Here is a 144,179-nt window from a genome sequence, read left to right as displayed (position 1 = left end):
TTTATGCTGATGGCATCATCAACTAATTTAAAATGCCAATTTATCTATTTAAAAAGGTGGCTGAAGACTAACGAGCATCCAATTCCGGTGACCTTTTAGAACTGCAGGTATCTTCAGCCTGCTGAAAAATAAGTTCATGCTTTTAAAATCCAGACCTTTTGTCTTCACGCAGAACAAAAAATCAGAAGAGCGTGAAAAGTCCAACCCCATAGTCTTTGTCTTATTCTGTGGGAGTTATTCTCGAACACACAAGACCCCACACATTATTCCTGTGGGTGCTTACATCTGACAGTCTCCTTTGTAATATATCTGGTGTTACCATTTTTCTCTTTTTAATAATGACCTGCTATTATTCAGAAATATTTTGGCTACAATGGCCACCCGATTTTTGATTAACAAAGGCTGTGCTTTTTAAAGGTGCACTGTGTGAGTGCTTTTTCAAATCCTTTTTCTTTATTAAAAAATCTGATGTTCTCTAGAGCTTTAAATCGTACATTTCCTATAACAAGCTATAAGCAGGTGATGTGTTGCTTTTATTTAAAATAAAATGTTTTCCAAATAAATAGCAAAATTTCCCACTGGTGCTGGGGTCTCAGAAGTAATGCTGAACCTGTGGCTTGTCTCTGTAGACCCCGCCATGTGGTATCAAAAATACTTGGTTCAGTGCTCTGCCTGTCTCTCAAATATATTCAAAACATCAGCTTTTCACAGAGAACATTTGGTAAAATCTTTCTTCACCGCTTTAGGCCAATTCCCATGTGGATATTTCTTCTTCAGATAGATGTGAAATTATTCAGATTAGAAAAAAAGCGAGATTGTTAACATTTGTGTACAAAATGAAATACTGCTTTGTAATTGCAATACCATGTAATACATTTTAATTCTAATGTTTTTCACGTTTCTGTCTTTAATAGAATATTCTCTTATCCAGAAGACCCATTTTTCTAAGAAAATTATTTATGTCACTGAATCCAATCAACAGTTCTCTCTTACCTAAGCAGAGAAATGTCTGTCATGTTAAATGCAAAACAGCAAATAGAACGAAGGTCTTAATTGTTGTCACCATTTCAACAGCTTTATACCAATGGGGTTTAGTAAAGAAAACAAGGATGCACTAAATAAAAATTGATGTGCATGTAGTGTAAAGAACAGACTGAACCAAACAAATTGTCTTTTTGTAGACATGTAGCTACTTATTGTATGAAGTCATAATGACGTTTCAATTAATTCGTTATTACAAGGAAATATGTTCTGACATATAAAATATACACTGTGACTTGCTTGAATGTGTGTATACAACTGTGCAGTGTCTTACACTGTGGCTAAATTTCTCTTTTTTTTATATATTTGTATGTCATGGCTCTCTAACTTTTGATTGCTCTTTTAGACCTCATTTAATTAAGGAAAAATCATGCTTAACAATAACCTGAGCTTCTTTAGAAACTTTGGGGCTCTGTTCCATCTCATCCAACCAGACTGTAACGCATATTGAAGAAGCTCTATGAAAATTCCCATTGTCTTAGACTCACGGGTTCTAGTTGGGGTCACTGTTACAGAAATACCATTTTCTCACCGTGAAGGCTACCAGGTTACTGATTATAAGGTCAAATTGTTATCTGGGGGGGAGGGAGGGGGAATGGGGTTGCAAATAAAACAACAGCTATCGTTTTTTCTGATGTTTGCAAGTTTATTTGTGAAACAAGGTGAAAGCTTTTTCATGGCCACTTTCCTCAAACACCTTGGGCAGATCAGTTCAGTATTTCAGGAGATGTCCGCTCTTCCCAAGAGATAAGAGACCTTTCTTCGTACATCATTCTGCCATTGAATGAAGTACAACTGATGTGTTACTGGAGTTGGGAGGGTTTCTGAGATAAACTTTTAGATCTTTAGCTCCTTCTAGGATGCAGAACTCTTCTGTCATCTTGCTACTTCCCTGCTATGCTGTGTCATTTGTTATGATTTGTATTAGCAGCGGATAGCTAATGGTGACCCACCAAATATTATCATTAATCCAAGGTATGATTGGGTTTTTTTGCAGTATCAGACTAATTGCACAAAAAGGCACACATACCTTATAGCAACTGACACTGACCTGGTTAACAGATGCCAGTGATGTCTTGTTTAATCCGTAGTTGAAACGAAACTCGTCATTTTACATGCATTTTAGATGCATTTTGCGTGTATTCTGTAATTGTATAGTTCATTTTAGATATAATTTATTTCTGGCAATGTGATCTTTCAAAATCTTCGGAAAGACTCACTGAATTACAAAATCTCTGCAGCTGCGTTGTCTTCTGATTCAATCACACAGAAATATGTGACCCATTGCTCTTATCCGTGTCAATTTTATTACATTATATGTATGCCATGAACGTGGTTTGTGGTTGAAAAGGGAATTGTACAGCCACAATATGATAGTGAAAAAGCATAATTAAGAGATGAATCATGAACATCTTTTATTATGGTCTAACAGCCATGCTAATAGTCTTGCTTTACATTTATGTGTATGAGCTACTTTAAGAGGCAATGCCTTATGAAAGAGAATTTGATTTTGACGTCAGGATGCTGTTATAACTTACACAACCTGTGGAAGCGACAGGGCCTGATCGACAGGCCTGGAAACAGTATAGCTGACCCATGGAGGACTCGTATTGCATTGCTTTGTGTACCGTTTAAACAGTAACTTCTCACACAGCTATTATCAGTTGAACTCTGCTGTCCTGTTCTTGGTGCAGAGAGTGTGGAAAAGTGTAACCTAGTTGTATTATTAGTAGAATTGGGCTGTGCCAGGAGTGGGGATGGGCAATGAGCAGCTCAGACTAGAGATCCTGCATTCACAGAATGATATTTGTCAATTCAACAATATAAAAGCCAGGGTCTTTTGAAATGACCTTTGGAGATCCCACCGGGGAGTGGATGCACTGTGTGGGGTCCCTAGTTGTAAAGGACAACCTCTTCAAATCATTACTGCAAAAGGGGCTCCAACAGCAGCTGCCTATCAGGGTGATGGTAATAGGACAATTGGTGATATATCTTTCTTAATTACTATACTTATTCTCTTGTTGTAATGATTAGGCACATTGTTAACTTGTTGTTAATTGCTACTAATCATTTGTTACCTTTCTTTTTGTAATAAGTTAAGTAAAGCTTGATTTCACAGAGTGATTGAGAGTTTGGGCTTTTATGCCAATCACACTTTGCTGTTAGCACTGTGGGGTAGAACACCTGTAACTGATATAAAATGGTTCTCTGCCATATACCTCAGCTTAGAGACACAAACTGCAAGAACCTTGGCTGGAGGGAAGCATCGAGAACCATTGCTCATAGTGTTGGGGTAAGCTTTTGTACCTGGCTAAACAATATCTTTTCATTTAAAAAGCTTTTCACCTTTGCAGTGGGGGTATTACTGCTCATATAAACAGTGACGAGATTTTCATCTAGACACACATGTCTGGATTAAAAAAAGAAGTCTAGGAAAAAAAACTTACATATTAAGCTCCATTATTTCCATCTCTTGGAAATATGACCCAGGATAAGGGAAAGAACTGGTGTAGATATGAACCCTACACTTGCATTTTTAAAAGCTAAGCTTTTACCTGTCTTTCGACCCATCTGTTCATCACCGAAGGAATTCTGAAAGCTTTTATTGCTCTGTTTCCAGTGCCTATGGAAACAGGAGAACTTAAGAATGATGAACAACTTCTGCATGAAATTTTCTTTCAGAGAATTAACTGCAAATTGCAGCGGTTATTAATACTAGTAATTCAAGTCTAATCAAGGGAAAGTAAGAACAAACATTTACTTTACATCCTGCAATCTGTGTTGGGTCTAGAAAACAAGAGCTGTTTTTCTTTTTTGGCACTTGTTTTCTTTTCCTTTACTTTCTTGTTTGTGTAAAGAAAATAATATAAATAAGGAAACCATCTCAGTAAAGAGAAAAACTTGATTTTTGCTTGGGATATGGAGAACCAAAGGTGAAGACCAGGATAAAAATTGGATGGAGAAAGGGATGGGTGCCTCTACAAGAGGATGCATGTGGTGTAGGCTGTTACTTCTTCCACTGTTTAGCTAGGAGTGTGAATATAAATTTACTCATGAGTGCTGGTGATTCTGGAAGTTCGGTCTCAAATTGGTCAGTATAATCAATGTCCTACATTAATATATATCTTCAAGGCCAGGTTGGATTTGAACAACCTAATCCAGTGGAAAATTATCCTTGCCCATGACGAGAACATTGGAAATGGATGGTCTTTAAGGTCCCTGCCAGCCCAAACCATTCTATGATTCTATATGATTCTAAAATTCTCTTTGCTTAAATCATGCATTGTGTGCCGTTTGATTGTAAAAGTCAGGGAAAATGAATAAAAAGTTTTGAAGTTATCCTATTTCTCACATGCAAAATATTTTGGGGCAACTGGGTTGAATGCTTTCATTTCAAGCAGCAGTTGTATTTTACCAATGAAAAATAAAATAGAGAAAGTATAATTTCCAGTAGGTTTCTGCTGGACATAACGTGCATGAGAAGACAAATTGTGATAATTTTATTACTCCACACCATAAGATGTTATTTAATGCAAGCAATAGCCTAAATATTCTGGTCTGGCACTGGTTGATGTATTCTGTTTGAAAGTGACGTGGAGAAAATCTCCTTACTGATCCAGTCATGAAATAGTTAAAGATCTTGTAATAGGCAATAAATTGCTTCTGTTGTATTCTGTGGAGTAGATATATATTTCAAATAGCATTCATCTTTATGTTGTATTTTGCAAATTTTTGTATTTCTATGTTTTATATACCATTCCTATTCACTTTCCAAGATTGCCAGCACAGATATTTAGGAAGCTTCCCTTCCAACACTGTTTTATTTAGGCATTTTTACTTTCTACACAGTTGATCTGCAGTTTTGATAAGCTGCATCAAGGGCTCGTTATGACAGATCCTTTCTTTGTAACATATTTGTAACTAGTGCACTCCAAAAACAATAGTGAGGAGTTACAAATGCTATCCAAGAAGACAGTGTAACATGCAGCTATCTAAACAGACTGTCTGTATTAATACAAGGAGTAATAACGTTTATTAAATTTGAAGAAAACTAGAAGCTGACTACCTCTTTATATATAATTTTTATATTATTTTGATAGAAAAGCTTTGACAGGCTCCTCAGATGGTTTAAACTGAATCGTTACACGCATATCCGACTCTGTTACTGTTAAGAGACTCAGTTGATTTATTAGTACAGTATTGCCTTACACTTGGTTTATTCTTTGGACATGTTTCCAGAGGGTTTAGTTTCACAGTCTCTTGGGCATTGCATTTTGTTGACTAGCCATCATCTAAACTTTGCCAAGAGCAATCAGATGAGCTTTCCACCCAAGCTCTATAAGCTACATCTGTTCTCAATAATTGACAACACAGTAATCCTCCCTCAAAACTCCTCCTTGGGGCACGTTATATCCTCACTTGCCCTGCAAATTCATCACTTACTTAGTCGGCCGTGCAGATCAGTCACCTGCCTTGAACATTATTTCAGCAAAACTTCCAAATCTATGGAAGAGAAGATGTGGTTGGAGAGAAAGATGGGGCATTGTGAACAACAGGAAAAACAAGACGATGAAAACCAGGGAGCATTTAGCAGTACTAAGAAGATGCATCTCGGATAGCACAGGCCTATAGCAGTTGCCCTGTTTTCCCTGTGAAAGTCGAAGCGTTTGGATTACAACTGGCTGCATCGTCTGCACAGCGTTTGTTCCATAGTAGAGCTCATGTCCCTAAAGGAGGCGTTAGGTTGAACTGCAGAGATTCAGTCATATTTTCCATTTTCTACTGCCTTTAAACGTAATGAAAGGAGAAGAGAATGGGTCGCGTGTAACCAAAGCTTTGTTACTGCCATCTTATCTGTAAGTCAAATTTCAATAAAGAAGAATCTGATGGGGAAAGAGAAGGTAGGCTCGGCTCATATGCTCAGCCTAACAGAAGGTTACATTTTTTAAACATTAAATTAAATAATAATATCAATTAATAATAATAACAACAATAATAATAGCATGGAATGATAGCAAGGGGTTTTGTTTTTCTTCCTATAAAGCCAGACTACTGTGTCTTCTCTGAAGATTAGATAAGGTAAAATTATTTTACTAAGGTAACTTCACCGTTCTCCATTTTCTAATCATTTTGTGCAAGTTTGTCTTTTATCTAAGGTGTTTACATTGTCTCTTTCAACGTTTGTTAATGGATTTCTCTGTGAGCGTGTGATGGCTGAAAAGCAACTTGATGCAGTGGCTACATAAATTTGGAAATCTCTTCTTGAAATCTGTGGTACAACCCGTGTACTACTGTGTGTCCAAACGGATTTAGTGTATCATAATGCTCCTAGAAAAACAAAAGGACAAAGAAGATGGGATTGCTAAGGGAGATATTAGATTTCATTTCACACTGGTAATAGTTTAGAGAGGTGTGCTGAGCAAAATGGGATTCAATTCTGCAGCACTCCTCTTTTTTATTGCTGTTAAGTGATTTCAATATCCAGTCTAAAGTGATATTGAGAGTGTTTGATAGAATGGGGGTGAAATCAGGGAACGCTGGAGGCTCAGAGGAGGCCACAAATCTCAGGTTGATTTGACGAAGCCTTTCGGAGCCATCGCACCTGACCTTAACCCGTCTTATTTAACCTGGAGGCTGCTGGTAAGCACCTTGTGATGTAAGATATTGTTTTGTATTAAAGGGAACTGCGCAGGTAAATTGCATTTTGGACATCAATTGATGTTACCGTAGTTATGGCTGTGGCCATGAACTTATCGCTTTCAGAAACATTTATGGGTAAAATTTTATTGCGCAGCTGTTGCTGCCTGGTAGACATATCATAATTGGGAAATGGTTTCAACCCTGTAACCTTTCAATTTATGACTGTTGAAAGCAGATGAAGTTTGCTGTACAAACAAGGTGGCTTAGCTGTGGTTCACAAGACAGTAGGAACAAATATTATACTTGGGTGCCATTTCTCAAAACACAGAAACTCCTTTCTGCCATGATGTGCGTTCTGTTTCTGGTAAACATGCAGCTGAAAAAGGTTAATTTTGTCATATGTTTTACATGATTAACAACATAAGTAAGCAGAATAGTTTCTCAGTTTCTCAAATGTTAACTCAACTGCCAATAATTGGTGTTGTTTAATAGCATACAGTTTAGAATCCTAAATCAAATTCTGGTGTTAGGAACCTGAGGGGCACCAGTGGAGCTGTTGAGAATCTCTCCTTTGTTTTCTGCAGGTTTTATACAAGCACTGAGGAGGAGTGAAAAAGGACAACGTGTAAGACAAAGGCAGTTGCTCTGAAGGTACATATATTAGTGAGAGTTTCACAGTTCTGTTTCTGTCTTCAATGTCACAGGGTTTCTGCAAAAAATGCTCAGGAGTTACACTGACTGTCCTCACTATGCTTTCACAATCATTGAGGTGTCTAGACTAACCACCTCATTTTCTCTAATAAAATACTGAGATTTTAGTGAAATTTACCATGAAATTTAAAGAACAAAACAAAAACAGTGAACATTTGAGAGGATTTTAAATTCACGTCTCAGTTAAACAACACTGGTGTTTTTTTTCTGGAACTAAATGGCTACTGACTTATGGCACAAAATGTTTTGTACTGTTTCTGTGAGATTCTGTGAAAGAAAACTTCTGCTTTTTGGTCTTCTCCTGTATCTAGCTGTCTAATTTTTTGCTAAAAAATAGACTAAATAATCCACAAAACCAACCGTGATTTGTTAAAGCCTTCATATGGTCTTACTTAGTACTTGTTCTCCGTTTCCATTTGAATGCGTAAATTGTGTTGTCACTTGACTTGATACACAAGGGTGTATAAAAAAGAAAAGTGAGCTCTCAGCGCTTCCTCCACTAAAAACGCCTTCAGCAGCACATTTTGGCTAGACAGCCATTTAGCTTTCATTTGCTGGTCAACAAGTTTGCTTTTAAAGTCTTTGACAGGAGAGTCAGGGAGGCACTGGTGTCCGTTCATGGCACTCTTCCGAAAGATGCCTCCCGAGCTGGCAGGGTAGGAGGGCAGAGAGCCGGGCGTTGCTGCTTCTCCTGTCTTCCCAAACAAACGTGACTGCAGGGTACACAGGAGCTGTACCCATTAATATTGGTTTCCCCACTCGGCGTTTATGTAAACTGACAGCTCTGGCAGCAGGCATGACTTCTGCATAGTCATCAATGATTCCTTCTAAAATGTCATTAAAGTGGAGAACACACCGACAGCGGCGTGTGCAGATTTGAAGTGGCATGGTTTCATTTTTTCACATGTGAGGAGATAATCTGTTTTGTGCTGCGATACTTTGCATATGGCCTTTGTAATAATTTATCGGGCTTCTATGGCATCCAAACACCTTATTTTTTTTAAGAAGTAGAATGCATTTTAAAAATATGTCTCGCTAATAGTATTATTTTTAATTTGCTTTTGGCAACTGAATTTTCTTCTCTGCTGCAAAGAATAATGAAACAAGATGGATTTGCTGGGTTCTAGTTTACTTAAGAAAAGAAAATCGCAATGGCAATTTACACATTTCACCTTTACATCAAGATTTTGAATATTTACCATAACTGGATTAGATTCTAGTTATGTGCAGAACTGACTGGAAAATAAACTGGCATCCCGATTTACATTCATTCTGCATCGGTGGTTTCCCTGTCAAATTTGTTCAGCGTGGAAGATGTGGCCAAGAGCTGAGTTTGTGTATTACCTGTTACTGCAGGCAAAAGCCTGAAGTGTGTGTTGGCCCAAATCCCTGATGTTATAAGAAAAGACATATTGCCATACAGAGTACACAAATATTGGCATTATAATATACTTAGTGTTCGGTCAGGAAGAGGGCTGAGGGGGATGGTTTGCACCTAGATAGTCAGGAGCACTCATTTATAGGGTGAAAATAGCTGATGAATGGAAGGTGACCTCAGTGTGTTGTTTCCAGGTAGCTTCCTTAGAATATTCCTGCACTGTGAGGCAGAGATGTTGTGTTTGGGGAATGTGAAAAGCGTGTGCTTTGTGGCTGTGCTGATGCTTATCAGGCACCAAACCAGCTTGCTATTAGCAGTGTGCAGGAAAGCGAAAATCTTCCCTTCCAGTTGAAGATGTGTGACTTGGAGGGACAAAAAGTTTGATTTGTCTTTCTTTCTCTTAATACTTTTTCCTCCCCATGGGTTTGTTTATACTTATAGCAAACTATGGGCAGCAGTACTCGGTGAAAGTTAAAAAACAAGTGATTCTGTGCGCTTGTAAAATACACATTATTACTAAGTGCTCTATGATAAGAAAAGACTTCCTGTACTTATTTTCCATCCTTAATATTTTCCATCCTTAATATTTATTTTCCATCCTTAATATTTATTTTCCATCCTTAATATTTATTTTCCATCCTTAATATTTATTTTCCATCCTTAATATTTATTTTCCATCCTTAATAAATATTTTCCATCCTTATTTTCCCAGTTCATGCAAACCCTCTTTCCTTCCTCAGGTCTAATGCCAGACTACCAGTCCAGGGTGCCTTTTATTCTTTATTGGCTCAGATACGTCTCACTCCTGGACAGAACCTAGTGCTGTTCAATACGGTAGAGAAGTCTTTCTCATGTATTACAATACATAGTATTTTGAGAACATCTGCTCAGGAGTTAAGTATTTGTTTCACCAGTACTTTTTCACCCTAACATCAGGCAAATTTTTAGTAGAGAAGTTTGTCATCCTCTGCTCTTCACTGTTTCCATCACCGAGTTGTCCCATACAAAGCTCACATCCTTACGTATAGACCAACATTATAATCTCACCAACGGATTTGTGTTGGTATTATTGCAGATTTATATTTATAATCTGTAATTATTCCTCTCTCTATCTAATAGAGAGCGGAAGGGCCACAAAGGTAGATTTAGTATAAACATATCAGCTTGTGCTGGGTAGATTTTTTAAAAGGTAGAACTAATGAATTTGGGTATAAAGCTATGTTAATACAATTATAAAGTTTTATAGGCCTCTACTAGAGCAGCTGCTTCACCTTTTGCAGAATTGTGCCTCGTGGGTGTGTATTAACATTCCTAAAGCTTGATCTCTATGGACTGAAACAGTGACATTTGGGAAGGCTGTCACTGACATATTCGCGTGTCCAGAATCCCGATTGTCTCCTGGTGCTGCCCACTCATTGGCAGAGAGTTGTGTCATCAGTGAAACCATGTTTTGATGAGACCTCTTAGTAAAATCCATGAGATGTCGAGCAATGCAAGTTGGACTGTGCCCTCCTTCACAGGGAAGAGAAGCCCTGAACTGTCTGTGGTTACCTGCACTTTTATGTCAACAATAAGCAGACGCATCTACTGTCCACATCCTCTAAGTCTCCTTCACAGAATTGTGAGAATAAGGTAAATATAAAAGCAACGTAATCTGGGCTGAGATGAAGTAGCTGGAACTGGAGTTTTTGTTTCCACACAGACTTATAACACAAGATAACACAGCCCTCAAAATAGCAGCAGCAAAGGGAGCTAGATGTTTAGGCAGGATTTGAGTGTCCCTCATGTCTTCAGAGGGAAGAGAAGCACTTCACTTGTGTTCCAAACTATAAATAAACTTGCCAATTGTATTGCTTCTCTGACTGCTGACTTTAAAGGCTGCAACGGTAACCCGTGCCAGCAAGTGGGTGCTCTTCATCACCTTGTCTGCTGGCTTTAGGAATGCCAGGGCTGATGCGTCCTTCTGTGTCGGCCACAAGGCATTTCTCCTAGGGTCTCTAATGTGTTTTGGAGGGCTGAAATCTGAGCAAACTTATAAGTGGCAGGAGCATAAGCATGTAACCAGCGTGGTGACCTGTGCACAGCTTTGTATTGTGATTCCCAGGGAAGTCTTCAACTGACTTATTAAAAATTATCTTTACTTTTGCATTATTCTCTCATTAGAGTTGCTTTGCAAGTGACATCAGAGACCAAGGGAAGAAAAAGTGCGTGAGAAGTTCACAGTATTTACATCACAGTGTTTGTGAGGGAAATATATGATAGAATTGAGTGATCTCTATGTAAGAAAAAGGGCTAAAAGTGGAAAAGTTGAGAAATAGTGGAAAGGGAGTAAAGAGGAAAACAAAAAGGGAGATGTGAAACAAGGCTGTCTGGAATGACAGCATGCTGATCTGTGAATTAACAGTCAAATTTTTCAGCCTATCTCATATCAAAGGTCCAGCACCCCATATTCCTTTCGACCAGTTAAAAGCTTCCGAGACGTCATGCCAAGGTAATGCTGTCGTGTGTCCATGCGTGGTCTGCCAAAACACGGCAGGTCTGTTTTCATCAGCGCGTTGGTTTGTGGTGGAAAAATAATGCTTTTGTGTACTCAGTTGTAGATTTGATATAAAAACACATCATCTACCATCCACAAGTTTTGTCAGAATAGAAATGAAATTAGGAAATGGGAGAATGAGATTGCTTCATTCTAGTATTTGACCAGCTTGTCTGTGGTGAACTGGGTGTTGACCATTCTGTTTGAATTACGTCTACGTAGGACAACTAGAAATAATTTACCCCTACGAAAAGCTGCTTCTGGACCCCAGGGGGTGAGCGCTTGTCATTCCAACTAATGAAAAAAATTACCTTTATTTATCTAGAGCCTTCAGGGAATCTGAGCAATGGCAATGGGCAAGGTGCGCTGGCCTGGATCCAGTTACTGCTAAGAATTAAACTGAGTTTTAAATGTCTTCTGGACAGTAACCAGAGAGGGCACTGAGTCTGTAGGTGTTTAACTTAGTTGTGCAGTGTCCGTTTTGGATTCAGTGCAAAAGGGAACAAAGATGGGGGAGAACGCGAGAAGACAGACAGCTAAAAGCATGTGAGAATAAACAAAGGGATTGTCTTAGAGGAGAGAAGTGCCAAGTGAGAAAGAGGGAGAGAGGAAGAAAAGCATTAGTTTATGAACACAGAGGAAGCAGAAAGTAAACAAATGTACACCATAGAACATTGTAATATTTACTTTGGATTCCCTCATCACATTCATGTCTTCTGTGAAATCCTTACCTTAAAAAAACAAAAACAAACCCCACTTTTTTATTTAAGCCTGCCTCCTCTAATTCCCGCATGAAAACTGGTGAAGTTTCAGCAGATAGATGAGGGATACAATGACCAGCTAAGAGCTTTTCTTCCTTACAAGGTGTGGGTGTTTGGATTTTTTTTTTTATTGGATTATTTTTCTCTATTATTATTTTTTCTCAATGACCTGTTTCAAAACAGTATCGGTTACTGCTAACAGAGCAGATGGATCAAAAGTAATAGGTAGGTTTCTTTGACAGCAGTCTCCTAATGTGTTTGAGTAATCCTTCCAGTGCCCAATTTTGTTCCTTTGAAATAATACAGGGGATTTATAAAGAGGGAGTGATTTCTTGATAAGGAAATTGCGCTTTTAGAAAGTGACTGTAATCAAGGGAGCTTTATAGTGGCAACTGTCCCTGCTGTTAGCTGAGAAAAATAATGACAGCAGCACTGGTGGGGATGAAGAAGGAAACTTCTTCCCCGAGTCCTATTCCTGCATCCTTTTATGCATACATTACAGGGTGCTCTGAGAGATAGGGCACAACAGTAGTGGGAACTCGGGGAGGATTCAAAACAGTAATTTATCTCCATCCCTAACAGAGCTTTCTGAGGCATTAGGGAGATAGAAATACCTGTTAAACTCTAGACGTTAAATTCAAGATTCTGCTGCTCATATACATTTTGAAAAAAAATTTTTAATTAGTCATTCAGGATGGTCATTCATCAAGAAGTAAAAAAGAAAGCGAAATGTACAAAAATATTTGTGAAACTATTAAAGTTTAATGCCATTTTCAATACGCTATGATTAAAGCTGTATAGTTTTTATCTATTTTTCCTCTGTTAAGGTAATCATGAATAATTAGCATCGTTATTCTTTTATCCTAAATTTACAATAGCGAATTTCATAACGTTTATGTTCAAAGCGTGCTCAGTCAGATTTCCCAGTTGTGTCCAGCTTTCTGAAATTTATTTTCAAAGTCAGGTGATTCAGTTACTAAGAAGCTGCAAATGAACTATTGTTTGAATACAGCCAGTGAGCAGTTGCATTTTTAACGTGTTGTTTAATAATAGCTTGTATAGGGTCTCTGAGTCAACTCCATGCAGACAACAAAAATGGTATCTGCATGTGGCCTTATAATTAAAAATATAGATAATCCATAAGCAACTTATGATATCATTATACCGAATATAACGAACATGTTATATTAATAAAGGTCTGGAAGACTCAGGAGTTAAACAAATTAGTAAAAGCTAAAAAATTACTATGGCAAATGGTACGGTAATGATGTTTTGGTATTCTCTGGTGGCCAAGTGACCACTTTAAGAGAACATGAAGATCTTCTGAGTTCCTAATTGACAAAAACTGATTGATACTAATAAAATAAGTGTGATACCAATGGAAAATGAATTGACGGGGATGCGCAAAATCTGTGACATGCAGAAGGACAACAGGAAGGGATGATTTAAGTAGTCGGACACTTCAGTGAGTTGAAAAAAATACGTGTCATTGTTCTTATTCTGCTCTTTGGGTTTGGTGGTGTTTTTTCTAAAAAAAAAAATATGGCAATTATTTTAGCTTTTCTATGTTGTATTTAATTTCACAATATCAGTGTTCCAGCTGGGTTAAAACAAGAATGTTCCTCTGTCCTGTGTCAGAGAGAAAATATTATAATTTTTCTAAGACTTTTCTGTTATAAAATTTGCCATTAAATACCTGGCATGTGCAGATAACCCGTGCACAGATTAGTCTGGTATCAGGGCTTTTTTGTTGCTATTGCTTTTATCTAATATGCCTTGCATGAGCAAAATTTTTCTTAGTCATGCTGATCCTCTTAATGTCCCTGGTACAGCAGAATATCGCAAAGAAACTTAAAATCACTGATTTCTTTAGACTGTCCGTTTACTTGAGGCTAAGTACTAGAATATAATCTTCCTGACTGACCCTGTGTCATTGCCGAGAGGTAACTGGTGTATAAGGTGTCAAATAAAAGCTATTGTAAAGGTTTTCTAATGGTCTAGAAGTCAGGTCAAATTTTCTGTAGACACAACATAATGGCATATTGTTTTAATTACATTTCAGTCACATGTTTAAAATCATTCTTTCAAACTTGAAATGACTGCTGCTTTGGATTCATCACGTAGTGGCATATTTTAATTCTCTGGTAAGGTTAATAACTTCATGAAGCCATTGTTTAAGTAATTCCTTAAATCCTGAACGCTTACATGAGCAACTTTACTGGCTTATATTTCCTTTTATTGAAATATATTACAGGAAATACCTTAGAGCCTACTTTGTTAAGTTTCAGTGTAAAAAGCTATGTGCCACAGAAAGAAAGAATACTAATCTGTAATACCTGTTTTAAAGGAAGACCTTAATTTTTTTTCTTGAAAATTGCAGTCGGTGTCTCTCAACTTCATTAAAAACACCAACAGGTTCACACGTTCTGCTGCTGCTGAAGTCAGGGAAAAGAGATTTCTCTTCCTCGAGGATCAGTGTAATACCAGGATTAAAATAAAACTAATTAAGAAAACGTCGATTCATCAGTATTTCCATTTCCAGTCGAGATAATGTGGAAAGTTGGATGTTTGCTATGAAATTATATACTTAGAAACATTTTCAAACCAGAGCATCCTCCAGATCTACTGTTGCAAGAATCTGCAGCATCTCCGACTGGTAATGCAACTTTGAGGATGTTTTTAGGATAATCAAGCACCCACAGGGCCACTTATAGTCTGGGTAAAGTAAAAAATGCTTTGAATTTCTGAGAATTAAGTGGGGTTTTTAAAATTATTTTGAGTACACAAAGATGGAACTGCATAAAGACAGACCTGAGATTCAAACTGGACTCTGTGGAGTCCCATAGCTGCTTGTGAAATGCTACATCGTTTAAAGTAATCCTGTGGATTCTTAGTGAACAGAATTGCTGTCAGCGTTTGTAGTTAGGTTTAATTCTTTTGCTATAGTTGGCTTAGTAAAATTCTTTCACTGATGATGCTGAACGATCTACCTCAGTGAAAATGTATTATTTTTCTGAAAAGTCCATTTTAGGAAATGTTTTTACATGTTTGCTTATAATTCCTTTGCTGTTACCTATAAGCTACAGCTCATCCTGCTGACATAGCTTAAAGAGCTACATAAAGCTGTGAAATGGTTCAAAGGAGCTCTTTCAGAGAGCACCAGAAAATAATCGAAGGAAAGAGAGAATTAAGGTTTTTTTTTATAGAAAGCTAAATTCTTTGGGATTTATGTCAGCTTGTTGCCTACACACCAATGACACTTTATCTATGTCTTGTTGGTTTCATATTTAGAGGCTTACTTCATTAAATTATTGAGCTCAATAGGTCAGGCGGTGCATATGTAGGAGGTTTAAAGATATATTCACAGCTAAAAAAAAAAAAAAGCCAAGAAATTACAGCTTAACGTCTGTTTTAAAACTGCTAAACCTGTAGAAATTCCTAAAGCAGCATATGAAAAAACATCACTACTTGCTATGCTTGGTCTGCACCTATAATAAAAGGAACTTTGTGATAGATGTAGTTAGATCTTAGCAGGGCTCCTCCCAAAACACTAATTCAAAAAAGCCTGGGAGCTGTACGGGAAATGCTACTTGCACTGGAGTTAATTTTCTTCCTGAGAAGCTTTTACTAGCCCGCAGAAGAAAATAAACATGGGGATTTCTAAAATGCAGGTTATCTTGTAAAGGCACACTGGCAATGCTCCTGTTTTCCAGTAGGGAAAGGAACGAAAATAGGTTTCTTCTCCATCTCTTTATTCTGTGAAAGGTTTCTCCTCCACCTCTTTATTCTGTGGGTGATGTTTTCAGCTAAAATGGGTTGGAGGAGTGGACTTTCCTGCCTGCAGGTGATTTTGGGTCAGAAAACTGCTAGAAATGGTAAAGGCTACTATGATAAAAGGTTTGGGGAGTTCTGTGGAAAAGGCTGCAAGATCCGCTGCACTTCTATTCCTTATCATGGCTGAAATGTTGAGGTTTTTTCCTAGTCTGCCACAGAAAGCCATAAACCTCTCTATTTGAACAGGGAATTAGGTTCATGAGCAGAAGCACCCAGTATCCTGTGAGGACAGCCTGCGGAGAAGGAAAACAGGAGTAGACCTCAAAAGCAATAACAGGAAGCACAGGTGACTGTATTGGAGAAACGCAGCCTCGGTTTCTCACCAGATCCAGAGTTATACTGAGCCTGAAGGCTTTGGGCTTTGGAGAGAAAGCCTGAAAACTAGCAAGGATACTGAATACTGCACACTTCCACATGGCAGAGGGAAATAACGAGTTATCTCTATGAAAGAGACACTTTTAGCAGGATTAGGGCATGTGGATGAGACACACTCTCATTCTTTCCAGAAGACACGAGAAATGGGAGCTTAGGGATGGTGCATGAGGCAGATCCATGAGGCGGGATGTGATGGCATCAGCCGGTGCCGTACACAAAGGACTCATGGCCCCCAGAAAGGTTGCTATATTCATATAATTATTTTTCAGTAGTCTCGAATTATGTTTTCACAATCCTGGTGCCAAGAATACTTTGGTATTTTTCCTGTCAGTCTAGGAATGATGTTGAAAATACTCCGGTGTTTGGGTAGTTAGGTCTGAACGAAATGTCTGGGTATGACCTCTGTAGCTTTACAGCAGTGATTTAACATCTCCTAGGCTTACATTTCTATAAATAGTATTGATTGTGAATTTTCTGTAAATAGGTTTTCAGTTTGCTTTGCTTTTTTTTCAGAGGGAAAATGTGTTTCCTCTCAACTTCAAATCTTCACAGTGGATAATATAATTTTGAAGTGCTATTTCTATTGCTGTTAAAACCTCTTTGTGAAAATATGTTACTTAAATTCAATATTAACACCTATCTGGCTTGAGCATCCAGCATGTGCTAGCACAGTCAAAAACTGATATCCCCCCAAAAAAGAGAGGCCACGTAGGTATCCAGCACTGCATTTCTTGTACAGTTATCTTGTTTCAGAACACAGAGGAAGTTCAGATAGTTGTATTCCCCATTTCAGACAAAAGCAAATGAGGAAAGACCAAATTTTCTGTATTACAAACGTCCTTTATGTACAATTACCTCCTTTACTGAATCTGTCTGACTCAATGCAATTGCTACACTACTGGAACAAGTTTTGTGAGGCGTACTTAGGGTTTTTTTGGGGAAGGGAAGGAGGATGATGCTAATAATTGTCATGAAGGAATCTCTTTGGACAGCCACATGTGTGAGCCAAGTACCTGCATGTGATATTTAGTTTCTCCTGCAAAAAATAGTGGACTTAGTCAAAGGTGAAATAATTATTTCTGCCTCTGTGTTTAATTTTCAGTTTTAGTACTTTTGACAGAGAATATGCTTAGCTTGGAGAGGTTTCTGAAAGTTTTTCTGTTGAAAGAATCATTTAGTTTAAGAGCATTGGTGCTTCTGTTTTTTTATCGCAGACTTTCATGTATATTGGTTTCAGGGTACACTAATATTTATGACAGGTTCTTACCTGTGTAAATATGTAGGCAGTGAGAACTATTCAATAATTCTCATTTGTTTAACATTTAAGTATTTATATTTAAATGTGGAGTTTTCTTCTGAACGAGGGAGTGGGAAGAGTCACGTCTGACAGAGAACATCGCTCACAACACATCAGCTTTCAGCAAGGGAAAAAAAAATCAGCTTATGCTTAGTTTCAGGTATTGGTCTGGTTCCTTGAGTTTCTGTAGGATTCACTGGCTGCATGCCTTAAAATATATCAGTTACTTTTCTTTATTTTGTCTGTATTGTATAATGCAGTGTAGGAGTAAATCATCTCCTTGAAGATCGGGGGGAACTCTGGAAACAGGAGAAATAATTGAGTCAGAATAAGCACTTTACCAGTCCTGTTATATTAGTCTAGATTATTTTGGGACCACTCTTGAAGAATATTCATCAGGATGTTAAATTACATGTAAGCAGAAATTAAAATCTGTTCTTAACGAAGAGATTTCTTAAAATAAATCCTCTAATAAGCCTCTACTCCCGGATGTTTTTTTTCTTAAGATTTTAATTCTTAAGCTTTTAAGACTCAAGGTTCAATGGTTTAAGTGAAGAGGCTGATTAATGCACTTAATGCTGTCTGTGGAATAGAAGAATGGGAGTTTTGTGGTTTATTGCTTTTTATTTATTAATAAAATGTATTAAAACTATTTGAAGTCCAACTTAACAACGCATTGTGTTTATTTAAAGTATCGTATCCCAGAAACAGTGCATATGCACAAAGATATGCCAACATTTAAAACAGCACATCAGGAAGGAACCCTGCAGAACCTGAGGGGAATGTTCAGAGATGCAACATTTTCAGGTAAGAAATGGATGTTGGTATGAAAGTGCCTGTATGTCTTTTCCCTGATGAAATCCAGCACAAAAGCGCTCCCCGGCACCTGTTTTAGGGAATCCTCTGCATGTGAGGGTTTGCTAGACTTCATCTTTTCAAAGAACAGTGGTTTTTCCTTCTACTTCTACTTCTACCTTAGGTGCTCTTTGCCTCTCGTATATTACTAGTATGTTGCATTTCTCCCAGCAGACAACAAAAAGGATTTTTCTCATTAATTTAAGGCAGTTGTATTTTGCTAGTTACCAGTTTACAGTGATGTAAAGATAAGTAATGGCTTATGAATGCTGGAGAGTAGTTAATTCAATAACTACATTAATGACAGAGACCTGGCATAAATAGTCTGACTACTAATCATTCCTCTTCACTGTGGATAATTTAATAAAACATATGTTAAATGTAAATAAACATTTGAATTCATGCACGTGGTGTACCTTTAACAACTATGTTTTCTTTCAAATGAAAAAACAAGCTTTCTCGCTTCATCAGCCTAGTCCAGCATTATACAGTATTGCTAATGGATGCAGACTTCTTCCAGAAAATGTTTAACCTCGCAGTTTGTAGTGAATTTAGCTTTTGTTATTTGCCTGTTCTGACAAAAAAATTACAGTTGTTTCTCTCAGAAAAGGAAGAAAAAAATTAAGCGTGTCTTTCTGAGCTGCATGTGGAGAGGTACCCATTTTAGCAGTTATAATTTCAGACATTTGGCCTCTGTGCTCTGCAAAATATATCAGCAGCTGCGTGCATTTTAATCAATAAAAAAATTGCAAAGAAATGTCTGTAATATGATCATATATATGACCATCAAATTATTCTTATCCTTTGAAAAGGCTGGGCTGGTATGTGTTCATGGTGTTTCCATAAGCAAATTTCCTCTTAGTTGGCAAACAGTATTATTATTATCATTATTGTGGCAATTACTGCGATTATTTTATTTGCTTGGTAAGTAATATGCTGGGTGGGAGTGTTTGCTTGGACTTTAAAGAAACCCCAGTGGGTTTGCTTTGCAGTTGTACTTAGGGCTGTGAATAAGTCTTACACACAAGCTTTTGAAAATCAAAGCTTCTAAATCTTCACATCAGTAAATCCTGATTTATGGTGACAAGAGGGCAGGATTTTGGTTCTGTCTCTATTGTTGATAATGTTACAAGATTGTTGCAAAGGAGGACTTGGGCATAAGAGCTCATCAACCTAGCAGGGAACAGGACAGTCCACTGTACAAGGAACAGACAGCAAGGGACTTCCCTGGAAGCGAGATTAATAAAAAAAAAACAACTGCATCAAAAAACAAAGGGAATTTTCCAGCATCGAGCGGAATATCATGGGCAGAGAGCACATGTGTGGGGTTGAGCGCGCCGCTGCCCTCTCATGCACACTTCAGACATCACCTGAGTGACTTCAGGGCAGCGGATCAAAACTTTGTAGATCCCATGAAAGGGCAAAAGCGATAGCAATATTATTCTAAATGCAGTTTTGATAAGCAATTCAAGTGTGTAATGCAGGGAATATGCCTTATACAAGGTGTTTGGCAAGTCCGCCCGCTGGGCTGCTTGCTTAACTAGCGTGTGTTTTTCCTTTGACTCCAATGGAAATGGGGCAATATAAGCAAAGCATAGTTTGTCTCTGAAATTGTCTGAGCAGAGGACAACGCAAAGAATAGCAATCATGTTTACTGTATAAAAGATTAAAGCAATTACGAATGCACACCGCGCTTAATGAATATTTTAATGTAAATAACTACCATTGATTCTCCCAGACAGGGGCAATCAGAAGCACCCCAAAACTGCATGGTGTGCAGTAAGTACCTCTTTTTTTTGTGAAGTTTCATTTGATTTCATTGTTTATTTCACTTTTGAAAATGTACTTTATATTTTACTGCCTAAAGAAGATGGAGAGTGTAATACGAAGCTGGAGATGAATAGCAGCGGCTGCCTCTGCTGGAGAAAGTTTTCTGTTGAAACTGGATATCAGGCAAACCTCTTAGCAATAAGGGCAGGTAGATCAATTTTTAAAAGGCTGGTGATAAACATTCCACCTCTTTAAATCTTGAAAGCCAGGTCTGGATATCTTAGCTAAACATATATATTCTACTTTAGCCTAAAAGTTTCTGGATTTGATATAAGAATTACCACATGACGTTTTCTGGCCTCTCTTAAATGGAAGGTCAAATCTGTCAATCTCTTTGGGTCTTAAAATCTTTAAATCTATTCCAAAGAAGCCAGCTGCCAATTAACTGCAGTGCTTGGGGCACAGATCTTCAGTTCAGAGCTTCACACACCCGTGCTGATCTACCTTCAGTTCCTGGAAAAAATGGAGAATAATGTTCAGTTACTTCCTAACCCCATGGGACTGTTCTTCATTTAACTCATAGTTTTTCATTACAACTTCTGGATCCATGTTTTCATCTTAATTATTTGCTGTAAGACTTTATTTTAGTCCTGTTTCCTTTCAGCTTACAGGATAGCGAGCAAGGACATTCATGCTCAACTCATCCTTAAGCGTTAGGATAACCTACACGAAGTTATTTTGTTTATTTAGATTTTTAGTATGCATCGGGTACTGCTATAAACACTAGTTTGTTTGGGGGGGGTTTTTGTTGGTTTTGTTTGTTTGTTTGCTTTCTAGTGCCTTTAATACATAATGTTTTATACATCGTTGTGTCCCTTCTTTGCCCAGTAGTGGTAATGTAGCTCCCTGATGAATTGGGGTGAGCTCGCTGATTCAGCTGATGGAAGGAAGATGGGATTCCTGTTTGGCAGCAGCACGGAGTTCTGCTGGCTTAAGATGAGAATGACCTAACACTTGTCATCTGTTGTTTATTCTCTGCTGATCTTGTTGCGGACGGTTCGATTGGAGGTTTTAATGCTTGTGTCACTATGTATTTATGGAGTTGTTTTGCACACTTCAGGGAAGACAGTGAGGTTTATGCACTGATCCTTGGAGATGTTGCATTTTCAGTGAGGATAAGGTTTCCACAGGAGAGGAATGAGTTGATAGTGTTTTACTGCCAGCTTCACCCTTGAGCCCTTGGTAGGAGCCATGGCCTCGGACTGTGGATTACTTGCCTAACAAGGATCAAGAGCACAAACATCTGCTTTGAAACTGCATGCAAAATCGATGTGTGGAGAGCAGAAAACATGCCAAGCACTCAAAACCAGCTTGACAGAAAAGGAAAAGCCACAACATAAGTAGTATACATAAGTGCATAGGTAGCATTCTCTGGAGCAACAGAGACGATATTCATGGTCATGAGACCTAATTCAGTTCTTATGCCAAGCATCACAACGCTGTTTTAGTGGTCTTGCGTGATAATATTTACATAATCACTACATGCCATTGAATTACATATACAAACACCCTTGAAAATGCCCTCGTGTTATAGTTGAGGAAGGAGGGTAGTTGTTTTGCATAGATATTTTGTGAGAAACAGATCAAGCTGCAACTCCAAACTGACAAAGGGTTGCTTCAGACTGCAAGGTAAGAGTGAAACTTCTCAAGAAGCAGGAGGAATCTTTCTGGTTGAAAACACAAAGCAAGATAAACACCATGTTACCTTCTGGGTCATCTGCCCGTGTATACTCCTGTCAGGACTGTTTCTTACGTTTATGCATACTGCACAAATTAGGATCATATGGCTTTCTTTTGTCCCCCTTTTTTTTCTTTAACCTTGCTGTTCAAGATAAACTGTAGCAAAATGGGATAGCGTTTTGAACGCTGTAATCATACAGATCACACTTAAGCATTCTGAAGTGTCGTTCATCTCCTAATTTTTGGCTATCAGTAGCATTTATGACTCAATTTTGTCACTCTTGAAATCACAGCTTCTGAAACAGAGCACCATAAGAGGTTGTCAGCAGCCTTTTAAACGGTGAACTCTTGTTTTTCAACGTCTCGAGATTTTTTTTTTTTGCCTCTTTGAAGGAGGAGAAGACAGGAAGCAGTTTTGGATCATGATTGCTCCTGCTTCTCCCCTGACCATTCTTATTAAAAGAGGTGTTAAAATTTTAAGGATAACATTTAAAAAAAGCCCCACAAACTAGCAAATCATTCGGCCAATTTCTTCTTTAGTTTAATGGGTACTATTAATTGCCTTTGCAAGACCTAACCCAAACTATTAATTCTTCTTTTCCTTCTTTGTCAAGTATTTTGTCAACAAATTTAATTAAACTGACCACAAAAGAACCCAGAAATAGGAATACAAAAGATGTTTTGTCAGATACGAACAAACTAATTAGCCTTCAAATCAGCCATGTTAAAAAATGACGTCTTTACTACATATCTCTATAGCTTTTTCTTAAAACTAAAGAATGAAAAAATACCAAATGTCAAAGAATAGATAATAAAGCTTTCAGCACGTTGAAAAATATTGCTAAATCTTACTGATGTGCTGTTTGTGAAAAAAGAAATACAGTGCTGAAATTATAATGAGAAATCTGCATTGTTGAATCTTCCTCTAGTTGAGGGAAGAAGGAAATTTGTACTGTTTTCTAGAGCTATTTAAATTGTTTCTTTTATGTTGCATGGTTTTGTGCTAGCATTTTTTTTCAGGTTCTGTTTTTGTGGGTCTGCTTTCTCCTTGTCTCATATTTGAGTGCTGAGGATCATCTGAGTCAAAGCCATTAACTTTCACATGGTTTTCAATCAAGACCTTTGCAAAATGGCCAATTTCACAATAGCTTTAATGGAAAATATAGATTGCTGCGTATTTGATTTAGACCTCACCTCTATGCTTGTTTTCTTTTTCTCCCCTCAGGTTCTAAAGCTTTGCATGATTTTTCTGAGTCTTTTCTTAGTAACTTGGGCAGTCGGTCTGCCTTGCCTCTAATTATACTTAAACGACACTGTAAAGCATCAGTTTTATTTCTAATGATGTACTTGCAGTCGATATCCTGAAAATTAAAACATTCAGTGGGAAATCTTGACTCTGCTTGAGTTAAGGAAAAATTTCTATTCAGTGACCATTTTTTTTCCTAAAAATCTAAGCATGCAGGTCTAGACATAATTTAACATTAGACCCTAATTTATCTCCAGCTTAACTTCAATAGAAATTTTGGTAGTCTTTAGTAGAAGTAGTAACCGTAACTTTCAGGGCTGATATTTTGCAAATTGCTTGTTTGCTTTTTCCAGGGAGATTCTCCTTTGTGGGATTTTTGTCCTGAGTCAGCCCAATGGAAGTGGAAGTGTCAGTCCTGTTTAATGGTGTTATTTAAAGAATTGGGATGCTGATTCTTTTTTTCCTGCTGTCAGAGCCAATTTCTGCTGAGGCAGTGATAGCACCTGAAGCCGGGAGAGTTTCATACAGCTTAGGTTTCCCTAAAAGCATTTCCTAGAGTTATTACTGTCTTTTAGTATTGCTTGCATTTAAGAAATATACTTTGCTGTAGTATCCAGACTCTCCAATATTTACCTGACTATTAAACTAACAGTGTACAATATATGAAGAAGTGACAATATGGTTTTGATGGGTGAGGTGAGGGGTTTTACTGCAGAAGAGTTAACTTCTTCTCCCTTCACTTACAGGTGTTCTTACTGACTGGAAGGAAGAACACACGGAGTAAAAAGGCAGTGAAGGGGCTACGTGGGTGCGATTTTTCTTCGGAAGCAATTTTGTTGTTCTTTTGGGCTGCAGCTGGAAGGAAGTGTTGTTCTTTTCAAACATATAATCTAAAAGCATCTGGAAAAGTGAAGGTAATGGGCACAAGAAAAAGGGTCATTTAAAAAGTTCATCCCGACCACGACAATTATTTCTGATTGCATCATTGAGGCCTTCTGTAAAAATGGAACCCCTATGTAATTCATGTCATGGCTTTGCTCTCAGAGCACTGTTTCCAAGGAGTCCTAACACAGTAATAGGCAGGGCTTGTGATGGTAGTGATGCTTTTTCTAAGTTTAGTGTTTGTGTGTAATTTAGAAAAGCACGTTTTTTTTCCTCACTACAAATGTGCCCCAAGGCTTCGGCAGATCTAATACACAACTACACCTCACAGCCTACCCACACCCAAACACCGTGTCTGCATGTCACATAGATTCAGAAGAAGGGGAATAGAAAGTGTTGTCTAAATCAAAGAAGAGAAAAATGTGAAAAAGAGAGTCTAATATTCTGGCCCTGGACTCCTCCTTATTTTACAGAAGGCTTCTTCCATGGGCTTTTTTTGTGATCCTTTTGCTTCATTTTGACCTCCTGTATTTGTCAGTCACCTTCTAAATTTTGGTCTGAGGATGTACTCGGGACAAAAGGCTCAAAGTAAAATTGATAAAGCCATGCCCAGAAGAATGGGAACTGGAGACACTTTCAGTATGAAAATCCTCTTCCGCTCATTTCCCAAATTGCAGTCAATGTCTTATGAACACGGAGTTCAGTGCAAGGATAGGATGAGGGGTAAGAGTTTTAAGCTGAAAGAGGGGAGATTTAGAGTAGCTGTTAGGAGGAAATTTGTAACTGTGAGGGTGGTGAGGTACTGGCACAGGTTGCCCAGAGTAGTTTTGGCTGCCTCCTCCCCAGAGGTGTTTCAGGACAAGGTTGGATGAGGCTTTGAGAAACCTGATTCAGTGGAAGGTGTCCCTGCCCGGGGAATTGGAATTGGATGATTTTTAAGGTCTCTTCCAACCCAAACCATTCTGTGATTCTATGAACACAGGTTTTTATTTCTTTTCAGTTATACGGTGCTTCAAATAGACAGCCAGCTTGACTTCTTAGGTTTTCGGTAATGTGAGTTGTTGGCTTTTTTTCATTTCCCTGGTGAAAATTTGATGTCACAAATGCATTCAGAGTGTACACAAACCTTGAGAGAAAAGAGCAGATTTGTTTATTGAAAATCATCACCATGTTACTTTTAGCAGCAGGGAAAATGTAATAGCAGAAATTTATTCAAATCCCATGTGTCCTGACTGCAAAGTGAATTTGTAGGAAGACAGAGCCTAAAAAGCAAATAGACAGCATTTTTAGTCTCCTACTGTTTTAGTTAATTATTTTCATTTAATTCTGTTTCAAAGACAGAATTCTCTCCAGCTTCTCAAAGTGAGCATATGGGCAATACATGGATGTCACACGTACATCTTAATATCCAGGTATTATGTATTTTTATTTATTATTGTTATAAACGGGAACAGCTGCTTGGCTGCCTGGTTCAAATACGCTGAATGAAACTGATGCTTACATAAAAATATTGCTGAATGCTTTTAGTCAGTCGCCACTGAATTTGGATTGTAGTTGATCCTTGCCATAGATAATTGAGAAACTTGTCAAGATAGCAGACGGAAAGCAGTTTGAATTAATGGAGGTATGGAAACTATCTAGAGGAGAGGGAAAGGAAGCTCGCTCTTTCTTCTGTGCCTTTAGAGATTGAGGACCGAATGGACTGGAGTCATGAAAAAATCCATGTGTGTTTAGCATCCCTGAAAATGTCAGAAACAGAGTAACTGTATGACCAGTACAGGCTGCAGATACGGCTCTTTTGTCACTGGCCTCAGTGAATGAAATTATTTTCCATCTACCTTCAAATCTAATATGGAATTTTTTATTTCATTGTAGATGGTTTCACCTTTGAGCTAAGAAGTAGCTGGAGCGGCGAGGTATGTATAATTGACCACATCATTTAGGTCCCTTTTAAAAGCAATGCATTATGAATGCACAAATTTTAAAAAGGACAATTATGAAGACACCTCTTTTAAAAAAATGCTTTTGTAGTGAATAAAACAAAATAATTTCTTCATGCTTCTGTGCAAAGTGTGTGACTACAAAGCATGTGCACAGATTTCTAGAGACACAATACAAAGGTGACGATAATAATAACCTTTTTTTGTTCGCCAGAGAGTCTGCACAAAGATTCCATCAGCATTTTCCACAGTATGATAAAAAATGCATTAAATCTTCAACATCAATGGAGGTTCAAAGTGAAACAAAATCAAGCAGAATAAGGTACCCATAAAAAAAAGAAATAGCTAAATGATATTAAGGAAACCAAGATAACTGCAAAATTAACAACACAATAGCTTATAGAGTCTGCTTCTGCTAACAAAAGGCAGTCTTTACCACCTAGCATCTCCATTCAGTCCTGGAAAGAAAAGGTAATTACGTTCTGGAATGAACGAAATAGTAAAAGCATGGTTTTAAAATGATAATTTAAAATTTGAAGTTAAGATACTTGAACTCTGATCTCTCAATAAAAAGAGAGACTCCCTGTATCTGCCAACACCGCGATGCTGAATGATGCCAAAGGCAGTCTCAAGCCGAGAACTGGTCCCTGGCTACATTTCTTGATTTATTATTGTCCTCACATCTATGATCAATGGGTATTCTTGAGGGAGACGTTTTCAGACTGCCGTGATGCAGGCAGAGCCCTTTGGGGCATGGTTGGATGTAGCATAGTGTGAGACCTCGGGATATCTCTGTTCAGTGGCACCACCAGCCAAATAAAGGCTGAAGGAATTTCCTGGAAAGCGGGATGCTTTCTGAAAAAAGTCCTCCCTCCCTTGCTGAAAATAAAGTTTGGAAGGTTTCTGCAGCGCTGCGGCAGAACACAACCGCAGAGTGGGACCCAGCGGTGGTTTGAAAGGGTTTCTGCAGAAGAACAGCACATTTGTGGTTTATCTCAAGCTTCTTCCAGAGAGCAGAAGCCAACGGAGCTGGTTTCAGTTCGAAAGCTCAGCTCCAAAAATCTGTGCAGATTGCACTGTCAGCTTTTAAGTCAGGAAAAGAAATCGGCCTGAGGGGGCAGGCAGTGAAATGCAGGAAACACGATTCTTTTTGACAGGGCAGTCCTGCACAAAGGTCTCCCAAAGGGACAGTTGGGAACTTTACATCCAGAAGCTCTGAAACCAAGCAAGAAAAGTCCTTTATTAGCCATGGATGGAGAGACAGCCCTGAGAGGTCTCCCCGGTGACAGATGTTCCCTGTGTTGAACTGATCTCTGACCTAAGCAAACTCCTCCCATTGACCAGAGGTCTGTCAATGTGTGTTTGCCACCGGTGAGGGAGTTTTTGCTAAGACACCATCCATCCGTCGAGGCCAACAACCACAGGCTCTAAAGTACCCACAAGCTGCGTGCTACTTGGTCCAAAATGGAATGATGGCTTAAGTCTGCTTTTAGCTTAAAATATCTATAAGCCTCTAAAATCCAGAACCCAAAGTCTTTGTGCTCAGCTATCTCTTCTCCTTGGGAACCATATTCTGGAGACTTTTTGCATGGAGGTCCCCTGCTTTCTATTTATAGTTAAAAATACTTCAAAAACATGTGTTTTGGAGCTCTTAAAAAGCTATAACCGTAAAGAGCTGGGGAAAAGAATGATGGAAAAGAAAGTCTGGGAAAATGACAACTATTTTAATTTATTTTTTTTTTAAGACACGTTCCCATTATCCACATCCCTTACATACAGAAAAGTTTAAATCAAGTAAAATAAACCTTAACATACTTCATCTTTGGACCCAGTGCATAGGTAGAAATGGCTCCTGAGGTCATTTAAATGCATTGCATTTGCATTTAAATTCAAAATGTGTTCTGGCCACCCATGCCCATCTGCTAAACCTCTGGCTAGGAGTCAAATCTGCAAAAGCAACATAAAGATGCATCTCCTGCCTTGCAATATGATTTTTCACCCTTTCAGGTGCTTCCAAGAGCTTTTCAGATGCCTGAAATAGGTTCTGTAACAACACAAGAAGGTGACTTAATGAGTGCAGTGGGGGGAAAGAGGCAGATTAAAAGAAAGAGGAGGAAAAGCCAGTCAAAGGGAAAAGAAGGGCAGAGGAAAGAAAAGCAGAAGGCAAAGTATCCTCGACAAATTTTGGGAAGGAGGCCCTGTTGGAGTTTGTTTTGTTGTTGTTGAAGATGGGAGGATGGATGGGGGGATTATTTGGGGAAAGGTCTAAGGTAAGAGTCTAAGTGTTACTGAGTAGGGGGACTGGAATAAGGGTTGGATAAGGGATATTGGATATATTGGAATATTTGATAAGGGATAAGGATACTTATCAAATAACGCATTAGAAACATGCTTAAATATTCTGATGTACTCTCAAACATTTTTGACAGTTCTGAGGCGTTTGCTGCTATCGTGAAAAATGGCAAAAGCACCAGGCGTTCCTGGGGATTGTTTCATGCGCCAAAAAAGAGGCAATCTCCTTCATTTATCCTTGTTTTGTGCTTCTGCGCTCATGTTACAACATGAAGAATTAATCACATCTTAGAACGCTACAGGTTGACTGTATCAAATTGGATGAGTGTAAAATATTTCAGTGCAGTAATTACCATATGTTTCAAAAAGGCTTTTTGGCATACGGTAGAGAACATGTGCACGTGACCACGAGTAAAGAAGAAAAAAGAATATTAATAAACGATTTTTAAGTAGAAAAACTGAGACGAGAAACGGTATAACAGTTCTGATCAATAACAAAGAGCAAAAATATAAGACAAATATAGATTCCAAAATCGGTGTTGGGGAGAGTGGGAGGTGAAGGAGGCAGAGATAATGTAGCAAAGGCATTACAAATATTAATGTATAGATGTTGAAAATTGTACATTGAACCAGGTGTATCCCCTTGAAAAAGGAGGCAAGTGTCCTGCAGGATAGGTGTAAATATGCCTTACGAAGGACCTGAGCTGAGGATCGGTAAGACCCTACCACCCCCCACCTATGGTGATGGAAACAGAGCCAATGGGGTTTTGGTGCGCTGAGAATGGTTGAAATAATAAGGGTTTTGATTTAAAAGCCTAAATAATATCCCTGTGGGAACTTGTAGCAGGAATTTTTATGCATGTGAGTTCAGCCTTGCCTGCACAGAAATAGGTGTAAGCTGTCCTTTGTCTTCCTGTGAATTACCAGGGGAGCAGAGTAGCTGCAGTGGCTGAGCAGGGAAGGAGGCTGAGCCTTGTGCTGTGACAACAAGGCAGATCACAGAACTCTGGTTTTGCCAGTGTAAATTGGACATGTAAAGAGGAACCTGTCTGGTTTAAAGCATTTGGGTTACACGTTGTGGTGTTGGAAAACAGAAAGTAAGGAGGAATTTCAAAGAATCATTTTGCAAACTGAATGTGGGAGCAGAGGCAATAATAGGATTTGAATTTGCAGCTTGAATCATTTTGAAAGTGGAACTCCAGATATGAAACCACGAAGGCAGGAGAGGTTGTTTGTAGGCTTTTTGTTTGTTTTAGAAAGGGTCTTTTTTTTGCAGTTTGGACTACAGATGGGACTCATGGGATTTGCTTTCAAACATAAGGGAGATATTCAGGCTTTCAGATTTCATTACCACTTTCTTCGTTATTGTGCCTTAAGGAGCTATAAATAACACATGGCTAATTTGTGAATACGGCACGTTCCAGGGGATGTGTGTGTTTTAATCAGGGCACCTTCTGACATTTGGTGATTGGTTTACAGATTTGTTATATAATTTCATGATTATTAAGCTGCTAAGAGGAAAAAATCTAAATTAATGTGATCTAAAATATGCCCTCATTGGACCCTTACAGCAGCTGTGTTCCTTACATGTCTAACTGAGGGCAGATTTTAAGTCAAGTACATAAACTCTACCTATTTTTTTTTTATTTCTTGTAGTTTTAGTAATATAATGATTAGTTAGGATTTTTTTGTGACATCTTTCTTCTAATTAAAACTTTTTATTAGTGCGTATATCTCTAAATGGTTTATTTTTAAGATCTATGTTAATTTTGTGTGGTAAGAAATCCATTTTTACGTTAGAAAGTGCGTGTTCTTTGCTGGGGGCTTGACCTGTTTATAAGAACATGTGTTGCAAGCGTTTAGATTATAAGCATTTGTATTTAAAGCTGAGAAAGACACTTGGAAAAATCTGTGCAAAGTGATCACACACAAAAGCAATTTTATTTCTGGAAGGAACATAAGCTATTTAAGCGTTACCTTTAGAACAAATTTCTTTTTAAGGTTCGATCCTTTGACTGGAGATGTTTTAGTGCTCAAATGAGCATTACTCAGTCCTGGCCAGGAGGCAGCAGTATGGTCAGTTGTCTGCAGAAGCTTGCTTTGCTTTCTGCTCAAGGGCATGGAAGAAGAAGAAGAAGTCTAGGGAAGAAAACACTCTTTTTTTGTGTATCCTGCCTGTGCATTTCCTGTAGTTGTAGCTCACACAGAACTGAAAAAGTCATCTTGAGGGGAGAGGATGAGCTGTAACCATGGCAGCTGCCCGCTGGACCTCTCCAGTAAGGGCTCGTAGCCACGAACCAGCAGGTTGGAACCAGCACCTCAAACGTCTGTGCTTCATCTCCCAGGATCTGTTGTCTCACCTGGCCATGGCCCGCGTCTCAATACAGGCATCTCACTGAATCGTAGCCACCTGGGGATACCAACAGTAATTTTCTTTGTATCTACGTGCTGGCATTTATATTTAGGTGTGAAAATCCTGTGCCCCTGGCACGTCTGCATTTGTTGTCTGAGAGCGTTTGCAAATAGACATTCAATTACTTCCTTTCCTCTGTGTTCAAAATCAGGTTTATTTTCAGAAACGGTTCTGAAGATGTCATTTGTGTAATCCTGCTCTTTTGGAGCTGGGGCATCCAGTCCCTGGAAATGGGCTGAGTAGTAATTTTGAGGCTCCATATGAGAAGGGCTTGCCTAAAATAACAGAAATATGATGTGAGTTAATATGGAATGTTATCTCCCATTTTTTTATTATCAAAATCGAAAGTACAGACAAACTGAAAATTTATCATATCTTAAATTTTAGACATTGGGTATTTGTTTTCTTACTTAGCATAAAATAAGACACACATGTCAGGATTTCCAGAGTTATCTTACTTCTCTGGCTGTTTTTATTGCCACATAATATTTACGGTAGCTGCTAATTAGCTAATATTTCAGCTAAGATTACTGTATTGTGGTTATTCATTTATGTTATTAGCTTACTGGATAAGGGCAATATGTGAAAACCAGCAGGTTCACATGTGAACATCTGCTAGCTAGCAGCCAGAAGCAGACAAGCAGTTCACAGCAAGAAGTTCATGCCATTAATTTATTTTTTTATCATTCGTTATGTACCCCCTGCCCAGCTTTTTTTTTTTTAGCTTTTTGCTAATCTGAATTGCTTTCAAAATACTACTCTTTAGCCCGTGAACAGCCTGTAACTGGAATTTTGAGTACTTCTGTGCTTAAGTTACAGTTTTCAAGCTATCTTACACTTAATCAATGCAATGTTAACAATTTGAGACTGATACTGAGTGAAAGAAAGTCGTAAAAGTCCACTAAAACCCTTACGATTTCTTCTCCCTTGTTTTACTCCAGTTTTGTTGCAGCAAATATCTCATTGGCAACATCTTTATCACTGGGTATGAAGGTGAGATTTGTCTGCGCAGCCAAATGTCCCGGTGTAGCCTGGACCACTGCTCCCCAGCAGCAGGAGCTGCCTCACCACCCCGTGTGGAACCACCCCATGGTCCCACCTGGAGGTGTCGAGGAGGGCTGCTGTGCCCTGAGCTAGCGTTGCTGATGGCGGGGCAAGGAGGGCCATGGGATGCTGCAGATGGGGTTCTTGTTGTCCCATCAGCTGATGATCCCAGCCACCTGTGGCATGTTTTCACACTAGAAAATGCCAGGCACCTGTGGTAGATGTTAGCATCTGCCATTGCTGTAGGAATTGAGGCAGCTTGGGTTGGACAATGCTGGCTCGTACCAGTCAAGCCATGAAATTTTTACCTTTCCTTTCCAGAGCTTCACCTTTGCTGGCACGTGGAAAACCTGCAGAGGCTGCAGGTCCTGTGGAGCTTATATCTGCCTGCTGCAACTTGCTGATGATGTCTTACGATGTCTGCGACTGAGCCAGGAGGAGTGATGGGGGTGCCTGAAATACTCATATTTGCTGCAGGGGTAAGGACACTCAAGGGGCACACTTAGAAACCAGAATGAGTCCCCATGCAGTAATATGAGTGATTGCTCTGGTACTATTCGATGTTGCCCAAGAAAAGCCACAATTACTTTTGTGTTGCTGGATGCAGATCCTTCACTTTGTCTGGAGCCTGCAGCTTGGGAACAGACATGAAAAGGATATTTCTGCAGGGTCAGGCAGGGTAATAGCTCCTGCTTTACTGCTGAGGCAGACACCTGGCTCTATGCCCGTTTCTCCTGTTGAATATTGGAGAAGGCATTACCCCTATTTCCAGTTAGAATCACTGCCCGGCACTTCCCCAGCCCCTATGCCTCTGGACTCAAATGTGGTTCAGCCCTGCCAGCAACCCTGGTAGGTCAGGGCTCTTTTATTTCTTGTTGTTGGATTTGTGTCTCTGTGTATCGCAAGGCTGCTTAAAGAAATTTCTTTTGAGGATTATAATCTTCCTTATACAAATTGCCTCACTGTAGTGTATCATAGACAACTCATTTAAGAAGCAGTAATGATTTCTTACTCATCAGAAGCAGTGTCCTTTCTTTGTAAGCCGTGCTGTTTATCAGCTCGAGTCACACACAGACTTCTCTTGATGAAACTCCAAGTGATGTGATCGAGGATTGTGTCCACGAGCATCATTTCAGGTAGGTCTGATGCATAAACTTGCTCATACGCACGCTTAGATTGAGATGGAAATCCGCTGATTTCAGTAGAATTTTTCAAGGACAGAGTCTGTAATTTGTCACCATAACCTCTGAAAGGTTTGTCTGCCACGCGGCTGTGTAGTCTGCTGCCTCGTCTGGTGGCTGGCAGGCAGATGGCACATGAGGCCACCAGCTCTCGTGGTCCTGGCACATGTGGGCATGCACGGTCCTTGCTCCTGGAGAGTGCGTTTCTCCTATGCCAAGTAGCACATTTATTTACCTGGACTCCACATTCTCACCTTGGAGGGGTTTCCTTTGTAAGATGCTTCATCTTCAGTCTACACAGGCTTTTTTGATCACGTTGTGACAGAAGTACTCGTTTCCTACTCACAATGTTGTATGTTTTTTTTAATGAGTCCAAAGAAATTTCATTAATAAATCAATTTGGGTTTTTCTTGAGAAAAAGACAGCGTTTATATATCAAAGTATATATTGATAATACTGCTTTACAAAGAGCTTTTGTCACTTTCTGGGATCTCTGAGGCTATCCAGGCAATCGCTGATGGGCTTTATTTTCCTGGCTTCACTACGCAATGCTATAACTTGAAATATCGCAATTTTTTAGTGTACATAGTCCTAAAATAGAGATTTTCCCATGAAGTAGATTAAGTAACATCTTTGAAGCTTTCATTCAAAGAATCTCTCTTCCACAAGGTGAGCGTTAACAAGATGGTAGTGTCACGTTTTCCTGACAAGGTTGCTAACGGAACAGATCATTAGAGAGAAAAGGATCAAAGCCTTTTCCACATGTTACATTTCAGGTAGACGCGAGTGTGTCACTGGCAGAAAAGCCAAAGTAGGAAACTTCACATGAGGGTAAGCTCATTCCTGCTGTCTGTATCTCCTTTGCAATTTCCTTTCAGCAAGTCACAAACTTCTTGAATTTTAAAAGAGTTTGTAATCCACCTGTGGGGGTTGATAGAGCTCTGATAAGAGACTTTGCAATATGACATTGGAAAAGGCGCTGGCTCTCCTTTATCATTAGTGGGCAAGACCTAAATACAGCATTAAAGAATTAAGTGTTTAATTCACACTGACTTCCCCAGTCTACTTGGTCTGAAGTTGCTTTTTTTTTGTTAAGCGTGGAAAAGTTACTCGGCTAACAAAAGACTGAATAAATTCACTGAGCCAGTGCAGTAAACCAGAAATGTTCGAGAATTATTTTGCAAAATCTTCTTAAGGACACTGGAGTCCCGAGCACAAATTTACTATCAATGTAAATGGAAAAAGAAGCTAATTTAGTGTGTAAAACCCATGGCTTTTCTCTCCCTGGTGGGACGTTCAGTGCTTTCTTCCAGGGATATGGAACATATAGGTGAGAGCCCAATAGCATAGGGAGCTCTTAGATCCTGATTGGAGGATATTCTGCAGGCAAGAAAGGCCCTTACATTACTTTATAAAGTCTGTTTAATTTGTTGGATTATCATTAACCACATTCATCTTTAAGTGCTGCTCAGCCCCTTGTCTAACTCGGGGAAAGAAAGCAAGAGCTGTGGTAAAGCTCAATGTTATACAATAGGATTGTAAGACGTGTAGCAAAAGTGCTTCTCAAACTTTTTACGGATACTCCGACACATTTGAAGTGTCTGACAGAAAAGAATACGCAAGGGCAGCAATGATCGATCCATGTTTTTAAGAAAAAAATTGAAGCCATATTTCCACTAGGGAATTTGGACAGACATTGATATATTTATCATGAAAGAGCCCGTGAGAGCCAGACTTTGCATCACTAAAAATGTAACCTGCTGCAAGAATTTACAGCTGCAATGTAAGATTCATAGCCGCTTTCTTTATTTATTGCAAAAATCTTTTGCAGCCAAGCAAAGGCATAAATATAAAATTAAATCACAAAACATACTTTGAACTAGTGCTAAGGACACTCCTTAAACTTACAAGGCCAAAGCAGCATAAAACTAATGTCGAAACACGATTGAGATGAACAGTTTTTATTTATGCATCTATTGTGCCAAACATCGCTCTACAGCTTATATGTAAAATCACTTATTACTTGAGAGTATTTGCTATATAAGCATAACAGGAGGACGTAAGGACAGCACATTGGACAAAGATACATCCATGAATTTCTGTTGTTATGATTTATAGTTTTTGTGTCACTGTAAAATTATTTTTACGGTTTATTTTTCAATGCATAGTGCGAGAGAACATTATATGCTCTTGAAAAATAGCTTCATAAATAATAACAGTCTATGACATGAGTTCTTTGAGTGCATAGATGTGAGTATAAATGTCTACGTTAGTTTAATAGTAATTTTAATATTAATTTTCCCTTTAGGTAACTGCAGACGTTTTAAGTGTCCAGGTTACTTTAGTGCTCCTGTGATGTATTATGGACAGATGAGGGATTTTCTGCTTTCTCAGTCTTTTCACATTTTCCTCTATGAGATCTCATAGTGATCTGAAGTGTGAAACTAGGGAATGGAGCACGATATCATGATATTCTCTGTAGCTGGAGAGAGAACAATATAAAATAGGTGATAGATGGGCACATTTTGTAGGGGGGAAAAAAAAAAAGACCTGGAGAGACAAGATTCTCTCTGTGGCCAAAACTCCACTTGATGTCTTTGAGATGAATCATAGAATAGTTTGGTTTGGGTTGGAAATGACCATTGAAGGTCATCTAGTCCACTCTGCCCTGCAATAAGCAGAGATGGCTTTGACTGGAGCCCCTTCCAACCTGACCTCGAAAATTTCCAGGGATGGGGCATCCACAGCCTCTTTGGGTAACCTGTGCTGGTGTCTCACTGTCCTCATTGTAAAAAATGTCTTTCTTATGTCCAGTCTCAATCTCCCTTTTAATTTAAAATCATAACGCCTTGTCCTGGTGCAACGGGCCCTGCAAAAAAGTCTGTCCCATCTTTCTTATAACGCTCCTTTAAGTGCTGAATGGCCACAATACAGTCTCCCTGGAGCTGTCTTTTCTCCAGGCTGAATAACTCCAACTCCGTCAGGCTTTTTTCACAGGAAAGCTGTTCTCTTCCTTTGATTGTTTTTGTGGCCTCCTCTGGACCAGCTCCAAGAGGTCCATGTCTTTCTTGTACTGAGAGTCCAGAGCTGGATGCAGTACTCCACGTGGGGTCTCACCAGAGTGAAGCAGAGGGACAGAATCGTGTCCCTTGACCTACTGACTGCAAGACAGGGATATGATCACATCTCAGTAGGAGGAAAATGGGAAAGAGAGTTGCAGGGCAAGACTAACCCTGTCTGGCACCGGAGAGAGCCTCGTGGGCCACTTGCCCAGCCATGGGCCAAGGACCGTGGGAGAGCAGAGCAGCTTTCTCCCTCTTAACAGCCAGGAGAAAAGGGGACAAAAGACAAATCATCACTAAGACCTATTGGTGTTAATGTATTATCTCGGTTAATGATGATCCACAGTTTCTATGTAGTGATTTTTCATCTCTAGATCTTATAGCTCTTTATCTCAAATTTGCTGGGTGCAAAACTGATTGATTGCACTTAGCAGCATTAGTATAATTAGCGCCGATTATTCTCTGAGCTTTCTCTTCTTTAATCATTCCTCTTCTGAACCTGTAAATTGGAACTTAATCCCTATTTATCAAATAGCGTAACTTTTAGCATCTGAAGACAGTGGATTTCGTTTAAGTCTTTCCACCTTAAACTCAGGCATTATTATGAAAGCTTTGGGAATATTTCTGTGGGGATTATATTGATGATAAGTACATAAAGATTTGGCTTTTTATATATCTTTTGATCTCTTGGAGATTTGAGCATTTTGAAAGAAGGGCAGGGGGAAGCAGCAGCACTAAAGGCAAAATATTGCTTCCTATTGTTTGTTGGGCTTGGTTGGGTTGTTTTTTTTTTCCCCCAGTTGTTTTGGGTTTTTTTTAATATCAAATTTTAGTATAAAACTTTAGCAATACTTTAATACTTTTCTCATACTGGTACTGCCATCTTCACTCCTTTGATAGGTTGATAGAAAAAGAGAGTCTCCTTCCTGCTTCCCCACACCTCCGTCCAATCATCATTTTCTGACAGTGGGGAAAGTCTAGGTAATTCTCTGTAATTCACAATGTCCGGGCATTTTGCCCATTAGGATCTTTTCCTCTTCATCATTCTGGTAGGCACAGCAACTCTTCTTAAAGTGAAAAGAAATATACGGGGGAAAAGTGACATCTTGATCCTATCCCAGAGTCCTGCTTAGGCAAGTGACTTGCTACAGATCATCTTTAATGTTTCATCGTACATAATTGGAACAGGAAACATTTAGGAATGTGCCAAAACCATTTCTGTAGCTGTAATTTACAGTGTCTCCACAAACTTCTGCAAATGGTATGGCTGTGCAACACCTTTATGCTCAGACCTGTACATAAAGGGACGATGGGGTCCCTTTACAGTCGGTTCTTTGACAGTATCCCTGTTTTATAGAATTTCCCTATACACAGTCCTCTGAATCACCCATTGGCCTTGTCTTGCTCAGCTGTGTGTCTCAAATATATCTGGACTGTATTGAAACTTGATGGTTAAGTTATTCTCATGATTTTGTCACTAAAGATGTTCTTAATCTTTCCTGTATGCAAAAAAAAATCATTTTTATATGGTGACTCATCTCCTCAATTTAGCATTACCATATGCTGTTGATTGCTTATTTAAATTGCACTAATATAAAATGCTGAAGTTTGGTTTCAGTGACATTTTTGAGTGGGGTGTGGTACATTATTTGTAGTATATGATTTTTGACTGCACCCACTGGAGATTTATCATGTACTAATTTTTATTAGAGGAGAAATACTTGTCTGGTGAACAAGTGTATAGCGAGAAGGAAAAGCTCATCTCTAGATTTGCAGGATCTTTATTAAAGGGAAAAACATATGCAACTTTTCCCTCATTTTGAGTAGCGTTAGACCAATTGCCCTCAATCGTTTCCTTGTACTCCACTTGCCACCAACCCAAGTTCTCTGCTTCATTCCTTCCTGCTTCAAGTAGGCACAGGAAACACATTCTCTTTCGGATTCAGATCTGTTCTTTTTCAGGCATAGTTTATTTTTCTCAGAGAAACTACATCTATAGTTTTCTGTTTCTATCATTTGGGGATATTTTCTGGAAGAAGAAAGCCCATTTTTTTTCCGAGAGTTTATTTTCCAGTCACGATCTTGTGGTTTTTTCTTTTTAATTTTCCATGAATCCAAAAATTCATTCTTTCTTGGGTGTCACTGCAAATTGAAAAACTAAGTGGTTTCTTCTGAGATTACCCAGTAATTCTTTTCCATTTTAAACCTGATTATGAAGTTTGAATTCAGTTTTTAGCCTAATGATCTCTCATCAGGTAAATGCAAAGAAAGAAAACAATGAGATGGGAGAAGAAACAGCAGATGGTACATATGTCTCTTTATCTTTCTCCTGACCTTCTGAATTTAAGACACTGCTGTATTTCAAAGACAAGGCATGAGCTGGGGAAGGGACCTCAAATGACGTCATATATTCTACTAAACTTTTATATGATTTTTCTAAATTTCTAACCTTTCCAATTGCAGTCAATTTACCTGTTTTGTTTTGGTTTTATTAAATCTTGTATAAAACCACATTAGCTATTTAGTTCTGTTTGTTCTTACTACAAATATTGTTTTGTGGTTGCTTGCTTGACTAATTCCTGTAGTTGCTGTCTTGTGCGATGTAAACAATACCCTCCCAGCTTCTGTGTATGGAGTCTTTCAAACATCTCCATCCTCACAAGTGCATTAAAATGCAGGAGAAACTCAGACCTTTGCTAAAGATGCAAATTTATACTTTGTGGCAGGGTGATTTAATATTTCCACAGTTGTTGATACTTTCAGGTTTAAGTTTTTAAAGAACATTTGGCTACAGCAGCGGGGAATCCTTGGCAGGATCTGGTTCATAGACTGCAGGTTGCTAACAATTGGGCAGGTATTTGTGATCGTCATATGTAAAATGAGACCCAGCACTGAGGAAACACAGAAATAAGAGTGTTTTTTCACCTTACTTTAAGTTAGTATCCACATTGATAGAAACAGAAAACTATAGATGTTTTTTCTCTGAGAAAAATAAACTATGCCTGAAAAAGAACAGACCTGAATCTGAAAGAGAATGTGTTTCCTGTGCCTACTTGAAGCAGGAAGGAATGAAGCAGAGAACTTGGGTTGGTGGCAAGTGGAGTACAAGGAAATAATTGAGGGCAATTGGTCTAACACTGGCAACGTACAGTCCATCCCATATTTTAAACCAAAAGTTGCCATAGTGAGCTTCTGCTGCATTCCTGTATTACCTCTACGGAGGTAGACTTGGCCCAGCTCCTAACGTGGTCTTGCCTTAAGCGTCTGAGCAACTGAAGAACTCCGACAAGTAGTAAATTATCCAATTCTATGTAATTTGATTAAATTGCACTGGTATCAAACTGTCTTTGTGACTGGCTAGGTGTGCATTTAACCTGTCTCTTCACTGAATCTGAAGAGTAGGGTACAGATGTAGGTAGGCACTATGGTTACGCCTGTACTGATCTCTGCTGGGTGGTGGCGGATAAATGGGAATAGATTAAAAGGTAAACAGGGTGTTCTTCAGTATTAGTTGTGAAGTGGAAGCACAGGTGGAACAAAGACACTGATATTAATCTATCAGCCTCGGATGAAGGCAAAAATAAGAAAACTATCGATTCTTTTTTTAACGTCATTCGAATCATTAATGTATCGCTTCCTTGTGAAAAATGACCCATCCTCATCCCTTCCAATCCTGGCGCTTTTGTAATCAGTTTTTATTAGATAACCTATTTTCTGTAAATCACATCTGGAACATTATAGCCCAGACTTCTCAATGAAAGTCAAACCATCTTCTCAGCAAGAACACTTGTTAAATTATTTATTTATATGAAAAAAACCACTTCATAGTTAAGTAAGAATTATAAGGGAAGGGATACTTTAAAAAAAATTAGGTATTTAAAAATGTTATCTACAAACCTTGGTAAAGCTTTTGTCCTTGTCATATAAGCTGTTCACCTTAAATCTACACTTAATCTTTTTCATTTAGAACTTAATGCCAAAGTCCAGTAGTAAGGTAGCAGAAACGTACCTCATAACCACCTGATACGAGAGATCAGCCTTCTTTAGAGAATACGAAGTAAGCAAATATCAGATTCTGGGTGTCTTTAGGTAATTAATTTTGTGAAAGAATGTGATGTTCTGTTTTGTGTCATACTGGATCATGCTGGACTTCAGATGGAATACAGTATCAATTATTCAAATATTCATCACAAGGCAGAAGGTTCAGGAATTTCATCCCGAGACATTCCGAAGTTATTCTTTTAATTCACCACTTCGGTAGTTTAGCTGCTGCTGTCCTTTCTTTTCAGTCAGTTCTCACTGACCACAGAAACACTTCAGCCTTAAAGGCAGGTATCACCAGAAACCTTTGCACAATTTTGAATCTCAACTTCACAGCTTCTTAAAAGCTTTAGCGAAGTTTTTTTATGGAATATGAGAACTGATTTCCTGAAAAAATGACAACAATTATTAATTTATCGGGCTTAATTCTATCTGTGAGGATTTAATTGGAAAACGGGTTTTTTTTCTGTTTTTCATCAACCAGATCTCATCACTTCATATTAAATATAAATGTATTTCTAGAGAATAAGCCGTTTTAGTTGAAGACCTCAAATTGCAGAGAAGAAAAAGTTGATTAACTGGTCTGCATTATTCACACTATTCCAGAGGCCTTATGCCTTTTTTTTTTGCTTAAACCAGCATGGGTAAGGAATTGATCTTTCTCCATATTGCCAGGCGTGGAGATGCACAGATGGACAGCAGGTCCTCGAGAAGTTCCACGCTAAAATAGCTGTTCTGCTTACAGCAGTAGATGGGGACACAGAAGACGGACTCAGAATCTTATTCCCTGCCCAAAGTAAGGTTTGACTGTAGGAAGAGCATTAATGTGCTTTAGCTATTTTTACATTAGCTCTCAGAGAAAAAAAAAATGTTCTTCTTTTTTTTTTTACCTAGATGTAGCCAAAGGTGATGTTTTTTAGCTGCCTGTGATTAACAATCTCTGAATTCCTTTGTACCTATTAAGCCTTTACAACTTCTCTGAAATTCATTAGTTTCTCATTTATATGGGGAGGGTGTGTTTAACATTTAATACCTTTGGCTACTTTTGTTCTTTATGTTCAGATACTTTTTGATGGGTACTAAACCTCCATTTTCTAGTCCTTTTTGGATAGCCACCAGAACTCTGTGAACTTCTCTGCTCCAAATAACAGCATTGACAATAGCACAGGAAAAGACAGCTTCTGAAAGAAGGACATCAGATGAATTTATTTTCAGCCTGGAGCTTTCATATTTAAAAATAATCACAAAGCATGCCACGTTTTATCAAAGGTACACGATCTTTTTATTCTATTAATGTACAATTTAATGCAAGCGCACTAAAATAGGATCAATCACGTTAATTTTTAAAGCCATCTTCTGTACATTGTCTTTTTTTGAAGAAAAGTAAAAAAGCTCATTTTTCACCAATGTTATAGATGGCTTCTTATGGTTAGTTCCAGTACAAATGAAAACAAAATTAAATAGAATAAAATAAAATTCTTCTGAATTGCCTGGATAAGTAAGCATCAGTTTCGTCTGACTATTCAATACGCACTGATTGCAAAGAATATTTGCAATTATGCATCAACCTTCTGTGTTTTATCTGTGCTTTATAACTTGATATTTCATTATTTTAATTATTATTATCCTTTCAAAGAGAATTGTACAAATGATGAATCCAACTTTGATTCATATTTGCTATGGCATGAAAATCGCCTTCCCTCAAGCTATTGAAAATATGTTTATTCTTTAACAGAGTAAGAAACTAAAACACTCTGAGTAACACAGAGTTTTCTTCGTACCTCTGCTTTGAGCTCAGATCTTCTTTGTTTTAATGTTTTATGGTGTTAAAACACTTTTTTTATCTAATGAGATTCCTACACCGAAGTACAATAATTAGAGTGCATATTTTGATCCAAATACTGGTAGGCTAAAGAATAAGATGAGAAATAGAAAAGAGGAGGCAATTACTGAGCAAGTGTGCAAATCCTGGGCAACGTTTGTTAATAACATGTTAATAATGTTTGTTAATAACAAAGTTTGTTAATAACATGTTAGGACACAAGGGCCCATAGCAGTAAAAAATAAAGCACTTATATTTAAATCTATATTTGCACATCATATTATCTCTTTTTTTCCAGGCTTTTCTAGGATCCTGGTACGTTTTTAGATGTTGTATTGAACTGAGACCATAACTGTGATATAGGCAATTGCTGCTGACGAACTGTCATATTAGCCAGAGGGTGTCATAAAAGCATATTAAAAAGATACAGTGCTCTTGGGGTAGATGAGCTAAGATAGTCAAAATTTATGAAATAAAGGACCTAAAATATTTTGTATAACATATACAGTTTTGTGCAATTATAAAGGCCCCACCTTTTTTTTCTCATGACTTAGATGTATGTAAGGCACTAAAAACTCATTATTGTTGACAAGCAAATTCTCAATATGTGAGAAATTCTTGCTCTTGTATATTTGGGACCTAAACCTCTGACTTTTCTTATTAGATTGATGTAGGAGTAGTCATGCAACAGGCTTTTTCTCCCTTCTCGATTGCCTTGCTGCCCAGCAGTAAGTTAACTGCCACTTTAAACTACGCTTAAAAGATTTTAATCCCAAGGATCACCCACACCTGAGAGCTGGAGGGAGAGGAGTTCAAGACATGCATGAAGTCATAAGTAAACAATGGTGTGGGAGAACAATCTGTCATGATTTTAAAAGAAAACAGGTTTGTTGAATTTGAACTTTACAAAATGGGCATGGTGGATCAAATTGAGGGGAAGCAATCTCCAGCTACAAAGGGCACTGCACACAAAAAAAGGTGACCTCTGTGCATGGTTGAGGGAGGGGTCAAGCAAAGACCACTAATCTGAAGAGCCAAAGAGAGCGAGCAAAGCGGGGAGAATGTGATTCAGCAGATTAGAAAGGTCAAAATAATACCTAACTTAAATTCATGGTTTCTTGTGCTGAAAGTAACATGACCATGGATATTCACAGTACAAATTTATGTGCAGCTCTTGAGAGAAATGGAGACCTGAAAGTTTGCCTCACCAGAATGTTAGTCCTCAGGCAGCGTTCTAGGGTGGCTTTAAGCAAATATTTACTGACTGGGCTGTTGTTCACTGCAATCTAATAGGAGAACAATAGCAATGAAATATCATCTGTTACCTCCCTGCCATTAGTATCCACTGAGCTCCATAATAAGTGAGGACATTCTCCTCTTGACAATGTATATATGTATGGATCAAGAAGATGATGTCCATTTCAGACTATGGTTTGAATATTAATGTGAGAAAAAAATCAGGGTAGACAACAAAGAGAAACACAAGCGTCTTGTCTTAAAGCATATGCGTCATTTCACGTTCTTAAAATATTTTCATGGGAATGTGTTACCTAAAGTTTACTGAAAATGATTCTTCTTGGCTATAGTGATATGCAGGACTGCAGTGTGACTTCCGGCTCCTAGACTGGATCTGGAAACTGTGATGTTTGTGGGATGTATGGTTGAGTTCTCACTGATGTGGGACCAGGACACCTCTAATCCACAAGCTGGTTGCAGATGTGCTGTGACGATAGCCCAGCTGCGTCGTGTGCACAATCCACAACTCACAGTTGTGGTACCACAGAGCAGTGTAACATCATGAGGACTGATGAAGGTGATAACTAGAGGTGAGGTACTGGCCAGCACTGTTGGAAAGGCTAAGCTGAATACAGAGGATAAGCATCACCAGACTAGTTGGCTGTGCTCCAGCGAACCTTCATTTCAGTCAGATGCACCTGACCACTCAACAGCAGCTCATTTGAAACACTTAATTCACAGCTGCTTTATTCTATGCCAGCCCTGAAAACAGAAATTAGTCTCTTGTTTAGTTAATCATGGTCCATGTCATTCCTCTGGGACTCTTTGAAAAGTCGGTCTCCTTCAGTGGGATTTACACCCTTCTAACGTTTCTTCATGTTCACCACAGGCATGAAGAATAACTGTTGTCTTTTTTTAGAGCTACCTTTCTCGTGTTTGTACATCCCTTTCTCACTATTCTCTAATCTGGATTAAATATCTGTTGGTTTCAAAGAAGATTGACCCTTCCTTGCCCCATCTCCTGGCTGGAAGAAGGGCAGCTTTTGTGATGTTTACAGAGATCATCTAGACCTTTCTTCTTCATGTGGACCTGTAGGATTTCAAGTTTGTTTTCCCCCCCACAGCTGCTGCTGCGCGGCCCCAGAGCAGGGTACGGAGCTGAATGAGGATGGAGCTTCGGACGCCGCTGTGCAGAGGGTTCAGGGATTTCCAGGCAGCTTACATGAGGCCAACAGGTAGGATGAGATCTTCTACCAGCCCTGCCACTGGGAATGTTCTTGAAAACAAAAGGGATTATGTGCTGCAATTATTCCATATTTCTTCTCTTAAAAGTAAAGGTGTCACACAGCTGTATTGCAGTTCTGTAGTTTTGGCTAGAACTACATGGTTTTATACCCTGTCCTAATATGGTAAAAAGATGGATATGTCAAGAAAATAATCTATACGTTTTTTAAATAGGAGCTGTTTAAATTAGAAAACTTAAGTAATCATAATTGTTTCTACTTCGTAGAATTTTATACTTTCAATCCTTTTCTTATTGCCTGTAGAAATATTCAGTTTGTTTTTCTTTCCTTTTTCCCCTCTTTATTTTGGATGCTACAGAGCAACTAGTGCACTTGCTCTTTCTTTTTCTCTTTTACTCTCTTTAGCTTTCTTTTTCTTATGGGACAGAAGAGAAAATTGAGAAAATAAATATGAAGAGTATTTGAGCATTAGGCATTCTATTGAACCCAGTAGAACAAAAAAAACCAAACAAGGAAAACAAACTGAAAAAGTGTCAATTCTGAGCTGTCACACAATCTTCCTTCTTGTGCAGATATATTATCTCATCTTTTAGCTAAGCCGAACCTTATGGGAAAGTGTTTGGAACCTCATCTCAGGGGTGTGTGTCTAAACTTAATACCTAAGACCTAATATTTTTGTAAAAGGACTAAAGGAATTTCGGATTGCAAGCTCAATGGTTTGGACTGTGACCTTCTTTTATTTAAAAAACATCAGTTTCTTCAAGTCTCTGAACCTGACAGAACAACTAAGTAATTTTTTTTTAAATATAAATAGGGAAAAGCTGTTTTTTAACACTTCCATTTTCTTGTCCATAAGGCATGTAAAATAACACATCTGTAGTAATGCAAATAACTTGCTTGTGAGGACAAGCTGAAATTTACCCTTCTCAGGCAGTTTATATTTATTCATCAGCATTCGCATTTTGTCTCATCAACACATGTAGGCACTTCTATTTTTGAAAGGCCTCGTTTATCACTTGTTGAATCTTTGAAGCTGAAAAGCTTTTTCTCGAAAACTTGTTCCTTAGATTGACAGATTCTTATGTTAACTAGAGAAAAAAACAAAACCCCACCCCACCCACCTTTCTACATATGTTATACCAGGAGCCAAACGTTTTCCGCATAAAAACTTTAAAATGCATTATAAAAAAAGATGTCTTTTCGTCAGCTGATTTAGGGACTTGGATTCACTTCTCATCGTGCATTTTTAACTCTTCATAGGTTTTTCCACTGCGTTTGTATTTTGTCTCCTATTGCAAACAGCTTTTAGGGTAGAAAATGAAATCGAGGTTTATTTTTAATATCAGATGAATCATGGTCAAACTTCCAATGTGTCCCTAATATTGGTGAGGGGGCTGGAGAACAAGTCTCATGAGGAGCGGCTGAGAGCTGGGGTTGTTTATCCTGGAGAAGAGGAGGCTGAGGGGAGACCTTATTACTCTCTACAACTACCTGAAAGGAGGTTGTGGAGAGGAGGGAGCTGGGCTCTTCTCCCAAGTGACAGGGGACAGGACAAGGGGGAATGGCCTCAAGCTCCGCCAGGGGAGGTTCAGGCTGGATATCAGAAAAAAAATTTAATGGGAAGAGTCATTGGGCACTGGCAGAGGCTGCCCAGGGAGGGGGTGGAGTCACCTTCCCTGGAGGTGTTTAAGGGATGGGTGGATGAATTGCTTAGGGACACGGTTTAAGGGAGTGTTGGGAATGGTTGGACTCGATGATCCAGTGGGTCCTTTCCAACCTGGTGATTCTATGATTCTACTATCACGGTAAATGCTGTGCCATACAGGCTGGTCCAGATGACTTTTATTTTATTCCCTTTCTAATTAGGAAGTCGATGGCTACAGTTCAGTTGTTGCTGTGATCTGGTAGCAGAATACAGTTGTATCCTGGTGCCTTGAAATGATCCTCTTTGGGAAACAGCCGGCCCTTTGCCACATTCGGGTGTTTTGTTCAGCAAAGGGAGTTTCTCTTGCTTTTCATGCCGTGTCCACTTCTGATTCTTTTGGGTAGTAGTCAACATGCCCAACACCAGCTGTCTGAAGACACGCTAGGACCGTCAGAGTGGTGCATTTCAGATATTCAGTAGTATATCTGTCTTTAGGTATTGAAGTTGCATACGAAGTACATTGAAAATCAAAACAAAGGTTTCCTGTTTATGAAAAATTATATATTTATGCAATATACATATTTCATTTCCTGTTGGTTTTATAATTAGCAGGTTCATTCCTGAGAATAATTTCTTTTTTTTTCAGAATTTCATATATCTTCTTTAATCAGCCAACATACATATTTGTCTTGCAGACAAATGCATTATAAGACACATATTTCATCACAGAGTGGCTTCCAGAAATTAATTTCCATATCTACTCTGCATGAATCAGCAGAACACCTCTATAAATCTTCACAACCTATAAAGCTTTTTTTAAAATAGAGTTGTGTCCTCACTCTGATGTTCTGTAATCAACTTTGTCAGAAGCACTGTCAGTCTTTTTTTCTTTAAAATATTAGTTTACTAAAATTTTTAGCTGCTATTTGTAAGAAGGAGAAGGAGAGCCTGCATATTATATTTAAAATTATTAAAAGATTGGTGAGCATTCATAACTGGGAAATCCTGGGAGAATATTTTTTTCTTTGCAGCGGCCTGTGTAATTGAGTGAATATATATTGGTAAAAACATTATTCTTCATTCTCTTCTTCCAGTAACTTGAGGTGGATCACAGCTTAGACAAAGTCATATTTCCCTCTCCTGTAACACTGCATACAGGTGGATCAGTCATAAGAAATCACAAACTACTCAGCTCGAATAGTCAAACTGAGCACTCAGATACAAGAACAGGATACAGAAGTGTATTTTTTTAGCCATGTTCTGCTCCAGCAGTGACTACAGTAGCAGTAACCATAGTGGACTGTACCTCATTAGGAGGCACATAAAAGTTTCATAGAATTATAGAGTGGTTTGGGTCAGAAGGGACCTTAAAGATCACCCCCTTCCAACCTCCCTGCCATGGGCCAGGGACATCTTTTACTGCATCAGGTGGCTCTCAGCCTCATCCAACCTGACCTTGAACACCTCCAGGGATGGCACATCTACTTCTCTGGGCAACCTGGGCCAGGGCCTCCCCATCCTCACAGGAAAACATTTCTTCCGAATATCTCGTCTAAATCTCCCCTTTTTCAGCTTAAAACTGTTGCCTCTCATCCTCTCCCTGATCCAGAGCCCCTCCCCGGCTTTCCTGCAGCCTCCTATCAGTACTGGAAGGGTGCTCCAAGGTCTTCCTGGAGCCTTCTCTTCTCCAGAGTGAACAACTCCAGCTCTCTCATCCTGTCCTCACATGGGGGCTGCTCCGCTTACCACAGGATCAGTCACCTGGAGAGGTTAAGGTAGTTGCCTGGCAAAGGATGCAAGTATTTTTATCCAGCAGTGGCAGAGATTTTTCCTTTTGGCCATGTTCCACCAAACCTTCATTTCTGTTGGATACACCTGACCACTTAGCAGCAGCTCAGCTGAAACATTTAAATCACAGCTGCTTTATTCTGTGCCAGCCCTGAAAACAGAAATTAGTCTCTTGTTTAGTTAATCATGGTCCATGTCGTTCCTCTGGGACTCTTTGAAAAGTCAGGTCCCTTTCACTGGGATCTACGCCCTTCTAACATCTCTTCCCATTCGCCACGAGCATGAAGAATAACTGTTTTCCTGTTTCTTTTTTAGAGCTACCTTTCTCGTGTTTGTATATCCCTTTCTCACTATTCTCTAATCTGGATTAAACAACTATTTCTTTCAAGCATTCCTCATAACTCACCTTTTCCAGACTTCGGATTACTCTATGCTTCTTACCACTTAAGATTTAACACTAAAAACCACTGAACCTGGGGGCTTAATGTCGGGTAAGCTGGAAAGGAGCTAAGAAAGAATGAAAATGTAGCTACAGAAGAACAAACGGCTCCGAGTGTAATAATTAGCTATTGAAGGCCTATGAATGATAGATGGAGCAATCTCAGGCAGTTAAATCCATTTGATGAGACAGCATTGGTCATCAAGAGGGACACGGATAGGATGGGAAAGAGGACAGGTAACAGCTTTGTAGGTGGGCAGAACCATGTCTGTATGAAATATATAAAACACTCTCAGATACCATAACCACTGTTATGGAAAAAAGTCGGTATAATCCTGAAAGACTGAGGAGGAATGCCTAAGCTCACTCCTATCCATAAGGCAGGCACCCGTCATAGTTGACTAAAGAAATCTTGTACTATGTATGTACGCTAAAAACCTGACTAACTTATCGTCACTGAAGCAGCACAAACTCACCCCGAATCTTCTAATAGATGCTTTTTATTTTAATGCAAAAATAGCTCTTCTTGTAACAGTATGGTATCAACTATAGGCATTAATATTTTTAAAATATATTTTTTCACGTGCAAAGAGAACGTATGTGCAGGGGTCCAACAGCAAAACAGCTAAGCCGTTTAAGAGCCGTCATTAAAACAAGGCTTACTGTTGTTTTCAGCAAGAGATGGTATCTGTACGAAAGTAGACATGCCTTTAGGTTTCTTCTTGAAGTGCATTTGCTGCCGTATGGAATAATACAAGAAGCGTTCAATGGTTTAGGGCAAGACCAGAATCCAAAATAGACTTGAAATGACAAACAAATTGGAGCAGGCACTTATGTCCAGATGAGCCGAACTGTACTTATCTTTGACAGTAAATGCACAAAATTACATCTGGCTGAGAAAATCCCTTGGAGCTGGAAGTAATTGGCTGGTGGAATAGTACCCAGTGGGGTACCATGTGCTTGCTCTGTTCTTATTTGTCTTTTGATATCTGCTTGTGCCTGAGCTGGGGGGACACTATTGGTGTCTCTGACCAAGTACTGCATATATATTACATTCAGGGAAAGTTATTATCTGTTACCTCCTCCTCCCCTCATGGGCTGTATCTTCGAAGAGCACTAAGCTGGTATCTTGGTCCTCAAATAAAATAGCTGGCACTCATTCTAGTTTGGCTCCACATGGAATTGATACGAAGGGGATGTAGTTACTTTGAAAGAAAGATTGGGTGGGTCAGCTACTAAGGTTGTAAAATAAGAGGCAAATGGTCAGTCGGCCAACAAATTGTCCATCCTCTCCAGAAAAGGGTAAATCTCACCTGATCTGGGCACTTCCATGATAAAACGCCTGAATTTGTGGACACGGAAGGAGGGAACAGTAGGTGTTATTTACCTCAAGTTCAGCAAAACTAAACTGTAATGAAATGTAGTGCTATAAGTTAGATAGGATTTTTCTAAAGACAAAAATTATATCGATGAAGTTAGAAAATCTCTGCTAAGTTGTAGAATCATAGAATGGTTTGGATTGGAAGGGACCTTAAAGATCATCCAGTTCCTATCCCCCCTGCCATGGGCAGGGACACCTTCCACTGGATCAGGTTGCTTATAGCCTCGTCCAACTTGATGTCAATGTTGGAAGTTAAAAAACCAACCAACCAACGAAACACACCCTACAGCTCAGTGTGGTGGTCTAGGAATCCAAAGCAAGGAAAGTCCATTGCACTTCATCTGAAAAGCATGAATGTGGCTCATGTAATTGTCCTCTATTTCTCGTGATTGGATGGAGTAATCATATCAGTTACACAAACTCAGTGATAATCTAGAAAAATATTATGCTCTGTGTGTGTATAATAGATATAGAGATCTATTTCGGTGGTACACATTCTATTTGGTGTAAATTTGCTATAAAAAATGGTACTGACAGGGACCAAACCGATAGCACCTTTCAAACCTTCCAGCTACTGTTTTATGAAAATAGCGTTGATCTTTTCCTAAGTGTGATGGATAGCGGTGACACTTACTTTACTTGAAGAAGCCTGAAGAGTTTAAACTATGTAACTAATATGAATTCTAGCATTTCTTTCAGCTTTCAGGAACGGATTATACTAATTATACATGTTGGCTTTGGTGGTGGCTAGATAATGTGATGATAGTTCTTCAGAAGTGCTGAGAGACAGATAAAGTTAGCATAAACTGATGTATTTCATATTATGAGCAGCTGGATGAGCCCTGAACAACATACCCAAGTGATTAATTTCTGAATGGTGGTGAAAAGAGAGGGGGGTGCTTAAATAAATCAATGGTGATTTTAATAAACTAGGAGCTTCTAGGTACTAAATCTGTCTGCATCTGATCTGAATTGCAATTACCTGTCAAAAATTCATCCATCATTGCAAGTTCCAGACAAACTTTCTGGCAGCAGATGTTTCAGGGAAGCTATGTCGTATGGGAAATATATTGTTTGGTGTACAGCATTCCCAGGAACAAAAAGCAAAGTAGAAAACATTTCACGAGTAACAGCAATAACTTCTGTGTCATACCTAAGCCTAGTTTATTGGTGAATATAATTTGTAAATGTGAATTCCCAACGTAAACCCGTCAATGAAATACTACTCATAATTCAGCTGTTCTCAGATAGATGTAGTAATTAACTCAATGTTTGTGTACCTGTAAAAGCAATGGTATTTATTATAACTTTAATTTTAGCTTTATTAAATTCTGTCTGTAAGGCTAGAAGACTGGGCCAGGTTTTCCCACAAAAAAACGTGGTGTGCCTGCACCAGCCAGGCTACGGGAAGAGCTTCGAGAGAGAGCCTACGAAAACATGGCAGCTCTATGTTCAGCAGATGTGGGGCTACCTGTGTAATCCATCTCCCTCTTAGACCAAGACATAAAGTATACAAGGGCAAAACTAGCTTGGAGAGGATAGTATCGTTACGTCAGGGAATATATATTATGTAAACGTTCTAATTATTAACATAATCTTTGGAAGTTCCTAAGTCATGTAAATTAAGACAAATATGTCTGTTACAACCTGGAATATTGCAGATAAGACATCTAAGCAAACTTTATTCCAGCCTGTAATGAGATCGTATAGTATGGATACAATAGTGATTTAAAGGTTTCCAATCTCAGGTTGTATGTTGATTCTCAGACTTGTTAGGTTTTCCTCATGGGTAATGCGGCCCTTTCTTGTCTGTAGTTTGCAGCTGTCTCAGTCGAGTGTATAAATGCTGAAGGAAAAAAAAATTAAACCAAGTGAAAATCCAAAACTCAGAAGAAATTGGAGAGGGGTGTGATATGTTTGCCTGCCACTTAATATGGGTTCATTGATTTCGTGTCATAAGAGAAGGGTCTGAATATGGACTGTGTGAAGGATTTAAATTCAGAATACCTAAACTCCAGTTTTTCATTGACACCTGTTCCCCTATTTGATACGTGACCGGTCCCTTCTCATGTGCCAAGAAGGCAAAGTAAGGAACATTTCTTTGAGCCATCAGTGAAATTGTCACATAACACTGCTATTTCTCATCTGAACGTGTACCTTGAAAATGACCTCTGAAGACAGGCTGGACGTATGATCAGAAGATTGCTAACCCAGCCTAATGATACCCCAAAAGCTGTTCTACGGTCACCTCTATCAAACCCCTCCATTCTGTTTGCCAATTATGAGAGCAGAATCTATCAGTCTTTCCAATTTTCATTACATCAGGAATTTACTTTGCACATTTTCTTCCTCTATGTAGTACCTTAAAATCATATTTCATTAAATGCTGTTTCTAACATAATTGAGAGCAATTCACTTATAAAGTAACTGCTGACAGATGGATCCATTTATATCTTATACATGATGTGCCGGGCTTCTTATCTTGTCACCTACGTCTGCTGTTTGAGAATTCATCTTTTGTATTAGTAGCTCAGAAAGCCTCAGCTTGATACATCATATCGAGAGTGTTAATTTGAGTGCTACTCTCATACTCCTATAAAACTGACAGCTGCCAAACATTCGGAGAAAACGCATTGGTTTGTCTTTTACTTTGCAATATGGCATTTTCAAAATTCCTCTAAGCAAATGAATGCATAACTGTTTGTGGCCTCTTCCAAGCCTCTTTTTTCCTCTTTTTTTTTTCCTCTCTTTCCTTCTATGAAAGATTGTGGAATATCAAAAGGAAGACTGACTGGCAGACTGAAACATATCCGGAGGATCAAGTGCTTCCGGCTGAAGATGCTGTCCAGGCTGCACATGTGCTGGTGGAGCCATCGCAGTGAGGCCAGGTGGAGCAGAGCCACATTGGTGCCAGAGGGTCCAATTGGTCAGGACCTATTTCTGTGGCTTTGGGTCTACAAGTCATCGTTACGTCTTCATGGGTCCGGCAGAAGAAATTGCTCTGAAGGAAACGGTATGATAAGACTTGTGTGCAAGCGTGTGGTGGGTTATTTACCTCCTCGTGCGAACGGTAAGGGTGCGATCCTGTTTAGCTATTAGCTGCACTCGTGTTTCCAGAAGTTGTTTGATGAGGTCTTGTGAGATGACAGTGGATTCATTATTTTAGGAATTGCTAGGGCTTACCCTGGAGAGCGCAAGATGCCAACTCCGGTCAAACAATGTCGAACTCCTTCATTAGAAGCAAAGTGTTTGAAGCTGGAATTCTTCCCAGTTGGTGTTTTTAGTTTAATATTTCTGTGGAAAGATTATTGAAAAAGCTGTCATGGCTACTTTGATCACGCATTCCTGCAGCTTTAAAAATTATAGTTATTCAAGTACAGACCGTGTGTGTTTCAGGCTTGTGTACGTAATCTATTTTAATGTTGCTAAGGCATCTGCGGCTTCAGCACAGAAATCTCATGAGAGGAAATGGCAAAAGCCACCTAGAAGAAGGACAGCAGGTCTAATGCTTAAAACAGCCTCATTAAAATGTATTTTTCTAATTTCAACAAAATAATGAGAACCACCCCTTGATCCATTTTCCTGAAAGCAGTGATCAAAAGTTTTAGAGGACAGTTTCTTTCTTATTAGCAATTTTTTACTAAGACTGATGGAAAATGCCTAATGTAAATACTGTGAATATATGCAGCCTTTTTTTTTTTTATGAACATGAACATTTCTTTTTGGGATAAAATTGCCCTTAAGCAACAAAATTTGCCAGTATTGAATATATACGCCTATTACCTCATACGTGTCTGTTACAATGAAACACCAACTTTGGGCGCATAAAACAAGCATAATCAAAATATCATTGACCCAATACTGTGACCAGATCTCTGCCATTTTTCATTGTATACTATAAGTTCTCTTTCATTAAAGAGAACAGATTTGATACCTGACCCGTTCAGAGCAATTGCAGTTATAGCACCTCTTTAAACTATCTCTTGATATCTAGAGGAAGCAATTCGATCCAGCTCTTCTTCTCACCCCACACAATGAAAAGACAAAATTCTCAGTTTGCATTACATTAGCCGTCAAGTCGTCTTAAATATAACTCACATTCCCCGCAGGTTTACATTAGGGATTAAGTGTCTTCATTCGCAATAACTCTGGAAATAAATTAAATGAAAGGAGGCACAGCCTTTGGCTCTTTTTTTGGTTCTTCATTTCAAACTCTAATTTTTAGATAGCACTTTTGTTTTATCCATCTGGCACTTGGCCACAGCAGTGGCGCCTAAGGATATTTGAGGATAAAATGTAAAATGTTTTTATAAAACATCTTCCCTTTCCCTTCCCCCTTCTATTACTTTTACATAGAGGTGATCATTTTTCTCAGCAATTTCCGAATTTTGAGGCAGATGAATTGTTGCATGTGAACTTGATTGCTTTGCAGCTCAACTTAGAATTCCCAATTTTCCATAGGAGGTCCATCACATACTCTGTGATGAGCCATCTAGTTCATAATGACTGGTCTGACAGCGGTGCATGCAAAACTTGATGAAAGATTCTCGCAATGCAGAATCTTCTCCTACCACCTTTGGAAAACACTTCTAAAGCACCATGTGACTCACTGTTATGAAAATATCTCTGATCTACATCTTAATGCTGTCACTGCTGGAATTCCATGCCAAATTACCCGTGGTGTTTGCAAGCTCTTCTACATCCGTAATATCTGAAATAGATTAATTTGGTTTCTCCTCTGCATGCAAGACATAAATGCTCGTTTCTAAGCACGGGGGGCTGAAGATCTGGTTAAAATGTTCTGATTTTTTCTATATTAAAGAAGAATGAACAAAACATGGTAAAAACATTCCATTTATTTTTAGGTTAGATTGTGGTCTAGGTTCTCCTTTTGAAGCGATTTTGCCTAGCAGATCAGCGTGTGCTGCTTCCGAACTTTATCAGTAGTTGACCAAAAAGGAAAGGAAGGCACGCTGAAGCATGGAAATGTTTCCTTCCATGCTGCCTAACTAGAGCAGACAGCATATTTTTATGTATACATGTGATATTTTTCCCTTATATTCTTGAGACTTCTCAAAAAATTGAGAAGACTAAGGACTACTTCCAAATTTTTCACTCCCAAAAAGTTGGCTTTGACATGTCTTCCCTCCAGCACCCCCCTTCCCCTCAGCTTTCCTTTGATTGGTGTGTTTTATTCAATTACCACTGTTTTGCTTCACATTATGACTAAGTAGGCTTTTAATATTAACACCTGAGCACAAAAAATCAGAATTAAGAAACTGTCCCACTGGATTTAAAGCTTTATGCCAGATGGTTCAAATAGTCAGGGATATCTCAGCCATAGAAATAAGGTGCTCGGTGTTTGGCACTGCCAGTTTCAACAAGCTTAGGCTCTTATGGAATGTGAGTCATACAGAAAGGAGTGAAGCAGCTAAAAAAAACCCAACAAAAAATAAAAGAAATAGTAAATACTTTGTTGTGATTTAGCAGCCTACTTGGAAACAGAAAACAGAATACTGTTTAGGTTTATGGCAGATGAAGAGAGCAAGTTTCTTGTTCTTGAATACATGTATATATAAAGTTCTGGTTTAACCTAGCGAGGCCATAAGTAGCCTTGACTGTGGAAAAGTGTATTTATATGATATATCCTCCTGGCCTTTTAAAATTGAAACTGTGTTACTTCTGCTGGAAGGTTTTTCCTTATCTATCCTGCAACTTGTCCTTTTCCTTTCACTATTTCAGGTGCAGGCAAAACCCAGCGATGTCTCACCGCCAGGAAAAATTTGCACAAGTAGGATGGGAAATGGCCGCGGATTCCTGTTCCTTTTCCACATTTGCAGCAGTCATCAGTGAACATACCTTGGAGTTTCCGCTTGGGTAAGGCATTAATTCCCTTCCTTCATCAGGGAACGCCACAGTGATGGACTTTTGCCTGAAACGGACTGAAGCATATTCACCCCAAACAAAAATCTCCTTCCAGAGGGACTATGGGCAGATTTATACGCAGCTAAAAGACAGTGAGAAACAAGAGGGGTTGGCACAGCCTTCAGCAGACGTACGTGTTGGCAAAATGGACGTCTGGTTCCTTTTAGTAAATGCGTTGGTGTCCAGCAGAATATGGAAACAACCTGCTGCCACTCCTCTTTAATGTCAAAGCATATTCCTGGTAGCAGTGCGGATAATTTTTGGGTTTTTTCTGCAAAAAGTAACAGGCAAAGGTAATCTCAAAATGAGGTATTTCCTTCATTTCATACTTATTCCCTCAGATTTTATAAGGACAGCATGCTAAGACAGAACAGAAGGACCGCATGCAAAAAAACAGTTTGACACATCTGGAAAAAACAGCCTGTGTGTTTCTTTCCTTAAATGTTGCAAAGAGGTATTAACTGCAGCTGTCTGAAAAACTCCATCTGATGATGCTCATGAATAATTTGGATTTCTTTTAAACATCCCCAATGTGAATTTTTTCAGCTTTGAGGTGGTTCCGATTTGCAACAAACGCTATTTAAAAGAGGAGGGAAAAGAGGACGCTCCGAGGACTGGTGCACGTCCCCAGTGAGTTGGGATTGATATCCCGGAGAAGACGAGCCTGCAGGGAGACCCAAGAGCAGCCTCGCAGTGCTTAAAGGGAGCCTACAGAAAAGCTCTTTATCAGGGAGTGCAGGGACAGGGCGAGGGGGAATGGTTTTAACCTGAAAGAGGGCAGTTTTAGATGAGATAGTAGGGAGAAAGCTGTTACTGTGAGGGTGGGGAGGCCCTGGCAGAGAAGTTGTGGCTGCCCCCATCCCTGGAGGTGTTCCAGGCCAGGTTGGATGGGGCTTGGAGCAACCGGATCCAGTGGGAGGTGTCCCTGCCCTTGGTAGGGGGGTTGGAACTGGATGATCTTTAAGTCCCCTTCCAACCCAAACCATTCTATGAAACAATTAAAAGGAGAGAGAAGGACACTGTAAGAAAAGAAAAAAAAATGCTATACAAACTCAAATTTCTGAAAATCCATGTTAAAAATTTTGTAAAATAACAGAGAATCCTACTGCACTCGGATAGATAGAGCCTTCAAGCGATAATTGCCAACATCTCCATTGGCAGATATGCTACAGGAATTAAAAGTCTTCACAATAGCTGAGATTCGTTCTAAGGTCATGGTAAATTAAATGCATGTTATTTTAGTGGGAGAAATAGGAGACTCTCACCCTGTAGGTGGTGGACTGTCTTGGGACTGGTATTGCATGAGCATCTCTGATCTGTATTCATAACTGTGAACTGTGGATTATTATTGAAATATCTCTTAAAATTCCTACAGCAATGCACCCATATGGAGATAAATGACTTCAAATGCACCTTTAAGCAATTGTGGAAATTTCTAAGCTAAGAACTTATTCATATGAAATTGCGATAAAGCTCCGAACATGAACTGAAATTTGAAAACTGGAGCTTTTGGCTGCCTTTCAAGGTAGGCATTTCATTTTCACTCTGCACTTAGCAATCCAAAATGAAAATAGAATTGAGATCGAAGGGTAACCGCTGCGTGCCATGTTGCATTGATTATGGAAGTTAATTTACATAGTTCTGGGAACGCACAAGTTGCCACAATCTTTTCATGATTTTATTTATACAAATCTTGCACAATAAGGTGGCTGTGGGTAGATACTAAGACTAATGTGTGAGACAACTGCTTACCTTGTACTTGCAAGAAAACATGCCGGAACGGCAAGACCGTTTCGCATAAATGGTGCCCTCACACAGGTTTACCACTTTTCTTTCAATTCTGTCTTCATTCCCTTTATTGTTTGACTTTTATGACTCATTTTACTTCTAAAATTGCCGATGCGAAGTCTTTACTTTTCTGCTTGTCTGAAAAGCGCTTTGCAGACCTACAGGGATAAATACATAACAGTAGTGATTAATGCTTAATCAGTGGCCTTGTAGTTCTTGGCCTTAGTATTGACTCTGTCTCTTGCGCACACAGCAGCCGCAGAGCTGGCATTAATTATTTCCTCTTAGACCTCGGTGCGGTGCCACAGGTGGTGTGTGTAAAATAGCAGCATGTGGGAACGTGTGTTTGGAACCACAGATACAGTCAATCAGTTTATACTGTACATTTCTTTTCCTGGAAGCTTTCAAACAGTATGTCCTTTACTGCAGTGTCCGGTAATGTGTTTCACAGATTGATTGAATGGATGAATTCAGAGATTCAGGTAATACTCCTAAACATTATGTCTCTCCCTGTGCCACATGCTCATCATGTTCAGGTGGTTTTTTCCCTTGGTACCCACAATGGGAGGACTCACAGCCACAGCAGCGCTGTTGGGGATGTGCCAGTGATGACAATCTCTGTGCTCCCCTGTGAGCAGTCACGCTGCACAGCTGCTCTTCTCTCTCTCCTCTGGAGTTTCCACTTCTTTGCCTGCTCTTAACTTTCTGTTCTGTACCACGATTCTGGAAAATGTAAAAAAAATTACTAATTTTAGATGGTATTCAGTGAAACTCACAGCCTGCCTTTTTTCTTTGCAATAATGAAAACTTGCTGTAATCTTAACTCTGCCTTTATAAATTTCATTCCTCAGTTCATGGAAAGCTGGTAGGAATTTCGAGTGCCTGACGGGGCATTCTATAGTCCTGAATGCAGTCCTGAATATTATTTATTATTATTATTTATTATTATTATATTTTATTTTAATATTATTATATTATTATAATGATATTACAATAATAATTATAATTATTATTAATATATTATAGTCCTGAAGGCAGAGATACATGGCTCTTCACACAGCTGTAGGCGTTCCTTTTTCTGCCTGTGGTTTGCTACCTACTTCACGATGCCCACTGTATAAATGAGACGAGGCGGGAGGATGAGCCTCTTTCAAAGCACCGTCTGTTTGAATTAACAAAGGTAAGATTCTGTTAATTTACAAATGTTCTGCCACAAGTATGCAACTGAGTTTCCACCCATTGAGCTTCACTGGCTAAAAAGCTTTAGTTTGTTGTACTCCCTTTAATTCAAATCAATGGAAGTCTGGGGGAAAGAAACAGCCAAGTAAACAAGGAAGTGGTTTATGTTTGGGCTTATCTTTTCATTTTCTGGCAGATGGGTTTGTTTTCTTTTAACAGCCACCTTTGGAAGTCAGTATGGTATTTTGTCATTTCTTTGTAAAAAAAGAAAAAAAAAGTAACAGCTCCGAATCTTTATCATATTGATTGTTTAACGAGTTTTCATCTGGGGTCCAAGATCATACACAGCATTGTTATTGCATTATTATTTTTCATTTGTAGCGTATTGATTTGCTGCCAGTAGCTTACAGGGCAATTTACAAAAAGATGGGGTATGATTTATTTTTTACTAAAAGAGTCTGCCACGATGGGAATGCTTCCATAAGCCCGTCAGACCTCTACGTTTGTGTTTTCTTCTCTCAGGAGTGCAACACATCCGTAGATTAGTGACACAGTTCCACCTGGATTTCCCCCAGAGTATCCATGACGTACATATAATTCATACAAATAAGTGGCTACACGTAAGCCTACACTTAAATTAGAATTTTACTCCTGAGGAATAGTTGTTTTCTTCTATCTCCGTGTATAACTCAGGAAAAACACACAAAGTCAGTATAGATATACTGCTATAAAAGAGATGGGAGGGGAGACTTCACATGTGTGACCACAGCAAGCTACCAGGGTTTAACATCTCCAAAGGCCAGGTACTAAAAATACTCATGGAAAATGATGCTTAGCGCTGGCCAGGCCGATGGTGGCACTGACAGAGTGTCCTTTCTGCACGCTCAGTACCTCACCCTATCCCACGGAGCTGCAACACCTTTCCCAAGTGATTGTGGGGGACCACTGTTCAGCCCAGTTGAGAGCCCACGGGCATTACAGCTCTTTGAGCTTGACCTGCCTTTGGAGCAGGGCTGGAGCGTTGCTACCACATTTGCTGTTAGAAGGCCCATAGTTGAAAGAAAATAGGAAATCTTAACCAAGTTTTCCCTTATTATTTTTATTTGATTTACCATCCTTAAAACTTTGCTATCGGGAGAGTAGCAAGAGCTACTGGGCAAGAATGAAGCAAGAGTTTCTAAGTTTCAGTACAGAGACATTTGGACTTCCATAACAAAAATCAGATAATTCTTTTAGAACGTGAGATGGTTGAAAATTATCAATTAGTAGAAGGCCTGATTGAACTTATTGCCGATTACCACCTGTAGTCTATTGTCAAGTTCAAGGTCAAGGTCAAGGTCATGGTCAAGGTCAAGTTCAAGTTCATTGCCAAGTTCAAGGTCAATACAATCACAAATTTATTGTAAACATATACTTCTATAATACATTTAAATATTGTGTTTCAAGGTCAATGACTATTTTTAAAAAAATAGGTTTAGAGCCACTATACAGTGATGTGGGAGGAACCTGCGGCCTATTAAGGTCATGGTCAAGTTCAAGTTCATGGTCAAGTTCAAGTTCATTGCCAAGGTCATGGTCAAGTTCAAGGTCATTGCCAAGTTCAAGTGCATGACAAGTATGCCTATGAATATATATTTACATATATATGTGTATTACATCTATTTATATATATGTGTAATTATTTATATAATTACATATATAATTAAATAAATATTTTTTTATAAGATCTTTAAATATTGCCTTCCACAGTCATTGATAATTGAGGGGGAAAGGGGAGGGGGAGAGGGGGAAGGGGAGGGGAAAGGGGAGGGGAGGGGGGAAAAGGGAGGGGGAGGGGGGGAAAGGGGAGGGGAGGGGGGGGGAAGGGGAAGGGGAGGGGGGAAAGGGGAGGGGAAGGGAAAGGGGAGGGGGGAAAGGGGAGGGGAGGGGGAGGGGGAAGGGGAGGGAAAGGGGAGGGGGGAGGGAGGGAAAGGGGAGGGGAAGGGGGGAGGGAAAGGGGAGGGGGAAGGGGGAGGGGGAGGGGAGGGGAAGGGGGAGGGGAGGGGAAGGGGGAGGGGGAAGGGGAAGGGGAAGGGAGGGGAAGGGGAAGGGAGGGGGAGGGGAAGGGGAGGGGGAAGGGGAGGGGGAAGGGGAGGGGGAAGGGGAAGGGGAAGGGGAAGGGGAAGGGGGAGGGGAAGGGGAAGGGGGAGGCGGAAGGGAGGGGAGGGGGAAGGGGAAGGGGAAGGGGAAGGGGAAGGGGGAGGGGGAGGCGGAAGGGAGGGGAGGGGGAGGGGGAAGGGGAGGGGGTCTTTCTCACTCACTGCGATTCGCTGTTTCAGAAGTAGAACTACTGTTGACTGCGCCTGTCCTGGAAAAAAGTACATTAACTGACTTAGATGTGGTTAACAAACAACATAAAGAATTTCACTTTTGAAACATTTACTTTTCAATCACGAGAGAGTATTTTTTCCTTCCTACAGCAAAGCTACTGTGGCATAAAAATGTGTTCGGTAGACTGTTATTTATGTTTCTGTTAATTCTGTTTTATTGAACAGCCAGTGTTCTGGACTGGATTTCGCTTCACAACCTTTACAGTTTTTCTTTTGCTGTATTGCATTTATTTTCTGGACATATTCAATTTTGCTTTCACAGGAGATAAAAATAATAAAATAAAGCTTATGGCAGAACAACTGAAAACAAATATAACCGTCTATGAGAAATGACACTCACACATTTGTCACTGATCCTTGGAAGATCAGATAAGCATCAGACTTACTTTTGGATTTATCTACACTGGTTGCGTTGTGCTGATGTTTTAGGGTATTCCCAAAGTACCGTAAAGAAACAAATTCTCCGTTTTGCCTCCTGTTGATGGTAGGGGCGAAGGTAAACAAGATGAAATCTCAGACTCAATGGCTTAATAAACTGGGAAACCCGTAAAGAAAAGATGTTCTCTGCTGCATCATTTGTCATAAATGAAATTAGGAAGATTACAAAAGCCCCCAAGCTTTCGTAGCCTTTTCCAGAAACGGGATAGACGCTGTAATCTTAAACCAGTTATTCCCTCAGTCTTTCTAATCTCTGAAGACAGCTAAATTAACACAGCAATCGCAGCTCTTACACTCCCCACAGCCAACCGGTTCCTGAAACGATGAAAACACTGATTGATTCAATTTATCATAAACTCTGTCCTGCAGCAGAAAAAGTGGCTCTGCACGTATTTATTCTGTACTTTTACGCTTTGACTGTCTCACATGGTCCCATTGAAGAGCAGTAGCAAAGTTTGCTTGACAGCCTCATAGAATCATAAAAGCATCTATCTGCAAAGATTTTTCTCTTTCTACCTACGGTACCTGTGAGAGCGCAGTATTCACACTGTCTGGGCTGCTTGTGTATTTGTTTTTCCTTCTGCAGTTATGGATGTACATCATTTAGATAACGCACAAATAATAATATTGATACTTTCTCCATATTTGAATTCTATTAGAGATGTGGCTTCTGGTTTTTATATTTATAAGCAACATTTAATTTATGGTCATGCGGTGCATTTAAGTTTATGAAACAGAAAAAGGAAAATCATAGAATGACTTAAGTTTGAAAAGACCTTTAAGATCATTGAGGACCATCATGAACCTAACGCTGCCAAACCCCGCGCTAAGCCGTGGTCTTAAGTGGCACATCTACACATCTTTTTAATGCATTCAGGGAGGCTGACTCCATCACTTCCTCGGGTAGCCTGTTCCAGTGCTTGACAACCCTTTCAGGGAAGGATTTTCCCCTTATATCCAATTTAACCTTTGCCTGGTGCGACCTGAGGCCGTTTCCTGTCATTCTACTGAGATGAGACCAACACCCACCATGCTACAACCTCATTTCAGGTAGCTGTAAAGAGTGAGAACTCCTCCCCTGAGCCTCAGCGCACGCTTCATCTGACAATGCAGAGGTATTTCTGTTGAATTATTGCCTCCTCATAAGGGACACGATCAGGTTCTTACTTTGTTTTTTAATTTCAGCGTTTGGGCAGCCTGGAAAACATCTTGGAGTGCTGTGAAGGACCTGAGCTCAAGTTTCTAAACATCACAGTAACATGTGTCACGTTATTAAGTATGATACACCATACCCTCTCTTTAAACGCCGTCATGTAATGCAGAGCCTCTTTGATTTGGAGCAACAGTCCCTAAGAGTTCTCTCTCTGTGGCGCTCGCTCACCTGTGGGGAACATTTGCAAACCGTCAAAGAGGACAGAGATTTGTCATAAGTTTCCCTGAAGGCGCCTCTTCTTCATTGCTCCTTTTTAAATACTTCTAACTTTTGAGGCACCTTCCTTTCCTTTTTGTGGCCTCCTCTCTCTTCCCAAACCTCACAGAGTGGTCTCCTTTGGAAAGTAAGGGGACTGAAGCTGGGCAGGGGTCATTTGCTTTTCTAAAGGACGGCATAGTACCCAAACATGAGTTAAAAGCCACGAGACTGCTGCCCTGCCTGTAGATAACCCACTAGAAATCAGCAAAGCCAAAATCACACATGAACTCCTCTTTGGAAACCGCTGTGGCACCACGGATGTGTCTTCAAGCCAGCTCAGCTGAGGGTTGCTGAGCGAGGGTCAGTAGCGTGGGTGGGGGACAGGATGGGGACTTTCCCCCATACGTGTCCCCCCGGGGTGAGACTGACCCCACTGTAATGCAGTTTTCCATCATAAACTAACATCACTGGAATCAAGAATCTCCAAAGTGTTTTTCAAAGACACAATCCACCACTTGTCACTTTTTGTTCGGCGCAACAACTATGACAATTTCTGAGAGGGACAATAAAAAGCAATACATAAAATCTAAGACAAATGTTCATAAATGGCCTCGCTGAGAAACTAGATCATTTGTCATTTAATGGACGTAGAGGGTCATTCTAAACACATTAAATATAACGGCACAAACAAACAGCCAAAGCACATCCTTATGTCATTCTGATACCGAGATGATAAAATTGCACACTTAAAATAACTTAAAGGGAGGGGGAGAGTTGTTAGATATGCGGTTAACTCCGTTTAACATTATGCTTTAAAAAAATAACTAATAGTTATTTGGCATGGATTTGGGGACACTAAGCAACAGATATCTGCAAAATATTTACGAAGGTTAAGTGCTCAACAAGTGGAAAGCCAGACCTTTCTGCACCAGTTACATGTTAGTCACCCAGAACTGAAGCACCAAAGGCAGTCGTCACTCTCAGAACTCCTTCACTCGTCTTAGTTGGGAGCGTACATCAATAATTCGGAGCAAGATGAAGAAGAGCATTAGGTAAAGGAAGAAAAATGGGAGCTACCACCTGTATTAAATATTGGCAGAGTAAACACCAGAGAGTGCTGCCTGTTTTATTTAGAGCTGAAAAGAGACATACATGTGTTTTCACCATAGTGTTCCCAAAGAATACGCGTATGCATTTTCAATTACATGGGGATTTTTTTATGTAGGTTTTCCGGCAATGTTTGAAAACATTTCCTACAAATGAACCCAGCACGCTTCCGTACGATAGACTATCATTGTTATTTTAATTACAAAGAAAAACTGAAGGAGTAGCTGATAGTGGTATTTCATGTGACAACACCACATTTGAGGCTGCCTGTTCAGTCAGCTGTGTAGGACGCAACCGAAATTGCCGGCGCTGTGCCTTCGCCCACTGTCCCTGCAGGAGCACTAACAGCTCACCACGCGGTTTTGCATACACAGCGTATGCACCGTGTGTGCAATGGAGGATATTAACGCAATGCCACATTGCCGGCGGGATGCTCGGCTTACCAACCCTAGGTTATACGTCTGAAAAGCGAGTGGCTGTAGATAAATCACGCGACGCTGATGAGATGTGACACATTGGATATTTTCTAAATGTAAATGATCAGTTTCCTTTATAAGAAAAACAAACAAAGCCAACGTTTAAATAGCTCTTTGTAGCTTTGTGATTTTTATCTAACAGAACTGCCCTGCAAGAGCCTGGTGGCCGCACCAAGCCACCAAGAGCTATACAGCATTTGATCCAAACCTCATGCCATAAGCATCTCATACACACATTAGCGGGGTGGTTTGACTGTATATATTTGCCACACTGTTCTACACATACCCTGGAAGACGACCACAAAGGTATTTAAGCATTTTTCAGTATCTGAAATGGAAATTTTGGAAAGTGAACTGCTCAGCCTTGACTGGGGTGCTCTGCAGATGGTTTCTGAAAAAGACCTAATGATAAGAAAGCACAACGCTGCTGTTAAATACAACATCTGCAAAGGGGAAATAGCCAGACACCAGTAAATACAGCTGTGCACCCAGTGCAGCCTTCATAGCCGGGCTGCACACGTGCCCCTCTACTGCTCCACACGGTGGTTATCAGAGATAACGTTGGATAAGGCTTGAAAAGCCACAAGAGCGCTTCTCGCTGTCTTTTACTGATGCAGACGCAGCTGAGAGTAAAGGACTCTCCCAGCACACCTGTCCGACCCCATCCATCGGCAGGGTGCGGGGGTCCGCTTCCCTGCAGATTTCTTCCCTCTGAACTCCACAAAATTATCCTGGTGTGCAAGAGCTCAAGCTTTTACTGGCGATCCAGTAAGGATCTGTAAGAAGGAGCTGCAGCTTTCCTCTGTTGCTGGCACAGCAGCAAATCTCCTTACTGCAGCTAAAGAAATTCACCGAGTCTTCCCTGTTTTCCTTAACTGTCTCTGATTACTCAGGCAGTCTCTCCTACTAGTTTCCATCCCCTAAAAATGCATTTTTCTTAATTTGAACCTGAAATGAGTATTTTATGGCTCTTTATACTTTTGCAGAAAAACCCGTATTTAATCCAACCTGTGTAACTCACAATTCCTGTCCCTGAGAAAAGAGAAAAATCACCCACTCCTGGTTTTTTTCATCTCTCCATCCCATTTAGTGGTTTCTTAGATCGCTCTGTTCCCCTGAATTGTCCTGGGGCACTTGCAGTGAGTCTGTCTTGGAGGTATCCACTGAGACAGATGCTTTTAAGACCTCAAAGAATCAGTTGTCTTCCTGTTAGGGCAATTCCCGGTTGACTTAACTGGGCTGCTTTTCCACATTTGACTCCGCTGAAAGGTCTGCCAATTGCCAGCAAACTGCATTTCATTTCATTTTTTTAAAATCTTCAAAATATTCAGCATGCACAGAAAGCCAAAGAAAAATTCAGAGCTTATAGTCTTTGTAGAAGTGGAACTATGCAATAATACTGAGAATCATTATTTAAAAGAAATAAAATAAATTACAATTCTCACAGCTTATGTCTGTTAGTCCAGAATTACACCCACCAAAACCCAATATCTTCTTTACTCAATGGGATTTTCCCTCACCACCACATATGCTGTTTGGGGCTGTGATCTAAGTTCATCATCTTAAAATTTGACAAGTTTTGAGATGAAAGCAATCTCTGAATCTGTTGTTTGTAGCTTAAGCCCATCTCTAATGTAAACATTACTGCATTAACGTATATTGCTAAGAAAGCGTGAGAGGCTATTTAAAGTTACATTTATGTACGTTATGGTATCTCAGGTTTTTCTATGCGTGAATTTCTCCCTTAAGCAATCAGCGTATGGTGAAAACTCGTTGTTTCATTTCTGCATTTTGAGCTGGCGTGCTATAATAAGTCTATCAATTTTTCTCACTAAGTCAAGTCAAATTTATTATTTCCAATACATCAAGAAGCGCGAGGCTTATGTGAGCTGGTGTGAGATGAGGTGCCAGAGAAAAAGTTCAAAATAACTCAGATGAAACAGTTTTAAGAGGGGCCGTTATTTTCAGAGCTGAAAAAGCTCATGTTTACTGCTTGAAAACAGCATTTGAACTTCTGTATGAGGTATCGGAATGGGTTGCATTTAATTTATTTCACTGTCAAAGGATGAGAAAATTCTAAAGAATGACAGGAGGTTCAGATTAGATATAAGAAAGATTTTTTTTATGCTGATGGTAGTGAAACACTGGCACAGGTTGTCAAGAGAAGCTCAACCACCCTACACAGATTGGGGGTCAGATTATCTGGGCTCCGAGCAACGTGATGCAGTTGAAGGTGTCCAGGCTTATTACAGCGGGGATTGGACTAAATGACATTTAAAGGCCTCTTCCAACCCAAACTACTCTACGAAATTCATTTGGTGGGACCTTTCTTCTGAGGAAGAGCAGGCTTTGGGAAGAGAAGAACAGTGTGAGTGCCCAAGTGGAGACTGGCACTGACTGCCTTAAGCGGAGCCGCGTGGGCAGCTGGTGCTGCTGTGAGTGAGGCAGAGAACTCACTCTGTATTCCTTAAGCACTATTAGGACACTGGCCATAAGCATTTAATATTTCTTTTAAGTTAAAAAAAAACCAACCCGGCAACTGATATCAATATGCATTATGCAAAATAACCATAATATCTGCAGGCTTCAAAACAAAGATAAACAACGCTGTTTTCCTTTAGGTTTTTTTTATACGATTTTATATAAATAAGATTAATAATGCATGCTGACATTTTCTTCTTTAAACTCTAGGCCAATATTATGCTACTAACTAGATTTCAAAAGCAGAAGGAGATGAAAGTGATAAATTAGAAATGATGCCTGATCTTTGCATATTTAGCTTTCCATTACAGAATTCCCTGTATTTATCCACATGATCTTCTACTTGTTTTATCTTTTATTTTGTTTTACTCTTATCTCATTAACATAACCTAAATCAAACCTGTTCTGCTTTTTGCACCGAAGCCTGCTGTCATCTTTGCTCATGACATTAACATCTGACAAGTTTTTATCAAACAGATAATGGCAAAACAAATTGCATTCTATTCTTTCTGCAATAAATAGTATGATCTAAAGTTTATAATTTGGGAGCTGAAGCTATAAAACAAGATGATACAATTCCTGAGTAGCTTTCAAAATGAATACTGAATCAGAGGTTAGTTAAGGCTCCAAAATTCACGAGTTGTCAGAATTCAGGATCAATAAATAGCTGTGTTCTTTAAGAAAATTTATTTTGTCAGTACTTGTAGTCTTGTGAGCCAAAAATATAGCTAATGAGGGACAAAAAAAAAATAGACCGCATGTTTGGCATGAGCCACTATATAGGCACTTACGTAAAAAAACAAACTTGGATATTCTGCTCGATAACTCTTTTTTGCTTCTCTTTTGCATAAGATAACAGTTTTGTACAGTTATCTATGTGGCACAAGTTCAGTCTGTTTCCTGTGATGTTCATTTATATGGAGTCTGACTAATCATGTTAAGGGGAAATGACATTAAAATAGGGAATAAGAAAAATAATCTCTTTGCAAGATGTAAAGATCACTTGCTTATTAAATATTCTTTCTATCTCTACAGCTTACTCCTTCCTTAAGTAACTGATAATCATTGTATTAAATACTCTGTGAAATCTCAGCAGGGCAGCTCTTGGGCATTCTCAGAAGCTGTGAAAGCCCTGAATTTCCCCGGTGTCCAAGCTTATCCTATCTGATTGCTTATCCAAGGAACTTACTGTTAATGTCTTTGGTCTTTATCAGACCTAAAGATGGAGCCGTTCTGTTTCAAGTCTTCACACATAGGAAATAATTGTAAAACGTCACCAAAAAAAAGGTGAAATTACCACTTAAGCTTTCTCTGCCCTTTCTTAGCACATGATGAAATAGCAGTCCCTGCTGCTTATAAGCCAAGTGTCTTATTCTTACTTTTTGCCGGTCATGGATCAACCTATGTGTCATTTGAGAGCTTCCTGATACGTCTGCTTTTTTTCCACTGGAATCACAGCAAGGTGAAGTTAGAGTAAAGCAGAGGAGAGCCAAACCCCAGCTGTTCATATGATCTTTCAAACTGTGCACCTCATTGGGAATTGCCTATTCCCTGTACCATCTGACGCTAGATTAGATGTGATTCAGAGGACATTTAAAAGGTTGGTGGAACAATTTAAACGCGTCCAGACAATCACTCAACATATGAAAGGCAAAAAAATATATATATATAGGATTTGCATGCTTGTACGATACGCTATTGGCCTCGAAAGGGTTATCCTAAATGGACTAAACATAGCCTATAGAGTTCCTGTAGATTTCTTAGTAAATGCCAAAACTCACTGCAGATAAAATTTTCTATCAGAAAATTAAAAAAAAAACAACAACAAAGAAAGAAGATTCAATGAAGCGAATCCAAATTTAAGATAACCCTTTCTCATACAAATCAACTGCAAGAAGTTTGTATGCTCTTCCGGTACTATTGACCTCACTGGAGATCATCTGATCATCTGCAATACATCAAACAAATCTTATAAACACAGGGCCAACTACTGGTGTATTAGATGTGTACTTCTCCCCAGGAACTCCCACCAGAGGTGGAAGGAGAGGAGAAAAAGGCTGGTTTTCATCCTGATAGTCAGGCACTGATAGTGCCAAACCTGCTAAGCACAAGGCCTAATGTAATTCCCTGCTCACCTGTTTGCTTCATTCAAAGCAATCTCACCACTGTTGCATTGTCAGTGAAAGACAATGGATAATATCCCGGATACTCAGTTGTAGCCTTGCTGTGATGCAGATGTACCGATTTCTAATGAGCCAGCAACACTACAATGTATTCTTAGGACTGAAGACTTCCCTCAGTGAAGAGTATAAGACAGATGAGCACCTGCTCAAAGCCTTTTGAAGTCAATGAAAGAGACTAATTCTTACTGATTTCAAATAGAGCGGAGAAAGGCTGTGCCGGAGTCTGCTCTCGCATGGCTGCGTAGCTACGTCTGACTCTTTGCACTGAGGAATAACTCCTCTGTGCATTATACATGAATAGCAAACCTTTAATATGAGCTTTATTTATTATTATTCCATCCACAGTGTTGATCACTGGAATGTATATTTTACAGTAAGTGATCTTCCAGCGTGGATGCTGGGTCTATCACACAGCTTATCTCCATCTTTAAGTAATTAAATCTGAACAATTACAGTTATCAAGAAAAGATGAGCTAGACAATTTGAGAATAGAATTATTGTTTGGACACCATTTCACCAAATACAGAGATTGTAATCATCTGAGGCAACAAGAACCAACGTGTGAGATTTAAGTAAATATTTTAATCTGGCAATAACAGCTTATGTGAATCACAGTTTCTCTGCCCAACCTCATATCACGCCATGTGGTGCCTCGAGAGAAAGGTGCACGGACGCTCTGCCTTGTTACATAATCTCATCTAACCCGAGGTTCTACTCCTATCGGCTCTAACAGCAGCCTGGTTTGGCCCAGGACCTTTCAAATATTTCAGGATGAGGACAGATAAACCCACGGTTAAAACAAAGGTCTCTTGGAAGAGAAAGTATTTATTCCATTACAGCAAAGAAAAGTAAATAATCTTCTTATGGTTTATGCTTTCTTCTGCTTACTTGGATTTTTGCTTTTCAACTTTTGCCAGTCTTGGCACATTTAACTTTCGATGTTTCCATCCTCTGCCTCTTACAGGCAGCTTCTAGTTCAGCTCACTTAACAGTTTTGTTAGTTTTAGCATGATCTTCTTAAATTTAGACAGCATCCCTTTCCATTTACCATTGTTCCTAATTGCTACCTGAATGTGAATTCCCATCTGTAAACAAGCAGGGATTTGTCACCCCGACCAAGAGAAGCAGTCGCCTGTGCCTGCACTTCAAACTGTCAGCTGATGTTAAAAGCCTTTGTTTCCACAGAGCTTATAGATCACTTACAGTACAACTTTGGGGAAGCTGGAAGCCTGTCTTAATGATTGTCGCTCATGCACACAGTTACTGGAAAAATCATTCATGAATATTGAATCCAATTATTATGAACAGGTGCAACCAAGTAACTACATTTCACGCTCACTGAGATATCACAAACACTTAAATCTGATAAAGTTAATACACCAATATATACTCTGGTACACAACAATAACTCCATATAGATTCACGAGAATGCAAATATAATGATCACGAGTCTCGGTTTTGAGGTTGTGATCAAGACTCCTTTTCAGTAATTTTGAGCAATTATTTTACCTCATTGCTTAATTCTTTCTACAGCTGGGAATGCAATAAAGGGAGGCAGAACACAGGTTGTTGTAATCCCCTTCTCGCTAAAAACTGAGGCACATTTAGGCCTCCGAGAGAAAGAAAGGAAGAGATGGGTTCGTTTTAAGAATCTTTCAGAGCTGTGCTGTACCGAAATTGCCAGTAGGAAAAAAAGGATTCGAGTGGGACCACATCCCAGAGTCCCTTTGGAGCTGGACTAAAAGAACCATGGGCGCGTGCACACGTCTGACTACTCAACCTTTTGCCGACAATTGTGGTTCAGAACATACGGAAATGGATGGCATCTCGGGCGGCCAAAGCCAGTCTGCAATACCCCCACACCACCAGTGTCAAGCTGGGCCCACCGAGAACTTCCAGCTCCAGCTTAACATATTTTCCGTCATAGCAGAAATTAGAAGGCGAGGCCAGAGACATTAGCAAACTGCTTTCCTGATTTTCTTCCCAAATTACATTTCATTTGCCAGCTTTTCTTTTACCTTGCTTATTTCCTCCTGCAACACACGTGTTAAATAGGATGCATCCCCCTTTTTAGGATGCCTCTACCAAACTTCACCTTCTGAGTGTCTTTCAGAATCATAGACTTTCTTTTTTTTCCTGAAAGCCTAGTAGCCCTCCTCTGCAAACGTTTTTGTTTGAGTTCCTCTTTACAGAACCAGAATGACCTGAACTGGACACAGATGTAACCAGGGTGTTTTCCAGCACCATTAACATTTCTTGCTTTGGAAGCACAAATGGTGAGATGCTGCCACTGCTCTGTTGTGATTGCACATTGTATTCACAAGGGAAATATGTCTTTATGAAAATTGGTCTCGTTATTTTTATGCTTCATAGTTCCCACTAAAATTATTTTGACCAGAAATAAGACTGTTGAGCATCACGGAGCAGAAAAGGAAACGTTCGGCAATCCTCATACCCTTCTAGAAATTGTTGTTGTCGCTGACCTGAGCCCTGGGGTAAAAGTTAGAATGATAACAGCGGTAATAATAACAATACTAATAATTTCAAACAGAAAAAGCTTCTCCCTACGTTTGAGGAAAATGCCTGTAATGATTCTCTATGCTACATTTGGTTTCTATATATAATAATTCCTTATACATTCCTTACAAGGTGTCTTCATCAGTTCAATCTCCTGGGCAATATTCTCCTTTACTTCCCAGGTGATAGAGAAGAACTTTGCAATTCGCCTTCACTGAGCTCCACTCAATGACATCTCTCACTCCTTTGATTTTTTTACTAGCAAGGAGAAATATTTTAAAATGCGTTTTATGATCTATGCAAGAACTGCAAGTGGCCTGAAGAGGCATATTTTGGATTAAATCTGGTCAATTAGGATTTTGTCCCTGAAATATTAGAGGAGATTATCAAACTTGTTTAACTAGTCAGATTAAAATCTGCTCCTCAAGGTTTTCTCTTTGGCATTTCTGTAGGCAATGTGAAATGCAGACTATGAGTGATTTTGATAGCCTGCACAAAAGGTTACTAGGAGGATTAATTCATTCTCCCATTCAAATCAACACCCACAGTCAAATTGCGATTGACTTAGACAAGGACACGAATTCACTTTAGACTGTGAACACTGTCTGGTTCCTGGAAAGGCGACTTGAACGGGCACCGTTTGCCTTTCTGATATTGAGTGGACATCTGCTGAACAGCCGTAAGATCACACCTTTCAAATCAAACTTTATAGAATTGCTTAGAAGGCTCTGTTTCTTATTTTACATGTTACCATCTCTCCTAGAGAACATCATCCTACTACCCATATGTCATCTGCTTATTGTTCTGGAATAATGCAAACCAGAGGGCTGACTCCCCACTGTGGTACTTCGTATTCGTGCTGCTGTAATATTATGTTACATCAGTTGGAAACTGGAGTAATATAGTGGGGAATGAAACTACCCATATATTACTGCACCCTTCAGCACATCTTTTCTATCAATAAAGAGAAGCCAAGTCACAGATGGCTTTTACACTCTTATAATTAATAATCATGGCACCATGTTGGTGTCGTCTTAACATAATAAAAGTGAATCTATAAATTGTATTCAGCATTTTTACAGCATCTACAATGACTGCTTTTTGCAGCAGAAGAGTACAGCTCTGACAGTAACTCTTTTTGAGCTGCGTTAGTAAAGAATAATGTCAATTTACAGTTTGTTTTCTTTAATATTATTTATGGAGTGGAATAATTAATTTATTCTATGTATCATTTTTAGATCGATCCTTTACAGAGTTAGATTGCTTTTATTTTTTTTTTTTAATTCTATGTTTTCTTTCTCAGCTTTCAAAGCGAATCTATTGTAGACAGGACGATGTATTCCACCACTCCTGAGCTGACCTAAACTTTCAACAGTCTGAAGTGCACTACACTCCCAAGACACAACACTGTGTTACCTTTGTGGGCATCCCAAACCCCATTTGATACAAAAAAAATATTATCTGTGCTTTTGAAGCTACTTTTAAGAGAACTTCTGCAGAACAATGGAGACATACACATACCCAATATAGGTGTTAGTGAAATGTATCATTGTATGTGCAGCTATTTACTCCAATGTTTTCTGATGTTTCTGTTTCTTTCCTCTTGGTTGAAAAAAAATATAGGCTCATTTCAAATTGAACGTATGCTTAGTCATCTTCCTGAATCAAGGCAAGAGTATATCAAGGGTGGACGGAACTATGAAACACTGTTAGTTTCAGAACCTTTAAAAGCCTGTTAAACTCCCAGAGAATCCTTCTCAATTTAGATTTGACTCTTCCTGCTCTTTCCCCCCACTCATAGGATGCCGAGATGCTCTATGTTCCCAGGTTGGATCCTAACAAAAATCGGAAGTGAAATGGCACACTGGGAGATGATACGGGATGGAGCCATGCTATCAGATTATTTTAAAAACTTAAATAAAAATTGATTCAAGTTCCCTTCTGATCACTGCAAAGGGCAGGTATATTAAACAGTTAGACTCAATGATCCTAAGAGTCTTTTCCAACCCAAATTATTCTGATTCTGTATTCACAAAATTCGTTAGGCTATGGAGGAGCCCAGACATTCAGACATACTAGAAGGAAAGTATGTTTATGCTAATTACAATTATTTTTTTCCCCAACAGATGGACTATTTTATACTCAGCATAAAAGGAATGTATTTTCCTACACGAAAGCTGTGATTTACCTGATGTCATTTCCCATCCTAAATCAGAGCAGTAAAATGCAGTTACAAGAGGCAAGGAAAAAATATGCAGCTCTGTCATCAGCTCTGCTTAGCCCAGTAATGAGTCTCTGACTATGCCCCTTAAGAGATGTCTGGAGAGTTTAAGGCTATAACCACCTTATTGTGAGGACTGACCTAGTGTCTCCCACGCTGCAGTCCTCTTCTTATTGGAAATTTACTGGGCCATAACAGAGATTTCTGTTTAGTAAATATTGATTTTATATGTTGGTGTTTTTTCCCCCTGCTCATGAATGTCTGATTGATTGTTCTTTGGATTCGTGTCAGCTTCCTGCAGCAGCAGCACAGCCTGCAGTGCTATGTTCAGGGCGTTAAGTACCTCTCATTTTTCAACTTGCCATATGATAATTTCATATGGCGACCCTTAGTTCTTGAAGTGTGGGAAACAGCGAGCCATTGCGCCTAGAGATGTGTCTTGTCAGGAATTGCGGGCCATTTAGCTTTCCTGATCCTTAACCCAGTAATCCTTGTTCTCAATCTTTGTATCCGTATTAGTTTTGTTACGTTGAACTAACGAGCTAAACCTGCAATGCGGCTATGAACATATATGAAATATACTGAGTCCATTCAGAGTTATTTTCATGATATTTTAAAATGTCCTTTTCTGTTACTCAGATGCAGAAACACATATTAGAAAACTACAATGTATAATTTTTGAGCTCTTGTAACAGTAATGTTCCTTAAAAACTGTTCTGCTCTGGAGGGGACCTTTGCAGATTCAGTTATACAGTCAAGTTCATTGACAGAGTAATCCTAAGTGACTGTGAAAACTTGGCAACTACCTCGATCCACCAATATTTTTCAGATATCACATTGATCAGTTTTACAGTCTGTTATAACGGAAGCTTAAGTTGAGCTTTTCACAGACTCAGAAACGCTTATGGTGAATACCTCCAATCACTTTTCAAGAACACCCTATCAAGTTCGGTTGAGAAAGATGAGATTAACCTATTATGGACGTCATTTTTCTAAAATACCGATATTTTCATTTGTCAGTTATCACCGGCAAGAAGCGAGTTTGACCTTTAAGACAGGAATATGTAAGATGTTGTCAAAATGGATCAGAAACTCAAGTAAAATAGATGTGAAGGAGCACGACCAAGACCGTAGAGTGAGCATCCACTGACCCTTACAGCCCCCCAAAAGACTCCATTCTCCTAGAAACATCAGTGGCAAACACCAACAAATACCCGATCTACTCTAAATACATTTTGGTGAATTTCAACATTTTTGCAAGGAAAGGGCTAACAATAAAACAATGACTGATGTAGACAAAGCCACCTCTCCATTGCCAAAGCAGCCTGACTTTCTACAGTATTGTCACTTTAACCTTGGAAGACTTCAGCTCTAGATTGTTGTGTGCCATATTTAGTGAGTTTAAAAAGTATGCTAAACGAACCGGACTTCCTAGATTTTCTCTTTATCCTTTTCTCCTACGCTATCAGGACTAAAATAAACTGATTTACTTCTTTCATGTTCCATCTATGAAGATAGTGTCAACTTTTGGTATATTACAGATAAGTATTTACAGAATCACAAGATGGCCGAGGTTGGCACTCGAAAATTAGTAATTTGAAATACATGAAAAAATAAAAAAAATTAGTCTTATTGGATAGGATCTGCTGGGCACGTAAATCCTACTGAAAATCAGTGGGAGTCAAACTTTAGTTTTGCTCACCTTCTTAAAAAACATGGAAAAACTCTGCTTGCTACGGATACTGCAGAGTTAAATATACCCTCAGGTTTCTGTGGGTACAATCAATTTCTCCTTGAATATTTTTTGGGCCAGTTTGAGTTTCCTTTATTTTTTATGCAGCACACAGCACTCGGTATGCCTCATTATGTGGTATTTGTTAAGCTTATATGTTTTAAAATTGCCTTACAGACTATTTCTGTTAAAAAATCTGTAAGAGATTGGAATATAAGTAATAAGCTTTTATTTCATAACATCACCCGTGGTGATTGAATGGACCAATATAAAGCCTGGCATTGTCTATCTGAGTAACTGCATCCGTCTTCCAAATCTGCTGAATGATCGTTTACTGTTTCCTACTTTGGATGATCGAGCATTTAATGATGAATCTCATCTAGAACTGGTTCAAAATCATACCGAAATTCACTGACCAATCCGAAAATTGAACAGCCATCTTGCAAGCACCAATCATACACCGTATCAGCAAGATCCTCATCCAACCAAACACTGCTCCAAAGACAATCCTCTACCCAGGAATAAAACATGAGCCTCACTCCCGGACAGGGCGAACCCTCAGCTCAGGTCTCGTTATTAATTCCTGTAACTGAACACAAAAGACTTGGGGATTGATTTTCATCTGTACCCAAATTCATAGCTCCTGAAAGTCTGAGCTACTGACAAATAACTTGAATTTCTGCCACTGATCATACTTCCACAGTGAATATTATATTGCAAGAGTATATAACCACTCCTCATTTCTCTGCTTGCCTACACTGTTACGCTGTCCCGAGCAGAAAAGATGTAGGATGGAGTTTTCTGAGCAGGAAATGCCCATAAAACAGAGGATTTATCTTCATCCTCAACGTATCACAATGGATGTGAAGATAATCACTGCAGTACTATTACCCTTATTTAGAGGCTGGCAACCTCTGCTTGTTTGAACTGATGTGGTCACATCAGCAGTCATATTTGCAGTCTAAAATCTGGCCTCAGATTTCACAATAGTAGCTCAAATAATAACCTGCTCCTTTCATATCTACCTGGATTCCTCCCACGAACCACTCAAAAACCAAAGTCCTATGCCCACGCTTTTAAATTTTGTAATAATTGCAGCTTTAAAAAAAAAAATTAATTCAGAATACAGCATTATTTTCCTTCCAACTCAGCATCTAGGAATCATTTATTTTATAGGAAATAGTTACACAAAATGGAAATGTTAACTCAGCTGCCACTGAAGTGAAGGGGAAAATTATTTTTAACGTGAAGAAAAAAACTGCATCGAGGTTTTTTAAAGGTAAACATCCCAAACTTTCATCCCTTAAAACTTTGCCTTCATTTATAGCATTTCTTGTGAATGCTACAGCCTTCCTCTACAAGCATATCCTCTCCCCGTGCCTGCTAGAAAAGTTAAAGGAAATATGTATTGTCATTCGACTACGAGGCCCCAGATGCCGGGCTGCCCGTTGGGGAGGTAAGGATGGCTGCCAGGCCATCTGGCTGATGCCTGTCCCGAGGAGGGCTCTGCGCCTCGTCCTCTGGCTTGCACCGCAAAAGTCTCCTGCTATCAGCCGGGCCGGCAGCCAGCGCCTGATGTCACCCTTCCTCACAGATGTCAGCACAGGATAGGCTACAAACGATGCCTAGACATGGAAGATCACACCGAGTCAGGTTAATACTCCAAGATTTCAGGATGCGATGCAAGGGCTTTTTGCAATCTTTGAATATGTGTACACTCATGTACGTATATCCAAGAACTAACGTGCGTGCTGCCGAAACCTTCAGCTCTCAACTTGTATTCCCAGCTGTCACCACGTGCTGAGATTTCTCATTGACAGAGTGCAAAAAACCAGCACTACTGTGCTCCCTCTCAGGGTCCAGGATTTCAGCCACACTGTATTTGCCCATCACTCTGTTGGTATTTTTTGCCAGTGCCTGCCCAGCCGCGCCCGTAACAAAACCAGCCAGGGTTTGACTACAGCCATTTGCAAGTTAAACCTCAAGTGAAGTTTAACACAGAATCACAGAATCACCAGGTTGGAAAGGACCCACTGGATCATCGAGCCCAACCATTCCTAACACTCCCTAAACCATGTCCCTAAGCACTTCATCCACCCGTTCCTTAAACACCTCCAGGGAAGGTGACTCGACCACCTCCCTGGGCAGCTGTTCCAGTGCCCAATGACTCTTACTGTGAAGAATTTTTTTCTGATATCCAACCTGAACCTCCCCTGGTGGAGCTTCAGGCCATTCCCTCTTGTCCTGTCCCCTACGATTTGTTTTTCCTTTTTATATGCTAGAGCATAATCTGCTCTCTGTTAAGATACGAGCCCTAAGGTCATCACGCTCCTTTCTGGTTACCTTTCCATTATTCAGTCAAAGACACACGTTCGTGATTATGGTTTTCATAGATTGGATATTAGTAAGAATATCTTTGCCATTAGGGTAGTAAGAAATTCTTTGCCATAGGTTGCCCAGAGAAGTGGCGGCTGCCCTACCCCTGGAGGTGTTCAGGCCAAGTTGGATGAGGCTTTGAGCAACCTGATCCAGTGGGAAGTGTCCCTGCCCATAGGTGTCCCTTCACAGCCAAACCATTCTATGGAGATATTTCTTCAGATTTACTGAAAAAAAAAAAAAACCCAAACCTTCAACAAAATAAATAAATCTAATCAGCTTACTAGACAGAGAATTTTGGTTTATTTTTCCAAATAAAAACTAAGAGTTTTGGTAGAATGTGTTCACAGTAATTTGCCTTCTCTGTCCCTTGCTTCATGACTTGACTCTTCACTTTTTTTATACTCAATTTTTTATTTCAGATTTTAAACTGAGGATAGATCCTTCTCTCTGAAGCAGATTTTCTCATCAAGTGAGCCATATATATTTTTTAATAAGGATATCAAACCCAGCCTGACGGAACAAACACCTTAAGATATCTTCTGTACGTGAGTGTCTCTTGAAAAATATTAAAGCCTTAGAGGCTGAATTGTTTGCAGGCTTAACTGAACTGAAAGAATAAGAGACATTGCTATGAGACAAAACAATGGCTCAAGTCTCCACATCGTATACAATCAATTTCAAAGGATTTCTTCAGTAGCCCATGTCCTTAGTGGACTTGGCCTCTGAATTTTTGCTATGATAGAACATCTTTACTGTAGGTTAATTGTTCAGAGAAGCTCCTCATACTTTACAGATGTTATTCACTTCTCCATTATGAAATGCAAGTTTTGAATCATTTGGGTTTTTTCAGTAACAATTCTGCAGGGCTTCCAGTGCTCCCGCTGGACAGATTCTCAGCTGGTACCTTCTTGTTTCATCCTTTTGCATGTATTTCTTATGTCTAAATAATCGACAACTCGCTTGGTCAAAAAAAATTGTTTTCCCTAACGAATACAAGAGAAGTGCACTGTTCTGTGTGGAACTGAGGTTCCTCACCTTCAGCAATTTTTCCTATCACAGCGTAAGTCTTACTTCTAGACAGAAATGAGAATGAGAGGTTGCAGCCAGTGTGCCTTCTAGCTACTACTCTTAGCCTACCAAAACACACTCCCTATCAGCCTCTGCTTCACCTTTTTTTTTCTGACCATGGTGGGTTCTTGATAAATCAGGACCTTACTGTCATATCTACAGAAATATTGCCTCTTATCTGAAAGGGTATTTTTCAACCTAAACATTTCTCTTGTGCAGAGTAATTCTAATTTCAGTTCTTAATTTTCTAGAAAGACAATTAGGCTCTAACAGTTCCCAGTTGTGGATGAAATAATTAGTTACTTCAGGATGAAGATTTGTGAATTTGAATTATATCTACGCATATGTATGAGTTGTTTCACACATCTAACTTCGAATTTCACATAAATAACGACAAAAAATATTATTAAAAATAAAATCCACTAATTCTAGTGTTTCACCTTCTGTAGAATTCACTAGCCTTTTAAAAACGGCGTGTTCCTTCATGAGTCAATGCGTTATGTAATACAGAATATGGCTTTTCTTTATAGAGTTCTACAATATGAATTCATATATGAAATGAAACATTCAAAAGCTAGGCAAAGTTTGGGTTGCTCATATAAAAGTTTAGGCAGATGATATGAACGCATGAAAAGAAATAAATCCCGTGTACTTAAGGATTGGTAGCCTGCAAAAACAAGTACAAATCTTAAAATACGTAAAGGACTGATGCAATGAAGCTGGCAATAGTCATTTTTTAACTATCTATCAATAGAGAGAAGAAAAACTGTAGCAGTGGAGATTTCCATTAGAGAAAACTTCCTTGTTGTAAGGATAGTGAGATCTAGGTATAAAAGCATATTGGAGCTGGTAAAGAACTTGTTGCAGGTAACACAGTACACCAGGAAACAAACAGGGTCTCCCGTTGAGGTTCAGCCACTTATCAATCCACGTGATTCTGCAGCTTCTTCAAGACAGAGAGGTGGAAATGAAGGAAAATGGGAGAACAGCCTATACGTGGTGGAGTCTCCTAAGCCTGCCACAGCCCTGGATAGGTGCAAACTGCAATTTTTTTACTTTTTTCCAGAAAAATACACAAGTATTTCCTTACTAAATCTGAGCTAAATTCAATTTCACTCTATATACTCCCTACTTATTTAGTGTATATATACTCACCAACTTAAGGTATAAAAGATATACCCCTTAAAAATGTTTACCAAAATGTTGCACTTGTTTTAATCTATTAACCAACTATGAGTAGCCACTAATGCAAAGAAACATTGTATTTTACCATTGAATGAGCCATTACTTTTTTTTAGCTAGATTTTGAAGTTTTTAGTTAGCAAGGTAGAATCTGGCTTTTAACAGACACTTTTTACTTTAGTACAGTATTAATGGTATGAAGACCACTGGTGCACATCCCCTGTGAGTACGGGATAAGAGAGTTGAGGTTGTTCAGCCCAGAGAAGAGAAGGCTCTATGAAGACCTTAGAGCAGCTTCCAGTACAGAAAGGAGGCTACAAAAAAGCTGGAAAGGGGCTCTTGATCAGGAAGGGCAGGGATAAGATAAGGGGTAACAGTTTTAAGCTGAAAGAGGGGAGATTTAGATTAGACATCAGGAAGATTTTTTTTCCTGTGGCAGTGGTGAGGCAGTGCAACAGGTTGCCTAGATTGGTCATGGATGTTTACAAAGCCCTGGAAGCTTACAAAGCCAGGTTGGATGAGGCTATGAGCAACCTTATCCTATGGGAAGTGTCCCTGCCCATTGCAGCGGGTTGGAACTGGATAGGCTTTAAGGTCCCTTCCAATCCAGACCATTCCAGGATTCTATTCTACAATATAGACCTTTGGTTCAAAATGTTTATGCTTGTTTCTGTTGACCCTATATTTACACCAAATAAAAATGGTGGTAGGTTTATATATAAATTAATGTAACAAAGCTAACCATTATTTCTTCAGAAAGAGTCCCCTACAACAACATAAAATTTCTTCCCAGGCTAAGGAAAGTTTATTTCACTTCTGGTAATTTTATTGTGTGTGTGTGTGCCAGGTGGAAATAGAGAACTGTGAAAAGGCTCATTTTAGCAGGGATAACAACTCACAAAAGTTATTCTGAGGAATGGGGTGGAATGAATCATATTCATACGTGTTGTATGCTGGATAGCAAAAATCAATGCTTTCTCTTAGCAAAGACACTCTCGGGGATAGAGAAATCAGAGCTGCGAAAAACCTAACAAATTTTGCCTGACAGATTTTCCAGGCAAACTACACTACTGGTGCACTGGGAGTACGCTGAGGATGTCAGTCCCTGCACTAGTAGGAGCAGCCCATTTCACAGTGCCTCGTTTTGGATCCCCAGGGATGCCGATAACCCCACCACACTCCCCCTGCTGATGCACCAACCAGGCTGGGATGTGGTAGAGATGTTGAGGTAGAAGAAGAGTCCAGAGAAGGATGTAGAAACAAGCATATACTAACAAAGCTGAAAACGGGGAGAAAAATAAGAAAAGCAGATGTGAGGGGAAAGGGAAAAGAAGTATAAGTCCCATACCTATTAAGAATTTGTCTTTGTGGACCAATTCAACACTGTTACCTGTTTGATGCCAATAGTGTTGAGGGTATTCACTGAAGTCTCACCACCATTAAACTGTGTAATCATGTGAGGGTTCAGGAAACCCAATTATCCATTGTGTTTAATGGTCCCTTCTTAAAACATCCCTAGCTCTCTGAATCTTTATCAATACCCTGTTAAGCAGTAATCAGATGAAGAGCCATGTATATTCCTGCAGACCTAAGCCTCAGAACGTGGACATTGTAACTGCACATCCAGTCTGCAATAGCCCCTGAGGAACAAAACTGGTATTTCTGGCTGGAAAATGCTCTCTTGCGAGACCTCTCTTTTCTTGCTCACCACTGCTGAAAATTATACCCTATCTCTTTATTTGTCAGCACCAATAATGGCACTGTTACATCTCAGGAAAGAGCAGAAAAGATGACAAAAGATGGGCTACTAGCGTGCTGCAGATACCTACTGATCTACCTCTAGTCCTTGATAGAAAAATTATGTTATTGAAATGTCAGTGCCTAACGCGGCTCCATCCAACTGCAAGGGATGGTCGCACATACAGCAAAAATAAGGGAAAATTGTTGCAGGATGATGGTTGCTAGGTTATCACTAGCAGTAAGAAAAGAACTCAATGAAATCGAAAAATTACATCTTTAACAAATGGTTAGATGGCATAATTATTTTGGGCCAATATCTGAACTCGCCTCCTCCTGCCTTAGGTCATTAATTATATGAGTCAATCTGCTGGTTTGAGTGGGATGATTTTCATGAAGTCTGCTTTGTCAGTGGGAGTGAGGGGTTTACAAACCATAGGTGAAACAAAGGATTCCTTCCATCAGCAGCTTGTTAAGCTGCTGTGGTAGAGCATTTGCACAGATAATACGCTGCAGAACAAGGTTGAAGGCAGCAGGTAAACCACCCAGCTTTTATCCAGTAAGCATGCTCTGTTTTCAGTACTGTGAACGAGGAAGCGATACTGCTTTATGTTACAAAGAAAAAGAAATAAAGCAGCAAGCTAAGGACAGGGAGTTGTCATAGACACTAGAAAATCCACACTTCTAAAGGTGAACTTGTCTTGCTTTCATTCTTCAAAATAAAAGGTCAAGTTTTTGCTTCATCCTCATCAGAAGTGCTAACCCTTGTTCTGCTAAAGAGGATCAAGGCAGTATTGATTCTACCCCGAGAATAATGCAGCTGAAAATTAGATGGTTTACACACGCACCAAAATATACAGCAATAATGAAGCTGGAATAGCAGGGCTGAGCCTTAAGCTAGGTTTGATTCATACTATGAAATCATCAGGTTTTATAAGCTCAGGAGCGTTGGACCTCTTCATTACCTGGACAGAAGACCTCACAAAGAGCCTCAGGAGCAGTGGAGGTACTTCAGCTTGACACCCAGGTACTGCCGCACTGTTCAGTGCCTGGGGGTGCTTTGTTGCCAGGGGTGAGGTTTTGGAAAGGCTTGAACGCTTACTGCCACAAAATCCCTGCATCCCACCAACACTCAGCCCGCATTTTTAAGAAGATTCATGGAATTAACCTAACTTGGTGAGGACAGCGGCCAAGCTGCATTGCAATGTTCCTGCCCACACTGAGTTCTGATTCTTATCAATACCGGTCACAGCTCAAAGGAATGACAAGAGCGATGGCCCCATCTGTGCCCCTCAGCAACTCAGCTACCGGTAAGAGTTCAACCCTTGCCTCGAGCCAATGTGGTATCAGCCAACCCTCAGCTCTAGGGCTACATGTCATAGCGGAGGACCACAGGAATGGCAGCACAGGGCCAAACCTAGGGCAGAGATCCCCAGCTGTGGCCAGTACATGTGTTTATTTAACCAACTTTTTAACCCTACAGAGTTTTGGCATCCAAAAGGTCCTGTAACAAGGAATTTACCAACAGGTTATACATGACTACAGGTATTGTATGTTTTGGCTTGTTTTGAAAGATCCGTTGGATCTTTCTTAAAATTCGATGACACCTGCAAGACTGTAGAAGTCCATTACAGCCCCTCTCCCACACTGCTCATACGCACAGCTCCCATTCATCCCCATTTGCAGCCAAAAAGTCCTAGCAGACTTAGTCTTTGCCAACACAGAAGTTTACTGCAGTTTTGGCTACCCTTGTCACATCTCTCTACACCTTCTTTCCTCAAAACAGTAAAGCTGGAATACCAGAGCTGTATACAGCGCTCACTATATGGCAGCAGCATTTATCATCACCAGTTTTGTCTGCTGTTTTCTCCCTCTTCCTGCTTCCTTCAAGCAGGTGAGGAGAGTTCAAGCGATTTAAATGATCACATTCACGTCTTTAAAATACTTACTGCTGCTGAAGTCTAAAAGCATGTATTTTAAATGAGATCCCACATTACGCTTCTTTCTCCTTACTACAGCAATCATTAGGAAACCAGTCAATGAGCGCACTTACATCATTTATATCTTTTTTGCGTGAAGTCTAGATGTTGGATTGCAGTAAAGTTCCTGTAAGCGTACGGCACTCACTACAGGCACTAATGCTGTTTATCTGCTCTTTGCAGGCTCTGTTGTACTCAAGGTGACTCTCACAGATACCTATATGCATAAATATTACACTAACCATCATACCTCAGGACAGACATAATGCATTCCTTGGTCAAAGCAGCGGCGTGAGGCAATGCATTACACAAGTTACCGACATCGAAAGAGACTCGGGGCTCTTACGGCACTAAGAGTGCTTAGCTGGGGTGTGCTCCTGACAGGGAATATCACTCAGCTTCTTGCAAAAGAGGGCTTAGGTGCTTAGCCCAGAAATTGGAACGTCTTTCTTCACAAAATATATCAGCCATAGAGTTTCTCTACGTTCTCGTGGCATGATTCAATATTTGAAGAAAAAGGTTTGATGCTACTCACAATGAGGCCAATGAATATTTTGCCACTGGATTCAGAGAAGATAGAGCACTATTTCTTATACTTTTCACCAAAGAATAAATCAACCTCATGTTATTAATGAAATACACATAATCCATTTCCCACCGCTCTAAGTGTGGGCCATTAGATGCTCAGCCATAGATCAACGCCACGTAAGGTACCGGGAAGGGACCTGCAGCTCCATCCAATCTGCAGTGCTGTGTCCCAGATTGCTCTCTGAAACTCTCAGCGTGAGGCTCTAAATGTCGCAGTGTCCCTCCACCAGAATCCTGTGCCACATCAGGCTTTGGAAGCTATCACTGGCTGGGGATTTTAATTGCTCCTGTTATTCCAGTTTTCCCAGTCCTTCCTTTCTGCCAGTGTGGTGACCAGTGATCACCAAAAAAAATTACTCTGTTGCTAAATGCCTCTTGACACCACTCAGAGCCCCGTTAGAAAAACTCAATCTTCGAAAGTATAACCCACAGAAACCTTGCAGATGAGTGGTAGTGAATATAAGCAGCTTTGAGCTCTGAAATCATCATAATCCACAGTCACAATTATATGAAATGACTAAATGAAGCTGAATTAAAAGATGAACTTTGCCCAGGTGCCAAAGGAAAAAACACTGCCTAGCAAAAGGAATCAGAAAAGAGTCCATCTTCTCAAGAAAATACCGCTCACCTCAACTTATGTTTCATGTGGGTTTGTGCTTTATAGATCACTACTAATTTTTCATTTACTATTATGTTGAGAAGTGCCTCAGAACTGCACGTGAAATTCCCACCATGATTTCCATGGTGTACCTCACAATATATCCCCTGCTCAAGAATACTCTGGATCCACTGAGAGGCTGGGAAGGAAAGAGGAGGCCCTGGAGCTTCCTTCTGCCTGACAAGAGTTGAACACTTCAGCCCCATGACTGCACCAACACACCACCATGGAGCAACACCAGACAGACGTGGTTAACAACTCGTTTCTGTGTTGTTGCTGAAACCTTCTGGAGCTACCCAGGGCCAGGAGAGTTCTTCAGGAATCATAAACTCATAATAAATAAATAAATCTCACAGAATCACAGAAAGAGATAGACCTTAAACCTATCAAAAGCATCACTCCTTCATCCAGAAAAGCAAATTTAGTGTGTCCAGATCAAGCATTTTGATACTATGTTGACTTATAAAAAAAATATTGCCCAAGAAATCTCTGCCTTCATAAATATCCTTCCCCACACTCTCCTTGTTTCAATATTTAAAAAAATTACTCAATTTGAAATTAAATGTTTAATATGAATATGGGAAAGAGAAGACGTCCATGGAAGCAAACGGCCTTTAGAATTATAGACTGAATTGTGACAGCAAAAATGAATTTGGATGCATCGAAAAAATCTGAAGATCAGAACGAATTTTACGCTTCGTTATTGACTCTTAAATGAAGAATGAATAATGAGAGTTAAGGGGAGGAAAGTTGATACGAAGTATTACATCCTTATCAAATAAACCACACAGGTAACCTTTTCCTGCCTGCCTCCTCTGCAGATATGGAAGTTGAAAGATGTTGACCTAATTTCACAGTATATGCAAAGCTCATGAAGGGAAATGTATTAGATGTGAATTTAGCTATAGATTTTTTCACTTGTTAAGATTTTATCTCCTATTATAGCTCTTACTGTCATGCTAACTTTAACATATTACTTCAGTTTCAACGGATTTTTAAAATCTGGGAAGGCTTCTTAACACAAAGGTCACTATGAGGAGTGACTCCTGGATTATCTGTACACTTTTCAAGTTCTCTCATCAAATTCACTGTGGTAAAAGGAAGCAAACAGAGCCAACGAGCATTCCTCTATAATAAGAAATTCATAATAATAGAATAACAAGGGAGTGGATCACGCAGTCATATTTGTGAGTACCTAAAGTTCATCTCAATTTCTTTTGAACATTTTTGTGCCCCTGGTACACTATTATCTTCACAATACTCCTTGAGCATTGCAACGAAACTGATAACAAACGACCACTGGAAAAGAGACCAAATCAAATATTACAGAAAACTCCGTAGACCAAAGTTAAACTGTCCAGTGAATTGCATGTTCCTGCTCCTGAAATGTCCACATGGAATTGTAGGGGGACTTCAATTACTAAACCACACTTATTGCAAGGCACACCAAATACACTGGAAGAATTACGTGCAAGGAACAAGAAAAAAAAGCCTGTAGACAGCTCAAAGAAATTACTGCAAGCATCAGAAATATTGCCTGGCCTTCATCATTTCCATATGAAGATTCTGTATGCATCACGACAGTGCGCTTCATCTATCGGTCACTACTTGCAGGCCATCAGGCTGCACGTGAACTAGAACCAGCGGTCTTAGTACTCTACCTCTTTCAGTTTATTTTGTCTTTAAGTCAGGAAGACAGTATCAAAAGTGCTGTATATTTGACAAATAAAAGGTTTTTTTCTAATTATTATTGTAGTATACTTCAGCTAACAGGCCATAAAGCACCCTGTAGGTAAGTACTTCACATTTTCTCTCCAGAAGACAATCGGTAAAAATTAAAATATTCCAAAATTGTTGTTCCTCTGAAATCCCTTAGTTTCTCACTTTTATCCACAATATTCCCTCCTCCTTTTCTGCCTTAAGTAGCTTGGATTCAAATCCGCTTCCAGAAAACATGGATAAACCAGTAACAACTATTTTTTCTAATATCAACTGTCACGTCTCTTCAAAGGTTGATTTGTGCCCCAGCCAGTGGGCAGCACCACCAAGACCTTCAGAGTAGCAAATTTTATTTATCCTCACCAACCAGTACCACACTTAACTGCTGTGCGTCCATCACCCAAGCGGGAAAGACAGTTTCTCTGATGACACTAAAGAGACCTCAGCTTTCCTCTTTTTTTTTTTTAATTCTAAAGTTCTACTGCCTTTTCAATTAGCAAAACTCAGTCCCTACAGCGATGTTCCGGTTTGAGCTAAAGTACAACCAGTTTTCTAACTTCTCAGCTAGGCTTTGTCTAAGTGATTTCATTTTCTGAAGGTTTACTGCATGTTTTTCAGTCAGTGTTTCTCTCTAGAGGTGGTAATACAGGACATTGGTATGCAGAAAGGCCATTGTTTACACCTGTCCCTGTGGAGATGAAGCTCATCCTCAAGCTGATGGAAATAAGTGAAAAGGGTGAAAAAGGGGTTGCATCAGCAGGGAGGGACAGACAGGATAGGTGACCCAAAACTGACCAACAGAGTATTCCCTCCCACATAAATCACACTTGGTATAAAACTGAGGGACCACGAGGGTCAAGCTCCCTTCTTTGATGGCTGACATCCAGCGAGGACCTTGTCTACCTTTTTTTCCCCTGACCCCAGATTTGTGCATTTCTGAATCCCGTTCCCGAGTCCAGCTCCTCAGTCCCACTCCCTGCTGCCACTGCGTCCAGCCCAGGACCTTCCCCTGTGTTTGATCGCCAGCATCAATGGTTACATAGTCATCGGAGGGGGTGGTGGTGTTCAATTTTGTATATATTTTATAGTTTTCTTATTAATAATATTTTCTTTATTATTATTATTGTTTCATTAAGGCTGTTTTAGCTTTAGTTTCCAACCCACAAATCTCATTTCCCTTTGCCAGTTTAGGGACCGGGGCGGGGGGGAGTGGGTGGGATTGGGACACAACTGCTCATATTTAGCTGCCTATCAAGACAGGTTTGGGCTGAACCTTGACAGGCAAACATGTAGAAATTCATGACATGAAATTCCATCAGTAAAGTATTTGGATGCCTCTGAATACTTTCAACCTGCTAGAAACAAAGAGGAGAAAACAAATACTTTTGTTATGTGAAAGACCGTCAGGCCATGAGGAAAGAATTACTGGGTTTTGTCTATTTTAAGTGAAAAATAAATAAACTGTGAGTAAGGGGGCCAGGCAGCCACCTCTTCCAAAAGAAGGCAGCTCTGGGGCCCTGCGTACATGACAAACACAGCCTGCTGTCTTGTTAGGAGAAGAAAACGGTGCCAGAAATGGGTGCTTATACATCTTGCCATTTTTGTATGCATGGCCAAGCTGAGGAGGAATAATTCACCAAGGATGACGTGCAGGATCTGTCCCATTCGGTGTCTTTTCTATTGTAAATGCCAAAGATGCATCAATCTGAACTGTTTTTTGCTCTTAATTTCCCAAGAAAGCACTTTCAGAAAAGAAGATGAGGCAACTGTGAAAAAATTGCCACTTGTTTCTGTTCGGGAGAGAACACCCACCATTCACAGGTACAGTAAATGTCTGCTTTCATTCATTGCTATAATGAGCCTGTATTTCCCCCAGTTTATAACACTGCAGGTAATGCTAGACTAAAGAAACATCTTTCCTATTCCCCTCCCAGAAACGAATACCAGCTGGCACACATGGAAAAGTACAGCAATGCCTCATACTTTCCGCTATTTAAATGGCACATTGTTATTTAAAAAAGAAAAAGCCCTAAGCTCCCCAAAACCTTACCACTAGACACACTCCTCCTTTCACACACAGCAACGCTACGTGTGTTTTAATCTGGGAGATGATTATGGCCATTATTGTTAAAAAATATTTCAGAATTTCTCTGATTGTGTCTACAAAAATTTATTGGGGAAGGAGGGATTACTGTTAGTCCATCTTTGTCCATTGCGCACAAAGCCGCCTCAGCTTTTCAGCAAGTTGTTGAACTTCAAGGAGATGTGGCTGCTACCGCCTCTTGGTGGAGTTGACATTTTGAAACCAAAGCAGCTTATTATTGCCTTTAATCAAAAAGCAATAAAGCATCCTGAAGTTCGTGACAAGAAAATTCTGACACCCAGTTTTGTATCTAAAATTTGAAATCAATGTCACGTTTTAGAAAATGCCATGAAAAGAACAACTCTCGCCCCTTTCTCCAAGCACACGGTTACAAAGTCACCATTTGTGTTTCAGACACTCGCGGTTTCTCTACTTCTTTCCATCACTGTTTTGTTAAATGTCATTCCTCACTAGCTGTCAAGTGCTTTGCATTTCTCAAAACCAGGCAGATTATTAAGGAGCCTTAACAAGGGCTTCAGGACATAACTGTCAGTCTCTCTCTTTTCTTTCTTTTTTCCTTTTTTTTTTTTTTAACTATCATAGGCTGTTTTAATTCACTGCATTTTCAATGTAAGCGTTGGTTATTTTCTCAGTTACACTTGGAAAAACCCCCAAATCACCTGAATTCTGGGGTAAAACGTGTTAGAAGTGTTTCAACACCATATATTACAAACCTTTAAAATGTGGGAATGTATGCAAGAATGGGAGATTTCCTGAAGGAAATTTATATACCTGAAATTTGCTTGAATCACAACAGTGTAATTGGAAACTCCCAAATTAGGAAAACTTGCACCTGAACTTTCCTGTTAGCTTCCAAGTCATTAAAAATCACTAGAAAGGAATCAAAGGCTTAGGTACTAATCACCCAAACACAGGGAACGTTTGCCAGTGGAGTTGACCTTCAGGATAAACTGCATGTACACAGGCAATACCTTTCCTCATCATTTTAATTAAAGACATTTCTTAGATGACAGGTTAAAAGAAAGAAATGTCAAAAAGGGAGATAATCTCATGTGACAGAAAGGACCGGTTTGACCTCTGCTGTGTGGACAGAGCTATGCACAAAACGACTGCTGTGCTGACAGTATTTCTGAAGAAACTGCCCTTTGCCTCCCTTGGAAGAAAGTTCTCCTAAATTACACATTTAAACCATTAAAGGAAAGAAAGCAGAAGGCCTAAAAGCACTTGGAGAATAATTTTCAGAAAGTGCTTCTGCCTTTGCAACTCATACGGGTATTAACGAGCATAACTATTTATGTATTTTTTGCTGCATATCAGTAATCCCTGAGCATAACCCGTTCAAGTCTGTAACTACCTTCCCATGGAAAACATTCAGTGTACCAAGGGTACTTCTATACCTAATAAAGACCAGCAATATAATTATGCCAAAGGTTTAGCAAGCATGCAAAAGCGAAGGTAGGAAAATTGGTGAATACATACTAACAAGGCCAGAAGAATCTGGAAAAAAAAACAGTAGTTGCACTGTACTGCAAAATGCATAAGAGTAGAAATAATTTTCCTACAAAGGAAGCAGAATATATTCTAAGTGATAATGTAGCAGTACATTTTGTTCTAACATCCATCTCCTTGGCCCGTTATTGTGCACGTATCGCTAGAGGAGCGGTACTCACAATCCTAAGAAAAAGGGAAACATTGATTGCACTAAAAAATATTATAGCAATGGCATACTGCACCTATATTGTTTTATTAATTGATCTTTAATGTCCAACAGAATGCAGTTCTGAAACTGATAGATTGCTGGATTATTGTCTCCCTTAATTTGCTCTTAATAGATTAAAAACACCACTCTGCTATAGACATCATTATAGGTACAAGGAAGGCATTTGATTTATAATGTCTCTAAATAGATGGCACTGTGATGAATTACCACTTCGAGGATTAGTAGATTATTGAGTTGTGGGCTCTCTTTCCTATTTATTCACTTTTAAAACTATGTTTCCAAGAAGAAAATCTTTGCAGGTGTCCCTGCTTTTACAAGAAATTTGATGCATGATGACACTAAAAAATCCTGGTTATTTCTTTGTTGGTATGGGTAAGAAAGAAAAATACTAAAGTGATCAGCCTCCATGGAAACCTCTCAAGAAGAAACGTCTGCCTCTCAGTACAAAGTTTTGATTCCTCTGGGTGGGTGTACCAGGGCAGTCCTTAATCCAGCCCTAAACCATTTATTTATAGCCAGGGAGGAATCGGATTTTAAAATGAGGATGATGCAAGGAGGTGGGGAAGAGAAGTGGATCAGAAGATGTGCGTTATCACCACTTTCAAAAACCCATTAGAGAAGTCTGCGTGGATGTACACAAATGCACCGTCATGTTTTTGTATTTATAGCTCTGAGCAGGTTCATTTTGAGAAGAAGTGGGTAGAAAGGACACCAACCATCAGCTTGGGAAGTTAGCCTTCAGAAACTTCATCCATTCCGTGTCCAATACCAGAGATTTCCAAGCTTTCTCAGGCAATCATCTCAATGCTCATGTGCACAAATATGTGCTAACACATGTATGAAGATGTTATCTTTGAGTTTTCCAGAAATAACTATTTTAAACAAACCTAGGACTCTTTACTTAAAATTGTTCTATTAAACGATTAATAAATTAAAAGACTGAATTCCATTTTTTTAAGATGGCGGTATTCTTTTGAAATGAATTTTTAATATCTATAATGTCATATTTTCCTATGGGTTAATAAAGCCATAACCAAAAGGAACAACATGAGCCCTGGGGACAGATAATTAATAGCAGATCGCTCTTCTCTTGATTACAGGCTTTTTTAAATGTGAAGATCTCCATAACTGAATGCCATGCAGAATATTATGCAAAACATCATGCTTTTTTAGAAGATCAGCAGGAGCCAAGTGCCATCGGAAAGGATATGACAGTACCGAGTTTGAGAAGCTATAATGTTTACCCATCGAAAGTCTACAAACGCAAATCACAATAGGATTTAAAATGGAGCGCTGGGAGAATCAGAGAATAACTGAAGCCCAGCTGGAATGAAAAATCCTCTGGAGCAACAAATTCAATATGCCAGGATAAAAAAATTAGATCTGAATCGAATAAAGCCTTGCAAGCAGATTGGCAAACACAGTAGCAAAAGTTACGCTCAGAGATGAAAACCATAATAAAAAGGAAATGTTACCATGATGAGAACAGAGAGCTGAAAAACATTAATCTAATCACATTCTTGCTAATTAAAACTAGAACCCTGTCATCTTCAAAAACACGCGTGTTAGCAAACACTTAAGTCTCCAGTTGTCCATGTAGAACTAAGATTTCTATGTACCTTCTTAATGAAATATGTGTAACATCCACTTACCAATCAGTTTCAAATTAAAATACTATTTCCAAATAACATGATCCTGCTAACTGAATTTCCAAGTGAATTCTTGGCATAATACTCTCTGAGCAGTTCTGCCATCCATCAGTTATTTTGCTGTCAGGTCTAGGGATGTGCTGAGCAGATGGCTGTGGATGCGGCTTGAATTCAGACTGCCGGTTTCTGCGCAAGCAGAGGCGGTGGAGACAGGAATGAACATTTCCATACAGAATACACTAAAATTAACCCACAAGATGTCACTGTTGCTCCAGAGAAATTTATTTTTTCTGGGCATAAATTAAGACTAGAAGTGGGGAGTTGACTCCAGTGGGGTTGCTCAGAGGAGGTTTGAGTGGTGCCACTGTCTTGTAGCTCCACCATTGTGGCAGCCCTCTCTCTGGCTTCACCACACTGTGAGGTCAGGGAGTTGAAACCAGAAGGGACCACCAAGAAACCTCACCAGAGGGACAGTGGAAACATCTCCACGCTTATAAAGACATCAGGCCTTTGGAGACATTGTGCATGACATGAGGTGCCCTGGAGCCCTGGTGTCACCTGGACCATGCCTTCCATGTAAAGGTCTTGACGCCACTCATGACAGCAGAAGGTTTGATTACTGTTCCTCACTGTCCCGAGTACTACACACACCCGCATTTTTAATGAGAACAAACACCATGGAAAAACAACAGTGCTATCCAGCCAAAAGCCATCAGTTCCTCTTTCATTCTGCCACTTCCCCCCTGCTTGCTGTCCTGCTGCCTCAACTTGTAAAAACTCCATGTTGTATAAAATTAAGCCTATTCCTCCAGCTGATGAAGCTGGTAGAGTGAAGGCAGCTGTTCCCTGTAGCTTTTAGATCCCAATTTAAGCCGCCTCCATAAACCAGGAAGCCAAACTAACTGGAAACACAAATCTGCTGCTGATCACAGCACCCAACAATAACCAAGGTCTTTGCTTTGCTTAGCATTCCCCCTCCCCCCAGTGAAATATTGGCAGCAAAAAATAATACTCAAGTAAAGCCTTCCAGGACATATAATTTCAGAGCATGAATGGCTTATTCAAATATACATATCCCCTCTTTTAGCCAAAAAGGGTGTTTACGGCATTTACTCTGTATGGAAACACATCTACAAACACACACATTGGCAACTGTTCCAATGTTTGAAGGGGCAGAGATTCAGACTAAGCAAAAGCACATCTTCACAGTATCATAAAATCAGGCTTCCCTGAACAGTTGTCTATGTTTTAACTGTGCCAATTAATTTTTCTCAAGCTATAAATAAATTTTCAATTTATTATTTAGAGAAGATAAGTGGCTCATCTGTGAGTTTGGTGGGATGATTACACTGAAACTTCACGTCCCAGCTATCTCGATCAGTGCTGGACATGTGGGATGAAAAGAGCAACGAACTACTGCTGTTCCTCAGAAGCACTGAGTTTCCCTTGGGCTTATGAAGACACTGACATTCTCAAGAGAATAAAATACTCCCTTTTCTTGTTAATCCAGACTCAGCAAAAGAAACTACACCTGCACTGTTTTCCATCATCCATCCCTCACTCCCCTTCAAGAGAACAGGTTGACTGGAAATAAAAATGCCAAGTTTTGTGATTTCAAACACCCTTACAGACCAGCCACATTATCTCTTGCTATGGAACTGATCTCTTGCAACTGCAATGACAGGGATTTTTAAGACCCGGGAATGACATGAGCAGAAGTCTGCTTTCCCTCTCTGGGCACCTTGTAATGGTAGCTGCACTCATGCTGTATTGGGATGGAGAAGATGGCCTAAATGTCTATATATTTGAGGGCCTCCACATGAAGGGAAGTCACTGCTGTGTGGCTGAAAGAAACAGACCTAGGTTTGACACAACTGATACAAAACTCAGTTTCTGGTATTTTGCTATCCCAGCTGCTATTATTCTGAGTAAGACCTTTGCAGAGCTAATGCAGAGAGAGTTACAGCCCGTATAAAAATCATTGGCTTTTAGGCCACGCGCTGCAATGGCACTCCTGGGTTTCCTGTAAGTCCCAAGATCCAACCAAAACCCCGGAATAAATGAACAACTCTATGTGTGTAGAGCACTTCTGAGTACACCTGCTTGACTTCAACTCTGCTTTCATCTGAAGGTATTAAAAAACCCTCTCCAGAACAGTGTCAGTGCCTCTGTGCAGATGTATGTGCATATGGGGCACACGAGACTTCCACTGAATAAATTATGTGATCTCTTCTGGTCTGAGGAGTCCCTGCAGTTTATTCGTACGGTGCCAATAAATCATTGCTATGTCATGCAGGGAAGCTGTATAGCACAGACTATCAGGACCTCATTTATTTAGCGTGGACATGATAATAAAGTTGCCCTGCTGATCGCTGCCAAGCATCCCACTCGCATATCACGCCAGCTCTGGGCGAGACGGTAATTCTGCTTTCTTACAACAGGTTACAGTGGGCATCCATCGTCCTCTGTGCCTGCAGCGGCCTGAGGACACAAGTGGTGCATCGCAGCCGGCGCCTTGAGCAGCTCTGCCACGCTACAGGCACGCGAGGGGAAGGAGGAGAAAACACCTGGCAGCTGCTGGTTAGGGATTGGAGGTGTAGGCAGCATGTGAGCGCGTGAACAGACATGAAACAAAGCTAATGGAGGAGTTATGTTCGGAGGAGAGTGGTTTGCCTGGACAGATGGATTAGTGCTTGCCCAATATTCCGCTCCAGTTCCCTGAGCTGTTAATAGCATTAGCATCTCCCAGTGTTAAAGACAGAGGTGCTGTTCAGAATAAGGGTTCATTTCCTTTGCTAAGCTGGAAAATATAGCCTTTATAGACTCGGAGTATCTTTATTCTCACTTTTGTCTGGTTGTCTGTGTTGTCCTACTGTTCACTTGGGAGCAGCCTCATTTATTTCCACCCACCAGTAGCTCGGTTATGCAAGGTGTGTCATTGAGCCCGTTTTTACCTTGGTCCTGGTACATGGCAATCTCCCACGTCTTACAACACAGTGAAATGGCCATCACAACTGACCTCTGCATTATTGGTTGATGGACACAGTAAGAGGGTAAAGTGAAAGGATAGCAAGTTGGGTTGCTTTCAGAGGTGAATCACATCTTAAATGGGAGAACAAGCCAGTTGTAAACTTCAGCAAGGCTTGGGGGGAGATGTGAGTAAATGGGGTAGGTCTTCAGAAGCTGGTGCTGAAAGCACCACCATGAACATGTATGTTGCTCCCTCACAGGAATCAAACCTCGCTGGACGCCTCTGTCAAAGCAGAGTGAAAGAGCGGGCCTCAATTTTTACAGAACAGCACCTCTGAGGAGATGACATTGCTAAACCAAAACCAGGACTTTGAGAGAGAGGAAACATTCTCCGGCCTTACAGGTTTTCTTCACAAGTAAATGCAGCTTTGTCACAAACATCTGTCCTATGGACTGAATGGCAACATGACTAATAGTAATGTATTTTACTTTAAAGACCACCAAACTTTTTGCTCTGTATTTCTAAGCACTTTCTATAAATATTCCTAATACTAAGTTAATATGGAAAATGTGAAAAAAATGGGTCATTCTGAGTCTTTCCTGAAAGACTGACCTGCTGTAGGATAGAAAAACAAAAGCCACTCAGCATTTACCTCAAAGATATTGTAATGTTATCTCACACTTTTCTAAAAGAATGATCCATGAATACGCAGCAGGAATTGTTTTTCTCGTGTTCATTGTCCAGTGGAGGTCTTTACCCATCACATTAGAGAAGCACTCAGTAGTATTTCAGAGTCCATTTTCCCCCGGGTACTCTCCCCTGTGCTGGATATTAATTATTTCTCATAGTTAACGTTTACTGAAAGGTATCATAACAACAATCCCAGTCACAGAGAAAGGAAATAATACCTTAGGTAAACAAAAGGGGCCTTTCCCTCTGGAAAAACAGCTATGCAGAATCGGAAACACTGATTTCAGAGTGAGCTTGCTGCTCCGCATTAGCAACTTAACCATAGAGCTACACGTGGGTATGTGAAAGAAGCACAAGCCTTCACCTCCCTGACAGATGGGTTGAGGTGCAACGCAGTAAGACAGAGCAAAGCAATCAGATGTCCATTCTAAGTAACCATCTTGTATAATCCTCAGGTGTTAAACAGATCAGAAATCTGAATACAAATATTTTTATTACATCCGGCTAGTAGCAATATAACTGAGAAACATCCCCATGTCAGACTTTCCCTAGCCACAGTGAGTGTCCCCTTGTACAAAACATAAAAGTAAAGATATTGCACGAGTTTTTGTTTTCTCAAAATTCCTTACATTTTCTCAATTCTTTCCTCAAAACTTTTCCCAGCCCCTGTACGTTCCTTATGTTTGTGTCTGTTGGGATTTCTTGCTCTAGGAGATCTGAGAGGGACTGAGGAAAAAGGCTCTACAGTGGCTTCTGAGTTCAAGAGTGATCATTTTAAATCACAGCAAGAATCTGTCCAGGATGCTGTCTCTGATAACATAAGAGCAAAGTGTAGGGACTTAGATCAAGCACAGTCATATTTCTCTTCTCTGCTCCCCCAGTTTCCAACGGCGTGCAGCTGAGAGATTTCTTAAAGCAAAGAAGGGGTCTCTGAATTTAAGAAAGGAGGAAACTGATATTTCCTTCATCTGTTTGTGCGCTCTCTTTTTCATCCTTATGAAAAACCTGTGGTATCTGCAACTCTTTTGTGACAATCATTTCCAGCTTAGCTGCATGTGAAGTGAAGAAGTCATCCTTAGTTTTGGTTGCTTCCTCTGAAAGGACAGGAACTTGGGAACCTTGCACCCCGGGACCCTCCGGTTCTTGCATTTGCTCAGGAAGTCCTAAGATAGCGGGAAACAAATTGGACATGAAGTTCCCATCTCAGCTGCAGCAAGAGAGAAAAGCAAGAGCAAGAACACTGGTGATGGCAAGTTCCTAATTGCAGGCATTTAGCAGGGCCAGGAACATGTTTAGAAACCAGAGATGGGGCAGAGTAGGTGGAATTAAGTAAATCCTCTAAATGATCTTGTTTGTCACTTTTTTTATTTTATTGGTTGCAGATAGGGTAAGCCAAAATTAATCATCCTAATAGTGCAGGGAGGGAAAAAAAGACAACAGACTGCTGTTTTTAAGCAATCTATTCAGCTGAGGTAGTAAATGGCTTGCTGATACCAATTTTAAAGCAGATTATTGTGATGTGATTTTTCAATTGTTACTAATGACCTACAATGCCTTTGCATGAGAGCACATATTTATAGTGCAGGCAGGGTTTAACCCCAGGTGTGAAATGGATAATTGATGAGTAAGTAAGCTCTAAGGTATGAAATCACATTTTATCCCGGATTAAGCATCATGAACTGATAACAGTACACTGAGATGTTTCTTAAAGAGATAATTCTCTTTGAATTTGGTTTACTGTGCTTGCATGAATTGGGAAACACACTTATTACCCTGGCAATGTTTACCAGCATTTAAGAGTCTGAAAAATAAGTTGCCTAAATTTAGGTAACTTTAACCTACTTACGTTATGATTCTGATCCTGAGTTGGAAGAGACCCACAAGGATCATGAAGCCGAACTCCTGTCCCCGCCCAGGACAACCCCAACATTCACACCACGTGTCTGGGAGCATTGGCCAAATGCTTCTTAATTATCATCAGGCTTGGTGCCATGACTGCTTCCCTGGGAACTCTTCCAGTGCTCCACCACCCTCTGGGGGAAGAACCTTATCCTAAGATCCAACCTAAGCCTCCCCTGCCACATCTTCTGTTGATGACAAATCGGATAAACCAAAGTTGTTAATTCTCATGATACAGAGCAGAAAAAAATGACAGCCTACCATTTGTAAACAATACATTATTGTGAAGTGGGTAGCCTGTTAGTGGTATGATACAACCTCTCATGAAATTCCTATAGTCACTGTGAGGGTTTTCAGCTTTGTTTCTTGCTGTCTGAAAGTTGTAGAGAAAACTCTTGATTTATGGTCCATGAAAATGTGAGCAGAGACTAACGTAATATGAGAATGTTAAGCTGGTGTGGTCTACTATTATTAGAGTTGCCAGCATTACTTAGATCAGAGATATGAACTAACATTGCTGTACATGTTTTCCCTCGATTTGTAATGATTTACATTGTATTTTAGTATTGACAAAGCCAAATAAACTGAAGAGCAAAAGAACAACACCTAGTCATGTCAGCTGGCTGTTTCCAATTGACTGGTACTGGATTATAAAAAACATCTATCTTTTTTCCTCAGGTAATTCCTTTGTCTCCAATAGTCCTGTGTGTGGTGCCAGGCTCCGTTCAGAGGGACCAAGCACCATAGTTTTTACTTATAGCCATTGATGTGAGATTGAGACCTTTTAGGCTCCTTGAAGGATCGCTACCCCTAAAACGAATCCAGCAGACTGAATCCAGAGAGCCGCAAGTGTCCAAAAAGCACTTTATTCCCTACTGAACGTGAAAGCCAGTGACTCGCATGTACATGCGCCAAACACCACCGTGACCAAACAAACACGAGATCTGGGGACGGGTGCCACGTGGAGAAGCAGGCTGGGACAAATTGGTGGCTCCAGGCAGCTCAGTGCCGTGGGACTCAAAAAAATCAAAGTCAGGCCATACTTACTTGTTTTTAAAAATACTCTAAACACCGGAATCATTTTGATGGGGAATTTTCTTGTCATTCACTTCAGGCAGCAAGAGGTCCCTCAGGTGAGCCTAATAAAGCAAGCCCCTGCTGTTGTGCAGTACCCTTTTTGCTTTGCTATGAATCAAAGCATGTGCTATTGTCTTCTGCTCGATTTGCTTTTGAACCCAATCAATATTTGGTAGTACAGTACTTATTTTGCTAAAACAACAGACCACCACTGTTCAGAAATGAAAGTATCTCAAAATTATCCACAAATCAGTCCACGAGTGTCACTACAAAAGGTCAATAAGGAGTTTAGACAACACTATTATTCCAAACATTATTTTCCATATATGACATACCCAGGAACGCATTAAAAGTTGGCAACTGAAAATCCTGACCGTCAGTAGGAACTAGAGGTTCCCAGTTCTCTCTCTACCCAGCAATCTTAAAAGCACATTCTGAGGAACAAACGATTGTGATGTCAATTTGCTGATACCCAAGATTACCCAGCTGAAAGTGAAGTTTTGTTCGCCCTAAAGTAGGCGCCACGTAAGGTCAAATCTGTTGTTAAATGCAGAATTCACAGTGACTTCAGGACTTGTAATTTCTGATAGAGTAACTGAACGCGTGGCCAAATAGCCTGGAAGTTACACCGAGATTAATTTAGCTCAAAGCATTCAGAAAAATGCCAGTTTTGAGGATGAGAGGTACATGCACGTTATTTCCTAGCTTGTTTGGGGTTAATTTCAGAGGCTTTTGCAGCAAGAAGGAAGCGAGATGTAAGCAACCCAGGAAATGTTGGACTAATTTCACATAACACCCAACCCTAAATTAATGAGCCCTATTAAAAGCCTTATCTTCCTCATTCTTAGAGCATTTCACATCTCTATAGAGAACCCCTGTGTGGCTATCGCTGCTTAGGACCACAGCAGTGCCTGGAAACTGCATGGGGAGGAAGAAGAGGAGGAAGCAGCAGATCTGAGCAAGGGGTGCACTGTTCTTGTGTTCACCCGGACCAAGAGAGCCACATTGCTTTTGAACCTTACAGGCAGATCTGTGAATTGTGTTTGATACTGCAAGGAGAGTTATTTTAAGTAACTCATTAACCCCTTTTTTCACTTTTCTTGACAGTTTTGCAAAATATAGATATAGATTTAAATTGAAGGCAGCTTGCGGTCCCCCCCTTGGTATTAGGCTGGCTTGTATTCCGCCTACTCACAAGCCACATGGATACTCGGTCAGTAGGTTGTATTTGAGGCACTGAAATCTCACCAACAGCTTCTGTCATGTGTTCTCAATTTGGACTATTTGTATAAAACTAAACCCAGATAAGCATCGATAAAGTCAAAATTCAGCAGAATTTCAGCTTTAGTCTGGAACAGAGAAAACAAGGACCTTGGTTTTCCTCTAACCACCACTCAGAAGTTTCAGCACTTGTTAAGTATTGTACTTGGGATGCTTCTAAACAATCTGAAGCCTCAAATAACACTATTACCAGAGCAATAAAATGGAATTTTTGTAGAATGTTTAGGATCCCCAGAGGCAGGGGGGAGGAGGGTGAAGCCTGGTGAATTGAAATATAAAGTGAAATTGGAATTGAGGCAGTTAGGGAACATTGCTGAGCTGAATGACTGCTCAAAGAACTCTCACTAAATGATGTATAAAAACTTCAATACAGTTTTATTTTAGGCTTGGCTGCATAAAGGATGCGCTAATAAATTGCATCATCAAAAATAAATTGTTTCAATGTTCATTTCTTTTGAATTAATATTTGTAAGCTCAGTTTCATGACATTCATTTAAGCTTGTGTTCTGATGTCACACATGGCAACATATTTTGAGGAACTGCATTCTATTATAGAATTGGGATATTTGGTTTACTACAATGAAAATGTTTTTTTCCCAGAATGGTAGTTATCTACAATGAAGCTTTTTAATTAGGGACAATGCTTTATGTACAAAAGAGTGTACAATGCTCAGTATTAAAGCTGTAAGGGGAAACTTTGAGAGGACGCTAAGGAATCTAGACATCCAATGCCATGAGCTGCAATACTGAAGAACACTGCTGAATTCCCTTATAAAATACTAAAATTTACTGGCTAAAGTTACTTAGACTTTGGGAAGTGATAGTGGATATAACTAAGGCAAGCCCTCTTTAACCCTTTTACAGCAGAAAAGAGAGGAAAAGATGAACACTACAAATTGGAAGACACTTCAGCATCATCTGGAGGGCAAGAGTTCCTGCTCTCACTAGATGAGGCTGGGAGGAAGGCACCTTCCTCCTCATCTTTTGTTCTCATTGCACTGTGCAGTCAGCAAACTGGGCAAAAGCTGTCGCAAAAGATGTATGGGCTTTGTTTTGAATGCCCAGGATCTAGCTCTCCGTGCTAGCTGGCCCCGCATAGTCCCACTTTCAAAGAGAATTGGAGGAGTCGGAAAGAGCAAAGCCACGGAGAAGCTTTATGGCTCCACCTGTTTCAGTTCACTAAATCCAAATTACATTTGCAGATCAGGAACATTATTTAAGCAGTAGATTTTTGTTGGTCAAGGACAGCTATAAGCATCTTTTTGCTAGAGTTTCATAACAGCTTAAATAAGAGACAGCTATTACAAACGCATTCTTTAAAAGTAAAAGCAAAAAAGAATATCAAGATCTGAGAGTGGTTTTACCAGAAAGGAGAAACCTGAGTTCATTTCATCTGTTATGTAAAGAAACTAAAATATATAAGCACTACCTTTGCATTAAAGCTTGCTTCAGACTGGAAACGTATCAGTGATCAAAAAAAACATGGCTTGTTTTTTCCTGGCTGTGTGTTTTAATGTAACAGAAGATATCATCTTTTTTCACAAACTCGACTACTTTACAGACTCACACCATCACACATACAACAGTATTCTCACAAATGACTAAGGAAAGCATCCTTTGGAAAGGGAAAAAGTTTTCAAAATTACCACAGTCTCTGAAAGCTTCAGTCCAGTATCTCTATCGCTACTATGTTGTTTTCCAAACACGATGATTTTTCAGTGATAACAGATGACATATTCCATGGAAACCGATCACATAATTTTTGACCATCCTACTGTACCAAACTTCCACCCACAAGTACATGATTTAAATTTCAGAAAGCCTCCACAGTGCTACAGTTAATTTTCTGCCCAGGTCTGAATTGCACTCAAGAGCCCATCTTCTTCTCACTTCCATACTATATTGTAAGGTATGTTTAATGAGTTCTTACGAGGTTTAATTCCTATTGCTGCTCTTTGGAAGGATAGAGGCATCTATACAAAGTTCACTGAAATTTCAGGTAGCTGGTGGTGTCCAGAAACAATACGTAAGCCCTGAAGACAGCGATCTTAAGATTAGTATGTTGCCCACCTAACCCCATCAGTGAGATCCAGGCATGTCTGCCTGAGAGTGTTGATTTGGAAAATAAACTACACACATATGCATAAAGAGTCCACTGTGGCAGCACAATATTAAACTCTACTGTGCTGGAACAAAGTGCCTTCATTACATTTCTATGATAAATATCTCCCTTGCATCGCAGCAATTATCAAAGGGCTTGATTAAGGGATTGATTTGAATGCAAACAGCATAATTGACCCAGGAGAAAAGATGAATGGATATGGCCAATGCAGCCTTTAAATAAGTGTTACAAATAGATGGTAGCATAGGGAAATGTCACTAGTCACGATTTATTGTTTTGCCATTCTCCTTCAAATGCAAAGGAAAAAAAAAAAGATTTGTAGCATACAGCACGTATAGAGTTTTCTAGCATATGATGCCTTTACACATAGTCTTCGGAAGTTTTAAATGGGTCATTTTATTTAGCACAGCCATAAAGTTCTGATATATATTATTTCAGACATTAAAAAAATTGTAATGAACATTTAGCCAGAAGCCCTTTTATAAACAACAATAAAGAAGGAGATTATTGTAATAATACTTCAGCTTCTTGTCACTTTCTACTGAGGGGGGAAGAAGCAAAGAAATGCAACTTTTTGAACTACCAAGATCTGATTTCTGAAGCATTCGAAGCATATTAAACTTTCCATGCAGTGTATATATCAAACATCTGGGACACCTCTTTGTTTACTACAGTTTCAGCCCTGTGTGGACTTAAAGTAACAGCAGTTGTCATTTCTATTGTGCTTTTCATCTGCAAATTGCCCTATGCACGACATCTAGCATCTTCTCAAACCTTTCTGAGGCAGGTCAGCGAGAGATGTTTTATCTTTCATCCTAAAGATGGGAGAAACTCAAATCCAGAGAAAATACTTAAGCTCAACACGTCAAAGCAGTATCAGACTTGGGTTTAGCTGAATCCTACAGATGGATTAAGTAGAAAAGACCTTGTCCTTCAGGCCTCTGCCCTGAAGTACCTCCGTTAGTTCTTGTATTGAAAGCTCTCGAGACTGGCCTGTTCTGAAGTCCACTTTTCAACTAAATCCACATTATTTCCCTGCCTCAATGTACCTAACAGGGCTATGTTTCAGAAGAAGGCCCCCGAAAGTCGGCCTTGAAGTCACATCAGAAGAGAAGCTGTTCACCTGAACACCAACTCCTCTTATGGCCAAGGGGAGGGATGGACACAGGAGTGTGGGAAACTACATTCAATGTGAAAAGGACGGGTCTTTTGCAACACTGTTAGTATTTTGAAGACTTCTTGCATTTATCCACAAATAATTCATCTTATGTGTCTCAATGAAGCTGTAGTCTCAAGAATAAGAACTGCATTGAGAAGCGCACAGTAAAGAGGGTCAATAAACCAAAGAAAACGTATTACAGCATCGCTTGGTTTTCTTTACGAGTATACCTTACAAAGGCCAGTCCCCTGCTTATTCTTCTAAGTAAACTAAATGATGAATTTGGTTACCCAACAGAAGAATAACTAAGCTAATACAGTTACTGAAATGACAACATCTATCTTTCACTCTAAAATTGCTGATGATGGATGAATGACACTCTCAGTAAGGAGATCATTAGCATTGCTTTCATTTGTCCCGGAGCACTAGGAGATTCTGCTTGTTTCCCAGTGTGCACTAATCTACTCTTTGATATAATATTGCATAGAATTGCATTGTTCTCATCTCGGACTCAAATAACTTCTAAAACCATAAAGAAAACAAATTATTTTTCTCCACAAAAACCTCGTGATAAATTTACATTAGTTTGAAGTGACATGAAAAAAAATGCACTCACTTCGCATCATGGCTGCTTTGTTTGTAACGGCACCATTTCCATGTCTACTGCTGGATGTCATTGCATTCTTCACGTCACTCAATCCCTTTTCTTACATATCTTCCCTTTACATACAGGTACAACTTAATGATCTCAAAGGTCTTTTGCAGCCAAAGAATTCTATGATTCTATACTGCAAATTAAACAAAAAAAAATATATACTGTACTGAAAAATAAAAATAAGTCTCTAAGCCAATGTCGTTTTAGTCTGTATCAACCGAAACAGAACAAAAAAAAAAAGTCACTGTGTTCAAAGCGAAAATCCCCAGAAACTGAGACAAGACACACTTGGCAAGTCTTTTTCCTTGCTGTCACCTCAACTCCGTGCACTTATTAGAAACGAGACAGTTATGAACTAGAGACATCTTTAATCCAGTGAAATATAATTCAGAGAGGCAGCAGGCTGTGCTGCTTGGCACCTCACAGACACTTGTGAAGTTGAAGCCGTGCTTCTCCCTCCCAGTAAAGCTCGGCTCACACCACCTCCCCGCCCAGCAAGCGAGCCCAGGGTGCCACCCGGCAACTCCACCAACAAAAAAAGTATGGGCGGTGAAGTTTAAATACAACTTCTGATTTGAAGGGAAGCACATTCACATTCCCTGCCTGGACTGGAGGAAGGCTAGGAAAGCAAAGACTGCATATTTTGGAATGCTGTCTTCCATTTTCAACTTGAGAGCTATTAGAGATATTGAGCTACATGGAAGCTATGTTAGCCTTAACAAACTAAGTATTTTAGAAAGGAAACAAGCTCTAAACACAAAGTCCAGGTGTCAGTTTCAGCTGTATTTTCTTTCAAAAGCCACTTAATTACTGTCTGGGTTTTTTTTTTCATATTCATTCACCTACAACACAGATGAAGCAAGAGTATTTCAAGTAGTACTACAGAAAGGTGCTGCTCAACAGCTCGTAGTTAACAGACACACTTATTCACATTATAGAACAAAGACTTAACTAAATAAAGTTACATTTCTTCATAAATACGTGTGCTATACAGGTATATTAAGTGACAGGGTTTTTTTTACTACTAGCTATGCTAAATTTACTTCTTATTAACCAATCATCTAGGCCGTCAGAAAGATTCAAACTGCTTGTGGCAATTCCAAGCAAAAAGAAAATGATATGAATAATACCGAACACAAGTTAAAACAACATCAGTGACGTAGTAACCTGAAAGGACCAAAAAAGCCTTCTCACACTACGAAATGGCTACATTAGGAACACGTAAGACAATACTTGCACTATTTAGTAACTAAATTACAGGCATTGAAGTAACATAATTCTTTAAGTGAACAAGAAGCACAGCTCTCCATATATATTTATTGTATTTTTAAAAAAACAAATTTGTTTTGAAAGAATGTGGCATCTCAAATCTCCTCAAAACAAACAAGTTATGAAAACGTGGTAAATAATACTAAGAGTCCTCATGCATCCCAGTAATCATCAGCAGTAATCATGTTTCATGCTTTGAATACCTGAATTTCTGTCTACAATTCAAATCGGAGATACAGAGATGTGAGTGGGCGATACAGCAAAACAAATCAATCTTATGTCCAACTATATTTCTCTTTCATCGAGCTGTCTGTGGATTTTTCATATCTTCAAAATTGGAAAGCAGAAACAATTCCACTCAGAAAAAAGAGGTGAAAAATATTCACTCAGTGAAAGCTCTCCAAGTCCACTAAGTTCCTAGACTCCAAAGACAATACAGTCAGTTCAAGCTCTCTGTCTGTGAACAAAATTACCACCAGCACAAAATCCCCTTGCTCCGATTTCCCAAACTTGCCCTGTCCAGTGAGTCTCCAGTTTCAAAGAACTCCATTTGGCAGCTAGACGTAGTTATTGAAGTGCCTCTTTGGAAGCGTCAATCTTTTCTACTGTATAATATGGTTAAGTGTTAATTGAAGTAATAACCGGAATCTGCATCTTTCCCTTGCCTAGGTAGCTCCCTCTGGCTACAGAGTCACTCATTCTCACTGTTCTAATAAATATTAACATATCCTATATAACCAGCGGTGGGCTCAAAAACTCATGTAACTCGTAAGAAACAAAAAGAAACAACCTTTCAAAAACTAATCCGCTTATTGCTGACAGAGCTCCCCAGCTCCAAAGACGTTAAGTGCAAAATGCCAAGGAAAAAGGACACGCCGATAAACTCATACTCTCCCAGAGAACTTTGACTTCAGACTTTCAGGTTCAAAATATGCCATTGTCAACTGTAGTCAGCTCGGCAAAGGCTTCCTCGATGTTTTGTACAGAAAAAAAACAAGCATTCAAATAAAAAAAGCTGGTTTATGTTTAGAGTTCTGTGAGTATAGTAATTGACTTACCCTGATCCATTGTTCAATCAGCCATGAAAGGTCTGTAGAGGCACCGGTTAGCTTCTAGCTTGCAGATGTATTTCTAAAACAACACTTCGTTATGAAGAGTGGCTGGATCCTAACATGGTAGGAGAGGACAGAACAGATGAGAACAACTCAAACTCACATCATTTTTATGCTATATTGTCTGAAATCCTATTGCCCGCATAAATAAGCCAGCAAAATAATAAACACAGGAGCCTTTAGTCAGATTAGTTAACCACACGATTAAAAAGAATTCCAGCTTGAAGCACTTAATTTTGACCTTTCAAGCCATAACTCTTGATTAATACAGTTCTACCCAGGTTTTTCAGGCCATCTCCTACCATACAACAGGGATAAAATTGAACAAGGAAAATGCAATTCACGATGGCAAGAAAACTGTACAGCATAAAGCTATTCCCACAGAGGTCAATCTACCACCCTTCATACAACATCTAGCAGCAATAGCCATATACCAACTCAGCACCCAATACTATCTATGGATACCTCAAACAACTCCATTGCTTTCTGCTAAGCTACGTGAAATCAAATACAATTTAAACACAAAGAGATAAAAACATTTCAAACTCTACTACTCTTACCTAGCTCAGCATGAAAGGATACACCAGAGTGCTTCACCACCATCTGACCCCAGGCACGCTTGAGCCAAGCCCCACTTGTTTAGCCTAAATACCCTCACCTGCACTACACTTCCCCACTCAGCCTAAATACCCTCACCTGCACTACACTTCCCCACTCTCTTCATGTGGGTGTGGTCTCATTACAAGGTGAAACCTGCAATAAATGTGTCTTAGAGGCATCTGTGTTTCTCTTTAGATTGCTGCTTCTTTGCTTGCTTTCTTCTCTTAGCATTTTGCTTTTCTTTTTGCCTCCTTCAACCTTTTCAAGACTCAGAGTTTAATATATAAAATATTTATTATGTGCATATTCAGAAGAATAAACTAAAGACGCTTTGTAGCCAGAGATGCCAGCTACTCTTCAATAATTTGAGTCTTGTTTTCAAGTGAAACACTTTGTGTATAGAAGCAGCCACCAACACCCAGGTGCTCTGCTCCTGCAGGTATTTTATCCCATCTGGCTCTCTAGTTGCCCTAAACAGGCTTAATTTACCTTACATTACTATTCATCTGCTTCATTTTCAAATGTGTTTCAGATGAATAAATAATTCAGAGTATGAGATAAATGCACACGGGCAACGTTGACAGCTGTCAAGCTTGCCACCACTACCATATATTAATGCTCTACATCTCTTCATCCATCTTTTTTATGTATTACTCTTGATAACTGACTTCTGTATAAAATGTGTTAAGAACAGATCTGAAAAGGCTCTTGCAGTAGAAAAAAAGAAATATTCAAATGCTAAGCGAGTTTTTAAAAACTGCATATTCTATATTCAAATTAGGCTTCCAATTAAAAGTAGAGGCAAAAGTTTTAAAACAGAAAATCCAAAGTATACTAACATGCCCTGCTAAACACTTAATTGAAAAACCAGCCTAATGCTCTCATTAGCAATATGAATGACATTTGTTATAATAGTGATGAAGTCATTTAATTACTATGAAGAACTTTAGAAAAATGTGAGCTGCCTTGAAAAGATGTGTCCATTGACGTCAGGGTGCTCTCATGACAGGTTTGTAGATGCAGCTGGGTAGATCTAGAGACCAACAGTAACACTTTAATGTTATTTAACAATATAAAAAGTACTCAGAGAAATAGACTAAGCTGTTTTAAAATTATATAGATCTTCTAGGATTTTATGTGTGCGTGCAGAGGGACTAATGTATTGTTTGAGTTTTGTCTGCCGCTCTGTCCATCATAAACACTCATTTGGGTGTGTATCTAAAGGGAAATGATTGTATCTAAAGGAAATGGTTGAGAAGAACAAGTTATGAAGCACCGAGAATCAGGCAAGTGCAGAGGACACGGGGATCTTGCCTGCACATGGTAAAGGAGGGACTCAAAATTCCATTCTCTGTAGTTCCTCATGCCCTCCTTCAGGAGTGAGGATGGCTCTGCTACTTCCCGTGCCCCGAGCAGCAGGCACAGAGCATGAAGGCAAATAAGGCCTCCAGCAGAAGGAGGTCACCTCTGACAGGGACTGAATGAGAGTGGCAGTCATTCGTGATGGAAGAAGGCAGTTAGGAGGGCGGTAGCCGTACACACCCAACTGATTTGAGAAAAACAGAAAGAGCCCCTGGGGAAGGAATGACTCCTATAGCCTCTCATGGGAACTTACCCCCAACGTCCTACTGATCTCTTTTATGCAGGCTCCCAGATCCATTGGCCACGCTATGAACTTTTTATTCTGCTCAAAATACTTCAAAACTTCCTTGACTGACCTTCCATCAACCCTTGAGACGCTACCAGCCTCTCACCGCCACACCTCAATTCTTGCTGACAGCTTGGTCCTCTTCCGCAGTCACCAGCAGGATAAAACTGAATCCTGGAGAATTACTATTTCTCATGCTGCTGTCAAATCTTGAACGAGCCATATGCACTTGCGCTTGTTTTTCTATCACGCTCGCTTTCTTTTTCTCTTTACAATGCTTCTCATATATTTAAGTATACCCTTGCGCAGATGTATATGTAGATATAGGGGTGGGTTTGTGTTACAAACAGTTACACATGTATTCACTTGACCTCTCCTAATTAGTTGTTTGACTCAAATTGCTGCCTGTGTGTATTTATAATGTATTTACAAAACACGCCTATTTGCAGTGTCCCGCAATACCCTCAGTTCTGTCTGGCTGTCCCCTGTCTCTCCCTACTGTGCTCAAGGTGCTCAATACCAATTGTCGGAAATAGGATAGAGTATCGGGAACCAGCTGCTTTGTCCATGTCCCAGGATAGGTTGAAATCCTGAATTCATTTTCAGGCTCATTCCCAGTGAGCTCTAGGAGGGTGCTGTAGACTGATTACACACGTTTTCAGTTGCTCTTCAATTAAGCACCCATTCCCAGCCACCTTTGGGAACAACTTATTGAACTTGATGGACTTTGGTCTGACTTCAGTGGCAGCTCGTGTGTTATTATACGGTGTCATTTTCAAATCAGTGCCTCTCACAGACATTTTATATGTTAATATTTCTCACAGGGTCAGCATGGTTAACTGAGGCAGAGTTTACCTTTACTCTCACATGCGTTATGGTTTCAGGTGCATGTACTGGGCCAAAGCGGAACTGACATTATTGGAAGGCTCAGGTCTGGCTGCAGATTTATATCAACTAATGAGTTCTATGTCTTTTTCAATTGCTCTTTGAAGAACAAAAATAAGAAAAATGCAGAGGTAAAGACAAATAAATTTTAAAAATAGCTTGACAGTTCTACGGAAATATATCCTGAGCCTCTATCTGTACATATTAATCGCACATTCAATATCAGCCTCCGTGATGGCCCAGTGGAAGCATTTGTCAATGAAGCTGTTCCTATTCATATGTTTTTTGAATGTTTATGGCATTTTCATTTGTACTGGACATGACATGTTGTCAGTGTAGCATTTTCCCTCTTTACATCTTTGTGATATTATTAGTGACAAGAAGAAAGTCATGCTGTGTGCATAGTAACAGCTTTTCAAAGGCAAATAACCCAGCTGCTGTGCCTGATTTTTATTTTATAAAGGCATCAGTTAATGATTTTTTATAAAATAAAAATAATGTGAGACAGTGCAAGGTATCTGCCTCTTCAAAAGCAAAATGTCTGTCTTCACATGTGAATTTTGTTAGGCAGACACAATGTGGGGACTGCATCGTCAAACTAAAGAGTACTTAAGGTCATGGGTGACTTCTTGAGTTTCCTCCCAAACGTCTCCATATTCTCCACCTAAGTGTCTGGAAACTGCAACTGTATAACACACACACACACACACGCACACACACACCAGTTTCCTAAAGCTATCGCTTAATCATAGAATCATGGAATGGTTTGCGTCAGGAGGCACATTAAAGATCAGTCCCAACAGGGACACCTCCCACTGCATCAAGGCGCTCCAAGCCCCATCCAGCCTGGTCTTGAACACCTCCAGGGATGGAGTAGCCATGACTTCTCTGGGCAACATTTGAACTCTTTATTTTTAAGCCTTTTTTTAAAAAATTAAATAGTTTAAGAATTTTTTGAACTATTATGAGCTTTAGATACACAAAATATGTCTCCACAGGACTGTGGCTACACACTTGTCCCGTTCCGCTGCTCCTTTGCCAGTCCCCAGACTGTTGCCTTTAAGGGAAGTGAGACCTTTCACTGTTCAGTTCACAAAATTCTGTGCTGAGTTTTGACAAACTTTTTTCAATGGCTTCAGATGCTTTCTCTCTCTATTCCTTTGCTTTCCCCACCCGAGACCGGGATAAGGATGCCTGGAGAGCCCGTACTCAAAGCAGCTATCACTGAAAGCAGCCGTAGCCAAAAGCATTTTGAAAAACTACAGTTAGAAATTGGATGAAAGAACAAAGTTTCATCTTATCAAATCTTTTCTGATTTATTCTATTATTGCAGCAGATTTATATGCCAGCCCTATTTTGGCACTGTGTGCTGTTGCACAATGCCTTAAGCTGCTACATAAAATAAGCTTACCAACGGGAAAAGGTGATTCATGTATATTGCACAGGTAATTTCTGATAATCCAGGTGATCGTGTTAATTAAAATAGAAAAAAAAAAAAAGAGACACGCAAAGAAAAAATAATACATATAGCTCAGTCATAAAGGACATTAAGAAGCAGTTATATTCAGAGGAAAAACCTGTTAGAAAGAAGATAAGTTTATGCCACACTTTTTAGGTCTGAAGCAAAGCAGTATTTCATTATAATGACTGAAACGAAGCAATGCAATGAGCTTTCCCTTGGGTAATGAGTGTTAGCTATCATCACCAAATGGCTTCAGGTAAATAGTTCAGTACAGAATCAACTTCTTGTGTTTGATTTTGTATCTAACTCTGTAAACTTCTCAAAAATAATAAAAAAAAAATCAAAAATTTCTGCAGGATATTCATTCAGTGTTTTACCCATAAGAATCACAGTGACTTACTGCAGCGAAACTACTTCTTTAATGTCACCTAATATAGATCACTAGTCGGATATAGAGATAATCAGAGGAAATTATCTGGGTTCACCTTTTGTTCTGAGTGACTTCTGGGTCCACAAGGGACAGGAGGTGGCCATCAGCTCCACGTGGCCATCAGCCCCTGGTGGTACCTGGGGCTCGTACCCATGGCAGGGGTCCATCACCCCTTAGCAGCAGCTGATGTGCTGCAGAGCTTCTGCCCTGATGTTGGATGCCTGGCTTTGGACAAATTAATCTAGGTCTCCATCTTTTCCACAACACTGAAACTACTGTGTAGCATCTTTGTTATCATCTCACCAGTTAGCTGGGAGCTATTTCAGAGTCTGGAAAGCCAGTGTCCTTTTTTTAGCCATATTATTCTGTTGTTTCCTCTATTTATTCCTAATCTAAAGACCATTCAGATCACTGCAAGGATGGTTTGGAGGGTTTTTCAGAGGGTGCTGAGACCTAGTTATATTTTCTCTAATGAAATGTTATCCGACGGTGTCATTGTCAGCCAAGTACATGCTAAAATCAATCCCAAGTTCTTTAAGTTCCTAAAGGTTCTTTTTGCTTCTATTCTAAGGCAGTTTTCATCCAACTACTGCAACATATTACTGAAGCTAATGGTTTAGCAGGGTTCAAGGATGAATGGGATCTATCTATGGATAATAAAAGCCTTCAGAGTTAACTCTTAACTACCATTTAACAGCTTTAGAAAGAACATAAGAATCTCATACTACAGATCTAGAGTCTCTGGGTAACAAGTGCTTGAAAGAAATTCATCCTCTTGAAAGGTGAATCTGTAATTGCCTACTGCAGAATTTCTGTAGCTCTTCCCAAATCGTCTAATTCTGATCATCACCAGTGACCTCGTAGCCTAGCCCAGTCACAGAGCCCATCTACCTGCTTAGACACATTTCCTTTTGCTGTATTTACAGCCTGCCCGTTTTCTTTGTACGCTGACTTGTACGTTCACTTCTTTCACTGTCTCTGATAGCTTTCCGAAGAGCAGACATATATTTCATTATTTCTAGTATTACATACAACTTTAAGAGTCAGGCCAGAGAAATACAAGTTAAAGGAGTAATTTCCCTTGTAATCTATTCATGTCCTTCTCAAAGTAGGGCTATACTAATTATGTAATAGTTACGAATAAATGTAAATTTACATTTGATACAGATAGCCTAATTTAAAGTTATGAAAAATTAATTATACTGTGATTACAAGGTTGACAGTGGGTGTTGGTCCTTTGATACACCTACTAAGCTCTGCGACATACCACCGTTCATCCATTACGTGTCTCTAAAGTTACAAACTTAATGGACAATGAACTGCCAATGAGGTGTTTTTAATTTTGATAAATCTACCAGAAAGAATTAACTGGACAACAGTGTTCTAGTCCTCATTTTTAGTAGTTCAAAGAGTTAGTCCTACCAGTTTTACTTCTGACTTCATTTTTTATCTTATCCCAACATTTTGAATGCGTTTTATTGCTTGTGTCTTTGTTTTGGCTTTCTTTGCTTTATCCGCCTCCTTTGGAGCGGTCCATGCACACGGTGGGTGTATGATGTGACAGGACAGAGAGCAGCAGCCCTTCAGCTCCTGCAAAAAGAGTGCTGGGCGCGGCACTGACACAGCCCTTGCGGTTGCCAAGGGGCTTGTGGGCACTTTTCTGGGTGTGAGCAGATTTTTTGGCACAGCACTGCACTGGCCCCTGCAGAGGTGACCAATGAAACTCCATCTATCTACTCAGTGAGGTTTTTTTGGATGAAGTTTCTTTTTGCTGTTGTTTGATATCAAAGGTTGAGTTTGACCACAATAAAGCATTTATGTGTCAGACTAAAGCAATGAGTAGTATCTAATACAATATCTTTCATGCCCTGAGATCTTCAGTCGGAGTAGTCTTATTCCCAGAATACAGTGAGTTTTTAATCTTTTCCATTGAACACAATAACAAGTGTTCGTAACACCATTTACCGGCAGCTAGGTTTGGGAGGGTGCAGTTGACCTCACAGTGTCATGGACATATCAGTTCCCCGCCATCTGTCCTGGAAATCATTCAGCAGCTGTGAATATTTCTTAATTATTATGCTAGTCTAAGTCTTTGTTTTTCACTCTCCAATGAACAGATTACATGTGGTTCACTGTTTTAAAGACAAAACCAAAATCCGTAAATCCTGTGGGTTTTCCCCAAAGTTCAGTTAATTCTAGAAACACTGATCAACATTTGAAGTGGTCTTCAGAACAAACCTGCAGTTGTTTTCAAGTTACATTTATATTGGACAGACTTGCAAGAGTTGTTAGCGATGCTTTTCTCTTTTATGTGCCTTTGATTTTACCCTGCAGCTTGAATAGAAGAGCAGCAGCTTGTCACAGTGGAGTTAACACCGGCCACGGGTTGACATATCCTAGATGAAGAGAAGGAAACACAACCAGAAAACACAAACAGAGTTTTAAATATGAAAAATAGAAGAAGACTTGAGAAGAAGGAACTACAGCAACTCAGTGGCCAGTGGCCTGAGCAGATATGGCTTCAGAAAGACAAGGATGTGATTCTGGGGATCGGCCAACATGCAATTACCCTGTCCCGTAGTCTCAGTCTTTCTGACACGGTGACCACCTTCATCTACACAGAAAGTGGAGAAAGGCACCTTTGCAAATCTACTCTTTGGGCATCTCGTAATGTCAGAGTTCCCTCACAGGTGAATATTTAAATTTCACCCACCATCAGAAGTTTGTCAAGTGTCTCACAAAACTAACTCTAAACTGCCTCTCCACATTCAGCTTTCAGAAAGCTGAACATGCTGTCGCAAGTCAGTGGGGCCCATTTCTTAATTAAAAATGAAAAGGAAGAAAAATCACGGCTAGCTAGCATGTCCCGGCTCTCTCCCCGGCCTTGGAGGTTCCTCTCCCCTCCAAATCTTGACGTATTCCTGCCCTGCCCACCATTGGCCACAATACTTAGCTTGGTTGCAATTGATAGTCATTATTTCCTTATTTAGCCTGAGAAATAATTAGTTATCACACCTTCTTCTTCAGACATATCTAGAATGGAGTCACAATGTGGTCCATAAATAAAACTAATAGTTCAGTAAGAGGGTAGTTTGACATTCCGCAAATGAAGAAAAAAGGACAAACAGCAGAAAATAGCAGCTTGATTTTTTTTTTTCCAAGCGTAATTAATTACATGTGTAAATACATTAGCTACAACCCTGGACAAGCAATCAGACAACTAATTATAGAGAAAATGCAATTGAAAGCTCTAAGAGATGACCACCTGTCTGCCAGCCATCCCAGGTGTTCTGTGCTCCCTGGACTGTTTATTCAGGTTCACAAAACTTGGGACACAACTACAAAATGCAAAACAAAGAAGCACAAAGAAACTCAGCAGCCCCGCCCCCAAGAGCAGTTATTTTAACTTTCTCCTGCCATGGCTGCTATCCCCAGAAACAGTTCTTGTACTCACAAAAGCATATACACTTCAACACATGTGCTGAAATGCTGCTTTTGTCACTGGATCTTAAGCGTGTAGTCAGGTGCTCTGCTCAGTAAGTCCTACACTGGGTTCGTGTTTAATTACTTTTCCTAAAATAGGAAGAGAGGGATATAAGATTTATAACATTTTTTTTTCATTCTTCAAGGCAGAATTATCAGCCAAAAACACACACATTTATTTATAAAGTGAACCTCAGAATTGTTTTTTTACACTATTTCTATCTTTCTAGAATACAGCATAGTCAATGCCCAGAAATGCCTTTTAATCAGTCTGTACGTATGCAAGGCAGTGTGTACTGTCATTGGGGCATTAAGTTGCTTAGAAGAAACTGTAATGTTAAATCAGTGCCTTTTGCCTGGTTTTCGTATGTCCATAAGCCAGCCTCAGAGGCAAGCCCATGTCCTACCGCCTCCATGCTTAAATACTGATTTAAAATGTCAGAAGCAGCCTCTTTCTCTTAGATCTCTACGCCTTTTCTTCTCATTACTGAACCTTTTTCCTGGTGGAAAAAAAGTAGGATAATCCTTTAATGACAGCTGCAGTTCTTTTAAGATCTGGACTTTTACCTCACGAAATACAGTATTTGGAAAGGGATTTTTTTTCAGTTATTTATTCCCTTGAGAGACATTTACAGCAATGAAACTAATTAGATATGAGTCTAAGTAAACACGAAAATGCTAACACGTTTCCAAATGTCTGCACCTAATGAATTAAGGGTTTTTTTATATTTAACTTTTAGGCTGCGTGGAAGTCCCCCATGCGATACGAGCACTTCATTTCCTTTCCATGTTCAGTGCCATCTCAATTGCTACAGCTCCTGTGAAGCCAGGATGGGAGAGATTGCCCCAATCTGTGCAGCTGATAAGCTTGACAGAAAGGACCTGGACTGAGAAAATAAGCAAGCAAATAAAGTGTAATTAGGAAAAATATTCATCTTCCTTTAACTATTCGTGAGGACTTTGTCAAGTTAAAAGTGCAAATACAATTTTGCAGGGAAGATCGGGTTTGTTTTTAAAATGAATTCAGACTTTTTCTAGAATTTCCTATACTGTACAAGATAGTATTTGCATCTGTAACGCTGTCCTCTGGCTGCATTACCAGTGCAGTGCCTTAAATACTGAAGTTTAAAACTTCTGTAGCTTGTTAAAGGCTACCTTCCTGGTTCATGGACATATATTGTTGGTCTTCGTACTCTTCTGTGCACTTCAGTCTTTTATTCTTCTCACAGTTGACACCAAAACCCTTTCTCATGGTCAAATTTGAAAATGTCATACTTGAAACGTGGACACTTTTCATCTCACGCACTAATAGGCTGTTAGGACCAGGGGAAACCGCATGGCTTATGACACCTCTTCCAATTTCACTGTCTTTCACATAATCAATAAATTTCCACAAAAGAAGATGGCACAACCTGCTGTAACTCACCTCATCTCAGTTCTGTTTGACTCCTTTACTATTAATATTTAGTGAAACACTTAACACAACTGTTTCCTTTACCAAATGACAAGAAGGTAATTTCATAGAAGACTATTTTACTAACAAAACCAAAATTCGTAAGAGTAACTGCAAGTCTGATTCTGCCGCTTTTATGAAATAGCAGGTGGAACAGGAACACAGTCAGTCTTTCAGACTTAGTAATTATCTTTCCTTCTCAGTATTAATGAACTGAGGATAGTTGCTCACATAGGATCCCTGATGCTAAGTAAGGCTCTTTGGGCAGCAGTTGTGCCATATCCAGAGGTTATCACGTTCTGCTGATCCCATCACCCATTTCATCGCTACTGCAGGTTACAGACTTCTCCAAACTGTCAAGTCATGGCACGTGTAATTGTATCTAACCTTGTTCTGTCCAAACAAATCCAACAGCGAGAACACTTCTCATGAGAGGAGCTATCTAACAGAGCTCACTTCAGCAAAACTGCCTTATGGAGAGGCTACACATGCAATTACACTGACAGACCGGGGAGGCTGGTGATTGCAGGGAAGGGGTGATGTGAAGCTGAAGGTGAGGAGTGATACAGCCGGAAAACTTTAACACAAGTTGCCTGAATCCAAAATGGCAATCTGATAGTAGTTTTATTGTGCTCTCACCTTTACCTTTCAGAGAGAGGCACAATAAAAACTGATGTCTGGTTTAACAAAGCACTGTTGAGTGAACACCAGATTTCATCAGCTGGTTCTTCTTATGCCTCATTTTCTTTTAAGATCTCAGCATATCAGCAGAGAGAATGCAATTGTACAGGCTGAGAGAGTTGGGCTTGTTCAGCCCAGAGAAAAGAAGGGTTTGGGAAGACCTTAGAGCAGCCTTCACACGTTTAAAGTGGGCCCACAGGGAAGCTGGGGGTGGGTTCTTTATTAAGGGTGGATGATGTGTATTAGGGATAGGATGATGTGTAATGATTTTAAGCTGAAAGAGGGGAGATTTAGATGAGATATTAAGAAGAAACGTTTTCCTGTGAGGGTGGTGAGGCGCTGGAACAGTTTGCCCAGAGAAGTTGTGGCTGCCCCTTCCCTGGAGGTGTTCAAAGCCAGGCTGGATGAGGCTTTGAATAGGAGGTGTCCCTGCCCATGGCAGAGGGGTTGGAACTGGATCAGCTTTAAGGTCCCTTCCAAACCAAACCATCTTATGATTCTATGATATTGTCAGTGATACCGTACAGCCTAGCTGTAAGCTTTTATCTTGCCACACTTAGGGGGAAGGAGATACCTGTGGGTTTGCACCGACCTTTATTTATTTGTTTTTGATGAGAAGGAAGTCAATACGGACAAAGAAAAGACAGACTGAGGTGTTAACGCTAAACCAGGTAATGGCACTTTCTGAAAGCATGAAATACGCTTCCACTGTGCTGAGTTACAGACTGTGTGAAGTATCCTTTTCAGTGCCAGCCCGTTACCCACGGAAGCGCTGTTCTACCCTTGGACGTGACAAGCTCGCTCGGGAGTGACAGTGGGAAATTCTTACGGAGCAATTTCCTCCTGCTGCCTTCAGACACACGCTGGCTCGGTATGAGGGTGTCAAAACCGTTGAGCGCAGTTTGTAATCAGCTTTGTTCCAGAGAGCAACTCAAGAGAGCTTTTTAAGGCTCTCTTAACTGGCTTAAGGCCAAAAGTTAATCAGAATGGAAAAGCATGCCTGGGATTGTTGGACAAAGTAGAGCTTACATGTGTATAGCAGCGGAGAGCTTATAAATATATTTCCATAATAACCTCCTCTACCAAGACAATTCTTTTCTCCCTCTGCTGTGCCAGCTCAGTGCATCTCCCCAGGTTCCCTATTCTTCCTTCACACTTTTAGAAAGCACTTTCCCACCTCCTGAAGGTACCTCCGAGCCACCTTACAAGAAACTTAGTCACTCCTCCTTCCATCTGATGAAAAAAAAAGTCAGGAATCATTGAATCACTGAAACAATTTACATTTAGTGACTGCTTCGAGGTTCGTTTTACCACTTTTCGAGCTAAAAAATTAATTATCAATTTTCTCTCTGCGCTTAACAAGAAACTTTTCTGTTCTGGAGCCTGGAAAATAACATTTACCACAGCTGATAGAGGCACTGGTGGCAATCCTGACGCAGGGTCAGACATGATCACTTGTGACTGCAAAAACCAGCCAGGGTTTTCCTGGGAGGCAGCTGCAGGAGGAGACCTGCCAGGGACTGTGGATACAAGCAGCTGATCAAATTATCTTATCAACACTGCTTAGTGGTTTGCACTTGAGGCACAGAAAGCTTTTACCGTGCCTGAGGTTTGTACCTCTCTCCAAGCACATGAGTTCCTGCCGCTTCATAATCAAAGCTTTCAGCAACCAGCGCTGAAATGGAGTTTTTTTATTTTTTTAAAGACTTTCCCCTTTAAGCGTACAAAGTTTTCAGTGAAAGAAATGGCATTATTTGAGTAGCATCGCAGATCCATTCCATTGCCCCCTGTCCCCATTCCGGAGCTCGGCAGGAAAGCCGATGCACACATCCCCTCTAATTGCAAAAGCTGGTATTTTTATGTCATTTTAATGAGATTTTTTTTATGTGCTTTTTATCCAGAGCTTGGCATTGCAAGTTCCTGATCATCATGGAGTCAGAACAAAAAGCAGTATGTGTAGGTCTGCCATAAAATAGCATTTGCTCACTGCATTTGGACTGACACATTCATTTTTTTCCTGATTTTTTTTTTTTAAAAAAAGAAAAAAAAGATGCTAATTGAAAGCCCTGCGGAGAAGCTGTCAAGTTAAATTTATGACAAAGGGCGCTGCTTCTGCAGGTTAGTTTTCAAATTGCCAGCTGGAAGCGTGACTGACACACGTGTCACAGGCATGACAGAGAAATAGCTCATTCCAGAGAACTTTTAAAAAATCAGTATTCTCATAATTGATCGGAGGTTTGTGAAATGGGAAGACAAAGGTGCTTTGCTGTTTGTCAGAGCATTTATAGGTCGTGCTTCAGAAAATTACTTCCCCAGGAAAATTTCTCTTAAGGATGGCATTTAAGCGTAAGTTTAAATACCAATGACATTTCAGCAATACTGAAGGCTGAGTACAATTTTAAATGCTTTGTTAAGAGGGTTGATTTTCTGACAGACTTTCAAAACCCATTATTCAGGGAATATGCATTTAAATAGAGGTTCACACCTGCAATCATTGCCAGCTATAATGAAGTGCTCAGATGCCGACACTTCTGAACCACAAAGTTCCAGAATTTCCTGTTCGTGGAAATTTGTTCATGTCCTTCTGTCTGAAAACTTTCTCCTAATACTCATTTTAAAAGAAATTAGTAGATTAATGTATTTTATCAATTATTGGAATTTTATCCTTGATTTTAATAAGGCTCAGGTTAAAACCAGACTATTTTGACAAATGAATTGAGAAAGTCTTTACATCTTAGAAGTGGTATAACAGTGATTTGAGTATATATTTATCTGACTTAAAATTACTTTGAATAGAAAGATCTGTTTTCCTTATTTGCAGGAGGAATCACTAAGTCTGAAGAATTTAAAGTAATCAAAATCACCCTTATAGCAATGTCCTTGTATTTTTGGATTACTTTATCATCTTTTTTTTCTCTGCATTTCTTTAAACTTTCTGAGAAAAAACACTTCTGCCTTTATTCAGAACCTTTATTCCTACAAGTTTCCTCATTTCACCAGCACATATGTTTTCGCCAAAGCCTTTCAGAAAACTCCATTATATTCAGAACTCGAATTTAAAACCAAAACAAAAGAAAGTATGTAACGAAAAAGGTAGAACAGATGGGGGAATAAAATAAACCCCAACAAAATGCAAATTATTTCAGCTGCTGCTTAAATATAATGAAAAGTCTAACCGCAAATAAGGTTTTTCTTTTCCTAATGCTTTCCTTCCTTGCCTTTGAATTTTTTTTTGCTGTAATTCCTAATATTACTGCCATAACAATAGCCACTTGGATATGAAAAATATTGGGAGCACTCACATAGGTGGTGCAGGATACCGGTAGTGGTGTGCATCGATTAGACTTGCTAAGAGGAGGTTTTCCCAGCAGACTACTTCTGATGTCAGTCTGTTTAGTCATTGTTATTTTTACCATCTACTTCAATTCCATCATTAAGAGTATTTGTTTGATGTAGTCTTAGATGTCTAACGTGGATGCCTAAATTAAGAAGTTACTCTCATCAGGCTTTTCAACAGCGAGTGGAGAGGGACAGACTTCTTCACAGTCCGGGAGGCAGTTTGCACGTCCCTTGTAGTCATACAGGCTATCTGATATCAGGAAGACAGCACACCCATTTATTTGGGACCTTTATTTCCTCTTCTAGTCACCAAAAGGAGAGGAAGGGCACTGGGTTTCAGAAAGCAGAGAGGAGAAGCCTCATTTGTTGATCTGTGCATTCATACAAAGCCAATAGTCTGCACTGGAAGAAGGAGGTATAATAGATGCGCACAAATTTTTAATGATCTGAATTATTTTATGTGTGGGTTATTACATCCAGGTATGAAGAAGAGCAGCCCAGACTAGGTGGTGAATTTGGAAAGCTGGAACTTCAATAAAATTACAGGAAATAGCTCTATATTTCTCATTTGAAAGTGAGGAATGCAAGATAACCATCCTCCTACGCAAACACCCAGGCTCAAGGCTTCCCTTCTGCAGGATCTGCATTTCCCCTGGGATGTGCAGTCCTGCTGCAACCACTTCAGGAAAGGTGTGTTTCAGAGCTGCTGGATCCTCAAGCACACCATGGGGCTGCTGGAAATCTGTTTTTAAATCCTAACGCATTGTTGGAGTGACACAACAGTACCAAAATCATAATAAATGTATGTCAGTGGGTGACATTAACAAATGTGACTGTTGCAGATACAGCACTGTGGGCGTCACGCTGCGCTCTTTCGATAGTTTACACAAGGGAAATGCTAAGGTGGGTGTCATACTGCACTCTTGATAGTTTACGTAGGGGAAATACTACAATGAATGGTAGCAACAAGAGGCTACATCATCATACCTGATGCCAGGCTATGCCTTATCTGATGGGTGGGTGAGTATGGTGACAATCTCAGCCTTGAGGACCAGAGAAAGCGCTCATTTGGGAGCCTTCTCAGAACAGAAATACTCAGTACTTTTCTCAAAGAGGAAATGATAGGCTGCATCGACTGAAATAGGGGAAAATTCCAGGTATTGGGACAAGCGAGAGACAGAAACGTGGATTAAAAGGCATAATTATTCTAATTCTGATACTATTAACCCTAAATATTTCTATTGATTTATTATAGGTAGGATGTATCTCCAGAATATATTCATCTCTGTGCGTGTAAATGATGAACATGAACTGAAATCAGGCTGAAAGGGTCTAAAAACACTAGGACTGTGTTTATAGAGAAAGCTTCAAGCAAATATATGATGGTACTGGCATTGTCAATATTTTATAGCAGAGTAAGGTAAAAAGCAGATATCCAGATTTCCACTTCAGTGGTAGTATAACTACTACACTATGTTTCCTCCCAGATGAGCCCAAATCAATCTGTTTACCAGAGTAAAAAGTATTTGAAATTTTACAATTTCCTTAATATTGATTCCTGCTCCCTGATGAGCTCTAAAAAGCCCTGATTTACATCATATTCACTTAATATTACCAGTTTATTGACAGTATGCACCCAGAGTAGCTTATGACTTCATCTACATATAGTCACAGGAGGACTGAGAAAATTAGATCTCTATGAAGCTCAGGTACTAATTATTGGAGACTGAGCTAGTGTAATGATGCCTTTTACCAGCAGAGTACTGCAACTAGACAGGTCTAATCTGTGAAGCCTCAAAGCTCACGCTAGGGGTTCCAATCACAAACTAGTCCACTGACTGAGCTGAGCCCAACCTCCTGTTTCCTACTGCTGATGCTCACTGTTTTCATAAGGTCATGGAATCACAGCCTCCTCTCTTGTCACCTCCTACCCTCAAATATGTCCACAAAGGTTTGTTATTCCTAAGAAGTAAGAAGCATCTTTGGATGCTGCAATGATTTGGTTTGTTTGTTTAAGGGATGCCTCTTTCCTGCTTGGATAATTCTGATAATGGTGTCAAACTATAGCTGTTTCCTTTGCCAGTAGGCAGCCCGAGCGAAGGGTTCCTTTTTCTTCCTATTTAGGGCCTCTGGCTGACTTCTGACAAGCTAATCCAAACAGCTCCATTCCATCTTATACGTTTGTCATGAAATAAACATTATCAGTATCTGAAAGGAAGCCACAAACAGCTGTGCTAATTATACCAAACCAGCACCTTTCTTTAATCGCCCTTTTTATCATTATTAACTAACTAGTAAATTGAGTATTTACACAACACATTAAATAAATGCAAGGTACACATATCTCAAAAAAATCTGTGCCTGCCTAGAAACCATTACCACCCATGGACTGTATAGTTGATAAGAAAAATGCAGTTGTAGTAGCTTGATTATGTAAAGCGCCTGACAAGAACTCTCTCTCAAGCATTTTTTTCTTTAATTTATGGAATAATTACAGTTGCTACTGCAGCAGTTTTGCTTAGAGCTTCTTTACTGAATAGTATTAATTGTAATTCTATAATACAGATTAGTACGTTCTCCCTTCATTTATTGACTTACAGTATTTTGATTTAATACAAGAATTCTCCCCTCATGTCAGTTTACTTCAGTAATTCTCGGATCTGGTATTTTTCTAGTAAGTAAATACACAACTTCCAATATGTGAGTTCATTTTGCACATTTTGGTGAACTTCTGTAAGAACCAAAATTACTGGATCTTGCGGAATACCTCCTTTAAAGTAATTTTCATAATAGCTTTGTGATTAAGCGCTGCTTTTGCCTGGAAAAGTCACTGAAGACTTTCAATACCTTTGACACAAAGAGTTGCTGCTATTGAAGGTATTGACAAAACACATAATAACCGTACTTTGTTGCTATGGCAGGAAAATCTGAACTCTTGGGTATAAAGGATTTGGCATGGCAAAATGGTGGGAGTGAAATGGGAAATGAAAGCTATCTCAGCCAGTAAGAATCTGCAGAACTTAAAGGAGTGGGTACTTATGTAGTAAATGGCAGAACCATTCAAATGCTCCAGGGTATGTATGAAAGAAAGAGCAGCTGTTCTAAAGCGTATACAAGCTAATGTTTGATCACTAAGGTTTGGGAGAAAACAGCTCATAAAATACATTATACCATTTACTACAGTCCTCTCGGACTTTTTCTTGGTACATCGTGTGAAATAAGTCATTTAAGATCATTATAGCAGATGCTATGCTGAAACCTGTACCTCTGCAGTCAGACTCACCACGGTAGTTTCGATTCATGCAATTCCTCAAAACAGAGATATTGGAGAATTGCAGTAGAAATAAAGGAAAAATAATGCTTTTCCCAAAATAGACAACAGTTATATGGAACCAAAGGGATTTGAACATTGTTCCTGACAAAGGTTGCTATAAACTTCTAATAACTAAAACCAAAAACACGGGTAGTGATGATGGTAAAGAAATGTGTGGCCACAAACTTCTTCAATAACATCTTGTTCCTGTGTACAGTACAGAAATAGCCTTCTCGTTTTCACGTAGAGAGATAAAACTACTAGTCTCATTGGCATGAAGACAAAGCAAAACAAGAAGATGCAGAAAGTTGCAGTATCTATCAATTTGCTGTATTTAAGTAATCTTCTTACCAGCCAATGCCCTTAGACTAGTCATCCCCCTCAAAAAAACTGCAGTTCTCTACAGGGTCTTGATCCATGGGTATTACAAGCGATTGAAGAATGCCAGCTCCGAGTAACAGCACCTTTTGAAAATTAAAAAGAAAACAAGTCAATTTCAAGAAAGAAGAACAACACATTTATTCTGTTTTTCTTTAATCATAATTATTTTGACATTCATGATGGAAAAAGATATGGTCTGAACATATAAACCATCTATGTCAAAATTTTACTCCGAATAGTTTAAGTTATTAAGAAGAACAAGTTATTACACCTCTCATTTTCACCGCTAACCCTTGATTCTTTTCCTTTTCCTTTGTTTTAACACTCAAGATAATGAGCCAAATTAATTTCATTTTTGCTATCAGAGCTAGTGCGCTTTTTTCACCATATTCATATGATAAACAATAGAGCCTTCAAACACAATACTTGGATACATTCAAAAAACGTATCAATTAAGAGTGACATATTTTAATCTTGGAAGCATTGAATTGGTGTTGAATATCATACGTTATTCTATGAAAGGCTGTTTCAGATCAGAAATGTTAGAGTGGCTCAGTATTATCAAAACATGAACACTACTAAAGAAATTCCCCCTCCAGTAATCCAACAACGGTACCTCATTGTCCCCCAGGAGGAAACCACAGCTGAGTTTTCCATGTATCATTGACACTATACCAACTTCTTTACCAAATTCAATGTTTAAAAAAAACTTTTAAAACATATTTATACCCTACATAGTTTAATTTCTTTCCCACGTTTCTTACCATTTTTCTAAGGTCCTATTAGTATAACTTAGAATAACAGGTCACAATTCTTTTCCTTCACCAGATGTCTTTTATCATTGTATGGATCCTAACAGAAAAATACTGTATGGCAGGTGAACAGTTTTCCAGTCTCAATAATGCTCAGTTTCTTCCAGCAGAAACTTTTTACTTACACCTGCTCAGCACTGTGATACTGTTCAGCCTTGAAGCTGACATCCTTGTGGTAGATTCCACTTTTGTTCGAGTCATACTGAGGAAGACACTGAATACATTTTGCCTTTTATCCCCCCAAGTTTACATTATTCAATCACAACTACTCAAATTATTTCAAATAGCTTTTGTCAGTAGGAATTTTCTAAGGAAGACGATCAACTGTTCCTTTCATAAGGACATATATGAAGCTTTATGAAAAACAGACACAAAGTGAAAAATACATTCAGTATGGTTCTCACCATACAGGAATAAATATAAAAAAAAAAGAAATTAAAATAAATACTTTACACAACAAATTTAATCATAGAATGGTCTGGGTTGGAAGGGACCTTAAAGATCATCCAGTGCCAATCCCACTGCCACGGGCAGGGACACCTCCCACTGGATCAGGTTCCTCAAAGTCTCATCCAACCTGATTGTTATCAGCTGTAGTTAGAGTTTTAGGCAAGAGTAATTCTAAAATCTGTTAACTGGTATAGATGTCCTGGAAGAAACATGATCTTATGCACACCTTCCCAGACAAAGCTGCCTGGTATTTCTGTCTCTAGCTGAAAGAATCAGAGTAGATATGGGACCAGGACTTTGAGACACTGACTACTCATAAAACAAAAGTACGTACAGCTCCAGATTGGTCCACTTCAGAAAAAAAATTGATTCGTAGAGGTGTATAAATCTCGTTGGACATTGGTGGACAAGAGCCTTAATGATATTGATCTCCAATTCAATGACAGGTTTGAGCTCACTGTAATGCTTTCAGATCATTATAACATGTGGAAGGAAATGGGAATTAACTTGGTGAACTCTGCTAGTACTCTAAACATCAGTCAAGTATTAATGAGAAAAATGTCTTTGCAAGACTTAAAAATTGTGCTCACACTAGCATTATGCTCAGATTTCTTTCTGTTACATTTTGCATAACAGTTATCACTAATTATAATTTCTGAAAAACTATATAAATATCAGTGAAAGAAAACAGTTAAAACAAGTAACCCAAAGTGGCATAACTCTCGGAATGTTTATAGGATAATTGATAAGTACTTAGATTTTGAAAGTAGTATTCATCCTTAACATCCCAGCTTGCATTTATTTTTAGCATAAATGTAGTTTAGCTGACCTAACCAGAACAACTCATTATGCCAGACTTGGACTTAATTGTCTTCTGGGCCAACATAACTTGATTACACATAATTACTCCACCATTATATTCACTGAAGTTCCAGCATACAGCATATTTCAAATGTAATTAAAATCACCTCAAAAATTAAAATTACCTATAAATTTATCTTTAAAACCCACCATCTTTCTTAAAGATGTTCAAAGTTATGACACAGTACAATGAAAATGAAAAATAAAATAAATTGCACATACGATCAAGGAGATCTTAATTTTCCCTTAGTTTTATAGTCTCCCTCTACAGTTCAGTGCTCCAGATGTGACCCTGGCACATGGAATTCTCAATTCATATCTCTGCTCCAGTGGGCTTTTGGGCTAATACTGTATCTCTATGTCTGGAATATCCCTTCCGTAAAAAGAGGGTAAACATACTAACCAGGAACTGTTATGTTCTCAACTGGTGGGATACCGTGTATTTTCATGAGAGACTTCCATGATGTGAGAATGATTATGATGATAATAATAATAATGGAAATAATGGATTATAATGCATTTCATTTCACCACTATTAATTTCATTGAGTCCAGTTTGGTGGCTTTATTTCATAGATTCACAGAATGCTTTGGGTTGAGAGGGACCTTTACAAATCGTTTAGTCCAACCCCCCTGCAGGAGCAGAGACATCTTTAACTGGATCAGTAGATCAGATTTATTTATCTTCACACATTTCTTAGTACCTCACAATATGGCACAACCTGAGAATTTAATACCTGAATTTAATTGATAATTTAGTGAATATTCCCTTTACTTTTTCACAGGATTTTTTAAGGAAAATGTAAAGGAAAGACTAAATCTAGTAGCTGATCTTGAGATACTGGAACGAGTCTGCTTCCTGAGTAAAGCATTCATCATTGTCTTCTCGTTCTATTCCTTTGCTCATTTAGTTAATTTTCTTCCTCTTTGTACATGTCAACTTATTGTACAATTACTGTACACTTACAATATTTTCTACAGAAAAAAGTAATGTCATGCAACTATCATTGCCAAAATACAAGCGGGGATAATCTGAGTATGCCCTCACACTGCTAGTATACACTATTTCCTAATTTTTGAGACGATGATGGTTGATACGTGTTTATTAAAATCCATTTGGGTAATACGTATACTCTAGTACACCAAGACGTGCTTTTCTCAATTATCTTAATATGTGTTTTACAACTGTAACTATGTCTACAGGGAGAATATATTACTAAAGCTGTTATTTAATAATTAATCAGATTCTAATCACATTTTTTGCGTTTCCAGTCAGCTCAAGGACTTAGCTATTTCAATATTTACATTTTTATATAGAAAGTCCCAGTAGAAGAAAAATGTTGAAAATGTATACAGACACAAGCTCTTTATTTCTCAACATTCTACTTAATAATACTTTCTAGTTTAGGTTTGCACTGCATAAAATCTGTCAGTTTGGGTAAGTGTTTTCAAGAGCATATATATGGCTTGGAACATAAAAATCCCATTTTGAAAATCTGCCTAGATGTCTTTTAATTTCAGAGTGCAATTTGCATTTGCCATTTTAAATGACAACTCCTATTTTTAGGCCTCCAACGTGCTCTAAATCATTTTAACCTCACTACCTTGGTATATTTCTTTTTCCCCCCTTTTCTTTCTATCTTTGCCATAAGTTTTAGAAGTCTGCTATTTCTCTGAATTCATTAGACATAGCTTCTCCAGATAGCTACCTGCACTCTTAACATTAAACGCGTACTTGATTATCCTGGTGCTGTGCTTTGCTGAAAATAGGCAGAGTTAGTGTAGTGGAACAGAAGGAGATCAATAGAACATCTATCTGTTAAGAGTACCTCATGTACTGTGCATATCTGCTGTACATAAAGCAGCACTGTTAAAGACAAAAATAACCTTCAAATTGTCTCAAATAGACATTATTCACTTCGCTTTATATATTCATTTTCACTTGATATGAGACGAGCCAAAACCTACGCCAAGCACGCAGCCAAGAAACAGAGAAAGATGGATGCACATTATAAATATTAATTAACAAATTTTTAGGCTATAAACTCACTTTGTATCCTCTTCTTACTGAAGGATTAATTCTCCAACTTAATAACTGTATACATCTTATCCCCAAACAGTTTTCCTTCCAGCTGGCTGATTTCTCACCTCGTGATATCTCTTCCCAACCTTCTTCCTGCAAGACACCAAGATGAATCTTATCCGAAATGATCCTGCTATGTGCCCATAATTATAGCAGTACTTCGGAACATTTTTGAAAGTTCCCTGAAACAGCTAATTAATCTTTATTTTTTTTTTTTTTTTGCCTGAAAACTTCAGCAGCGTGCAAAATTATTTGGTGAAATCAGGATCCCGGTGAAAAACAGATGTTGTGTCTGGAGTTGACCTTTGTGGTGAATAAATTACATTCAAAACAGCCATTCTACCAAGGCTTGTGGCATTACTCGGCTGCTAGGATATGCCCCTGTGAATTCAGCTTTTTGCATAGTAGAAATGAGAAGGCAGCGTTATGCTCCTCCTCAAGGCAAAGTGATCAACTCCTCCGGGAGGGTTTTTATCAGGCTGACAGAGGGGAGACAACATGTGCTTAAATTAGGAGAGAAGCAAGGAGGAAGGAACATTATTTTTAGTCTAAAAAGCTTCCAAGTAGCTTTACCAAAGCTTCTTTGGCAGAAGAAGGCATATGTGAGGTGACTAAACTGAAGCTAAATTGCCAGCTGATTTCTACACGCAGACTTTTTTTATTCTTCTGTGATCCGAACTGGATTTTTGAGATCTTTTAGCAGAAAAAAACCTGTTCTTTGGGAAAGTTCTGTAAAAGAATAGACACAATGGGCTTGATCACAAACAGCAAGATACATTTTCTTTTTATCTTTCATTTTCAACTTGGGTTTTCATTCTGCTTTGTACCTTTCTGTTTACCCGTTCATTTATGCATTTTGAATTCACACATTTTAGCTTGTATCTGGACTCTCCAAAGGCTGTCCAGAAGATCCCAAGAAAGTGACTTCTAAGTTTTCTGTCTCCAAATGACAAAAAACTTTAAATAATTTCCATTCCCAAACCATAACATCATTTGAGAACAACTTTGTTTTCAATCCACAGAATGCTTTCTTCCCAAAGATGTGAGATCACGGTAAGAATCATTCAAAATTGTATGTTACCTCTTTCTGTTTAGAATTGACTTGGTTGTACATTTTACCTTTGCATCTCAGGACCATGGGAAAATAACAAATAAGTCCCCTGAATCTTGTAATAAGAGAATTTAGTATATCTGCATAGCTAAGTTATAAAGAATATGTCATCACATGTTTCATATGAATCTTTTCTCTCTGCCGTGAAGCTCTGATGCACAGAAAGCATAAGTGTGAACTCTAGAAACACACAATGAAAAGAATTGAAGTCTGGCTTTGCCCTGAATGAATATCAAAGGCAGATTTATCATCTGCCTCAGCAAAGTAGGCTTGTGTTTGCTCTTGTTATCCTCCTCCAGAAGGGTTCTCCTGGTTTAACACCTTCCATATTTCATTTCTCAGTTTTCTATCTCTAGCCTCAGAGAGAGATAGAGGCTATCTTTATCTTTGCACAGAATCTGATGCTTCAGCTGATGGTGCAAAATGCTGCAAGCAGCTGATGCCCTCTGCATCCACATACATCCGAAGAATGTAAAAAGACAACATGTCTGGATACAAATATTTTTGTATCTCCTCAGGTACACATGAAATCTCACAGAGTTTTACCTAACACATTAGATAATCTTTATTAAATTTAGAGAGACAGTTGTTTCTCAGTAAGAAACTTGTTTTGGACTTTCTCCATAAGATCAAATACACATCTCTCTCATGTTCAGATTGCAAGTAGAGAGATTTCCAGCTCATTGCATTTGGAAGCACACTGAAAACAAATGATTTTTAATATCCAAAATCAGTTCTAGTACGAAGGTCACTGACCACATTTATCACCTCTAAACGGCCTTCCCAGAATCCACAGAATAGCAGCTTTTCTAGAGCCTTTCTGAGAATACAATAAATTAACACAAATCAGCACTTTCCCAGATGATTTATCATAGTACTTAAAATAGTTCAGCAAGTTTCCCTTTTCCCACATAAGGCAAAACAGTGGAAGAGAATTGGGATGAATAATATGAGTGTGTGCTGAAAAGAAAATAAATGTTTTTTGGTGAGTTTTTACTAAGAAGCAAACATTTGACTTAACTCATAACTGAGGACAATCACTGAAGTGTGCTATTAATCATCTCCTAGAAAGATCACTTTCCTCAAATACTGCCTCAGGACCACAAAGCCCATAGACAAAACACTGGAAGTGTAAAAGAACTGCTGTACATGGAGCGTTCAAACAAAGACCCAGATTGCACTTGAAGGCTAAATTTGAAAGCTCACTTATATCCTGTAAATGTATGCGTTTTCAAGGGTGATAGAGATATCTTTTCAAATGAGTCTGTGTGTATAGAACAATAATTGCAAAGCCTAGCAATCTAATACCCTTCGTGAAGTCAAAGCTAAGAAGTTATAAAGAGACTGAACCTTCCTACTCTACATCCCACGAGCCCACAGGAATAAGATGCATTCCGTTTATTTTATTAAGAAATGTTATTAAACCAATCAATCCAGGATGTAAGACTTATATGAATCAAAAACAAGCTTTGTTTCTGCATGCTGTAACACTCTATATGTCCTTTAAATTAACTCCTAAATCACAAAACCCCACTGTCTTGGACCTGGTCCCCAGAGCAAAGCTTTATAAAAGAAGACTTAAGGTAGTTATCAATTAAGTAAAAGGAGAAATAAATGGTAAACAGCTGACACCAGCCACTTTCTCTACAGCAAATTTACTTTCAGTGGAGCGTGATAAGATGCATCACAAACTTCCAGCACACTGACTAATTGAAAACTACGTTTCGAAAGGCCACTGCACCCACCAAAGGTTTCTTAGTAGTACCTAGTTATGGTTCTCTGAGTCTTTAGAAAGAATCAGAGTCTTCAGAGACAGCGTCCTGCAAAGCTATGTGAAAGTAGTAGGGCTACAATAAATCCCTAAATTTTTCTGTGGAAGAGCCGTAAGTAATAGGACATGAAAGACAGGCAGCTTCTCAGAGGCTGCACAAAGCTTGAATTATTTAGACCAGATGAAATAATCTAAAAGATGGATTAGATGAGAAGTTATAAGGCCAGGGATAATATAGACGCAGGACAGCGTATTAGGCATCTAAAGAAATAATCATCACTAGATGATATATAATTGGGACATAACACTCCTTACACTACAACCCTTTATGTAAGGTAGCATAATTATGCACTGGCCCAGTCTTAAAGCCTCTCTCAAAGCCTTATGCTACTGCAATAGAGAAGATGAGCTTATTGATTAGATCCCTAGTTATGCTATAAAGGTACTTTGCTATATAGAGCACTTTTTTAAAAAAATAAACTCCTATTTCTCTATGGGAAAAAATATCTATTTAGCATGTTTTAACTTAAATAAAATGAGCAATTTGAGAAAAATTAAGTAATATGCCTAATAAAATCAGAAAATGCAATTTTAAGCTGCAGTGAGCTGAATAAAGTATGGAATAGGAGCCTTGCATTTTTTATTAGAGTTCATTAATCTAGTTAATGACTTATTGAATATCTTTGAATCTCTGTGCATGATAAAAATTGATCCCAGTGGCTACATTGTTATATGCTTTAGCAACCTCTTTCCACAGCTGCATTTAACTGACAGGGTATTTCTTCAGTCCATTCCAGGCTACATTGCAGGGAACTCTGCAGCAGTAGTGATTTATGGCTGGAAACTATTTAAAAGTTTTAACATTGTTCTGAACTGAACATCAATATTTACTTCCCCCTCTACATGGATAAGGGGAGTATATGGATACGGAACAGTAGAATAACTGACCTACGAATGCAAGCTATTAGCTTTGCCGTTCTGAGTTTGGTTGGAATTCTACTTTAGATGTAGAATATTTAAATAAATCTTTCATATAACAAGAAAATTTCTGTCCCAAGTTAAAAAGTTTAAACACACACACCATAATTCACTAAGGGTATCCAGCAATGCAGAAGGAACCTTAATTATCTCCTTGCAAAAGAAAGGTTTGATTCAAAGTGTTGCCTTGGCTTGATTGTGGCTTTGTGCCTCCCCTACTAAAGTCACCTCACAGCCTCCAAAACGGACCTGCATGTGTACTTTAAGCACAAATCCAACGGATGCCACCTGGGGTAAATTAATAACCCTTTCGTGATAAAGCTTTATGACGTGCTAACCCATACCATTTTGCAGCACCTCAACCATACTATTTTAAAGGAAGTATTCCCAGGTACCCAAATAAACAACGCTGAAAGGAATGCCAACTTACTGCGTTTGTGCATTTCGTGCAGACGGTGGTAAAGCATTTGATGTGCTGTAATATAAAAAAGAGAAGGGTCATGTTATAGTCCATATTCTCATTTATTATGGATACATAAAACATAATCTAAGACAATAAGTATGAGCTGGAAAGAAGCAATGCCTACAATATAAACACAAATCCTGGAGGGAAGTCTGTATGATGTAGCCAGCACTGCATATTAATATAAACCACTCAGAAAAGAAGACTGATACAATAAAACTGATTTTAAATGAAGGGGAAAAAGCTGACATACTATTGCTGGCTTTTAATGCTTTTGTTATCCAACCTGCCGTATGTATATTTATTTCTTTTGAATAAAGTTTACTGGCTGAATAGTAGAAGTGACTATAGCTCTACGTTTATAATTATTTGCTTAAATGAAACTGAGAGGTATTTAGGGACAACTTGGATACAACTAAATACAAATGAAGGCACATAGTACACAATAAAATGCATTATTTCAAGCCTTATTTCTAAGTGAAAAAGAAATAATTGACATTATCATTAAATACTGTTATCAGCTCACAATTTTACAATAAGCAAAAAGGAGGACAACTTTCCCCTAAAAAAGGATGGATTTTATAGTAAGGACAAACCCAAACTACTTCAAATAATATATTACTACCGGATCACGATTAACTCTACCATAATGCATTTAACTCCAGTAATGATTAGATAAATAACATTGCTGTTTTACATTAAAAAAAAGGTGTAATTTTTACAACTGGAAGCTATATCCCATGAAATGCAGTTCTTTTACTAAACAAGGCATTGGTCTTGATAGCTTTGTGATACTATCTTTGGATTTCTCTAAATTCTCCAAGATGATTCCTATTAGTTGGGCAAAGTCTTCTTTGAATCCATGGACTTTCCCCTGATGTATATTACTGAAATTAAACAAGAAATCGACTCCATCTAATTTCTTTCACAAACATATTTATCATTCATACTTTCATTTATCATGTTCCTAGAGCATCCAAGAATCAAATAAATAATAGCAATTAATAATTAAATTGCCTGGGTAGGTTTAATAGGAAATTAACTTCTTTATCTCAGAATTTTCTATATAACTACTGCAGTATTTGTGGGGCTTTTCCCTACTGTTCTTTTTGCTCTTAAAAGTCAAGAATGCTGACAAAATGTTGAAGCCAGTGCTGTGCTTGCTAAAGCAGTTTACTGGAAACAATGTCGTGCCAGTTTTTTTGTACCTGACCCAACCAGCAAAAATAAATATACTCATTTATTTTAGAGCTATAGGAATAAATCGAATGTTTGCAAGAGTAGCCTGAGTAGATATGATGGATCAGGCAAAAGCTGCACACTTGTAGCTATTGTTTGAGATGAAGGATTCACATTTCACTAAAATCCCACATTTTACGTTTTTGAGATTAATCCTGTTACTCTTTGGCTGGAATCCCGATGCTGCTCCCATTTAGCAGACAGGTATCCTCAAAAGCTTATCTACTGATAAACACATAATCAACAACCTGGTTTGCCTTGAGCAAAAAGAAAAAGAGTACTTTCACGGCGTCAAGTGTTTTTGCACAGTTTGTTGAAATATTTAACTTGAGTAACATGGCCATTAGTAACACAAGTACGAATGGGAATGATTTTACCTATGTCTATCAAACAAGAATACTCATCATTCAGTACAATAATTGGAGTCAGATATTTTACAATCCCAGTTCTTGCCAGGTAAGAAATTCCTGTTACTAAGATGTGCAAAACATTCTTGGCACTCATATTAGAGGTGCTTTGATACACTTCCCAACACCTGGAAGCTGCGCCCGTTTTCATCCACATTGTATTTGCACTCTTACACTTTAACTCAAGAGACTTATTGTTTTTCTAATTGGTAAAAAGGAGAACAATTGATCCACTTGTGTTCTAGAAAGTAGTTCTCAATAACTAAAATAACATCCCTGAGCATGAATTCTTTATTATTCCTTTGATATCTTCAGCACTCATATAAAAAAATTAGCATTCACGATAAAACTACAAGGATTATCTTCATATTGTTGTACCTATGTAAAGACAATAGGTTAAATCTTTCAAGCTGCCCAGTCTTTTTTCTCTCTTCTGTATAACTTTTGTTCTATTGATGAATGTCTCTCTGAGATACTATTCTATTTTATCAGGATCATCACCAAGGTACACAATGAACAGAAGAACCGGGTTTCAGGATTCTCTACAGCTACAGATAAAAATGTATTTTCACTTACTGCCTCAATTAAGTTCAAACAAATGCTAGATTTTTTACTAGAGTATTTCACCAATGGGTTTTCACGCCATGGTGACGGCTAAGGCCCACCTGGAATACGTGCCCTTTCCCAAAATGAACTATTTTTTTATGAATTGTAGGAAAAATAATAATAATATAATCAAAGACCTGGCAAAAAAAAAATGCACTGCAATCAACAGATATGATCCTGAAGGAAAAGGCATGAAAGTTTATCAGCTGTTTTGAATCATTGATCACTCTAAGATTATTTTTTCCTATGTTCTGTAATCTTTCCTGACAAACTCTCATATCCTACTTATTGCCTTAATAAAGGGACATGATCTTCACTTGAAGTCATACATTACTGTAATTCCAGGAAAACCGAACATAAAGGGAAAAAAAAAAACCTCATTGATCCAACGCAGATTTTGGAGCATCTCATTACTGACATGAATTTATGTGAAAACCATAGCATTGCTCTGAAATAAATAAAGTTACAACTGTGCTACAGAATAAGCAATATTAAAACTGAGACATTCCATGTCAAATTCTGTGTTGAGGATCATCTGCTCCAGCAGTGATGACTCTTTGTGAATAAGGCTGCAGGTGACTCCACATACGGGGAAACCACCAGAAGTGCTCTGCTAACTTCAGCAACAGGCCACTGACTTCATCTTACTCGTTAGTGCCTGCAAATCAGCAACAATTCTATCCTATTTCTATTCTATTTAGGCAGATTTTTTTCCCTGTGAGGGTGGTGAGGCAGTGGCACAGGTTGCTCAGAGAAGCGGTGGCTGCCCCAACCCTGGAGGTGTTCAAGGCCAGGCTGGATGGGGCTTGGAGCCCCTGATCCAGTGGGAGGTGTCCCTGCCCATGGCAGCGGGGTTGGAACTGGATGACCTTTAATGTCCCTTCTGACCCAAACCATTCTGTGATTACATGATTCTATGAACAAAGTCAGCATGAATGGCAAAAAATTCCTACAAGTCAGAGAGGTCATTCCGTGTTTCACTTAGAAACATCTACGACTTCTGCCTCGCAGGACCAGAAAAATCCTTGGCATTCCTAGCCAAACCACTACATTGTCATTCACTTTAACTTCCATCTGTTCTTTCTTACAAATAGCCAAAAATAATAAAAATCTCATGATCTTCTTTGCTTCACCTGCTTTTACATTTTAGCTTTATTTTGACAGGAATAAGAGTATTCTGAGATAAAAAAAAATATTTTCTTCTGAAAGATGTCCTACAGTTCCCAAAGTCAACATGCTTACCCTTGTACTGATGTATGAGCTTAAGCTCTCACCGCCTTTTATTTTAATCTCTTGGGTTGTCTTTTAGCTGCTTTGAATTTATTTCATCAACTTTATCTAAATAATCATAATCATGATGTTTAACTAATGGTCAAACAAATATCATTCTGCTCCTTGGATGAGGATTTGAAATGCCAGCTACGTGGGCCTAATTGGCATTTCTTTTTAAAAATCAATCAAATCACTGACACAAAAGAACTCTCCATTGAGTTAATGGGATTTACTCATTTCTAACTGTGGTTACAACATGGGCACTTGTTTTTATATTATTCTCCCACTGTGCTATTTTTTTTGTGCAGTTCACCCGGGGACGGTGGAGGTAAAAGAGGATTCTGGAAATTCTAGTTGTATTCTAGCCGCGAAGTGCAGAAAATGGAGTACGCTTATAGGGATGCTACAGATCAGCTTTCTTTTGGAGCAGGAACTGTTACATATCTGACTTCTCTGTGAAATCCTTCACCTGAAAGGAACACTTCAGCTCTGTATCACTGTCAAAGCCAGAGCTGTAAAGGAACTCTCTTAGATCTATATAGAAACAGGTCTCTGAATGCAGGTGAGACGTGCAATTGTCATAGATCTGCTGGTGCCCACAAGCCAATATTTCCATGCTTATAACAACAAAACAAGAAGGCGAAAAAAGGGGAGGGAAGACAACATACAAATTCAAGATCTGCTGAAAGTTATTATTGTTCATGATGTTTTAGTACAATGATGAACATTGTTTGATCTTATTCATGAATAAGTTGAAAGGCTTTCTCAGTAATGACTCAATAAATGCCCTAGAGACATTACTCGGGGTGTAAAAACTTCAGGGCTCTGAAAAATTTAAGAGAAAAAGCTTTGTTTTTAAAAAAAAAAGCTCAGAAAACACAGCAGTAGATTTCATATAGTGGTAGTTGCACCGAATGAATTCATAATAAAAAGGAAAAGTAGGGTGAACTTTGCATACACATACAACAGACATCAAAACCAATTGAATCACGGATGGCTAAAGAGCACTTAAGTCAGAGGTTTGGCCATGAGCTAAGAGCATGTTTGTTCTATCAATAACAAAAAAGAGGTTATAAATCAATTGTGGCTGCTCATGATGAAAACTGAATTCAGTTTTGTCCATCAAATCAGGAACACAACTTTATTTTCCATGTCTGCCTGAGCTTCTCCCACTTCAGTCATTTTACAGTAACCTATGAGCGTATAGTTGTCAAAATAGAAAAGATACAGTGATGGGGAATAGATTGATTAGAACAGACCTGCAAGAGACTGGCAGACAAGAACCAACTGAGAGGGGGTTGGGACATTACAAAAGGTGAACTATATGAAGTAAAGCAAATCCAACAGAATGTTTATTTTCCACAGAGTTTTCTGTCTTCAGGCAATTATTAGCAATGCATAACAACGCTTCCAAAAGAAGCAGACATTTAGGGAATGAAAATACCAGCTGGGCAACAAGACAGTTGCAAGCAGTCTCAATCTCTGTGTGTCAAGGTGCTATCTCATTGTTTGCGGGGGGCAGGGATGAAATTTGTACCTCTTTTCCTCCAATTCTGCGGTATTTTGCCTAACAGATCAGGGACTAGAGGGACTTTTCCTTTCTTCTAAAATGGTAGACAGGAATGACTGTTCTCAACTGGATTAAAAGCATTCTTCATGTTTTTCGTAGGCAGAGGGAATGGATATTTGTCTGGCTTCGACAGAGGTGGGGAGACAAATTCTCTGCTCCCCACGTTCCTTGATGACAGAGGAGGGAGCTGGCAGGGGCTGGTCTAGTTTCTGGCAGGCTTTGCCACACTTATTTACACTGCAGAAAGTTACTTCTATCCAGCTGGGCTGTGAAAGCCTTTTCTTTGTGAGGAAGAGGCCAGATGTTTCCCAACCAGCTTTCACAGAGTGTTTGCTGTGAACTCAACAGGGATGGAAGCAGCAGCCTCACTCAAAGCAAGTGATTGAAGCTCATGCCTAACAGACACAATTGATCCTTCCGAACTCAACCCAGTGCTCAGAATACAACCTAAAAAGACAGCAGTGCAGTGGCTTTCAGCAGAAAGCACCAGTGTTGGTTTGATGTGGAGCTGGTGTTCAGCTCTTCAAGCAGCACTCTTGCACTGTCAACCTCCCCTTTCTCATAACACAATTAGGGCACCACCGTCTTTTGCAAGCGCCAGCCAAGTGAGCTAGCTCCTACTTTATGTTTTCACCTTCTGACATATTCCTTCCCATTCAGAAGGAAGTCTTTGGAAGTTCTTAATGTTCTATATGACCCACAAGTAGAAATGATTCAGATATCACTGAAAGTAAAATGAGGCCAAGAGAACAGCACAAAGTCTCTGAGACAGCAAAGAAAACTGAAAACATTGTTTTATATCATTATTTTTAGCAAACTTTCCTCATTTTTGGAGGCTTCACAACAGCTTTGTTGTCTTGTTCCATAGGAAATGCTTATTTTTCCACCAAGATGAAGTTTTCCTGTATGATAATAAAAATATAGAAACAATCCCTAATACTAAGAGAATACTGACATACTATATACAAATTAACACTTCCTGTCAATCTGATTTACGTGACTTTTTTTTTAGTCATTTACATGTAATATTAAAAAAAAGAAATAAATAAGAGCTATTCCATGCATGCTGTTGAAGAAAGACCATTGCCTCTATCTGTTTTGGCAAGAATGTCCAGTTTGGTTCCTTAACCAGAAACCATTAAAAAGCAACACACCAAGCTAAACTGATGCCATGCTTCCACAACCCTAATTTTTCATCTTTAGTAAAGATTCCTCTAGGATTAATCCGATACTTTTCATAGCCATATAACAGAAGCATATTTTTTCTTAATAAATATATGAATTAATAAAGAAACAGAAACAGGTGTCTTTGCATTACAATGTAAGTAGGTTTTCAATTAAAAAGTAGCTATAAAAGCAAAGGCAAGTTTTGCCCCACTACATTACAATCTCTCACATCATTCTGATCCATAAATTTTATAATCAAGATTAATCTGCCAGAGCTTTTTTCCACAACCTGATTCCGTCATTGATCCGATACATGAAGTAATGTACGTTAATAACCACAATGTTATACAGATTATTTATTTTATAATGAAAGCAGAAAAATAGCAAAACCTTGGCAGAAATTTATAGTAAAGGGTTTTTAAAACATCAAATTTCAATAGCTGTGCAATAGTTGAACTGTATCTGTTTGGTAATAAATATCTAATGGCTTCAGAGAGAGTCTCCTATTCTTTAAGACAAGCCAGGACTAGGAAATATAATCATAAATATTCTTTTCACTCCCCGTATAATAAGGGATTGTGAGGATACTACTCTTAACTGGGGGTGGGGGTGGGAGAATACAACTAAAGCCATCACTCCTGCTAGATTTTTATGTCCTAATACTGGGGAGCTGACAAGGAAACCCTGTTTCCTGTGGAATGAGGGACTGTGGAAGTCCCTGCAATATACTGACTGAACTACACATAATTTCTATGTGTTTCGCTGCCATTAATTTTTGACTAGTACGTTTTATTGCTAATTATTATTATATTGTTAACATTATTGTTTCATTGCCACTAATTGAAACACTGAAACTAACACAATTCGGATTAAAAGATTAAAACTGAAGAAACCTCCACAGCTTTCTCCCATCTCCAGTCACCTCCAGCTGCCTTCCACATCCTTTATTGGTGTGAGGGACAAAAGGCAGCAGAGATCAGCTGATGGGGCTGGCGAGTGCCACTTGGGATGGATGGGCTTTGAACTGTACCCTGGTTCCCCTCGGTGAGACTGTTATTCTGCCTTTCCTTCCACATGTCAGTCACCGATTGTCATGAAAGGCATAGGAAAGTTGTCTCTCTTAACTTGGTTAAAGTTATCTGGTAAGTTAAATAGAAGGAGGGAGAGAAAGTTCTCTGGTACAAACTAGAAAGAGCACAGTCTTATAAGCATCACCTCCTTGAGAAAGGAGGACTGGAACATAAGTACCAGATGTAAAGTCTTTTTTAGCGAGACTGACTCCAACATCCCAGAAGCACCAGTTTCCAAACCTCTTGGGAGAACCAAGTCTTCCCTGGAGGTGCCCAATGTGCAGAGTCTGTACTGCCATCATGTGGAGGATGTTCCTTCACCTTTTCACACTTGCTTAATATTTTCCCTGTGTACCTCTCTTACAGGGTGAGTCTGTCCCAAGCCATGTGTTTTCCCATTATTCTTTTTCCTTTTAAATTATAAGCAATATTCTTTGCTCCAAACATGCCTGCTTCATGGAGTTGGGCTCTATTAAAATCTAATAGCAGGGTACAAGTTAAAAAAAAAAAGAAAAAAGAACACAATATGAAGACATTAGGGGAAATTTGCAAGATAAAGGAAACAAATAAAGAACAAGATCTGTTAAAAAGGAAAAAGAGCATGAACTAATTAACAATCTAAGGATTAAGTTATCCAAAGAACATCTGTTTTCATATGTCCCTCTGATGAGATCCAATGCGAAGGCTTGCGCTCGTTAGCTTTGAAGTTGCATTTTATTATCTAAGAAGTTCAGTGCACAGATTTTGATAGGGATTATAGACATTTTAGTAACAGAGAGATCCCTGGGCCTCTTGTATCCACTGTTCCTAGCTTCTCTATTTCCACTTGACTTGTAGCTATACATACAACATTCTCTGTTTCATTCACTGTGCACACTTGTACTTCATATTCTAAGAACATTAAATGTTCCATCCCTCATCTGCTTTCTTCACAAAACAGACAGGACATCTTAATTCATCTTTCCCATATATTGTGATACAGTGCCAGCTAGTAACATTTGCTGTTCTCCTAATTTAATATCTCCTTTTCTAATAATGTCTTTCACATCATGTTTATACATGCAAAAGTGATCCCATGGTTCCAAAAATTAAGAAACCATCTGTTACACTGTAAGAAATATTTTTTTCCATCTGGCAATGTTCTGAATCACCTGCTTGCGTTCCTGATTATTATTGCAAAACAAACTTTTTTGAAAAATACTGATGTATGTTCTCTCCACGGATGTGGACCCTTGATTCCTGTAGCCACAGTTTAAAGCCAGGTTTTCTAGGCAACCTTTTTCAGGTCTTCAGACACAGCTATTTTGGAATCACTTCTACAGCATCTGCCAAAGAGATTTACAGACTGGCCTGAAGAGGATGGCATGTTTTAAACAAAAAGCTGGATTCAGGAGGCACAACAACAACAACAGTGCATGCTTGCCTTTCTGAGAGAGGCAAACAAGATCAGGAAAGTTCCTTGGTGTCGCCTGGCTGCTTTCCACATGTACTAAGCAGAGGCAGGCAGCCGTCTGCATAACAACACAGCACCCCTTAACATCAACTATTTGGAAAGGCTTAGCTGAAAACAGCAATAAACTACTGAATTTCAGAGTCACAGACCAAACTGTGGATGGCTGTATGCTGGCGACTCTGAGCCGAGCTGGTGACAAGGCTTGTAGATTTCTATAGAAGAAATTCCACAGAGAAATTTCAACTTTTTTTAGCACAGCAAGTCTGAGGATTTTAGAAGGAATCCAAATCAACTGCTATTTACTGTTTTGTTCTGCCAAAGGTGGTGCACCCAGACATTAACCCAAAGGTAACCAGACCACATCAGGCAAGCAAATACATAACATATTCACTGCCACACTCTTGAGCACATCTGAAACCCACTATGATTGCAGCTACGCAAACAGTTTACATCAAGTTGGACTAATGTTATAGACTTCAAATGCACAAGATGTTTATTATGCTACAGCCATTTGCTTCCTTGCGAAAAGCAGATAATTTACCTACTAAGACAGACTGTGCTGTCTTACTGGATACAATAGTGTGACCACAGGCAATCACGAAACGTTAGCTAGTCTACTCTAGATCCACAGTCAGCATGACCGTATAGCAAGGAGTACGTCCTTTGACAAACTATCAAAGTCTTTTGCAAAGTGTATATTTTAGTGTTTCCAACACAGAAAACCTGTTACGGAAGCGTACAACAGATTTTGGGACATTTAAACTTAAAGAGGGTAGGTTTAGATTAGATAAAAGACATTTTCTGTTGCAAGGGTGGGGAGGCCCTGGCCCAGGTTGCCCAGAGAAGTCATGGCTGCCCCTTCCCTGGAGGTATTCAAGGCCAGGTTGGATGAGGCTTTGAGCAGCCTGATCCAGTGGGAGGTGTCCCTGCCCATGGCAGGGGGGTGGAACTGCACGGTTTAAGGTCCTCTCTGACCCAAACCATTCTATGATTCTATGTGGTATATAATTGACCATCCTTGTGTGTTGTATATGATTGAATATAAAAGTCAAGATTCTTCAGCAAATTTGTAGTAGCTCCATTCATTATCTAGGGAGAGCCTGATCGCAACTGGAACCTGGCTTTTACGTTGCCCGCAGTAACAAAAAAAACCTCGGGGATCAGCAATAATGATCAATGCATGTGTGAATACACACAAATGTCTTTCTCAGTGAGGCAGATCGGTGGGTTCTGTGCTGGCTTTGACCTTTATTTAACTGTACCCATTAGATGTGCAACAGATTTCTCAGACCTTCAGCTCTGGCCTGTCTAGACCTCTTTATGAATGCAAAATTATTTTCACTAATGAACTAAGAAAACAACCCACCGCAATTAAGAAGTATCTTCTTTTCCTAGCTGCCGTAACACAAACTTGCAGGTCATTAACTCTTCCTCCCAGTAGAGCTGATAATGTCATTACACATGCAACAGTCCTAACACAGAAGCACAGAATGATTTTTTTTCCCTTCATTCTATGCTATTTCACTAAGCGTCGTGGCTAAAAAACAAAGCGTTGAATTCGTAGCAAAATCATTTCAATTCACCTACCCCCAGTTAAACATTAATCAGTCCCTAATTGGGTCATCATACCAGAATAATTTCCCAGAACAAACTCTAAACTTGTTGACTGCTGAACAAATTGAGCAAGGAAATAGCTTTTTTTGTATTTTTAAACATCTAATTGATTCTGTGGCTCTGTGGTTTCTAGTCAATACAACAGTAATTGGAATCGTCATGACTAATGCACAGATCACTTTACAGGCCTTTCTTATTTGCATAAACATCTCCTCATCTGCCTCCTCACCCTCTCAAGCTTTTCACAATATTTTTTCTGATTCTTTCCAAATTACCTCTGATGTGCTAGACAGGCTCCATAGCCAGTATGTTTTCCCAAATGTAGTGTTCTCCTTTAGCCATTTCCCTGCCACTACTGCTGTGGTACTGAGACTATTTTTCACCATGCAGCATTTAAGCAACTGTGGTTACTTATTGCCCTTTACAGCTTTACTTTTAGTATGAAGCGTCACCTAGTGAAGCATAATTCCATTTTATTATTAGTAATTGTATTAATTTTATTAATGTTTTATTTATTATTATTATATGTTAAGCTACACATACAGTTCTTGTTAGGAAGAACAAAAAACAGACTAAAGCATAACCATGATTAAAAACATTTTTTATCTTGCTATTAAAGTACTATTTTGACTACGTCAGTCTGATTAAATGGGCCTTTAAGGTCAAACAAAAGCTTCCTTTCTCACCTTGTGTAAAGTAACAGTCTTGCTTGCCATTTTTATATGAAAAAGCAAGATGTCCGGTATACTTTCTGCCTTCTTAATTATCAGAAGATGGTCCTTGGCTCTCTCGGGGAGCCAACCGTTTTGGAAGCGTCTAAAAAAAAGTCCAGTGTACTCTGTCCTTGTCAGAAAGAGACACTAATCCCCTCAAGGCATAAATCATGTGTTCCTCCTGTATCTTCTGATACTTTCATATGTACTAGCGGACAAAGAATCTGTTCCTCAAAGACTTTTTTATGTTCCCTTGCCCTCAACTTGTACCTGCAAAGCAATTGTGATTCCAGTTGTGTCACTGTTAAATGTGCCATTAATTACTGCAGTAAGACATTATACCATGCTCAGAACAGACTGTAAACATTTTATGTCATTAGGTTTTGCACTGAGGCTTTTTTTAATGCCATAACAGCTCTATTTATA

The 144,179-nt window shown here is 39.2% G+C and overlaps 2 long non-coding RNA genes across 11 annotated transcripts; one reads left to right on the top strand and one right to left on the bottom strand.

Moving 5' to 3' along the window:
• Positions 1-52,369: 52,369 nt before the first annotated feature.
• Positions 52,370-92,381, bottom strand: LOC128852186 (uncharacterized). Of its 9 annotated transcripts, XR_008449888.1 has the most exons (7): positions 60,787-60,834; positions 57,883-58,030; positions 57,272-57,465; positions 55,454-55,790; positions 52,977-53,076; positions 52,778-52,888; positions 52,370-52,595 (listed from the first exon to the last, which is right to left on the bottom strand). It is a non-coding gene; the product is annotated as an uncharacterized LOC128852186 (long non-coding RNA). The 9 variants fall into 9 exon arrangements; XR_008449885.1 differs by having other exon boundaries at positions 52,778-53,076; XR_008449887.1 differs by lacking the exon at positions 52,370-52,595 and having other exon boundaries at positions 52,684-52,888.
• LOC128852187 (uncharacterized) lies at positions 53,319-60,091 on the top strand. Of its 2 annotated transcripts, XR_008449894.1 has the most exons (4): positions 53,319-55,471; positions 56,895-57,044; positions 57,737-57,789; positions 58,334-60,053. It is a non-coding gene; the product is annotated as an uncharacterized LOC128852187 (long non-coding RNA). The 2 variants fall into 2 exon arrangements; XR_008449893.1 differs by lacking the exons at positions 53,319-55,471; positions 56,895-57,044 and adding an exon at positions 60,068-60,091 and having other exon boundaries at positions 57,459-57,789; positions 58,334-59,835.
• Positions 92,382-144,179: the final 51,798 nt, after the last annotated feature.

Source organism: Cuculus canorus, chromosome 4 (genome assembly GCF_017976375.1).
Source record: "Cuculus canorus isolate bCucCan1 chromosome 4, bCucCan1.pri, whole genome shotgun sequence".
Classification (NCBI taxonomy): Eukaryota; Metazoa; Chordata; class Aves; order Cuculiformes; family Cuculidae; genus Cuculus; species Cuculus canorus.
The sequence above is the reverse complement of the archived record's forward strand: the minus strand, read 5'-3'. Positions and strand labels throughout refer to the sequence as shown.